A 135,099-nucleotide genomic window follows, 5' to 3' on the forward strand; every position below is an offset into this window, starting at 1 on the left:
GGAATCCCAGAGTCAGGAGGGTGACATGAGGAGGGCAGCTTGCGCCGGACCCGTCTTGGCCCCCGGCTCACCCCCTGCCCCACAGGGCCTTAAGTGACCAGCCTGCAGAGCGGGCTCTGAGAGCAACCACAGTCCCTGCCTTCAAACCTCTTAGCATCAAGCCAACGTCTTCTTTTTTCTGAGCAATCTTGTAGTTTGTATGGAGTATTCTATCCTCCCCAAAATACTGTGTGATTAAAAAAAAAAACAAAACCGGCAGGAATGACATCTATGCAGCCTGACGTCAGTCAACTGACCCTGTCGTGTCATGTCCTAAGCAGCACACACTTGGGGTGGCCAGTCCTGCTCACCATGGGTTCTCCACTGGATTCTCCTCAAGACCCCAGGGTGCGACAGGCAGCAGACACTGGGGCAGCCCATGGGGATGGGAGAGAAAGGACGTCCATGCAGCTGAGGACCACAGATGTCTGGCATGCCAGCGGGTGACACGGATGTGCACACAGAGGTGCCGTGAGGGCATGGGAGCCCAGGGGAGGAAGGGAACACCTGACCAAGGGCCGGGAAGTTCTCCTGGGGAGAAAAGGGGGAAACCCACCTCAACTGGGGTCTATGACGTGGGCCGATGTCATGCTGTGGGCACTTATGCTGGGACTTAAAGGGTAGCTGAGCTTCAGGCAGAAAAAGAGCATGTTCCAGGCAAAAGGGCAGGGCAAACATAGGCACAGACAGGGAAGGTGGGGCAGGCAGGATGTCAGCTCCACCTCAGGAGGACCCGGGGATTCATCCTGCAGCCTCCGTTAGCCTCAGTGTCCAGCTCATAGACATTAGATCACATCAGGACACATTACATCAAAGGATGAGGACTCAAGGAAAAGTTCGCACACTGCCTGACATCCAGCTAGGCTATGTGCTTGCTTAAAAAATTAACAAAGATAAAAAATAAACCACATGACAACCTAATGGATCTTTTAGTTAGCTGAGTTAGACTCCTCTGGCTCAACTTCATTTCCCCCACTCAGTATCCAATGGGCCCGCTCTTCTCCAGGTACAACATTCAGACCAAGTGCCCGTGGATGTCACCGCGGTTCACATGTTTCCAGATTCACAGCCGCCTCCCCTAGGGCCCCACTGTGAAGCTAGTGCACAGACGTCCCAACACAGCCTCCAGACGCTGAGAAGTACTCGCTGTCACCACTGTCTGCTGGGCAGCCAGGAAAGAGGCGCAGAGATGCTGTGGTACCTGCTGACCACCGGTCTCTCCCTGGAGGTAAAGATCTCCCTCCTGAAAAGTACTGACATGCTCCAGCAGAAACCTCTGCAAGGTGTGGATGAGGTCTCTGAGAGCTGAGATGCCTCCCAGGCTGGTGTCCAGACCTACACTTAGGAGGCTACCCTGGGGAGGAGCTGCGGTTCAGCGGGCATAAATCACCATGTAGCTGCTGCAGGAATAACATGACAAGTGCTACAGGCATGTGCTGGCAGCCTCGCCAATTCCTTCACCTTACACGTGACTTCTGCAGTATTTTCCCCAAACCTGGGTGAAAAAACACAAACTTCACTAAATGATCTATTTACATGATTGAATAAAGGTAGATATTAGTCAGCCTGTAAGTGTGTTTTAAAATAATAAGAAGATAAGAAACCTGATGACCTGAAGAATACAGAGTGACCTGAAGAATACAAATTAAAGCCACTTTTTAATTTAAAATTTTTACACTTCCCACTGATTAAGAGCAATAATAAAAGCTCCTCTGATCCAACCCAAAGGCAACCATGTGCTCATCATCTCTGAGCTCAGTTAACAGGCTCTGTGTGTGTGAACCATGTTCCTGCAGGAGGAGTTGCCTACATAAAGACAAACAGATACACAGACACACAGTTGGGGATTTTGTAAACTACAGCTTCATGTGTAAACCTGCACTGATTTTCCTCTGACTATACGATGAGAGGTGTGATGAGAATGGATGGTGTCCTTGGCATATGCAAATACTACAGGCAGTTCAGGGACAAGATGGTTGGATGGCATCACCGACTTGATGGACATGAGTCTGAGTAAGCTCCGGGAGATGGTGAAGGACAGGGAGGCCTGGCGTGCTGCAGTCCATGGGGTCACAAAGGGCTAGACGTGACTGAGCAACTGAACAACAACAGCAAATCTTCCTCAAAACATATAGACAGACGGTGTCCTCCTCCTTCAAGACCTCACTTAAAGGACAGTAAAGTAATGAAGGGTTGATAAACCGATAATGATGCACAGAAGGAGGGGGTGAGAGGTAGGTGAACTTAAAGGAGTGAGAAGCTACAGAGAGGAACTGACAGTACAGGACACTGGGAGCCATGGTTACAGGGCACTCAGGAGGGCCGTCCTCCAGGTCGATCCCAGAGACTTGGTACACCAGGGTACCACAGCCATGAAGGACAGCACCGAGGAAACGTGCAACCAAATCAGAGAAGCAGAGGCAGAGGAGAGGGCTCTGGGCAGGAAAATGAGGAAATAACTGAAAGTTATTATATTGTAGGAAGGTACTGATTCCACATACATTGATTTCCAACCAGGTAAATACCTCCAAGCAAAAAAAAAAAAAAAAAAATCTAGAACTTTACCCTAAAACATCTGACCACTACAGAGGAAACAACTAATCATTCTAGTATACAGAAGTCCCCAGTAAAACATACTGTCACATCTAACATCCTAAATCAAACCCCATCAATTCACAAACACCATTGGTTTTTAGCACCCCACTTCTAAATTAAAAGGTCAGCCAAGGATCGCCAACATAAAAGCCTTCATCTTGGGAAAAAAAGGCCAGGATAAATAGGAAAAAATACAGTGGAGTATTCAGGAATAAACTGAATGCTCCAATTTGTATAATCATTATAAATGATATCATATTCATAAAGCAAAGACAATGCTGTAAGTAGAAAAATTAGAGAAAGATGAAACTTTTAGAGCCTAAAACACATGATAAATTAATAAAAAGAGTGGAGGATATATTAGGAAAACCTCCCCAAAATGAGAAATCTGTCTCCTAAGGAGACAAATCTCTATTATCTATTGAGATAACAGACAAGAAGCATATAGAGAATTAGTCCAAGAGGGCCAAGATCCAACCAATAGAACTTTGGAAAAGAGAATGGGGAAAAACAAAGGGGAAGAAATTATCAATGTATTCTAGAGACTTTTCCAAAGATTAAAAGATACAATCTCCAGGTTTAAAATGGTCCCACATGCCCAGAGTAATAATAGGTGAGGAAGGACTTACACCTGTGGTACACCTAGGTACAACATTGTGAAATTCAGAATACCAAGAATGGGAGGACATTGTCTTAAAGAAGAAAAATCAACCACAGTGTAGAACAAAAGGCATCAGACAGCCTCCTTGTCAATAACAGCAGATGCCAGTGACAATAAGAGATCCTCTCCAGACTCTGAGAGTTTCTTTCTACCTAGCACTCTTTTCATAACTGCACACTGAGACCAAGAATAAATTATCAATATCTGCAGAAATGGAAGAAAGAAATCTTCAGAAATTTCTTCCTGCACTCACTACACCAAAAAGGTATTAGAGGAGGGGCTGGCGCATTCAAAGGATCAACCAAGGATAAAATCTCAGGATCCAGGAAGCAGTAAAACTAAACCAGGGAAGCAATGAAAGAAAGTCCCAGGACACCAGCCCAGCAGCAGGCCTGACAGTGATGTCCAGATGGAGGAGGGAGACCCTTTGTCTGGGGCTGGGGATGTCTCTGGGGACAATTAGATTGACCATCTGATTAGACAGACTGGGCAAAGTTGGTTACAGCTGAAAATGTAATAAAGCAAAAGGCCAACACAAAAGTAAAAGCAATTATAAACTCCAGGAAAAGCAAAAGGATGTACAAGAAAGAAAACCTTTGGCTCTGCAATGAGTAATATTTGCATAGTCACAACAATAAATTATATATCATTTTCCTACTTAAATAGTTAACCCATAGAGATGAATGGATGAGATATTTATGGTTTCAGGACAAAATTTAAATGTTACAACTCTTGATATTTTAAAAGTAAGAAAAGAAATGACAGAAGTTAAGAGAAGAAGGAGAGCCGAAGGGTAAGGGAGCAGTGTCAGGATGTGCCACCCTTACAGCCCCACAGAACCTCCCTCACCACCAGAAGGGCCCCACACGTGGGATAACATGCTTTGTCATCATCGTGATATTCATAATACTTTAAAGAAGGGGCTCTGCAACTTGTCCTGGGGCTGAGTGCACAGTTAGAAGTTGACAAACTCCCTGTACCTAATGCAGCAAGAAATCAAGCTCTACTTATGCTCCTTAAAGCAACAAAGTAACATAGCAATGAAGGGACTCAAAATGTGGATGACTATCTCGAGATACTGGGAGAAATGCTGATAAGGATATGTAAATCCTCAACTATCCCATCAAAAGAGAGAAATAACAGGGTAAATCAATATTTAGGGACTGACAATAACAGAAGAAACAGCTGAAAGAGAAAAAACAGTCGAGCCCGAGTAAAGGGATGAAGGATGAGGAAGGGTGAACCCAGAGACCACTGCTTCTTTTTGTAGTTCCCAGTATGATCTACCAGGGGAGAACTAATGGATTCAAGGGATTAAATCTGATAGACAGAGTGCCTGAAGAACTATGGATGGAGGTTCGTGACATTGTATAGCAGGCAGTGACCAAGACCATCCCCAAGAAAAAGAAATGCAAAAAGGCAAAATGACTGTCTGAGGAGGCTTTACAAATAGCTAAGAAAAGAAGTGAAGTGAAAGGCAAAGAAGAACAGGAAAGATATATCCATCTGAATGCAGAGTTCCAAAGCATAGCAAGGAGAGATAAGAAAACCTTTCTAAGTGAGCAATGCAAAGAAAGAGAGGAAAACAATAGAATGGGCAAGACTAGAGATCTCTTCAAGAAAAGCAGAGATACCAAGGAAACATTTCACACAAACTTGGGCACAATAAAGGACAGAAATGATATGGACCTAACAGAAGCAGAAGATATTAAGAAGAGGTGGCACAAATACACAGAAGAACTATACAAAACAGATCTTCACGACCCAGATAACCACGATGGTGTGATCACTCACCTAGAGCCAGACATCCTGGGATGTGAAGTCAAGTGGACCTTAGGAAGCATCACTATGAACAAAGCTAGTGGAGGTGATAGAATTCCAGCTGAGCTATTTCAAATCCTAAAAGATGAGGCTGTGAAAGTGCTGCACTCAATATGCCAGCAAAATTGGAAAACTCAGTAGTGACCATAGGACTGGAAAAGGTCAGTTTTCATGCCAATCCCAAAGAAAGGTAATGCCAAAGAATGTTCAAACTACTGTACTATGGTACTCATCTCACACACTAGCAAAGTAATGCTCAAAATTCTCCAAGCTATGCTTCAATAGTACATGAACCAAGAACTTTCAGATTTTCAATCTGGATTTAGAAAAGGCAGAGAAATCAGAGGTCAAATTGTCAACATCTGTTGGATCACAGAAAAAGCAAGAGAGTTCCAGAAAAACATCTACTTCTGCTTTATTGACTATGTCAAAGCCTTTGCTGTGTGGATCACAACAAACTGCAGAAAATCCTTCAAGAGATGGGAATACCAGCTCACCTTACCTGCCACCTGAGAAATCAGTATACAGATCAAGAAGCAACAGTAAGAACCAGACATGGAACAATGGAATGGTTCCAAATTGGAAAAGGAGTACATCAAGGCTGTATACTGTCACCCTGCTAATTTAACTTATATGCAGAGTACATCCTGCAAAATGCCAGGCTGGATGAAGCACAAGCTGGAAGCAATATTTCCAGGCGAAATATCAATAACTTCAGATATGCAGTTGACACCACCCTTAAGGTAGAACTAAAGAGCCTCTTGATGAAGGTTCAGTTCAGTTCAATCACTCAGTCGTCTCTAACTCTTTGCGACCCCATGAATCGCAGCATGCCAGGCCTCCCTGTCCATCACCAACTCCCAGAGTTTACTCAAACTCATGCCCATAGAGTCGGTGATGCCATCCAGCCATCTCATCTTCTGTCGTCCCCTTCTCCTCCTGCCCCCAATCCCTCCCAACATCAGGGACTTTTCCAATGAGTCAACTCTTCACATGAGGTGGCCAAAGTTTTGGAGTTTCAGCTTCAGCATCAGTCCTTCCAATGAACACCCAGGACTGATCTCCTTTAGGATGAACTGGTTGGATCTCCTTGCAGTCCAAGGGACTCTCAAGAGTCTTCTCCAACACCATTATGGTGGAACTAAAGAGCCTCTTGATGAAGGTAAGAGAGTGAAAAACCTGGCTTAAAATCCAACATTCAAAGAACAAAGATTATGGCAACCGATCCTATCACTTCATGGCAAGTAGATGGGGAAACAATAGAAACTTTATTTTCTTGGGCTCCAAAATCACTGCAGATGGTGACTTACCAGTCGTGAAATTAAAAGATGCTTGCTCCTTGGAAGAAAAGCTTTGACAAACCTAGATAGCATATTAAAAAGCAGAGACATTACTTTGCCAACAAAGTTTTGTCTAGTCAAAGCTATGGTTTTTCCAGTAGTCACGTATGGATGTAAGAGTTGGACTATAAAGAAAGCTGAATGCCGAAGAATTGATGCTTTTGAACTGTGGTGTTGGAAAAGACTCTTGAGAGTCCCTTGGACAGCAAGAAGATATAACCAGTCCATCCTAAAGGAAATCAGTCCTGAATATTCATTGGAAGGACTGATGCTAAAGCTGAAGCTCCAATACTTTGGCTACCTGATGTGAAGAACTCACTCATTTGAAAAGACCCTGATGCTGGGAAAGATAGAAAGCAGGAGGAGAAGGGGATAACAGAGGATGAGACGGTTGGATGGCATCACCAACTCGATGGACATGAGTTTGAGTAAGCTCCGGGAGTTGGTGATGGACAGGGAGGCCTGGCGTGCTGCAATTCATGGGGTCGCAAACAGTCGGACATGACTGAGCAACTGAACTGAACTGAACTGAATGTGATCTACTTTTTTAACCTTCTACACATATTACTTTCATTTTTAAATCAACTTTTAAAGGATAATTTTTAAATCATAATACAGCAAAGATACATTCTATAAATGTATTCTAAAAACTAGTTAAATAAAGCAACTAATTCACATTTCTAATTTATCCAATACAAATGTTATATGATTTATATTTTACAACAGGAAACTGCAAGCTCAGAACATGTATGACATAGTTTCTGCCCTCTAGACATTCACTCATGTTGTAAATCATTTTGTCCCAGAAAAGGTCAAGGCTATCCAGAGAAAGAAGAAATTATCAAAGTCAAGTGGTTTACAATGCTCATGTTTGCTTTAAGGGGGCTGTGTGACACCCGCCCCCCTCATTTTTTTTAACCATGACACTGATTTCGAAAGCTAGGCATTTGCAAATACCAACCCAACTTTCAGCAAATGGTCCCTATTTTGGTTAAGGACAAAAGAAGTAGAATTCTCTTCATGGAAAAATAACTACTTAGTTATTAGTGTTCTAAATAAAACAGGGCAGCAGGGGCTTTGAGAAAGCCAGCCGACCCATCAACAGCTTTCCCCCTGCCTAATGCAAACATGAGTACTTCATGAGTACAACAAGGCTGGATGAATGATCTTTCACAAGTAGGTTACAACAGCTGTTGCTGTTGTTCAGTCCCTAAATTGTGTCCAACTCTTTTTGACCCCATGGACTACAGCATGCCAGGCTTCCTTGTCATTCACTATCTCCCAGAGTTTGCTCAAATTCATGTCCAATGAGTCGGTGATGCCATCTGACTATATTATTCTCTGTTGTCCCCTTCTCCTTCCGGCCTCCATCTTTCCCAGCATCAGGGTCTTGTCCAATGAGTCAGCTCTTCACATCAAGTGGCCAAAGTACTAGAGCTTCAGCTTTAGTATCAGTCCTTCCAATGAATATTCGGGTTGATTTCCTTTAGAATTGACTGATTTGATCTCCTTGCAGTCCAAGGGACTCCCAAGAGTCTTCTCCAACACCACAGTTCAAAAGCATCAGTTCTTCGATGCTCAGCCTTCCTTATGACATAGACACAAGGCATGGACGCTAAGCGTCTGGTAAGGTGCTGACGCCCGTGTCATGGATGGAAGTTGCAGAGGGTCCTGCACTGTCATCCCTGCCTTAATGGCAAGAGCAACTCAGGCAACAACCACACCCCTGCTACCAGATAAAGTCATTCCAGTCCAACCAAGTCTTAAAGCCTCAATTTCCCCTTCCCAGCACAAGTTTTGTTCTCTTTTTAAAGGACAAGGAAATCCTAGCATGAGAGCAACAACCGAGGCATAAATCCAAACTTGGCATTTCCTGGGTCTTACTTAGTTACAGTATCTTCAAAAACTGTCTAAAAGCCAAGATGATCAAATTCCCTTAAAATGAAAGAGTTGTTACCAATCACATGGCAATCTCTCAAAGCTGCTGTAACCAAGTTGACCTCACCTCACAACAACTGAGGAAGGAGGGGCTGCAGGTGAGGGCAGGAGGAAGTGAGGAGCAGTGCCCCACAGCCAAGGGTGTGTGGCTCTGGTGGCCACCGGAGGGTCGAGGTCCTCTGATCACTCAGCCAGCAGGGACACTTCGAGGAAGACAAAGCCCATGTGAGGAAGAAACCCATCCTATCCCATCGAAATGATGGTGTTTCCTGGGGAAAGAAGGGTCTGTCCCCTCAAGCAGCGGTCAGCAAGAGGAGGACCACAACCTAAGAGGGGGACCACCTGAGCGATGCTCACCTCCAGGTGCCCACAGCCTGTGGTGGGAAACACAGGGCAAAGGTAAAAGGTGGGGAACAGGGGCAGGCAGGATCTTCTAGGGTGCTGCTGGCGGGAGGGAGGGTGCAGAAGCAAGGGGAGAGGACGACAGGATGAAGTGGGGACGCAGCAGAGGCCATCACTGCCTGTCTGGGGCCAGGCAGTCCGGCCGCAGGGCACAGAGGCAGGCAGACTCCAGAGGGACCCACAGAGCATCAGGAACAGAGGACATGCATGGAGACGTGGGTGTGACTCTCCTGCCCACCTCCACCCCAAACTGTAGCAGTATTATCAACTTTTTTAACTTTTCATCTTGAAATAATTTATCAGATGCAAAAAACAGTACAAAAAACTTCCATACACTCTTTATTCAGATTCACAAGTTTAACACTTTGTTTTATCATCCCCTTTATATTATATATAACATGTTTTATGTATTTCATATATAATATATAATCGCATTCTTTCTGAACCTTTTGAGAGTTAGCTGACAATCTCCTGCTCTTCATTCCCAAATCCTTCATCATGCATTTTTTCAAAGACAAAAACATTCTCTTGCATGATAACAAACAATCAACATTCAGAAAAGTGAGCTTTGATTTCGATTACCTCCGTATCAGAGTACACCCAGCATCCCAACAATGTCTTTCCCATCCATTTTACCTGATCCAGAATTCATGCGTGGCGCACAGTGGTCCTGTCTCCTGAATCTAATTTATTCTAGAACGCTTCTTCCATCTCCCTGGTCTTTTGTAATACTGGCACCTCTGCAGACTTCAGGCCAGTCACCCCTGGATTTGAATTGGACATGGGTTATGCGTCTGGGCAGAGAGGCTCAGTAGGAGGCATCATGGCAGGACCTGCATGACAGTGAGCCCCGTGATCCGTGACGGAAGCTTTGATTCCTTCATTGTTAAATCCCCAGGTTTCTTCACTACAGAACTGTCATTTTTACCCTGTGATTAACACTGTGGGGAAGACCTTGAGACAATGTAAATATCCCATTTCCCCCAGACTGTCAACCAACGGTCTCAGCATCCATGACCGATGCCAACCTGAACAGACCTTACTCAGATGGTACACAGTGGGGATTTTCTAACTCTGTTCTTTGTGCATTCATCAGATGACATTCTGCTGTAAAGAGTTTTCCTTTATTCTCTGTTTACCTACTTTTTAGCCCCATGAACCTAGGGGTTCCTACATGATTCAGTGACTCACAGCCCATTCCTGTCCTCATCTATTCTGCCACTCAGGTGACCCCTCGCCTGCAGGGAGCGCCCCTGGCCTGTCCATGCTCCTGTGGGCCGTTCTATCCCATAAGAGCACTTCTTCACCTTCTGACTTACTGAGACAAGTCAGACTCATCTTGGACTTTCTCCTCCCAACCCTGTGATCAGCCATTCCTCCAAGGAGTGTTGGTTTATTTAGTGGGGCATAATATTTAGAAATGAAGCTCTAAACACACATGTCCTCTGGTATTAGCAACTTCTTACAGGGAAGCATTCAAGTCAGTCTGGGGAGGCAGTGAGCTTTGCAGAAGGAATTTCCAACTGGTTGTATGATGTTTAAAGCATGTTTTAGCAAGTCCACAAGGCTGTGACCCACACTGTCCCTGTTTTTATTTTCAGATGAATGTTGTCGTGGAAGCTGTAGTGCAGCTATTGATCTGAAACCCCAGGTATTGTCTGATGCATGAGCACCTCCAATCCAGCTGCATGGCTACTTCCTTGACCATTTGTGAAGCCTCTGTATGTGTCAAGAAGAGTAAACTAACCCAAATTGGCTCTTCCTGTACGTTGACTTTTTGGCAAGGACATGTAACCCAACCAGGGTGGTTGCATTTATCCTGTAACAAGCACTCAATGTAAGCACAGGATCCACCAGAAGCTGTGAGACTCAGGCGGCTGGAAGCACTGTCCCCTCTCAATGACCGAGACTGCTGTCTGAGCAAATGGTCCATGTCCTCTGAAGACTTCTCCCAGCGCCTCACAGAGGCTTTCCCATCCCTTCTCTGTCAGCCTCCAAGTCCAGCTGCATTCTACCTCTTGCTTTCATTGGCTGAACCTCACCACATAAACCTAAATGTTTGGCAACATGTTATTCTAGCCTACCACAGTAAAATTAATTTGGGGGAAATAAATGAAATAAGTAAAACCTCACGGGAGGAGTTTACTACTGTTCCATGCCAGTTTCAAAGCTGAAAGTGGAAGGATTAGCCCAAATTTCAGCAGCTAGGTGGCATGAAAAAAAGAAAATATTTATTCTACCCAGAGAAATTTTTAAGCATTGTAAAAATTTTGCTTCAATAAATTGTATCTTGTGCCACTTTATTTCTAAAATTCTTCACTCAATCAAGGGCAGGAAAAAACACTGCAGAGAGGTTTTCAATGGGAAATGGTCAGAATAAAACCCCTTCTCAAATACCCCTGCCTGTTAACTAAATAGAAACTAGAACACATATTCTCAGCTTGTAATAAGATAAAACATTTTCTGTGTTATATCCATAAAAAGATTTTAGACCAATATGTTAATAATTGTTATCATTGAATGATGAAATTATCTTCATATTCTCATGTCTTTTGCTGCTAAGTTGTATAACCTTTGTCAGAGACTCAAAAGATAATAACAGGAGTTTACAAACAACGGAAAAAGAGAAATACCAGTGCCAACAGGGTTAGAAACCTCACAGGAGACACTGCCAGAGTGGTGGTAAGGAAAACGGCATTTAATTTCACTCCATAAGATGTTCCACAACTGAATTTAAGCAATTACAAAGATGTAAAATTTCTTAGGACAGTAACTCCAGAAAACTCATCAGTTTTTCACTTACCAGAGTTTTCTGACAATTCTCAGAAGAAAAGGTTTAGTTGTGAAAGACTGCTTTAACGTGCTGAACCCTAAGACAACATCCACTTCCTGCAGACTCTGGAGGCCTGAGTCTCCCTTTGCATGCAGTGCGGGTGGGACCCAGGGCACAGGGAGAGGCCGCTAACCAAGGGCAGCGCACCCCAGATGGTCCTCTGTGCTGCCCTATCTCAGTACACCAGGGAGACACATTCATTCAATGAATGTTTTCTCAAGACCCGCCACGTGCCAGGAGTTTGGCTGAGCACCCGTAACACAAAAATCAACAAAATATGGTCCCCATCTTCCTCAAAAGTTCAGGACACTGTAAAGCAATTATCCTTCAATTAAAAAATAAATACATTTAATAAAAAAATATTTTTTTTAAGTTCAGGACAAGGAAAACAAGTCTATTGAAACAAGTCTTCTGAGTGGAAGTTCTCATAAAGAGAAAGACAGTGAATAAGAAAGGAGCAGGAGGGAGGAGGGCGGGAGCGAGGGGGTATGTACCCATGCAATGCTCAGCTCCTAAGCACTCTGATAAGCCAACTACTTTAGCCCAAAGCTCTTCAAAGCAGAGAGAAAGCACACTTCTTTGCCTTAATCACTTCTAATATCAAACCACTACTGCCACCTTAATCTCTCCAGTTACCACACCACGTGAAGCGCTTCCTACAACCTCAGAGCTGAGTGCTCCAGACTGAGAGATGGCACCTCGGCAGGAACCTGTGGGTGGCACCCCAGTTCTGACCATATGTGAGGAGGGGGACAGTGGAGAGGGTCAAGGCCTACTGACCCCAAGTGCCATCCAGGGGCCTGGCCAGCAGAGTGAAAGGCATCTGCAGCAGAAATGTGGTCGTTCCACCCCATGTGCTCAGCACTGACCCTTTCCCACAGGCTAGCCAGACTCCCCAGCTGCCAACCCACAGCCTTGCCTGAAGGAGGACGCTGTCCCTCTCCATCCTTGTTGGGGAGTTCCCCCTTCCCAGGAGCGGCCCTCAACCAGCGTCGCAGAGGCATCACTTCCCCGCTCCAGCAGGGTCGCTCAGGGTCCAGGACTGCACTGGCCCCCAAAGCTCCCAGCAGGAATAAGGCTGGATGCCCCCAGGGGAACTTGCATGAGTACCTGCTTCCCTCCTGGGGCTCACCCCCTTCCTGAGTCTCCTAGCATCAGCTCCCAGGCAAGCTGCTCACCCTGGAACTCTTACCTCCAAATCCACCCTGGGACGGCACCCACCCACTGCAGCCCCCCTGCCCCGCCCCGCCCCCCGCCGCTCCAGATGGCTACCAGCTTGCTCACCACATTCTGCCATCATCCCCAAACAGGGTGGCGACCCCACCAACCACAGGGATGCTCACACCATCTCCAAGGCTGCTCCAGACACTCCTCAAGTCACTAGAACCCAGTAACTAGAGTCTAGGAAATCTTTGTTGATTTTATATTTCTAGCACATGGATGGAATACTGTTAAGGATCTTGGTGTGTGTTGATCATTCAATTTAGATAATATATCACTTATTTCCAAAATGTTTCTTAAGCACTTGAACTTTTCTCATATTCCAAGCCACAATGAGATATTCTAGACACATTATCTATTACAAATTATAACATTTAAAAAGTTATGGGACTTCCTGGGTGGTACAACAGATAAGAGTCCACTGTGAGTGCAAGGGACATAAGTTCTATCCCTAGTACGGGAATTCCACACTCCACAGAGCAACTAAACCCATGAATCACAACTACTGAAGCCTGTGCACCTAGAGCCTGTGCTCTGCAACAAGAGAAGCCACCGCAATGAGAAGCATGCACACTGCAACGAAGAGTAGCCTCCACTCACTGCAACAGAAAGCCCCACACGGCAAGGAAGACCTAGCGTAACCAAAAAAAAAATAAATTAAAATAAATTAATTAAAAGTTACAACATTCAGTTCAGTTCAGTCACTCAGTCGTTGTCTGACTCTTTGCGACCACATGAGTCACAGCACGCCAGGCCTCCCTGTCCATCACCAACTCCCAGAGTTTACTCAAACTCATGCCCATTGAGTCGGTGATGCCATCCAACCATCTCATCCTCTGTCATCCCCTTCTCCTCCTGCCCCCAATCCCTCCCAGCATCAGGGACTTTTCCAATGAGTCAACTCTTCACATGAGGTGGCCAAAGTATTGGAGTTTCAACTTCAGCATCAGTCCTTCCAATGAACACCCAGGACTGATCTCCTTTAGGATGAACTGGTTGAATCTCCTTGCAGTCCAAGGGACTCTCAAGAGTCTTCTCCAACACCATAGTTCAAAAGCATCAATTTTTCAGTGCTCAGCTTTCTTCACAGTCCAACTCTCACATCCATACATGACCACTGGAAAAACCATAACCTTGACTAGACGGACCTTTGTTGGCAAAGTAATGTCTCTGTTTTTTAATATGCTATCTAGGTTGGTCATAACTTTCCTTCCAAGGAGTAAGCATCTTTTAATTTCATGGCTGCATTCACCATCTGCAGTGATTTTGGAGCCCCCCAAAATAAAGTCTGACACTGTTTCCATCATTTCCCCATCTATCTGACATGAAGTGATGGGACTGGATGCCATGATCTTAGTTTTCTGAATGTTGAGCTTTAAGCCAACTTTTTCACTCTCCTCTTTCACTTTCATCAAGAGGCTTTTTAGTTCATCTTCACTTTCTGCCATAAGGGTGGTGTCATCTGCATATCTGAGGTTATTGACATTTCTTTCCGCAATCTTGATTCCAGCTTGTGCTTCTTCCAGCCCAGCCTTTCTCATGATGTACTCTGCATATTAAGTTAAATAAGCAGGGTGACAATATACAGCCTTGATGTACTCCTTTTCCTATTTGCAACCAGTCTGTTGTTCCGTGTCCAGTTCCAACTGTTGCTTCCTGATCTGCATACAGGTTTCTCAAGAGGCAGGTCAGGTGGTCTGGTATTCCCATCTCTTTCAGAATTTTCCACAGTTTATTGTGACCCACACAGTCAAAGGCTTTGGCGTAGTCAATAAAGCAGAAATAGATGTTTTTCTGGAACTCTCTTGCTTTTTCGATGATCCAGCGGATGTTGGCAATTTGATCTCTGGTTCCTCTGCCTTTTCTAAATCCAGCTTGAACATCTGGAAGTTCACGGTTCATGTATTGCTGAAGCCTGGCTTGGAGAATTTTGAACATTACTTTACTAGCGTGTGAGATGAGTGCAATTGTGTGGTAGTTTGAGCATTCTCTGGGATTGCCTTTCTTAGGGATTGGAATGAAAACTGACCTTTTCCAGTCCTGTGGCCATTGCTGAGTTTTCCAAATTTGCTGGCATACTGAGTGCAGCACTTTCACAGCATCATCTTTCAGGATGTGAAATATTACCTGAGGCTAATTTAATATTATAATCAACTATACTTCAATAAAAATTTAAAAGTTATGTGCAAATCATTTTCTTGTTAATAATTATAAGACAAGAATGCATTGATTTTGCATAAGAAATTAGATCAGCTTTATCCTTTTGTGGAATATACCTCTTTCAACTATAATATTCCTACATTTTCCCTTAAGAATCTAATGAAAATGATAAACAAAAAAATAACTATTTACATATGTATACAAATTTTTGCATGTAATATCTGGGTCTAAAGATTAGGTTCATTTGGGATCTCCAGATTAAGAATCCTTGCCTTATAATTAAGATATGCAATCATTTTAGAGTGAGGCAAATAACACGAGCTGTTTTTCATCATCACTGTGCTAATGAAATACACTGTACCAGACTCAGCCATAAACACAATTCGTCTATTCAGCTGTGTGGCTGCATGTGAGATTACAAATCAGCTCAGTAAATACTGATGGAGTGCCTGCTTTATGGCCCTGGGGGAGGCGACAGGCCCATTGCCATGTTCGTACTGAACAGCCCACACGCCCCATTGCTGGCAGCCAGGTCACATGCCACCTGCAGTCACTTCAGCAAGAAACGGCCTCCGTCTCAAGACACCCCACCCCTCCCAGACCCACACCCTTGGCACCAGCTGCTGCTTTGTGCCTCGCCGCTAGATTAAGACCATCTGATACCAGAGTGCACAATGGTATCTTGCATCCGATTTAATAAAACACTTGGTGAAGGAATGAACTAATTCACTGACTTGTGAGGAGAGCATGTGGAAAAACGGGCAAATGCTACTCTTTCCACAACTCAACCCAGCAACTCTTGACGTCATGCTCCTGTGCTTTGTCTGTCTTGCAAAATGCACACACGCAACAGGCTCCTTGCTGACACAAACTTAAAACATACATTCGAGCAGAGTGACCAGAGAAGAGTGGTTGTTTTACCAAGCAGCAGCGAGCATCAGGAGCCCTCCTACACTGTGCCAACCCCACGCCAACTGGCCCAGAAGCATGGGGAACAAGAAGCCATCCTGAGCACCCTGCCTCCACCTCCCTCCACACCTCCTGGGGGGCCTTGGCCTCCACTTTCCACCCTGGGAGCCTCCAGTTCCCTGTGAGTCGGGATAACCCTGAGATACCCCCGTTAAAGCAGCACACCCATGGCTGCACGTGGCTGTTGTTCTGGTTTATGGCCCAGCCTATGTGGCACCCCCTCCACGCACCAGCGCACCCTCCTTGAAGTCCTTAACCTCAGCACCACCCAGAGCGCCCTGCAAACATGATGCAGGAAGAGAGTCCTCTGACCAACTTACTGTGAGCCTTGGCGGTGCAGCAGGCAGCATGTTAGGGGCCAGGGTGCAAGGACGGTGGAAAGGATGGTGTGCAGGTTGGTGCTGCCCAGGAAGGGACAGGATGCAACAGGCTCCAGCAGGCGGGCGCAAGGTGGAAAGGCTGCTCCAAGCACTGCAGCTGAGACCACCAGCGCACAGGTGGGAAGGGAGGCAGATTTCTACTTGGTGGGCTTCTACAGCCGTTTCCTGTCTGGGGGGTGGGGGGTGTGCAGGGGTGGGGGGCAGAACCAGAGGTGAGAGGTGGGTGGGATGGGCAGGGGCTGAACTGGAATATCTCATGGCCAGGGAGGGGAATATTGTCATAAAGTTCAGGATTAAAGCTCTTACTCCAATCCTGAATGTATGCACTATGGCAGAAATCTCAAAGCCACCACGAGGACACGAGCTCCAGACAACAGCAGCAAGGGCTCTCTCCACAGGCGCTCCAGGGGACATGCAGGCAACATGGGTTTAGGGAAGTAGGGGGCCCCAGTCCCTGGTGAGAAGCCAGCTGGGGGAGGTCCCCATCCTGCAGGTGACTCCAACGCATAGACTGTGGTCTGGGTGCTGATATGTTAATACATTCCTCTTTTAAGTAGGATTTTTGCATTTTACAGGAGATGTTTTGGAGACCACGCCCAAACAGAAGTGCAGAGATCTCCTGGTCTAAATTTCAGACTCTGAGGTAGGTCTTTGAGGAGAGAGGCCTACTTCTCTGTCAGGGGCCTGCTTTCCTGGCAACTTCCAAGTCACACTCCATAGGTGGCCTAGTCCCTCCACCCACTCATGTGGACAAAGCCGGAGCTCCGCCGTCTCTCCTCCACTCTCTACATCCAAGGCCTGGATGGAGTTCAAGCTCACCCACTACCAAGTCCCCAAACCACTGCTGACTCTTGAGGTGCCGGCCATTTATAGAACCTCTGAAAAGCCAGAGTGAGGGCCAACTTCAGCAAAAGCTTGAGGTTTTCAGTCAAGTAATAGCCCACTGTTGTGAAGGTCGGCGCTGGCACAAGAACAGCCCCAGGGCCCATAAAGCTGCTTTTCCATAAAACCTACTCAGGCCTTGTAAACACTCTGTCCTCTGTGGATGTAAATGTTCTCAAGGTGTATTAATGAAACTGAATCACTTCCAGTTCGGCGAGTTATTAATAGCTGCTGACTGCTCCCCCCAGTTCTTAGATTCAAAGTCTCCCTTCGAAGGGGGTGGGTCAGGGAATTCTGTTTACCTGCATAGCAAGAGTTACTGCTTAACCAAGCCGTGCTCAGCATATGTGATAAGAGACCAGAAAGTAAGAAACGGTGTTTTTTCCCTTGGAAGTTAGCAATTAACTTATGAAAAGCACAGAGATGTGTTGGGCTGATTTGACAATGGTTTTAGAAGGTGGCATTCACCTTCCACTCACCCCATGTCAGCAACTTGTGACCTTGTAAATAGAAAGACCAAGGAAACCCAACTGAAATGATTTAGAGATGGGGTGGAATAAAGCACTTTAGCTCTTGGCCTGAGAGGTGTGGAAGCCATAACACACATGCAGTCGTTCCCTCCTGTGCCCCCAGGCCCAAGGAGGCTGTTCCCTGTCCTAAGGAACCTCGTGCTCCCTAGGCCAGGTGGTGAGGGCTGCTGGGACACGCCCCTGACCTGGGGCTGGCCCTGCCAGGAAAGGAAAGCTGAGAGGAAGGAAGACATTGTCCCCTGGGCATTCATCTTCATGACTTCCTCATACCAGAAATCTGAGGACCCAAGACAGGATATTCTTTTTTAAATTTACTTCTCAGGAAGTAAAAGGGAAAACTCTTTCCTGGCACATTTTTCTCTTACGCTGCCCTGGAGTCTGCATGCTCACTAGGTACTAGAATGTTGGCAAAGGGCACTGAGAAGGAAGGATCAGCACCTCTCAAGGATCAGCACCTCCACTCTCCTGGGCATCCACGAAGAGGTATGTTCTGAGAGATGAGGGCTACTGGCTGGTTTGCAGGTCTCCCCTGACCCACCTGCTCTGTTGACCCTTGGGGGCAGCCAGCTGTTTCTGGCAGAAGGCACCACAGGCCTGACTCTACTTCAAATATTCATGCATACTTCTCCTTCCTCCCATGTTTACAACTGCTTTTTAAATTTGGCTGTGTTATCGCAGAGAGTTGTGAGCTCTTTAAGTGTCACCACAAGCATTTGATTCGTGCTCTTCACTTAAACTCCTGCATTTTAATATCTAATGTATCCATTGAGAAAACGGCTTTGTCAACCTGCTTACAGCCACTCTGTTGCAGCAGTTGTACTTCTCTGTTGATCTAGGTGTGTTTTTTGTTTACACTTTAAAAAAAAAAAGACATTTTGAAATGGTGTTTTACGAGCACGGTGTTGAGTCTGGGAAAGTCCCACAGTTTAACGAAGAATATTATCAATGTGCCATGGATAAAAATCAAGGGCAAACAAAGGTCCAGGTGAAAAGGTAATTGAAACATATTACCCGATGATGCTTATCCGACGGAGGACGTTGCCAGGAATCCGTTTCCTGGGTCCTTCTCCTCCAGACGCTTCCTTCACGTCTCACTCTCCTCCTCCTTCTTCCCTCCTGTGGGCCCGGAGGAGAAACCAGGATGTTTGGGGAAAATAAGAAAGACATTGTGGCATCTGTCTTAAAGGGCAGTCAAGCCATCATCTCAGAGGAGACCCATCTTCTCAGGGCTGGTGGCTTTCTGCTCGACCTTCGGCTTGAGGGTGGCCACTCACTTCGCGCACTAACACACCAGGTAGAAGCGAATCTCCAAGGGCGGTGCCGGGTTCACACCTCAAACCAGTCAGACACTCAACAGCAGGTCAAGGGAACATCCAAAGGCTCCTCCTCAACTGTCACTGCGCCGAGGGGCCGTGTGAAGTCGCGCACATGCACCACAGCCCCGGCCTCCATGGAAGCGAGGCCTTCCGGGGCACAGAGCGAGCCGCATCCCGTGCTGCCCACCCGCGCGCGAGGCCGTGGCCCTCCTGAAGGGAGACGGGAGCGGGGGCAGCACCGGCGTCCCACAGGCAGCCCCGGGAGCGGACAGACTGGGCGCGAGGCCCCCATGCTCCAGGCGGAACCCAGTGCGGACAGTCCTCTGTGGACAGCCATCTGCCGTCGCCCATCCAATCTTCGCGCCTCACCTCACATTAATATGTCTCCTCTTCCGATTCTGGTACCAGGCCTGCCGCCATGGACGCGCCCAGATGCACGTGCGCGCGCGCGCGCATGCGCACACACCTGGTCCTTCAGGCCACCTCCCTGAAGTGCCCGAGCCTTCACCTGCGGCACCTGGGGCGCCTCCAGGACTTGCATCCCCGCACCCGCCCCTCCCACCCGCAGACCTGGCCTGTCCTCAGGCCACAGGTGAGGCCCGGCCCACGCTCTTCTACTAAATGGATCGTTCCTGCCGTTGTCTCTGGTTTGTTTTCTGTGCTCCAAGTCCCTGAATTGCGCGCACACCTGCCATCTCAGACAGGCCCCCGCGGGGATGGGTGCTGGAGAGCAGCCCGACGCTTAGGAGACACCGAGAAGCACCAGACCACTCACATAGAGCCTGGCTCATCCTCACTGATTTTGTGTTTGCTTTCTGATTGCATTTTACAGATGAAGGGATCATTGCCCAGAAAGGACAGTTTGCCCCAATCACACAGCTAACAGGGCTGGTGACAAGGTTTGGATTCACATCTGCCAGACTCCAGATTCTACGCTCTTTCATTTAGCTGAAGTCTCCCGGAGATCAAGACATAGCCCAGGAGAAGGAAGCAGTCCAGGGAAACGTAGGACAGGAAGAATATTAGGTGAAGGGTAACGGCCACACTGAGCATCAAGGCTGTCCCTCTGGCTGGATCTGCAAAGAGTGAGCATCGTGGTTGGTCTCATGTTAACACCTCCTACCTGAACAGCCCATGGCTTTTCTGCTCCAGGACCTTGGCACCTGATCCCATGGCTCAGCATTGGATCACCCCAGATCCAGTGAGGTGGGGAAAAGCCCAAAGCCTCTACAGATTCACAGAGTGTGAGGAGTGAGCCTCTATGACTCATGTCAGTGCCTGACCAGAAAGGGGGCTCCAGGTAACTTAAAACCCTCCTCTTTGACAGGATCTAGATGAAGGTCTCACTGGTCCTGCCGTCTCACTTCTGCAAGGACTCTTGGTGGCTAGAATCCAGCCCCACATCCAAAAGTCTGAACTAAAATAGTTAGATTTTTCACAGAGTTGATTGGTTCCACCCTAAAGCTGCCTGCTATTCTCTAGTTCTAATACCTGAACCAGAGTAATAAATAACTGCTTATATGACAACAGTAAAGAAAAGGATCTGGAGTTAGAAACATGAGTGGTTTTTATTTTTTTCAAGGATGTTATCCTCGTAATTAAACAACTTGTTAACAATTAGTTTCTTTCAAACAACACCCTCTTCTATTTAATGTTTTATCACATTTATTTTTCTACGATTACATATTTGGACACAAGGACTTCCCTGACACAAGAAAAACCATGTATATTGTCAGGGTCCATTTTACTTAAAAAAAAAACCACAGTTGTTTCACTTACATTTTGATAACTATAATTCTGGTTCTTCGGTGCTGGAGGACAACAAAAATTTACAGATTCCCCTGAATACTTCTAAATTTAAAATGAACTCTGCCCTCCACATACAAACATAACTTGGCATCTCTTTGTAATCCTCCTCTTCCTACCCTGAACCCCATCTCTGTTGGACACCAATCTCTGCAAACCTGTCCAGAGCAGGATGCTGACAGATCAGATATGACACTTCACAGACTCCCGTTTTTCTCATAATCCCACTCAACCAAAGAGAGACAGAAAGAAAGGTAGAAGGCACTGAAGAAAGACTCTATTAATTTTACAGCCTTTCAATTAAACTCTTACCTCTGCCACTTCGAAGTCCTCATCTGACCATCTGGGAGAGGACACCAAAACATAACCCTAAGACTAACACGCGTGACGCTTGCTTGCATTTTGCAGAGATCGGGAAATCAAATACATGTTTACTAAGAGCTAAATTCCATGAGTGCCATAACTAAACAGCTGTAACTAAACAGTGTGTAATCCTATATCCATATCCCAATACTCTGTGCACTCCAATGTTCATAGCAGCATTATTTACAATAGCCAAGATGTGGAAGCAACCCAGTGCCCATCAACATACAACTGGATAAAGAAGATGTGGTATATATATATATATATATATATATATATATATACACACGCACACACACAATGGAATATTAACATAAAAAATAGTGAAATTTGGCCACTTGAAGCAATGTGGATGGACCTAGAAAATACTGTGCTTAGTGAAATAAGTCAAACAAAGACTAATACTGTATGATACTACTATAGGTGTAATCTAAAAAATAAAAACAAAGGAATATATATATATATGCAAAATAGGAGCAAACTCACAGATATGGACAACAAGCTAGAGGTTATCAGTGTGGAGAAGGAAGGGGGAGGGGCAAGATGTGGCGGGGGTTAAAAGGTATAAACTACTATGTATAAGACAAGCAACAAGGATATCCTGTACGACTCAGGGAATTATAGCCATTATTTTGTATTAACAATAACTTTAAGTGGACCATATTCTGTAAGAACACTGAACACTATGCTGTGCACCTAAAACTCTTATAATATTGTAAATCAAGTCTACTTCCATTTAAAATAATTTATTAATTAGTTTTAAAACAAAACAAGCAGCAAGTCCAGAACATGGAGGACCCCAGAAGCAGGGACAGAGGAAACAGAGCCATGTAGGATGGCTCCAAGAGCTAGGCCTGGTCAGAAGTCACTGCAGCCTGAGACCCACATGTGGAGATGAGCCCAGAAGATGGGGCTGAGAGCACAGGGGCTCCCTGGGGGAGCTTGACACCAAGATTGCCATCAGATATTCTAATTTCAGGTAAGGCTCAGTCACTTAACTTTTTTAATTTACTTTTTAAAAACTAAAGTGCTTTCTGTTAGGAAGTTGCATACGGATTTTCATTTTGCTTGATTTGTATCAATATTACACCTGTGCTTGGTTCAATGTCAAATTGTTCTGCGAGACTTGTGAAGAAAAAAACCTTGAAAGTTCCTGCCCCATTTTTTGCTCCCCAAAGGCAACCACTGTCAGATCTTCCAGCTCATTATTTTCACATTGGCATGCGTATCTCTGAAGAACTTGCACACATTGCTACTTCAATCTCAGGGATTATCTGCTGACTCTCCCCCCAGCCCTGTGTACACACATGTACATTTTCTTTCCAACAAGTTTCCAATTTAGTTTGACCAATATTCAGAGATCACATTATTATATCTCTGTAAATCCCATTCACAGATTATTCATGTTATCCAATCGTTTCTGTCCCTGGCTGACACAGGAATTTGCTTATCTGTTTTTCATTTACTTAAATTTCTATGTTCTTATTAATTCATTTCCAATTCTCCAGTTTTGTAAAGCTCCTCACAGCACCTTCAAAGGCAAACTTGTGCTCCCTGCTGTCGTTTACCTTCTGGCCCATGGTTTATGCCATTCTAACATCATTACTGTCCACCGAGCAGCACCACCAGAGAGGAGGGACCACGGCGGGTATCCACCCTGCCCTTCTCACCCGGAGCCCAGAATCATTTAATGCTGCTTGAACCTAATACCTTCACCAACTGATGGCTTAATCAGGGCTAGGGCCCTTGGGAGACTGAATCACAACAGGAGGAGAAGTCACTGAAAGTGGAGATGGGGGATTCACTTTCAGCGCCGGTGTTGGGTTTCCCGAGCTGTGCTGCAGACTGACCTGAAGGGCTGATGGGAGCGAGCCTCAGCCTGAGGGTGGAGACGAGGCCCACCATCCACACAGCACGGCCTGGGCCCTCTGCCCTGGCCTCCACCTGTCTTCTGAGCGACCCTCAGTCAGACTTCCCTGGGCTATGTCCTTCTCCAGGTCATCTCAGAGCCTTCTTTCCCCAGAGACAAGGGAACCCGCTGACGCAGGGCTAAGGAGGTGCCTTTCCTCTCAGCCCCTACCACCCTGCTCCTCCCTCCTCCCAAGGAGATTGTGTTTATCACGTGAGAACACATTTTGGTGACCCAGCCCTACAGCCCTGAAGTGATTGGGGCTTCAGAACCCCTCCTAGGAAACCTGGAAAGCAGGGATGGTGTGCACTAGCAAGGCCCCAGCCTTCCCTGTGGCCAGTCTCCCCCAAGCCAGAGCCAGCACCCCACTCCAGGCTCCCAGCCCATGCATTTGAAGAAGAGCGCTGGCTGGAGAAGGACAGGTCTGGACTCTGTTTACCAGCCGTGTGATGCTGGGCAAGTCATTAAACCTCTCTTAGGGACTTTTATTATTTGCAAACTGGAGATAACAATGCCTGCCTTGAAGAACCATTATTATATTTATAGTTAATAAATGGAGAACTTCCACTTGCAACAATATTAAGGATTTAATAACCTGGAAACTTTCCCACTATAATACAGTTTAAGATACTGCATAAACCATGAGATGCCTTTTAAATGCCTAGCTGGATTCTCAAAAAAAAAAAAAAAAGAAACTCCCCAAAGGCCAGAAATGAAACCAAAAACCAGAGTGAGAACTGTGTGAGCCCACACTGACAACTCCAGGGAGAAGGGGCTGACAACCCTGGCTCCTCAAAGGGACAAGGAGGCAGAAAGGAAACTGCCACATAAAGACACAAGTCTTGAAGAATCCAGGAAACAATGAATTAGGGAAAACTCACCCCCAACACAGGCAGAGAAAGAGAAAGCCTTTCTATCTCTGATGGGTTTTTTTTCCCCTCTGAGAATTCAAAACCTCAGGCCAGCTCACAGTTTCGAGATCATGCAATTCAGCTTATGCTGATAAAACTATTGTATAGCAACTAAAACAAAAATTTGATGATTTAAGATGAAAACAACTAAAAATGTAAGAAACAAGGCTTTTAAAAAAATAGAGCTTATAGTTATAAAAAGTATAGTCAATGAAATTAAAACATCTCAGTGGATCAGTTTAACACACTATTAGACAAAGCTGAAGGAAGAATTAGTAAACTGAAGATAAACCTGAGGATATTATACAGAACGCAACAGAGAAAGAGAAAAAGAGATGAAAATAAATGGGGATAAAATGAAAATGTCCAATATCCAACCAACAATTAAAAAGACATCTAAAAATGTGGCACATAAGGTGACCAACAGTAAATATTAATGATTTTGCTTTTAGTCCTTATATTTACGTAACTCTGAAGCTCAAATGCTATTAACCACAGGAGCACAGAGATTGCTATAGATCTTGTCCATCTGTATTCATGGAATATCATAAATGTAAGGAACCTTGGCGGTGACCTGATTATACCACTTAATGGATAAAGCTGAATCTTGCCCCAGCTCAGTCACTTACCAGCATATAACTTAACTTTCTGAGCTTTCATTTCTTCAGTTATAAAATAGGAATAAAAACAACTAGTCTTCAGAAAGAGTTTCTGTGAAAATCAAAAGGAAAAAATGCAGGGAAAAGATGTAATATCGAAAGTGGTACAGTAAGCATCAACAAATGAAAGCTATCAAGACTTCTCGCCATTTGTTTCCATTTCAAATGATAAAATAGAAGCCCCCAAAGATCAATCATGTATGGATGTGAGAGTTGGACTATAAAGAAAGTTGAGCGCCAAAGAATTGATGCTTTTGAACTGTGGTGTTGGAGAGGACTCTTGAGAGTCCCTTAGACTGCAAGGAGATCCGACCAGTCCATCTTAAAGGAAATTGGTCCTAAATATTCATTGGAAGGACTGATGCTGAAGCTGAAACTCCAATACCTTTCATCACCTGATGCAAAGAACTGACTCATTGGAAAAGACCCTGATGCTGGGAAAGATTGAAGGCGGGAGAAGGGGATGACAGAGGATGAGATGGTTGGATGGCATCACCGACTTGATGGACATGAGTTTGAGTAAGCTCCAGGAGTTGGTGATGGACAGGGAAGCCTGGCATGCTGCAGTCCATGGGGTCGCAAAGAGTCGGAGACGACTGAGCGACTGAACCGAACTAAAAGATAAATCACTTATGAGGATCATACAGTATATTCCTAGTAGCCCAAGAATTAGAATCTAGTTCTCTCAACCTGTTCCTATGCTCTTCCATTGAGCTTCACCCGCTGGGAAAAACAAAGATGAGGAAGGTGGAAGTGGAGTCTTGGGAGACACGACCAAGTGTCTCCATCCTGGCTCAGCGCAACTTAACATACTATGTGAGGATGCAGTAGACATTCATGACACAAATAAATCCTGGGTGATGAAATTGTAAGCCTGTGGGGAAGACATTTCAAGCAGAGAAGTAGGGGTGAGGGGGCAGACACACAGTCCTGGAGGATGCAAAGCCCAGGGCTGGTCTGGTTCTGGTAAGAGGCCCATTTGGGGCTTGCAGACAGTGAAGAAGCAGCTCTGGTATGTCTCCCTTCTTTGAGGACACCCGTCCCCTCAGGGGGGCCCATCCTCACCCAAAGGCCCCATCTCCCAGGACCATCACATCCAGGCCTTGGCCTGTCACAGTCCATCCTGTCTGCTCTAACCAAACACCACAGACTGGGTGGCTTATAAACAATGGGATTGATTACTCTCAAGGCTGGGAGTCTGAGGTCAGGCTGCCACGACTATCAGGTGAGGGCTGTCATCCAGGTCACTTCTTGCCGTGTCCTCACATGGTGGGAAAGCTGGGGCATCTTGGTTGGGGGGGAGGGGGGCTCTCTCATGAGGACTCCAGTCCCATTCACGAGGGCTCCACCCTCCCACGATCGCACCACTTCCCAAGGCCCATCTCCTGACATCACCATGTTGGGTGCTAGGATCTCAACATACGAACCTGGAGGGTGGAGGTGGAGGAGTGAGCCTGCAGCGCCCTGACATAACACGTGCAGAGCATGACACATGCTGCAGGGATTCACAGGGCAGGGACCCTAAGCCTCGAGGGTTAACAAAGTCTCCGTAGGAAGCGACTTCTAAACTGAGGACCCCAACAGGGGAACAAGCCAGTAAGTCGGCCAAGGTGGAGAGGCAGAGGGGGAAGAATATCAAGTGATGAAGCCGGGGACACGGGCTGCAGAAAAAGTCAGGCCCAAACTGCAGAGTGCTCAGGCCTCTGTGTGCTCGGTCGTGTCCAACTCTGTGCAACCCCACGGACTGCAGCCCACCAGGCTCCTCCATCCATGGGGTTCCCCAGGCAAGAATACTGGAGTGGGTTGCCATTTCCTCCTCCAAGGGATCTTCCCAACCCAGGGATCGAACCTGCGCCTCCTGCGGTCTCCTACACTGGCAGGCAGATTCTTTACCACTGGGAATTCCCCCATCAAACTCAAGAGCTTTAACTCAGTCTTGCGGAGCCAGTGCCCTGGCAGGGGTGAGCAGAGCAAGGCAGCGACAGGCTCGGGCTCCAGAGCTTCTCTGGTTTCTGGAATTCAGGGAGCAGAAGCCCAGAAGGCAAGCTAGAAGTTACATAAAAACATTTCCAACTCCCCTGGGCTGTATCCTTTGGTTCAAAACAAGGTCCACCCACGGCCCAGCCCCGCCCCACGCCCTGCATTGGGTCAACATTCGAATGTTAGAGATAAAGAAAGTAATAAAGATAAGACAGGGTGTGAACCCGAACGCTGGCCTCAAAGCCCAGACAGGTGTGCAGACAGCACCGACTTACCCAGAACGCGTCTCGGACGCTTTCCTTGTACACCCTCTCTTACAAAACCGGCGGCGGGCTTTTCTTTTTCTTTCTTTATCATTTGCTGTGACAAAAACAAGCAGCTTTTTGTTCTAGGAAATAAATTTACACTGTAGTTCTGATGGTAAAGCTGATGGTTGTGCACCCACTAGACTGGGGTCACTCCTCCTGACCCTCCAAGTCATGTCACCTAGCTCTTTATTGAAGACCCCCACAGATGCCCTCAGAACCTGGGTGGGGGGAGTAACATGCATTCTAACCAAGCTCCCCGTATTACTCCCCGCATTACTGTAGTTTTCTCAGGTCACCACGACGAATGGTGCACGCTGAGCGCCTCAGCACTGCAGGGGTCCTTCCCTTGTGGTTCCAGGCCAAGAAGCCTGAAGGCAGTGTGCTCAGGGCCCTGCTTCCCTGAAGGCCTGGAGGAGGCCCCTCGCTCGCCTCCCTCCTGCTCCTGGTGGGAAGCTGTCCTCAGCTTGTAGACACCTCACTCCTGTCTTGCCTCCATCTTCAAGGGCCATCTCCTGTGGGTCTGCGTCAAATTCCCCTTCTGTTGGACCACAGGAGTCATGGATGAGGGTCCACCCTAATCTGCTGTAACCCCATTTAGCTGGATGGCCTCTGCAAAGACCCCATTCCCAAATAAGCGCACTGTCTCAAGGGCCAGGGGTAGGATTTCAGCACACTTGAGCAAACAGCATTCAACCCATGATGGTCCCCTTGGGTTCACGGCTCGTGAACTTCCAAGCATCTGGGAACTTGGGTGACAGATTCCCTAACAGCCCATTAAGGTGCAAGGTCACCGCAGCCACATGGCGCCCTGACAGGCTAGGGTCCTGCCTGCCTACCTGGTTGGATCTGGGGTGCAGGAGGGGGAAGAAGCGGGTGTGGGCGGAGGTGAGATCCACGGAACTCCCCCTGTGGAATGCACCTGGGCCACGGGCTCCGCACACAGGCCGGCCACCCGGCTTTCTAGCAGAAGCACAGGGCGCTTGTCTGGACTGACGCAGTTCCCCAAGAACCTGCAGCCCAGACAGACACATCTCACTCTCACTTGAAGACCAAACCTGGAGCAGAGGACTTTCTCATCCAGGTGCAGGTGTCTCGATGGTGAACCCAAGTCTTCACCCTGCCCATGTACAATGAGCATCTGCTCAGGGACCTAATTCACATCCTGGCTCTGTCCCTCACCAGGGGATCTTGCACAACGTACATCAGCCTCAGCTTCCTCACCTGGAAAATGGGCATGACCGCAGGAAGGACCTGGTAGGATTAAATGAGATAATCCACGAAGGCTCTGGTCACATAAACAGCATTTAATACATGTGAATTCTTCCTCTAGAGCATGATTGCCACGGTTTCTGGTGACAGACTGGTATCTGATGCAGCTGACTTTGTTGTGCCAGCACTTAGCCTCACTTCCTCCATGTGACTGTGTAACTTGAAAGCTGATAAAACAGTTTGTGAGCCAACTATCTCCTCCGACATCAATGAATGAAATCAAGAAAGTCTGGAGAGGACAAAGTGTGTTTTGGTCAAGACTTCTTTTTTTTTTAATTTATTTTTTTATGGAAGGTTAATTGCTTTACAGAATTTTGTTGTTTCCTGTCAACATGAATCAGCCATAGGTGTACATATATGCCCTCCCTTTTGAACCTCCCTCCCATCTCCTTCCCCATCCCACCCTTCTAGGTTGGTACCCGCCCCCGCCGTTTGAGTTTCCTGAGCCATAGAGCAAATCCCTTTGGCTGTCTGTTTTACAGATGATCGTCAAGACGTCTTGATAAACCATACACAAATACACCTCCTTGGGGATGACAGAGGGGGGAGGGCTGGGTCTTGGAATATATATCCATTGTACTCTCAGTAGCCTACTTAAAAAATAAATAAAGCAAAATTGCTATTTACTGAAAAGTTTTATTAATGCCCCATGAGATGTAATATGATTTACTCACACATATATAAAAATAAAATAACGATGTTCTCCCCAAACTCTGTAGAGCTACCAGGTGAAAAAGAAGCTGGTCCAAAGCAAGAAGTCGCCAGTAGTAACCAAGTAATGCCACACGGCAAAGGCCTTGGGCCTGTTTATCTAAACGCACAAGGGTCGGTGTCTGTGAAACTGGTGGAGAAGGCGAGCAGACAGCCGCTTGCCAGCTTCTGCGGAGGCTGGCGGGGTGCTGCTGTCTTGGCCTCACTGAGTCTTCAACCACAGAAACCCAACACAGACACGTCAGGCCAAGGGCCAGGGTCCCCCAAAAGGCTGCCTCATCGTCTTCTCCTTGTCCCCTGAGTCACGGCGCTGCAGCCTCTGGGGTCACAGCGCCAGGGCAGGACTTCAATCAAGGCCTTCCCAAACACACAACTCCAGGCTTTGCTGTGCCCGCACGTCAATGACCCACTTTCTGTCGAGGACCAGAGAAGATCCGGTTATACAACAGCACAGATGTCGGCTCCCCGCTTGGCGCTGTGCAGGGTCCTGCCCCTCACGACGGGGCTGCCGGGAGCTGCGCTCAAGGCCGGAGGGACCAGACACTCAGGCTCCTAGAGGCGTCGGGGCGTCCACGGCCGGACTGTGCTGCCGGCAGCCCGTGGGTCTGCACATAGAGCTGAGAACAGAATGCTCTGTGCGCTCATGCATGCAGTCCACTATCAACCCTTTGGTCCTGGGAGTAGGGGTCGGGGGGCAGGGGTGCCGTGGGCATTCTGCCTGACCGTGTCACACCCACTCCACTTGCCACCCTTCCCTCCACTCCGTGATCCTAGGAGAGCTGTCAAGGCTAGGTTCTGATGTGCGTGATGGAAGCAAACATGCAAAAAGTGAATAATCCATTTGAGTCAATTCACATAAGAAGCATATTTTTTGTGCATGCTACATGTTGGGCATTTTGTGGGGTCATCGGCATCAGGATGGACAAGATGTGAGCTACAGACCTGCTGTAATGGTCTCATGGGCAATCGAGAGGGGCCCTCAGAGCCCAGGGGAGCTTAGAAAGGGGGGCAAGGGGAACGCATTGAGGAGGAGAATCGAGGAGGGGCCAGGGGGAGCCAGGCTGCCTCCAATGGAGGCAAGCAGGACCGCCGGCAGGACTGGAGCCCGGGGTGGGGGGGTGGGGGTCACAGTGATGGAGGCCAACTAGAGATCGCAGGTTCAGAGCAGGGTGGGGCAGATGCCTCACCAAGTCTAGACCTCACTCTGAAGACGGGAGAGATTTGATTCAAGGCGATGATCAGATTTTCATCAGAGAAAACCTACCATACAGGGTGAAGGGCAGATGGGAGGAGCTCAGATCAGGAGCAGGAGGACCCCAGAGAGAGCTCACCCCCACAGAACCCAGGACTGGGAGCTGGATTCTGGAGCCCAAGGCTCCTGGGGACCAGTGACTGCGGAGCGAGCACCGTGCTGAGCACGGGAGGTTTAAAGATGACCAGGTCACAGTTCAGCAAGAGATGCCAGCTCCCCTTCTCCACGGTCCTGTCCACGGAAGCTTCTGGACATGGCGTGCGAGGGAGAAGAGGCTGAAAGTCCCAGTGAGCAGCTCCCAGGGATTCCACGTGGGGCGCAGATAAACACGGTCCTGCCGTGAAGACACAGCTGCTCCGTCTGCACCTGGCGCTGCTCATCACCGGCCCAGACCCGCTCGGGCAGCGCCGGGGCTACAAGAGGCCCCTCTGTCTCCACTTGCTCTGCCGGCCCAGTCCCACCCTGTACCCATCCTCACACCCAGGGCCCCCCGAGACCATGGGGCTGACTCCCACCCCCTCAGGCTGGCAGTCCCTGCACACTGCCCACGTGAGCAGCTTGAGCTGCTGGAGGGTCATCAGCACCATCGTGCCAGTGCGTGCCTCTGTGGAACCGTGTGTACAACACACACAGAATGCATCAGACCATCTGCAGGACTGGGGTGTCTGAGATGAGGCAGAGTGAGGCTGGCCAGGCAGAGGAAGGCTGGCATGGCACGGACATCGGCCACAGACGCCAGGCACACGTTTAAGGGCTGATATGCGATTTCCAGGGGTCAGATGTCCAGGAACTTTCCAAGTCAGTTGTTAAGCCTTGGGTAGTCTGAAGTCAGCCCTGATGAGAATATGTTCACCGTGGAAATCAGCAAATCCTCTGTCAGGCCTCCCCCATCCCATCCCCTGCCTGTCTCCTTGACGACCGTAGCGGAGGCTCTAGGGGCCTGCCCTCTTCTCCGCTCCATCTCCAGGGTCCAGCAGGGAGGGTGGGACACCGTGGAGTCTGGCAAACCTTGGGCTAAATGTCTGCTTGGAATTAGACCTTGACCTTGTGAAGAGCAGAGGATCAGGACGTGGGGGCGGTCCCACTCCTGACTCCCACCCACTCCCACCCAGTGAAGCATGCAGGGGGTGTGGCGGAGGGGTCAACTCCGTGGCTACAAGTGGTGAAGAAGAGGTGAGGCTCCATTAGCCCAAAAGGAAACTGAGGCGGGGACAGAGGGGCCGGCTGAGGTCTCTACCTCCTGCCAAGACCCGCTGCGAATGCCTAGCTCCCTGTTTGTAAAGTGGGGGTGTCACGGTCTGCCCAAGGACTGCTAGGACTGAGGTGCGTGGTGCCTGGAACATCCAACAGGGGGTGCAGGGCAAGCCCCGCCCAGCTGCCGCCCAACTAGTCACGGGACAGTCTTTTACCATCATAGCAGAAGCAGGAGAGAGCAGCGTGGCCCCGTTCAAGTCCTACTTCTTCTCGGAAGATCCCAGGCATCATGTTCCCAAGACCGCACTGGACTTCAGAGGCTCCTAAACAGGAGCTCCCCACATCTTTGTCTGAGATGACGGTGGTGCCCAGCAAGAGGCACGTCTGTCGGGCTCCTCACCTCCTCCTTTTGGCCAGTTGAGTGGCACTGTACTCAATCTCCTGTGCTCCCAACTGCATCTTTTATGAACCTTCATGCACAGAGTCATGCTCACTGAAGGACAGCGCCCTGCAGCAGACTGGGGGGGAGCACAGAACGAGCCTGCATAGGAAACTCCAGGACTCCTTGGTGTCCCAGCCTGGAGAGCCCCCCAATCCACGGGGCCCAAGTGCACAGCCCCACCACCACCCCCACTCAGGGGGCCGGTATCTGGGGATCTTGACAGGGTGACCCCATCACGGAGAGGGCTTTTTCATCTGGGGATCGGGAGATCTCTATTGCAATAAATGACGTGTGCCTCCCCCCAAAGTAACGTAAACCAATAACAGGGTCCAATAATGCCATTTTTTAAAAGGCTTTAAATAACTTTCTCAATGCAAAACAACCCACTCAAGCAGACTTAAGTCATTTTATGGGCCAGCTGAACGAGGGGCGCTCCAAGAGCCTCACTGAGCCCCGACTCAGAGCCATTACACCCACCACCAGTCGGTGCCCAGTGCTGTGGGTTAGACGGGTGGGCTCCACGTGGTACCCACTGAGGGATACGTCTGTCCGCCCCTCACTCCCTCCCTTCCACAGGGCGGATGTACTTGTCCTCTTGATTTCCCTGTGCTCCTAACCACATCTCTTTTATGAAACAAACAAAAAAAAAGGTCCCCCCTGCTCCTGGTGAACCTGGAGATGAATTCAGCAGCTGTGGTTCCGGATAAGTGAACCTTACGGTCCTCACAATGGGAACCTCCTATCCACACCATGATGAACAGCAGCTCAGCCAATGCCAAAGCCTGATAGTCAGCTCACTGCCTTTTAATTGAAATTCCAAGTTGAGGTTTGGTTTTCAAAGGAAGGATGGAGCCTGTCAAGGTCACCCAGTGTGGGCGCTGCTGGGAAGACTGCACACGTACCCGCCCGGCTCCTGGGAGGGAGGCTCACTGCGGCAGGAAGGGCTCCTGACAACTTCCAGCATGTTTTCCAGCTATAAATAGCCTCCACGGCATGATCTATGCGAGCAAGGAAGACTGGAACAAAAGTAGGTTATTGACTGGCAGATGCCTGCCTTCCACTGGGCACTGGAGCATCAGAGATTGGGTGCTTTCCAGCTAAATTTAGCGTCCGCATTCATGTGCTGGCGAACAATGCCCTTTAGAAAAGCCACATAAATCAGAGGAGGAAAGATTACTGAAATTTATGGAGCAATCACTGTGAGAAAGCCCTGGGCACAGTCGCTGTGATAAATACCTTGTGAAGCCCCCTGCCCATCCCCACCTTATGTTTCTTGTTAACACGAGGGGTCCATTACTGAGCATGGCCACTTCCCCAAGGAGAAGCCATCTGCATTTAGGGCTGTGCAGTAATCTGGGCCCATCTAGCCCCCAAAACCCTCCTAGAATCACAGAGATGAGAGAGTGTGCTGAGCACGCAGTCACCAGATTTCTCAGAGCAATCTCAGTTTTGTTTTGTTTTGTTTTGTTTGTCATTTTGTTCCTTTTAATCACCAAATCATTAAACATGAGGTAAGTAGGTTTTCATGTTCACTCATGGCATAATTCTTCATATAAGTCCTGGCACAAGTCAAGAGAACAGTGTTTTGTCGGACTACACATCCTGCCTGGTTCTAGGGTCAGAAACAAGGATGCATCGTTGGTCTGAAGTCTACCATTTTGTAAATTGGGGTGAAGGGACACTTCCCCGAGGAGAGCGAGCCAGTGCAGGGGAGAAGCAGGTCTCTCCAGGGCACCATGGTGCCTTGGAGGGAAGACTGATTGATAATCACACTGGTTGATTCTGCCCTGCGGTCCCTCCTGGGACAGCTGATGCTCTGGCAGGCTCACAGCGACATAGGGAAGAGCCTATCTAATTCCAGCTCAGCAGCTGAGTGTGGCCTCCAGCCCTCTCAGCCCCTCTGTTTCTTTATTGGTAAAATGTAAATAATAAACATACCTAAAAGGAGCTGCAGGAGACTCTTGAGAGTCCCTTGGACTGCAAGGAGATCAAACCAGTTAATCCTAAAGGAAATCAACCCTGAATATTCATTGGAAGGATTGATGCTGAAGCTGAAGCCCCAATACTTTGGCCACCTGATGCAAAGAACCAACTCATTGGAAAAGACCCTGATGCTTGGAAAAATTGAGGGCAGGAGAAGGGGAAAACAGAGTATGAGATAGTTGGATGGCATCACCAGCTTAATGGACATGAGTTTGAGCAAACTCCATGAGATGGTGGAGGACAGGGAAGCCTGGCATGCTGCAGTCCATGGGGTCACAAAGAGTCGGACACGACTTAGCAACTGAACAACAACAACCAGCAGTAGTTGTGAAAATAAAACAAGGAAGCACTGGTCAAGGCACTTATCATTGTATCTGGCACGTGGTAAGTATTCAAGAAATATTAGTTCCTATGATGCTAGATGTTGGTGATTCCCCTAAGGGGAAAAAGAGTCATTTGGGGAGGATGGGGAGATTCTGAGAATGTTGACTCTGGACTGTCTCCCTCCCCCCAAAGCCAGAGGATGTGAGGTGGACGGACAAGTGCAGAGCTGTGATCTTCCATGAAGGCAGCTTTACTCCTTCACGTGTGAATAGAGGGCCTAGTATTTATAAGGAGGTGTTGCAGCTGTTTACCCTCTTACAAAATGGGATTGAGTCAGTGCTCTGACCTGTATAGAAAGACTATAAAGAACCAAGTCCAGACCACTGGTCACAGAACACAGATTGTTTCCATTTTTTGTGTAATAGTGTGGATACTACTCACGGCACACAATTTTCAGAAATAAACTGAGCCCTAGAAATTATTAGTGTAATCGGGATAAAGCAAAGTCCTTTCATGTGCTGAGCAACATTATGGGACTCAAAATAAGTTCTTTTCTCTTTAAAACTTAACATCCTGCAACCATTTCAGGGCAAGACGTGACTACTGACTGGAGCAGTGCTTCAGAGCAATGAGAAGGGCCTCCTGCCCATGGGAGGGGTGACCCAGGCTGGGGCTAGGTGACTGAGACTGGGGCTGCCTTAGGTCCCCCACCTAGGCAGTGTGTGAGAAGAGGATCGAGGTCACATTCAGAACTTCTCCCTGAGCTCCGTCACTGCTGCCGTCACCTGAGCACATCCCATAACCTCTGTGAGCTTTCTTTTCTTCACTCGTAAAAATGCGAACTAGGAGACCCACCACCAAGGTTATTGTGAGAATGAAACAAACACCGAGCCCTGAGCAGGTGTGGAATTAAGACTCCCCATCTTAATGGAGGACCATCTGCCTGCCTCCTGTCCACCCCCTCCCGGGGATCTCACCAGGTGAAGGAGAAATTGAGAGCAAGGCCAGACCCAGGTGTGCCCCGCCGTTCTCTGCACCCCAATACCTTTGTGCAGATGACCTCAGATTATTAGAAACAGCAAAGCCATGTTTGCAAATGACTTGTGCCCTCCCCGCTGCACCAAGACTCCACAAGACTGCCCATCTCCTGAGCAGCGACCTTCAGCAGGGCTCCTCCACCTCCCTCTCTCTGCAGCACTAACCTGGCTGGTTTCCAGCCTGAAAACCACTTCTCTTTTGGTTTCTGCAACACAATACTGCTCTGGGTTTTCTCCTCCATCTCTGCACTTTCCCCCCCAGCCTCCATCCCAGGCCCCCCTGTCCTTCTGATGGGCAGCCCCCCTTCACCTCCTACTCATTCCCCCTCATCAGTTTCACTCAGTCAATACCTCAACTCATCTCTCTAAAGTCAGGGCTCCCAAATCTGTATGTGTGACCCTGACATCTTTTCCAAACCTCAGAATAGGGCTTGAACACCCCAGTACCCAGAGGGGTCAGCCAGGTGGTATAAATAACTCAGGCTGGATGGGAGGATGGTGGGGAACGGTAGAGACTGAGGCAGAGTGGGAGCACACAGTCCCTCCAACTCCACACTCCTGCCATCTTGGGAGAGTGAGCACTTGGTGCTCCAAATAATAAGGTTTTTCAAAAGACATCAGAACTGCATATTTTTATAAGCAATTAATGAGCAGCCACTTCCATTTTTTTTAATGGTGCAGGTGAAGCCCATACCAGGCACAAACCATCCTACCTAAAGCCAGAAGTGACCTGTGAGTAACTATTTATGCATCATCCAAGACTAACAAGTTCAACTGCTCATTTTAAGCCTCATTTGAAAGCCCTCTGGACCCTCAGATGTAACAGTCAGACCCCCCGCCCCATAACCTTCCCAAAACCAGCTCCTCTCACAGATCTGTGGTTCAGATATTGCCAACCCTGAGCACCCGGGTTTGAAACTTCCACAACCTCTTGGATGTTTTCTTCACTTTTCTCTCAACTGGCTAGCTCTGCTCTGTTAAGCTTTGCAACAGCTATTGAATCTAAATCCTCCTTTTATTCCTGTGTCACCGTGATTTCTCCACTGCAACACTGTAGCAGACTCACTGGCCTCCCCAGCTTCGCTACATCTCCATCTTAATTGGTCCATGCACTACAGGCTGGTTACCCTTCCTAAAATGCTCCTTCTCATGTCATTCCCCTGCTCCAAGCTCCACAGCATCCAGTGGTCTCTGAAGTTCCTTATGCTATTCCCAGCCCAGCACTTGAGACCCCCCAGTGACCTGGGACAGGTACCATCAGTTATCCTTGGACATAGCAGGACCCTATGGTTCCCGGGAACAGGGGCAGCTAAGCTGGAGCAGATTCCAAGCATCCCTTTCAGCTAGGCATGGCCACGTGATGAGTTTTCATAGTCATTTCTGGGGACCTCCTCAAAAGGTGAACATGTGCCCCTCCCCTCACCCCTTCTTCTCTGTGCCGTTCTGCATCCTGACTCTAGGATATGATGCTACAACCTTGGACTGTCAGCTAAGGGCCTGCACTAAGGACTAGCCTGAGGAATATAGACCAGGATGCAGTGGGGCCCCAGGCCAGCTGTAGAGACCACTGGGTTCCATGTGTGTACATTTTGTTTAAGCCATCACTCCTCTTGGTTTTATGTCACTCTCAGCCAAACTTCATCCTCACAAACCCCAACCCCTCTCAGCATACCTCTCCTGACTCCCTGAACCAGATCCCATCCATCTTCCAAACTAAGCCATACGCAGTTCCCCAGTGCATCTGCTTCCCACCTCTGCCCTGCCTCATGCTCCACCTGGACTGCTTTTCTCATGATGAAATTCTATCCCTCTCCCAGGAGAGAGGAATCCTCTCTCAGATCTCATATTTCACTCCCATCAAATTGTTCTTCATCCCCCCCAAAGCACATGATTCCTCGCCAAATCCCATCAGCTCCTCGTTTATTCCTCTCTCACTTCCCCTTGCATTATATTTATCCTAACACACACGCATGTGCACACGCAACCTCAGGCCCAGACATTGCTGCTCAACACACCTAGAACGGTGCGTCTGTGACACAATGCATGTGATTGAATTGAGGAAGAAAGCCACCAGCAAGAGAACAAGTGGGCCGAAACTGCATGCAGAATGAGTCCCCTTGCAGGCTTCAGGACAGCTGGGGACGGGGGCAGGGTCCTGGGGTGGCTCCATCTACACATGAGCTGGACATGCTGCCTGATGCACAAGCTGGCAGAGCCGTCTCCCATCACCCATCGGAGCCATGCCATCCCTCGGAGCCACATCACCCCTAGGGGGCAAGTTGTTGCTTTGAGTCACTGCACCTTGCTGCAGGCTCTGCTCCTCCCCCCCACCCTCAAGGATGGCCCTGACATCGCGGCTTGGTGGGCCATTGTCTTTCTGTCTGACCAGAAGCACATCTCACATCTCTGACCTGCGCAAGGCCTCCCCTGCACCTCCTCCACACACCCTGCCGGCTTTGCTCTCAGAGCCTGTCTCTGAGCGACAGTCGGACGGACTCAGCCTGGCAGAGGGGCCGGGTTAGGATTACATGACATATGGCCCTGTTGGAGGCGAGCCACAGGCCAGCTTCTCCAGGGGCTGGCCAGTGTGCCTGAGCACTGCTCACCTGCGCCCCCGTTACCTCTCATTGCCAGAGGCCTTGGACAAAGGATGACACTTGACTATAGGCAACAGAGGAAGCACTGGGGAAAGAAGTCCTGCCTGCTCTCCCTGGAACCCAGGCTGCTGAGACCCAGCCGGCCAGGGCCAGAGGCTCAGTTCCAAGGAGCCCACATCGACATATGTTCCCTGAGGAAGCGCATGGCCCACGGGCAGGTCTGCACCACCTCCATGGAGAGAGGCCTCCCGCCGGCCTCTGTCCTCCCAGTCACACGTCCTGCCTCTCCTGAACATGGGTTTGCACTAAAGGGACCACGGACAGGAGGACAGGAGTGTCCGTGTGACAGACTGCCTGTGAGAGACTCTTGCCGGGTAAGGATAGGGCTGAGCAGGGGGGAAAGGATGGGGGCCAGGGGAGGGGGAGGGACCCAGCCTCCCTAAGCTAAAAGACAAGCCCCCCGACGCAGCCTGTGGCTCATGAACCCCTCAAGGCCTCTGGTCCCAGCAGGGACCCTGCTGTCCCTGCAGACACAGAGCATTCTCCAGGCACCTTCAGAGGGACTCATCCAGACAGAGACCTTGGCTCAGACCTTGGGTCTGTTGTTCTTTAACCCGTCCTTTGCTTTCACTCCTTTTTTTCTTTTTATGTGCTACTTTTAACTTCACCTTTACTTTTATTAACATTTGTTTCATCTTTTCCTCCTTTTTTTTTTCTTTTCCTCCTTTTATTCAGCAGGGACGAGAAGTGACTGTTTATAAAACCCACACCACAGGACTGTGCCTCCAAGATGTCTTAGGTCTGGGGTCGGCAGACGGTCTCTGCCAAGGGCTGGAGAGCAAGCGCACTTGAACTCAGCAGGCCGCACGGTCTCTGTCATAGCCACGTGCTGAAAGCAGCCATGGACAATATACACACACAAAGGAGTGTGTCTATCCCCCAGTAAAACTTTATTTACAAAAACAGGCAGCAAGAAGATCTAACCTGAGGCCTCAAATCCAGAGCTGATCCACATAAAGGAACCCGAGGGAAGGGTCCAGGAAGGGAGCTGCCCTCTTCAGCCTTTCATCCAGGCACACATTCCTCGTCCAGCCTCCCAAGACCCGTGGGACTGCCTGGCTCCCATCTGGGTCTCTCAACAACCATAGTTCTGCATGTTCAACAACCTCCCAGAGCCCTGCTTGTCAGACCACAGACAGGACCTTCCCACGCTTGTCTGTTACCAGCACCACCATCACATGCCCTGGCTTTCATCTCCCAATGCCAGACCATGGGTCTTATCTGGACAAAGTGATAAATATGAGGACACAGCAAAAAAAAAAAAAAAAAAATTACTGGTGGTGTCACAAAAGACGTCACCAAGCTGACATACGAGCTGGTCTTTATCACACAAAGAAGGAAGAAAAGCAGGTTCCAGGTAGAGGAGAGAAACTGCTAAACAGAACACTGGCATGAGGTTTTCACCTTAGAAAGACAAACACTTTCAATAGGGAAGGATGGAAGAAGGCAGGACCAGAGGCAGAGATGCAAGAATGGGCTAAGAGGCCAGGCAGACGGGGATGAGCCCCCGGGAACATGGGGTAGTGGCTGGCATCATGGGCTGTGTGTGTATCCCCCGACACACACACAAACTCGTGTGCTGGAATCACCATCCCCAGAGTGGTAGTGTCAGGAGTTGGGTCCTGGGAGGTGATTAGGTCATGAGGGTGGGGCCCTCGTGATGGGGTTGGTGCCCTTAGAAGAAGAGACAGCAGAAAGCTTGTCCCCCTTTGCTCTCTCTGCCACGTGAGGACATGGTGAGAACCAGAGGTCAGAGGTCAATTGGCTCCCAGACTCCCATCTGCTGGCACCTTGACCCTGGACTCCCAGTCTTCAAAACTGTGAGAAATAAATGCTTATTGTTTAGGCCATCCATTCTCTGGTATTTTGTTCATGGAAGCCTAAGATAAGGCAGCTGAGAAATCATCTCAAACATGAACAGTTTCTACTATGATATTCAAAGAATTGAGTAAGCAGAGGAGTGGGCAAGTAGAGGAGGTAATCTTGGGTTAAGACTAGGTTAGCTGCAGGGTTAGGTAGCATTCAGGTTAGGATGAAATTTAGTTAAGACTAGATTGGCTGTGGAGATAGATAGCATTCAGGTTAGGGTTAAGGTTAGGGTTTGGCCTAGAATTAAGGCCCCCACTGGTTTTCTTCCCATTTGAACACATGACTCAAGAGATTTTTGTGACCCATTGTAATGCACAGAGTCTCAAATGGACTATTTTTCACATCTATTTTTAACACATTCATTTTTCACAACTCTAATCAAGGGCTATTTTACAAAGGTTCATGATGTCTTCACTTAATCAGCAGTATATTTATTTCATAGCAGTACATTAAATAATGGTGGATTTTCTAATCAGCAGCATCTCACATTTTTTTGTAATATGCTGAATGTGTTCAACACACAATGGAAAATCAAATAGTTCTTGTTAGTTCAGAGGAAGCACAAGCATCGTGGGGTGTTGTCTGTTAGTTCTGTCTCCAAGTCTTGTTTCCTAAGGAAGCTTTCAGACTCAGAAGCTTTTTCTTGAATAAACGTTAATCACACTCTCTTATGCATGCTGGCTTGAGGGACCACAGAGCAACAGGTCAAGAGCTGGGTGTGTTCCTGCAGCAGCATGTAAGAAGACAGAAAAATTAAAGAATAAGAATCAAGGTGGCCTCGGCAGACACTGAGAGGGGAGTTCTCAAAAAGTCTTAAAACAGAAAATACAGGGGAGAAAATATGAGAGCAAGAGGTATGGAAGTTTGGTTCAGGAATCTAGCAAGCAGGTGGACTCAGTAAACAAAATAGCTATTTTTAAAACATCTTGTGACTCATTACCAACCTACTCTATGATTTGAGTTCATTTAGGTCTTTTGCTGTTGTTCAAACCAGACTGTGTGAGTTACCTTATAAACAGAGGGTCATGTGAGCATGCTAATTGCCTGAGTCTGCAAAGGGGCCAGAAATCCTAAAAGGTGCCTCAGCCAAAAACTAGGATCTCCCTGGTAAGGAATTTCTGTCTTCCTGTCTCTGGTTGCACTCCCAGAAGAGGGTTAACACCTGATGACAGGAACCCCCGACTCAGGGCTTCAGTGTCCAGCCACACTGGTGCTTCTTCAACACTGTTTTCTAACATCCTGAGTGGCTCCCTAGGGCCTCAGACCTGCTATCCAAATGTTGCTGCTTGATTCATAAGGCCCCTGAGAGGGAAGATGTGGCTGGTCCTCTCCTGTGTCCTCAGCCACCAAGAGCTCACTCCAACCCTCCCTCTGTATCTCTTTTAAAGATCCTTCCCTCTGGGCTCCATACATCCTCAGAGGCTGCCATCACCAGGCCAGGCCAGTGAAGGTGACAGTGATGGCCACACCAGAGCTCCTGTGACAGATGCCTGTGTGAACCAGTCCTGTGACACAGCCCTCCTGGGGGTCCTGCTGCCTAGATGACTGGCTCTGCATCTATAGGACTGAGAGACTCTGGCTGAAGCTGACCAGATTGAGGATCGACTCCTAACTGATGTCCACAGTCCTAGGCTGGCCAGTGGCCAATGAGTTTGCTGGGCAGGTACAAAGGTTCAGCTTAAAGAAGGATGATGAGGACTAGGCAGGGCATGAGAGCCTGCTCTTGGAAATCTGGACAGAAGAGAGAGAGAGAGTACTCTAGGAGCAAATGGTCATGTTTCCTTAACAGCAGAGCCTCAGAGAAGGAGCCAGAAGTTCTATAGCTGCCAGGCCACGAGGCCACCCTGTTACCAGAGCAGACTCGGGTCCAGTGCAGCCTCCCGAGCCCAGTTTCTGTGGGTCCAGGTCTAAGTCAGTTTCTGTCTTCCTTTAGAGCCCTGTGAGCAGAGCATTTCCTGACTTCTTGTGGAGTCTGAATGGCTAAGAGTCTTATTTCCCACATGCATCCATACAGTCCTGAGGGCAAGCTGAATTCCCTTAAAATTAATTCATAAAACAAAGAACTGTACACACGCAGTGACCTTCACTAGCCCTGCTCCCTGAGCATCTGCAGCATTTCCAGCCTGAACTATGCCATTTGGCACTTACTACAGACAGTCCCCCAAGGTCACTCATTTTGCTTTTGTTTTGCCTCACAGCAGTTCATATACTTCCTCAGGGCAGGGCTCATGCCTCATGTGTCTTTTTTATCTCTCAAGTCCTATATGGCCTTGACTAAGGTATTGACACTTAACCTCTCCAAGCATCAGTATTCTTGTTTTCAAAACTGGAATAACAGTAGCAACTACTTGAAAGGGTAATTTTGAAGAATAAATGAGAGCATGTCTGCAAAGGGCTTGGCTTAGTGCCTGGCACACCACGTGTGCTCAGTAAACACTGGTGGAGGCAGTGATGGCAGAGCTGGTGATGCTGGTGGTGATGGTGGTGGTGGTGACAATGGTGGTGATGACGATGATGGTGATGACGGTGAAAATAGTGATGGTGATACTGATGACAGTGGTGATGCTGATGGTGGTGGTGATGATGATGGTAATAGTGATGCTGATGGTGATGATGGTGAAAACAGTGATGGTGGTAGTGATGGTGATGCTAATGCTGATGGTGGTGGTGGTGATGGTGAAAATACTGATGGTAATGGTGATGATGGTGGTGGTGGTGATGATGGTGATGATAGTGTTGATGTTGATGGTGGTGATGATGATGATGGTAAGAGTGATGCTGATGGTGATGATGGTGAAAATAGTGATGGTGGTAGTGATGGTGGTGGTGGTGACGGTGAAAATACTGATGGTGATACTGATGGTGGTGATGGTGGTGGTGGTGATGATGACGGTGGTGATGGTGAAACTACTGATGGTGGTGGTGGTGATGGTGGTGGTAGTGATGGTGGCGGTTGTGGTGGTGATGATGATGGGATGATGATGCTGACGCTGATGCTGATGGTGGTGACAATGGTGGTGGTGATGGTGAAAACAGTGATGATGATGGTGGTGATGGTGATGACAATGGTGGCGGTGGCGGTAATGGTCATGCTGGTGGCGGGGTGGATACTATGCATCATATAGTTCTGAACGTACAGCAGAAACTTAGAAGTATTCACTGTCATGTGGGTCACCTGGCAATCCACACATGCTCATGGGCTTTCACAGGAAATAAGAGGTAGAGACGAGCAGAAGTGAAGGCCAACACGTGTGGAGCAGATGCCAGGACACCAAATCAAGCCTACCAAGCAGGACTATGACCATATTCACCCCTTGCAACACATGGGCAGAAATCCTAAAGATGAGGAAAGAAAATAGGTTCTAATAAATTAAATGACTTGCCCTGTTTTATAAACTAAATAATGACACTGCCTGGGCCTCAGATCTGCATAAGCCCAATGGTCAGGCCTTTGCCATGTACACCAGGCTGTCCTGCAAGTGAGCCTTTGAGGACTGACGGGCGGAGGGAGAGGCAGCCAGTGAGCTCTTCCACCATAGCCATGGCTCCAGAGCAGGGACTCTGCACACGAAACACATCAAAATCCACAGTTCATTGACTCATGATCAGGGTTTACATATGCATCAGGAGAAATAAAGTCCAGTTACTCCATTTCAACTTTGACCTGAAAAGGAGGAGGAAACAGAAGCAAAGTGTTGAGCAGCGGTGGCACTACTGAGGTTGGCGACGGGCCGTTAAGACACTGCAGGTCGAGTTCCTTTAGAGACGGCCTCAGAGGGTGGCTGGTTCTCGTCTTCAGATGACGGTTCTGAAATGTCTGGCTGGGCTTTGTGTCCTGACTCTGCTCTCCAGGTGATGGAGTGGAGAGGGGAGGCATGACGATGCTTTCTGAGTGTCCACTGCAGCCAGGAACTTAACTTCCACTCACCTGCTTACAGATTTCAGTGGTCCTCTCTCCTCCACACTCCGTGAGGACGAGGAACAGGCTGGAGCAGGGCCACCTCAGTGCATAACTTGGGGAGTGGACATGAGTCCAGCCCTGGCCCCGGTACCCAGCATCACCCCGCCTGCCCTGAGTCCCCTCATGAGACATACTGGTTCGAGAGAGCAAAGGCTTTGCAGTCCCGCAGCTCCGACTCAAACCAGCTGGCTTACCTGGAGCTGGGTGGCTTCCTGCTACTTCCCCAGCATCTCTGGGCCTGTTCCTCAGCCTCCAGGCCAACATGCTACAAGCCTCAAATATAAGACACACAAGGCCTGCAGCAGTCCCAGCCTGCACGCCGTCACTCTCCCTGGGGCAGGCATGGTCACCGCCACTCACCGTGCTATGACACCTGCTCTCGGGGGCTCTGCCCCCTCTTCCCTCCTCCGCCTGCCAGTGCTGAGGCCTGACAGAAAGCGTCAAGTTAGTGAGAGCATCGTGGGCTCAGCCAGCCCCGCCAAGGCAGAGTGACGGTGAAGAGAAAATGAGATATGGGTTAGTAAAGCTGATACAGCAGCTAAAGGGCTAATGCAGGTTTGGGCTTTGTTCCCAGTGGTTTCATCAGCAGAGAACAGAGGTGAGAGTCCCTCGTTAATAGCCTTCTCCAAACCCCACCTGGAAAAATTACATGAAATTCCGGGCACTTCAATACCATAAAGATGCAGGAAAGCTGAAGGGAGTACCGAGCCCAGTAATAAAAGCAATGGGGTGGTAGGGAGCCGTGATTTACTGGGAAAGATTAAAATAACTAACTATGTACAGCACGTCTGGGTGGTGACTGCTGAGGAGGCAGGGAATCGTAGCAGCCTATAAATAATGAAGGCATGTAAACAGCGGGGCAGACGCTTCGGCCGGTACCAGGAGGCTCAGCAGAAGGAGGGTAGCCCGCCGGAGAGGACAATTTATGAAGGGCGTTCGGAGAGCTGTGTGGGCTTCTTTTGAAGACACAGAGAGAGAGAGAAATTAAAGACACTGAGGAGTACTGTTCCAACCCAGCAGGAGGAAATCCTGCTTTCCCAATCTACTGGTTTCCGGTCCACCCTGCATGACTCCTAACCCAACTGCTAGAGCCCGTGGCTGTCACCTCCTGTCCCCAACAGACCGCAAGCTCGGCAGAGTGGAAACACACCAGGTTTGCTCACCAGTAAATCCCCAGCACCTGAGGCAACGCCCACCTCGTGGTCCTCATCCCATAAATATCAGCCAAGTGAAAGACAGAGCAGATGACCGGGCTGCAAAGAAGTAAATAAAGCATTTATTACCAAAAATGACACGAGGTAGCAGTCATGGTAAAACACCAAAGACCAAAGACCTAGCAGGCTCATTGCTATGGATTGTAAGAATTTTAAGGTTAGAAGGGCCATTAAACATCCTATATTTCCTATAGGATGGATAAACAAGGTCCTACTTCATAGCACAGGGAGCTGTCTTCAATATCCTGTCATAAACCATAATGGAAAAGAACATGAAAAAGAACACATATGAATAACTGAGTCACTTTACTGTACAGAGGGAATTAGCACAGCATGATAAATCAACTAAAACACTTCAATAAAAATTTCTTTTAAAAATCTTACATTTCAACAATTCTCAATTTCTTTTCGCAAACCAGCTCCTGTGTGCCCCTGTGCTTGTGCACAGGCTCCAGAACGCTAAGTACACCCAGATCCTTCTCTCCACCCTGAAAGCGCCTCTCAGAGTGCAGCCACGTGAGAAGGACAGTCTCCCACGGAAAACCTCAAAGCCTCTCTAATCAACTAAAACAAAAGAGTGAACCAGTGGAAAGGCAGACACTGCAGGTTTAAGTTAAACAACTCAAGACTGAAACCGCACAGGCCACCTGCCGAGCCTCCTGCTCCTCTGGGCCGCCTCCTGGGGTCCCCTCCCACACCCCAGACTCCTCTGCAGCAGCTCGTATGACAAAGCTACCGGCACCGGTTTGCCGAGATCCGTGGCGAGCACGGGATTTTCCCTGTCAACTTAGCCAACGCTGATGAGCCATAGTTATGAAATTTGGAGTCAAAGTCCAGACAGCCCTTGATGCATACATTTGTTTCTGGAAAAGTCAACTTCAAAGCCCAAAGTCCATCTATGGAATCCTGATTCCCCATTAACACCCACAATAAAACAGTAAATACATTCCAGGGAGAAAGCAGTGGGGGGAGTCATTTCTCAACTGAGTCCTCAAAGCAGTTGCTGCCCCCAGGGCCCAGATGCATGGGGGTTGTGGGATGGGGGGTGCTGTGGACAGAGCCCAACATGACTCAGGAGCCCGGGGGTCACACAACCCACCATGTCAACACAAGGTACTGAGCGCAGGACACCGGAGGAGGAGGCATCTGAGCTGGGTGAGGTCAGCCCAGGGAGGAGGGACCAGAAACAGCTGAGTTTGCTGTGGGGGGTTGGGGGGGAGGGTGGCGGGGAAGCTAGGAGATCCTGCTAGAATCTGCTCTGAAGTGGAGCAAGCGGATCAGAGAAACACAATAGATATTCAGAGCAAGGGGTCAACACTTTGGGGGACAAAGTTAGAACTTAAGGCCACACAGTCCGACCTCCATGGATCTGAAGCTACATAAAGACTTTGTCCACTTTGATCGATTGTTCTGAACAGAAATATTAACACTTTGGAACTTGAGGTGACACATCAGACCCCGCTGGGGTGTTCCCTAATGTGGGGTGCATGTGCTGAGTACCCTTCCCAAACTCTAGAATGTTCTAGAACACAGCAGGCCAGGGCCGGGGAGTGGCAGGGCTATACAACTCCCACAGCTCCACAAAGGATGGAGGGAGGGGTCATGAGGGATCTGCCCTACAGATGGAGGGGACCCACTGGCAGCATGCTGGACGGGCTGGAGAGAAGGAGCTGTCCTGGAGGTAAATCAGTAGGATTTGGTGATATTGAGAAGTAGGGTGGGGGCGGGGAGGGGTGGGGACAAGGACTCACAAGTTTTGTCCTGAATGCAGGCGGAGGTGGCACCTTTGAGACAATGCTCACAGGTGGGAGAATGTGGTTTGTGCACCTTTTGAAATTGGGGTGATAAAGAGCTACAGAGTCTTCTGAGCTCAGCTGTTATTATGTTCAGCAGGTATAATAATAAGACAGTTCCCTGCACCTCCACCATCACACTTTTCGTACTACTGGACTCCTTACACAGATTTTTGGTCTTCTCTGGATAATCTCTGAAATGGTTTCAAAAGTCATTTCTAAAATGCAGATACAGCCCCCAGCAATAAGCCACCAAATTCCAAACCAGGGAGGAAGCCTAGTGATATACATAGCCACGAGTAAATAACGAGGTGATTTTGTTCAAACAAGTAGTTTCTGGGGCAGAAAATAAACAGCAGAATCACCAAAGATGGCAAAGTCATTTTCTGTGAAACACGTTCTCACTCCATGAACATAGCACAGCTGATGGGCTATTTTCTGGTTTTGTCTTTAGAATTTGTTACCCACTTAAGTGACCCAGGAGAAAGGTGCTAGAGATGGAAAACTAAGAACCCTGACCTATTGGGGAGGCAGAGGTGGAAGAGGACGGAACAAGACGTGGTCCCTGGTGTCCCTGCTAGTTCTGAACAGCCCAGAGTATACGTACATGCATGTGTCCAACTCTTTATGACCCCATGGACTACAGACTGCCGGGCTCTCCTGCACAAGGGATTTCCTTGGCAAGAATACCAGAGCAGGTTGCCATTTCCTTCTTCAGGGGATCTTCCTGATCCAGGGATCAAACCCATGTCTCCTGCATCTCCTGCATTAGCAAGCAGGTTCTTTACCACTGAGCCACCTGGGAAGCCCAGAGGAGGAACAGTCCAAAGGAGGATGTTCAAGGAACTATCCCTCCAGCCCCTTGGGCATTGGGCTTGTCTACAAGGTCAAAGTTGAGTCTCAGGGTCATGTGGGAAGGGGGAGTGATGTGTAGTGTTTGAGGCCAGCTCTAGAAATACCGTAAGATCTCTTCTACTCTCATCTATTGCTATAAATTAATCAGGTGGTCAAGCCCTCTGCAAGGGAGGTTGGGAATTGAGTCTCCAGCTGGGTGGCTGAAAGGAGGGAAGCACGTTGTTGAACATGTTGACCATGAATCTCAGCCTGTGGTCCTCCCCCATCGGGCCCAGCAACATGGCAGTCCCAGCAGTTACCCCTCAGAGCTACTGGACCACTACCTGCCAGGTATCCTCTGCATGGAGACACGATAACCAATTCAGAAAACTGAAGAGGGGGTATGTTATCGGGACACGTACAGTGAAAACTGGATCGCTGGTCTACTAAGGAAGACTGTCCCTCACTCCCAGTGGAAACTGAACCAAATCAACTCACTTCACATCCCTAAGTCCCGTTTGTTTCCAATTCAAAGAAGAAAAAAAAAGCTACTTCCGGGCCATGGCCCCACTTCCCTGGAACATGGTCAAAGTAGGTGAAGCCACACTTGCCCTCTGCTTTGCAGTCCGAGACATGCTGGCTAAACGTGGTGTTCCAGCTGCCCAGGCAGAGTCAGGAAGTACACATGGAGTCCAGCATGATTGAAGGAAAATGCTAGGTGGGAGTTTCCAAAACCTAAAGCTCAAGTGGACCCATCTCTCCACTGTTGATTCAAGACGGGGGAAAGAAGCTGAGGCCAAGGTCAGAGAGCCCAAGTGTGATCCCAGGACTGCCGTGAATCAGCTAGTGTGTTTTCTCTGAGACAGCCATGATGGTGTGATTTCAAGGATCCAAATTTGAGGTGTGGAAGGAGAGCCACAGCTGCTGTGGGCCTATACGGTTGTTAAGATCTATGCAACATGCTTTACAAACCTCACTTACCCCATCCTGACAATAGTCCCCTCAGAGGCAGGGATGAAGGGCCACGCAAAAACACACTGAGGAACATGGTGTGTCCCAGGCCACAAAGTTAGAAGAAACCATGGATACGGGATTCAAACCCAGACCACCAGACCACAAAGCTTACATTTGTAAACACTGTGCTAACTGACTTGGTAGAGAGTGGGTATTTAATAAATGAATAATGACACTCATGCAACTTCCACGATTTAAAAACTTCAATCAGCCTCATTGACCTTCCATCCCATGAGAAGATGCAAATAAATACTGTTTGTAAGCTGGTATCATATGTGTGAATTAACAGGAGTATAAACGATTACTACTTCAACAGGTTCCATCCTTCTATAAACAACACAGTGTGTACGTGTCATGTTGAAGTCCAGTAGAGTGTAGGCACAACATGGCCTGATTTCCATCAAGACAACCATAGCTGGTTTATTTGCTGTCCTCCAAATATAAAGTTCTCATCCTAGTTGTGTAGAAAACAGAAACGAGGCTTTGATTCTCTTCTGCCTTACAAAAACTTGTTTTCAGACCATTAATCTGCAAACCTGTATACAGTCTTGACGTTCATGTCCTATCTTCAGTATAAAGTCCTACAGTCCTAAGAACGGGTGAGTCAGTCACTGTGTTACATGTTGTGTTATTTCTTCCCTCTAATCTCTAGTGAACTTCACAGCATCGTCTGCATTCTCGTTTGCTTCAAACGCTTAGCCCCTGTCCAGAGAGCAGTAAGTAACTGATCGAATGGTTTTATAAATTGTTCGTACATTTGTCACATGCTCCTTAATATAGTCCCCTGAGTGTGCTCAGAACCATCGGGTGTGGCTCCCGATTTAGCCCCATGACAAGTTGTCACGAGATAAAAACAGCTAAACAGGAATTCTGAAACTTAACTCCTTTAGTTCTGAACTAAAAATACAGAACGAATCATTACAAAGCAAGCCCAGAAAGGTATTCTATATGTCACCACATGCATGTCTTGATTTTCTTGCTGTTGTTCTTTCATTTTGCTCACAGGTCTCCTTCACAGGAGGTTGTAAGTCAAGCCTCTCTCTCCTGCAAACAGTGTACAATGTGGTTTGGGGCTGGGGTGGAGGGCTCCCTGGACCACCACCGGTAATGAGTTGCTCTTTCCCGCCCCAGACTCACCTTCCTGTCTCTGGCAGATCACTCAAGTCCAAGGAGCTGGGTTTTAGAAAATGGTGATCAGGGACAAATATTGTCATAGTTTCCCTTCCTCTGGGTGTTCTTTGTCCTGCTGTTCAGCAGACGTGAGGATCTCCTCGACGGAGGACTTGAGGCTGTGGTTGTCAGGAAGCGGGCTGACTGATGCTCCAGGATTACACTACCGCCATCATCTCATGTCAACTACATGATGGCTGTTTATATAAATATGTAAAATATTTTACATAATACTTTTTATTTTTTCCCTGCTGTATAATGGCCATACAACAAACTGTACAGAAATGTAGAATGTGAGGTTTGACATGTCTCTCCAGACAGTAAATCAAGATCATTACCAAACCCATCACCCCAAGGTCTCCTCACTGCCCCCTCTTCCCACTTCTGCTGGCCCTGCTCTTCCCCAGGAAACCACCATCTACTTCCTATAACTTCACATTTAGATTTAATTTTCTAGAATTTTATTCAAATAGAAACACATACCATCTACTTTTTTGTCTAGTTTCTTTTATTCAGCTCAATTATTTTGAGATTCATCCGTGCTGTGACATGTTTCAATAATCCACTCGTCTTTATTGTGGAGCGGTACTCCATTGTACAGACATACCAGAGTTAATTCACTTCCCTGGAGCATATCTAATACATTTGGGGTTTTTCCCTGTACTTGGCTATTACCTTAACAGCTGCATATGTTTTTTTCTGTTGGGTACATACATAGAAGTGGAATGTCTGGATCACATAGTACAAGCATTCCAGTTCCTCCGAATCCTCACCAACACTTAGAAGGGTCAAGTTTTTAAAATTTTAGCCCTTTTAATAAGTATGTAATGGTATCTCAATGCAGTTTCATCTCCCATCTCCCTAAAGAGCAATGATGTTGAATATCTTTTTAGGTAATTATTTTCCATTTGCATAATCCTTGGAGAAGTGACCATTTAAATATTTTGCCCACTTTACTGAGTTTCAAGAATTCTTTACACATTCTAGCTCTAGATCCTTGGGCAGGTAAGTGTGGACATAACATGAAGATGTTATGTTCTGTCAGTCTGTGGCTTTTCTCTTCATTCTCTTAATGGTGTCTTTGAAAGAGATTGTGCTCTTCCTGTGTTGTATCTGAGAAATATTTAAGTTCACAGATATTTTTTTCCTATTTGATTCTAGAAGTTTCATAGTTTTTGGTTTGATGTTTAGGTTTATAGTCCATTTTTAGTTAATTTCTATATATGGAACAAGGTATGGATTGAATTTTTTGTGTATGATATATTCAACTGTTCATACCATTTGTTGAAAGGCTATCCTTTCTTCATTGAATTCCCTTTGTGTTTTTGTCAAAAATTAGTCATCTTGACTGGTAAGGATGTGAAGCAAAAGGAACCCTCATCCATTCCTAGTAGGAATCTAAAACAGTACAGGCAGTTTGGAAGACAGTTTGACAGTTTCTTACAAAACTTAGCATACTGTTACCATATGATCCAGCAATCTTACTCCTTGATATTTACCCAAAAGAAATGAAAACTGTGGTTCACCAAAAACTCTGCACAGGGATGTTTATAGCAGCTTTATTCATAATTAACAAAACTGGGGAAAAAATCAAGATGTCCTTCAGTGGATGATGGATAAATAAGCTGAGGTCCATCCAGGCAATGGAATACTATTTAGTACTAAAATGAAATGAGCTATCAAGCCATGAAAAGACTGGGAAAAATCTCAAGTGTATATTACTGAGTGAAAGAAGTAACCTGAAAGGGCTACATTCTGTATGATTTCAACTGTATGACACTCTGGAAAAAGCAAAACTATGGAGACAGCAAAAAGATCAGTGGTTTCTAAAGGATTGAGGGGTGGAGGACAGAAGATTTTTGGGACAGTGAAAATACTCTGTATGATACTATTACTATAATGATGGACATGTGTCATTATACATTTTCCAGACCCCAAAAACGTACACCAAGAATGAACTATAACAGAAATTATGGACATTCGGTGGTTAAGATGTTGTATGGATGGTGGGGGTGGTGGGTAGTATATGGGAAATCTCTGAACATAAAATTGCTCTAAAAAAATACAGTCAATTTTTTAGACGTATAGAGATAAAAGTAGTGAATTTAGCACATCAGATCTCTTTTTCAGTGATGTTGCTGCTATAATACATTTTCTTTATGAGTATTAGCTTCTTAGCATAAGATAGAGGGTAACGAATACAATTTTTAAGTTGAGGTGTCTCCCAATTTGTGGGTCTTTTTATGGACTTTGTATTCTGTTCCAGTGATGGGTCGGCACAGTCTCAGTTACTGTACCCTTATAAGCCTTGAGTTCACATGGAGTCAGGACTCCAACTGTGCTCCTTGTTCTGGATATTCTCACTCCTCTCTATTTCCATATGAATCATAGAATCAATCTTTAATTTCTAAAAAAAAAAAAATCCTGTGAAATTTTGATTAAGGTGACCTCTGATCAATAGGCCAGTATGAAGGAGATATACAGCTTAACAACACATAAACATGGTGTATTTCTCCATTTATTTGACTTCTTTTATCTCAGCCACATTTTGTAGTCTGTGGTGAACTGGTATCTTGAATATCTTCTGTCATATTTGTCCCTAAATATTTGTATCCTATCAAATGTCACTTCTATTTCAATATCTGATTGTTCATTAAGAATACGTAGAAATGCAATTGGTTTTTGTAGTGCCTGGTGGCTCAGTGGTAAAGAATCTGCCTGCAATGCAGGAGACCTAGGTTCGATCCCTGGGTTGGGAAGATCCCCTGGAGAAGGGAATGACAACCCACTCCAGTATACTTGCCTGGGAAATCCCATGGACAGACTGGCAGGCTACAATCCATGGGGTCACAAAAGAGTCAAACACGATTTAGCGATTAATCAATAACTTGCATCCTGCAACCTAAACTCGTTTTTTAATTCTACTGGCTTTTCTGTAGATATCATCAAATCTTCTGCATAAATGGTAATGTCATCTGTAAAAAAAAATATATATATATGGTTCTTCTTACTTTCCAATCTGGATGTCATTCATTTCTTTCTGCTTAGGATCTCCAGGACAATGTTGAACAGAAGTGGTAAGAGTGAACAACCTTGCTGAGGGTTTTGTCAGGAATTATTTTTAATTTTGTCAAATGCTATTTCTAAATTTACTGAGATGATAACTTGCTTTTCTTTTTTGCTTGGTAATAAGTTGAATTACACCGATTTTCAGTTGGCAAGTCAACCCTGCATTCTTGAAATAAAGTCCCACTTTAGACGTGACACATTATTTTTCTTTTTAAAAAAAATAGTTTGGATTCAACTCACTAAAATTATATTTAGAAGTTTTAAATCCATATGTTCATGATGGATATTGATCGGTCATTTTCTCTTTTTGTAAAGTCCTTCTCTGACTTAATTCATAAAATGAGTTTTAAATATTTCCTTCTCTTCAATTTTCTGCATTTATCTTAAAGTGATAATTCTTTCTCCTTAAACATTTGGTAGAATTTACTAGTGATGCTTCTGAGTCTAGAGTTTTATTTGTGGGAAGGTTATTAACTGCAAATTCATTTATTAATTTTGTAATTAATATGAGTATCTATATCTGTCAGTAAAGATAATATTTCACATTTAAATATTAATAGCAATAATATTAATCCTATTAGTAAAAATAGGGCTATTCATGTTATCTATTTCTTCCTGAGTAAGCTTGGTATTTTGTAGTTTATGTTTCTCAGGTAATTTGTCCATCTAATTTAAATGTTTTAATTTATTCAACATTAAACTTTGGCATCAATTGTTCCTAGTATTCCCTTATTTCATTTTAACATCTATAGAATCTTTAGTAATGTGACCTCTCCATTTTTATATCTATAACTTGTGTCTTCTTACTTTTTTCTCTGATCAGTTTGGCTAAAGGTATATTAATTTTATTGATCTTGTCAAAGAACCAGTTTTTTGTTTCATTAATTTTTTTCTGTTGTTTCTATGTTTTCTATTTCATTCATTTCTACTCTGATCTTTATATGTCTTTTGTCCTGCTCACTTTAGGCCAAACTTTCTCTTCTTTTTCTAGTTTCTTAAGATGGAAGTTGAGTTCATTGGTTTGAGGATTTTCTTCTTTCGTTTCTTCCTTTTTCTAATAAAGGAATTTAGTAAATATCAATTTCCCCTAAGTATTAACTTAGCAGTGTGCCACAGTTTTTGAGCTGTTGCATTTTAATTTTCATTTAGTTCAAACTACTTTATAGTTTCACATCTGACTTCTTTGAACCATGGGTTCAAAGTCAGAATATTTAGAAGTTATGTTTTCTTAGTTTTCAGTGTTTATGGATTATCCAGAGACCTTTCTGCTAAATTGGATTCCATTGTGGTCAGAAAGTATTTTATCTTACTGGTTGCTTGATATTTTTTATTTCCATAGATACTGTTGAGCATTGTTCTGGGATAAAATTAAGCTTACTTTAAAATAGTTTGATCCTTTTTGGTGTTTCTTTTAAAATATATTAGGTAGAGCTGGAACAGTGTTTAGTCTAAGGCTAATTACTCTCCACCACTGACTGGATCAGACCTTTCTGTGTACTCCACCCAAAGCTCTGTGAATCCTGAGATTTTTTAGTCTATTCCTTTACCCTTTCTGGAGGGCAATTACTAATCAAATGTATTTATAAATTGTTCATACATCTGTCACACACTCCTTAATATAGTCCCTTCAGTGCACTCAGAACCACTGGGTGTGGCTCCCCAGTAAGAGAGCCTCATGATGAACCATCACATGTTTCTGAGATAAAAACAGTCACACAAGAATTTGGAAACTTAACGACTGTTCTGAGTTACAAATATAGACTAATCATTATAAAATGTGCCCAAAATATATGCCAAGTTACATCATACTGACTTTATGTATGTTTCATTTTTTGGAGACATTTTTCAATTCCAAGTAAACCAAGAAGGAATACCTTTGAGAACAATTCTAAACATCCAGTTGAATGGGAATCCAAAGAAGATCTCTAAGCGACCCAAATATCTATTATATTATAAAGCACCAGATGACACTCTGCTTTAAACCACATCCCAGTCCTCTTCTCCAGAAAGAAGTGATATTTTATATAAAGGAACAAGAAGAAAAGTTACAACGATGAACTCATGACATTTTTACAAGAGGTAGGCGCTAGTAGTGCTAGGTGCTCAGTCATGTTTGACTTTTTGCGACATGGACTGTAACTTGCCAGGCTCCTCCATCCATGGGATTCTCCAGGCAAGAATACTGGGGTGGTTTACCATTTCCTTCTGCAGGCAGAGCTAAGTGAGTCCATATAGATTCATACTGTATATGAAAACAAGTTTTAACAATTCTGTTCTGCTTTATAATCCCCCAAATATATCAATATTTGCTTGATGAATAAATTAAGGAGTCTCAGTTGAAAATTTCCCTTCACTTAAATTTTGGCCAGATTCTAAATAATCCAGTGCATATTATGTTGAAAGATCATGAGTTTCTCTAAGAATAAAACTCAATAGTTGACCAATTTTAAATGGCTTAAAAATTTAAAGCACCAAATGTGACCTTATGACTATAAAAAAAAAAAAACTTCTATTTATCCAAGCTACAATAATAATATTTATTCTTTCTATTTTAGTTTTAGTTTTCCTATAATTTGAGCTCCTGCTATTTGAAAAAAAAAACCATGACCCAAGTGTCCATAGCAACCAGCTAATTAGGATACAGAGCAGCTGATGGAGCGCAGTTTGACTGTTTCGAGGAGTTGATGTGTTTGGCAACACGTGTAGGACCACGTAGAATGCAGAACAGGGCAGTGGTTCTCAGATGAGGACTCAATGTGACTAGACTTATTTTCAAGCACATTAATTCACGTACTTTGACAAGAAGCACTGCCGATACGACTCTTCCCCTTAATAATCCACATTTTAACAGAAGCGAGCGTTTTGCATCTGAAACCAAATGAAAGCTCTGAGATGAGAACAGCAGAATCCAGCCTTCTTGAATAGGAAATACACCAGGAGGAGGGAACAGGAAGCATGGAAGCAGATCATCAGAAGAAATCCAAATTTTTCACCCTCCCTGGTGGCCCCACAGTAAAGAATCTGCCTGCCAATGCAGGAAATCCAGGTCCAATCCCTGGGTTGGGAAGATCCCCTAGAGTAGGAAATGGCAACCCACTTCAGTACTCTTGCCTGGAGAACCCCATGGACAGAGAAGCCTGGTGGGCTAAGGTCAGTGGAGTTGAAAAGAGTCAGCCAGAACTAAGCGAGCACAGGCAAGCACCAAAGTAGCATTTCAGGACTCAGATTGATCACTGGATGGCACCACACTGGTGGACGTCTGTGTCAAGGAATTGTTCTGCCCTCGGGTTCTCTCCATTCAAGGCTGGTCACGTGTGTCTCCTGAGGATGGCGCTCTCTCTCCTCGCCACTACGCTCTGCTTTGAATGCCCCTGGTGGTAGTTGGTGCTGGTTAGTTGTTCAGTCGTGTCTGACTCTTTGCAACCCCACGGACCATAGCCAATAGGATTCTCCAGGAAAGAATATTGGAGTGGATTGCCATTCCCTTCTGCAGGGGATCTTCCCAACCCAGGAATCCAACCTGGGTCTCCTGCATTGCAGTGGATTCTTTACCATCCGAGCCACCAGGGAAGCCCTGCTATGAATGCTGCTCTAATTCAATTAGCCCTCATCCCCTAAACCAAACACATCATAAACTCCTCCAGAGAAATTCTAAAGGCCACCCACCACATCCCACTCGTTCCATTTACTCTGCAGCAGGCACTGAAGCATCTCTACTCTTCAAATATGGGACGAAGAGGGAAGACCCAGGAAAGCAGGAAGCCAGGGCCCCCTAAACTAGAAAAGGATTAACTACATATTTTTAATTCTGGAGAAGACAAAATGAGAAGTTTTATCTCTCTAACCACAAAGTGTAATTTCATCTCTATGGTATAAAAGCTGCTATTAGATACCTCTTTATATTTCTCTTTTATTTACTTTTAATTGGAGGTTAAATTGTTTTACAACATTGTGCTGGTTTCTGCCATTCATCAGCATGAATCAGCCACAGGTATACGTATGTCTCCTCCTTCTTGAACCTCCCTCCCACCTTCCACCTCATCCCAGTGCTCTAGGTTGTTACAGAGCACCGGCTTGAGTTCCCTGAGTCATACTGCAAATTCCCACTGGCTATCTATTTCACACATGGTGTTGTATATGTTTCCATGCTCCTCTCTCTACTGCCCCTTTCTTTATATTTCAGTGAGGTTGGATGTATGGGACATGAGGTAGTTCCAAAGCGTCATGGTTCTTGTACCTTCAGAGTCCTGGTATCCTTAAAAGATATCATAAATATGGAACTGATAACATTTTGAAATTCTGGTGGGTTTTCCTGTGGATTTTCCCACAGAAGGAAAAATGGGGCTGTCTCTGTTTCAGAAGAAACCCATTTACTACCCAGGAGCAGATCATCTACAGAAAGAATCTGTACCATCAAATTCAAGGACACTCTCTTAAAACACTGCCCTCGGGGAGCAGTGGAGTAGGAGAGGGGTGGAGTGAGAGGGTGGGTCTAGCAGATGTAAACATATATAGAATGGCTAGCAAAAGGTCCTAATGTATAGCACATGGAGCTATATTCAATCCTGCGATAAACCGTAATGCAAAAGAATATGAAAAAAAGGAAAAAAAAAACATTGTCTTAAAACAATAGGACTTGAGCAGGGGTGCATCTAACTGTGTTCTTATATATTCCTGTAAATTGGATACATAGTTGAAGATGGGTGAAGTTCATGGAACATTGTCCTAATTGCCTTCTCATGTGGGCACCCCAGTCCAATGGGATCCAAACTGCGTGCTTATATAACAGTCGACATAGAACCCAGCCTGAATTTAAGTAACAAGCTCTGAATTTGACTTCTTTTCCTCCACTACATCTTTAGCACTGTTTCACGTCATATAGCAGCTGCTCAATACGTATTTATTGAAAGAATGATATGGATATTTTAAAGCTTGCATTTTCACCTCTTTTATTATTCTGTATTTTTAGTGCTATCTTGTTGTGAACTGTGCCTGTGACATGACGTAAATGAGAGGGGGACATTAAAGTAATATTAACAAAAACTAATAGGGTCACCTTCCTCTAAACACAACGAAAGTCTATGCGTGCAGCCCCCAAAGACACCGTGCAGCCGAGCTGGCCTGACTGCAGGCCGGCTGCCTGCATCTCCAGGAACCAAGGCCCCGACCGGTGCTGGCCAATCGGCCAGCCCTCTCCACTTTCTCAGGGTCCATCACAGGCGTCCAGGAAACTCCAGTAAAAGACGCAACGAGCCCAGATTCTCCACAAACAAAGCACCATCGACACAGCCAGAGGGCCGGCAGCTATAAGCTCTCTCTCCTGTCACTCCTGCTCTTTTATGTTTCATCTCAGACATGACGACCTCAGATCCTCAAAAGGCCATGTGAGGCGCACGGGCATATCCCGGCCCCCGGCCCCTCCCATCCCCAGGTTCATCACAATACACCAGGGTGCCTGTGGTTTAAGCTCCGTGACCCCTGGGGGACCCCGCCTGTCTCTTTATTGCTGATGCCGGCTCCACACAACCAAAGAAAGGGGGAGGGAAGGTGTGAGGAAAAGGAAAACAGAAAGGGGGGGAGAGAGGGCAGGATTTGCTCGGCCGTGGAGTGAAGAGAGGTTCAGAGGACTGCCTCCTTCTGAAAGAGCAGTTATAGTCCTCAGCATCCTCACGGGTCAGGAGAAGCCCTCTTTTTATTCATCGGAAGCAGAAATCCCGCAGAGCTGCCATGCACTCGCCCTGCACACCTGCAGACACTGGAAGCCAGAGACAACAGCCAGGTGGAGCCTCCGGAGTGCTCTGCCGCATCCCACGAAGTGTTCAGGAAGAAGCCTGCCAGAATGTGCTCACAGCAAGGTCCCCCAAGCCAGGCCACGGACATGGTCAGGACCACTTGCCCATCCCTGGAGGCCCTGAGCAAGGCAGGCAAACTCAGCAGCTCAGCCCAACATGGGCTGATACACAATCTTGTAAATCCTTCATTCCCAGGATCAAATGTGCCTGGTTCAGTCCATGAAAAACAATGGGAATCACAACCAAAACCACAAGGTAATCAGAAGGATCTTCAGAAGAGCTGGGAAAAACAACAGCCAGTTACAAGCACAGTTGGCCAAGGGTTGTTGAGATACCTGGTGCTGTGCTCAGTCGTGTCCAACTCTTTCCAAACCCCTGGACTGTAGCCTGCCAAGCTCCTCTGTCCATGGGGATTCTCCAGGCAAGAAGACTGGAGTAGGTTGCCGTGCCCTTCTGCAGCGGATCTTCCCAGCCCAAGGGTTGAACCTGGGTCGCTTATGTCTGCTGCATTGGCAGGTGGGTTCTTTACCACTAGCGCCACCTGGGAATTTTTAGATACTGGGGATGCCTGCAACATTTTAAATTCAAGTTGTTTTAAAAATGTTTTCCAAGACATAAGCTGGAATATATTCAGAGAATAATGAGAAACCTAAAGATGAATTTTCTCTTTGACTATCAACCAAACAGCAAAGAAGCCTCTCTTCAGTGTCTTCCCAGCCTCCCTGGTCACCATCAAAACACCATCCAACCTTAGAGCCCGACCCACCGCCCTAATGAGTGTGAGCTGGCGCAGTGCCAAGGGGTAGGACCCACGTGGGGAACACTCATTACCACTTTCTTCCCAAAGAAGATGATAGAAAAGGCCGTGTCTCATTTCTGCCTGCTCCCCCTACCAACCCAGTGAAGAAAACGTCCAACAAAAATTCTTCTAATGACCTAAGGAGGCTGGCCGCCCAGGCACAGGGCAGGGAGAGGAGAAGCCAGGTGGGGCTCTGCTCCCACCTGACCAGCCCTACACATTCCCCAGGATGCAGTACTCTTAGTGACAGAGGCAGGCACCTTGCAGTCTCATAATTCCTCCCTGTCCCACTGGCAACAATAAAATATCAGTTTTAAAACATGAAATGCCTGTGGACACAGTATGACACTGCATGTATCACAGATGCATGCACAGAGACACACGGGCTTGGTGGCTAACGCATGTTTTGAGTCCATCTGGTGCATTCCCCAACCCCCACCATTTCATTGCGCTTTCGCGCAAGTGGCCACAAACAGTGGATCTAAATCTGGCACGTTTCGAGGTCAAATGACGCAGCACACACAGAACGTGACCTCAGACAGTGCCTTTGTTCCCTCACCATCCATGGAGGCCTGCACACAGCTCCGAGTGCTGCCCGAGGCATGCCCGCGCCTCTCTAACCCTGGCACCCCCTGCTCCTTCATCTCAGGCTCACAGAAAAGACAGACACCTGGGTGGGTCTGCTCCCCCCTCCCAACGCCCCCCCCTTGTCCCCCCCAACACACACGCAACAGCTGTAAGAGCAAGGAGATCGTGTTTTTAAAATTCCATCGGTTGGTGTAGGCACAGAGTCGGAAGCAGCTCCAACATGGACATCGAGTAAAAAATACCAGTTTTCCAAAGTCTGTAATTATGTATTTACACAAATTACATAATCCTGTATGTATTTACATACAATTACAGATTATCAAGTAAATAACACAGCATAGTGTCAGTGAGATGAAATCGCATGAAAACCATAAACTGAAGCCGTTCACTGACCCACAGCGCAGGACATGGTGGGGACAAGTGCCCGGGGATGACCTGGCAGGACATGGCGGGGACAGCTGCCCTGGGGTGGCCTGGCATGTCCTTCGGCACGGCCTGGGGACAGGTGCCCCAAGGTGAGCTGGCATGTCCGTCGGCATGGCCTGAGGACATCTGCATGACAGATGGGGGGTGATCAGTCCATGCCCGTTAAGTCTGTGACTGAGGTGCAGTGTTTGGCACCAGTTAAGACAGCGGTTTGGCCGGCCAGGTTCACGTTTGTGAAAACTGGACCCACCACTCCAGAAGTGGGGGGGCGGGGGGGTCAGCTGTCCACGGCCTTGGGTGCCTTACGACAAGAACCGGGTGCAAAGCCAGGAGCTGGGGGGCTCACTCCATGGCCCCACAGGACAGTGCCGGCCCCAGACCTGAGCCATCCACTCCCCCAGCACACTTATGTACAGAAATTGCATAAGTCAGTATTTATTTATTTACACACCATTACAGTTTATTATATCAGTTGCCAAAGCATATAACATTTTGTTTTTCTTTAAAAAAAAAAAAAGTCACTGAAAAAAAACAAAAACCTCCAAAAATCGACATTAAAGTAGCACTTTCCAGGAACCCATGGGGAGCTTTGTCTTTTTCGCAGATGATTTTCTCTCTCTCTGATGGGTCAATCCAGCATCTAGTGCTACCTTAAGATCACTTTTGGCTGTCTCCTAAAATCAGTTTCTTCAGTGCTAAACATTGTACCCACGACATCCTAGAAACGTGATCCTTCCCTGTGGTCAGAGGCTTGGTGTTTCTCAGCCAAAAATATTAAATGCCTTTTGGAAAATCTACAGCCTGAATATGTGCACATATTAGCAGCAGCAAAGGGTTAAATAATAAATAAGAATACTACATCTTGGGATTAAATGCAGCTTCTGTTTAGAGAAAAAAAGAAAATAAATGAAGAGGACATTCTGACCTTTATCATAAATCAGATATTTTACATTGCTCCTGCCCCCTCCCCCACAACATTTCTTAATTCCAAACACTGGAGTTGGTTTTTCCTTAATGCACATCAGTGAACCTGCCCGTTCTCCAGTTTGGGTCAGGGAAGGGGCCCCTGTGCTCATGACAAGAAGCCATGAGCTTCTACCTCAAAACAGCTTTGACTCACCAGTGACATAGTTTTATTTTTCATAGAGAATGTGCATCAGAGCAAAACAAAGTTGGAATATTAAACTTTAAAATTAGTTATATAAATCCCAACACATTTTTTAACTGTCACTTTCAATTTCCCATGTAACTGGCTAGAAAAATGCTATATGTGGTATTTGAATTTGTTATAAATTTCTTTTTCTTAAATATTGCTTTAAGAATTTGGCTCTCTTCTCCTTAGTATAGAGTAAGAAATAGTCTCCCTTGCCCAAGGGCAGGTTTCAAAGTTATTGCTACTAAAGAAATATGTATTCTTATGCTTTTCAGCATAAAATGTTATAAAAGGCTAGTAAAAGAGATATTATATAGTAACTTCCCCTCTAAAAAAATCAAGTGCTTGTGAAGACCCTTTTAAAAAACAAAACACAGTCAACAAGTATTTATTTTCCCTCTCATTGTCATGATTGATGGAGACTTATTAGTTTCATTATGCAAGTCTTATTTGAAGGGTGTTTTTACCAGGTATTATGACAGGTCACACCGAAAGCAATTTTCTATAAAAGATGTTACAATGACCCCTATGGTGCTTGTGTAATTTAATATCTGAGAGCCAAGTTTATAAGAATCACCCTGCAGTTTTGATTCAGATTCTTGTCCCCTAAAAAAAAATCTGTACCAAGTAATTTTTTTTTCCTTTTTGAGAATTCTAAACCAGTACATGTTTGAAATGAGTCCTGTTGTTCTGGAGCTCGACTAAAACAAAAGCACAGTCATTGTTTAGCTTTGGTATATTCTGCAATAGATTTAGACAAGTAGGATATATACCAACCGTCATGTTCTCCAACTGTGATGGAGGAAGCCACTTAAGAGAGAGGAAATAGTCCAGACACAGAATAAACGTTTGAGACCCAGTTAATCTTTAATCCTCTGGGATAAGCTATGGGACAAGCAGTCTGAAGAGTGGATACTCGGTGTCATGAGCGGTACGCGTTAGTTTACAGTAACATGGGCACGACAGCGGCTGTCGCCTTCGGGACACAGGGCCATTCGAGTGTCTGAAATCCATGCACGCCACGTTCACACGTGGACTCACCACAGGTTCTAGCGGACTTGCCATTTAATGCTTACAGAGCCTAAAGCTTCCAAATGCCTATCTGGCCTGTACATATTTCATTAAAAATAAACTCTATATAATAAATAAATATATAAAATAAATAAAATGTCGCCTTTGGAATCTCTATAAATAAATTTAACTTTTTTTCTTTTTCTTTTTCTTTTTTTTTACTAAGAGGTCTTTGCTTTAAATTCACTGGGATGACACCCGTGACAAGGAACTGAGAAAGTCTTGTCGGTAAGACTGCGCCCACCGCACCTGCGGAGACGCAGCGGGCCCGTGGCCACCGGCCAGTCCCGACGTGTCCAGGTGGAGCGGCTGTGCTGACCAGGATGAGAAAGGACAGACCGGGCGGGTACATGCATGGCCTGTCCTCTCTGCTCCCCGCTCTCTGCAGGCCCTGCCCCCACGTGCCCCCCACCCCGCATCCCCGGCCGCCCTCTGCCCCAAGACCCACCCGGCAGCACAGCGGGCAGGGGTCCCGCGGGAGGACGAGCCCGGGGCGCAGCAGTCACATGTCCCCTCCACGCCTCCGTCAGGCTATGCATGCGACAGAGTTTGGCAACAATGGATGTGATGACACAGCAAATCAATAGGGACCCACCGCGTGAAACCTTTATAGTGGTTACTTTTTTAAGGGCTCAAGTGAAGAAACGGTCTTTGTCAACTTTGGCTTAGGATATCCTTATAGAGTTCGGGTACTTTGTCGGGGTCCACGGGTCTGGGTAAAAAATGGGTGAATTTCTGGTGCCGCTTAGTCCTGGTTCCTTCCCGGGGGGTCCCGTCCTTATTTAACGCGACGTAGAACCTCCGTCCAGTGTCCACATGCTTATACAGGTTGGAGGAGTACGTGTTGTACCAGTTCTCTTCAAACTGTTCTCTGAAGACACACTCTTGCGTGAGTTTTTCCTGTTAAAAAACAAAAGCAAGTATTTTGCAAAATTAGCTCCTTTCTGTATTTAAAAGTTGTTACATAAATGGTGAGAAAATACCCATTTTAACCCACTTTAAAGGCACTCTGCAAAAGCTACTTACCTCTATAAATTCAACTATGTTTTAATTTTTTTGTAACGATTAAAGCACAAAAAGAATCTAAATTTTTTCTAGTTAAACTTTTCCAAGTGCCAATTATCTGAATGAGTCAGCAGGCAAAGGCAACTAACACCATGAGCTGTTCCTGTTTTCACCACAAGAGTTAGGATGGAGACCATCCTGGGGGTGGGGAACCTTCTCGTGGACAGTTTCAGGGAGCTGCTTCATCGTCAGCGTCCTTTCAGAGTCCTTGCTGTGTGGACCAAATCGCCCATGACGTTACAAGTTTTCTTCCCTTTGAAGCAGTGGAAGTTATTTATTACTCTAGAAGAGTGGTTTTCAAACTTCAGCATGCAGAAGAATCACTTTGGGATACGTTTTTTCTTTCAGTGTAGAGTTCCAATCCCCAGCCCTTTAAAATTCTGAGCCAGAAAGTCTGGAAATACACATTTTGAACAGGCCCTTGGGAAATTTGGAGGCAGTCACCACCAGGTCCACATTTTGAGATACAAAGCTTTCTATCAGGACTGGGTCTTCCTTAGTACAAAGAAGTGAAGACAAACATCCCAGCCCTCGGACTTCCTTGATCTTAGACAGAAGAACCATCCCCATCCCGGTTCAAAAGCAGAAAGGATTCACATTTTCGTAAATGTATTGCACTTTGCCCTTCAGTGGACCTTTATGAAAGCCTGGATTTCCAGGAACCACACAACCAGGGCCCCTACAGTCATGTATCCTGAGCACCAAAAGGAGTAAGGACCGGAGGCCCTGCTCACATCTCACCCCCACCATGAGCTCACTCCAGGCAGACACAAATGAGGCAATGCGGGGTGGGTTGGGGGGCTGCTCTTCTCACCGTGCTGAAACTTCAGGGTCCACACCTTCCCAGGTGGTAGTGTAAAAAATAAACACTAAAATGACTTTTGAAAATATTCCCCTTGCTCTTGCACACCTGGCCCCTTATATAAGTAAGAAAACCTACAAATATATGTCCACACAGTTACACACTTGAGGACACAACTCAGCGCACTGATTCACAGCCAGCCTGATGGACAGTGAGGGTGGGGACAAGGGGGTGAGTCCTGCTGAGGATGCTGAAAACCAGAGGCCTCGTGAGCCAGCTTCCTGACATCGTTCATCCGTTCACCAAACGCTTAAACCACCCGAGGCACACAGGACCCACACCTCCTAGGAGGGGCACTTCTGGGTGATCAAAACGCACTGAGTGGGTTGGTAACAAAATATGTCCTTGGACAAGTCTCTGTTAAGCGAGCTGAACCAGGGGAAAGGATCGAGCAAAACAGACCGATGGGGAAACACTGGACCGCTGAAGCCAGGTCTACGGAGACGAGGGGGTTGCAGGGTGAGTGGCAGGCCCTCCCCTGGGAACTAACAGAAAGGCCCCCACCTCCCTCCATGAGCAAACCCAGAGGAAAGCCCTGCGCTGGGGAGACCGGGCTGAATGTGATTTCTCTTCCATCTCCATTAAAGTGGACAAAATAAAACTAGTGTTAAAGACATTAACAGCTACTTCAGACTTTACTTCCATCTGTATAATAAATATTCTCCCCACAGACAAGATTACTTCTGGCTTAAAAGGTCTGGTTTGAGTTTGCAGTGATTAAGTAAGTTTTCTAAGCAGGCGATGTTCATTTACTTTCTGCTTAATAAAGTGGACCAAAGAATGGAATTGTAGAGCCTTCAGTTCTACCAAGGAAATCAAAAACGGAATTCAAATCCAGCTTTCTTTTTCTCAGCAGGAAACCACATTACCTGACAGATGCATGTGTGTGCTAAGTCACTTCAGTCGTGTCTGACTTTGTGTGGCCCCCTGTACTGTAGTCTGCCAGGCTCCTCTGTCCATGAGATTCTCCAGGCCAGAACACTGGAGCGGGTTGCCATACCCCACTCCAGGGGATCTTCCCAACCCAGGGATGGAACCCAGGTCTCTTGACAACTCCTGCATCAGCAGGCGAGTTCTTTACCACTGCACCACCTGGGAAGCCCTGGCAGATACTTTGTTTATGAAACAGGGTTCCCCTTGTCCTCCTGGACCCTGAGCTGTGCCCCCGCTTCTGTCTGCTCTGAATATGGGTCACACCTGCTGGGCACTGGCCCTCCATGGATCAGGACAAGACACGCCACCTCAGGGTCTGCACCCAGGAGGGGCCTGCCTTTGGAGCCACAGGCATGCTCCTAGTTTCGGCCTCCACAGCCCCTCCTGGAGCAGGTCAGTGCCACATCTGGGGCGGGGCCAGGTCAGGCCCACAGCTGGGGACTGGTGTCCAGAGCTCAGTACACCGCTGTCACCAAGGTGGCTGTGGACACTTGACGTCAGAACCTCTCAGAACTGGAGCAAACCTCAGCCAACAGCCAAGTGCGTCTTTCCCCCGAAAATGCCCTAGATGGGGGTCCCTGCTCAGGATCCTGTCATCATGGTGAAGGGGCATCTCCTGGAGCCCTGCCCAGACTGCCCACCTCCCACTTACAGAGGCTCCCTCCAGATACCCTGTCCATCCAGGGACTTCCAAGGCCCCTCCAAAGGGCTTTACATGTTTTGGGGGTATTGTCAGTTTACAAAAAAAACATTTTTAAAAACGTTGAACGTGGCTAAGAAACTGAACTAACCTTTTCACTGCTCCACAAACAAGGCTCTGTTCCCCTTATGAGGCTGTTGTAGCGTCATTACACATACAATATAACTTTTTAGACAACTCAGAAAATGAAGTAAACTGTTCCACTATGATCTCCAGATGGCAGTTTTTGTGATGGTTGAAAGGTCAATCATCTCATTCTTGGGAGGGTTAGATAACTTCAGTTAACTAGTTAAATGAGGCATGCAGACAATACACTGCCAAACGCCTGGTCCAGTTGAGCTCCTCTAGTTATTATGCAAGGATTATAATGCCGCTCAGATAAACCTGCAGATCTTAAAAACTTTTTCTAATTTAAAGGATCATAAAAATTAAAGACCCTGATACCTTTCTATACCATATATATGCTTTCAAATAATTTCTTCTTACTATTTTGGTTTATGTTAATGTGTGATTTTTGTTTTAGACAAACACAGACAAAGTAGCAAGACTTACAGAATTAATCTCTTCATCACCAGACTTCAGTACTTAGCAATAAAATATTTAGTTGAGGTGAATATATTTATGTTAGGAATGTGTAGTCCAAAGTGATTTATCTAAATTAAAAATGAGTAAATGGATGCAAATCAGGACAGCAAAAAAATACATATTAACCTGTATTTATATACATATATATATATATATACAGAGGAGAAGAAACAGTTTCTGCCTTCAAATAAACTATACACTTTAGAATTACAGAACTCAGATGTTTTAAAACTCACCACATGTTTCCAATGCAGATGGTTTATAGAGTATTCCACTATAAAGTGATCAATTCTTGTTTTATTGTATTTCCATGTTTTAATTTTTTTTTTTTAGATTATTTAACTGTAGCTGTTTATGGCATACCTATCTTTGAACTGCTGGATTATGTCACTAGGCTTGGGTGGAGAATGTGGCTTTAATTCAAAAGTCTTCTAAAGCCCATGCTTTGGAACAAAATCTGGTGAATATTAGCAACTATGGAAACCTCTTTTCATTTTATATCATCAAATTCTAAGCAGTGGGAAAAACTGAAATTAAAACTTCAAAACTTTTACCAATCCTATTAAAACCAAAGTATGAGATAATAATGTGAAAATTATAGTATGCCCCAGAGAATGTTTAGGAATGTTATACGACATAAACTCATATGGACACTAATTTCAACTATTTGACAATTGGAAAATGTGTAATTCACATGGGCGTTACCATGCCCAAGTCCCCATTTAAAAACTGAAATCAGAAGTTTTCAAACTTTGAGAGTCAAGAGTTCTCATTGAAAATACATAGACTTATGCTGCTATTTTAAAACATGATTCCATTTTTATACATATAAACATATGGTGTAGTTCTAACCACACCATCCAAATGGTTGCTTGTGTCAACTCAAAGAGCTGTTTAAACCCCCAGCATAAACTCACAACATGTAAATCCCAAGGTCAGAAGTCACATTGATAGGAGAGTTCCCGACCTTTTATAAGTTAATGATTTGATGTAATCTCTCATTCTCTGTTGTTGTTGCCCAGTTGCTAAGATCTTTCTCATCCATCACCAAGGTTCCCACGTGCAGGCTTATAGATTCAGCGACCCTGTTCTCCTTACCTCCTTCTTGTTCAGTCACCAAGTCGTGTCTGACTCTTTGCGACCCCATTGACTACAGCACACCAGGCTTCCCTGTCCTTCACTGTCTCCTGAAGTTTGCTCAAACTCATGTCTATTGAGTCCATGATGCCATCCAACCATCTCATCCTCTGTCAACCCCTTCTCTTCCTGCCTTCAGTCTTTCCCAGCATCAGGGTCTTTTCCAATGAGTCAGCTCTTCGCATCAGGTGGCCAAAGCATTGGAGCTTCAGCTTCAGTTCTTCCAATGAATATTCAGGGTTGATTTCCTTTAGGATTGACTGGTTTGATCTCCTTGCAGTCCAAGGGACTCTCAAGAGTCTTCTCCAACACCACAGTTCAAAAGCATCAATTCTTTAGCATTCAGCCTTCTGCCTATCGTTTATCCCAGTCATGGTATTTAGACCTCCCTTAACTACAATTACTTGTATAGATGCACCTTCCTCATTAATAATCTAGCTGGAAAGTCTTAGTGGGAATTGTTGCAAGGATTGGGGTGATTAAATATAATGATGAAAGGACCATTAATAAGAAGCCAGGTCTTTTAATGCTTCTCTCCTAGGAGAAGTCCCCAAACAGAAAGCAACAAACACAGAGAACAGGTGGGAAGGCACTGTGTCTCATTTGATTAGAAGCTCCATTTAGGTCCAGTCCCTTAACATATCTCACCTCCAGCCTCATTTTTCAAAACCTCTTTAAAATCCTCACCATCCCCAATGGGCCTGCTTTTACACCCGCGATCCTGGCCAACAAATGTGCCACTGGAATTGAGGGAACATGTGAAGCAGGTGTGTCTGGTGAATGCACACAGAACAAAGTGAACAGGCAACACTGTGTCATCAAACATACAGAAAATTAAGAATTCCTACATTCTCTCCACTCCTCCCACCAAACCAAACCAAACCCTCCAGAAGCGGCTTAAGCATCTGTAGACTTGAAGGCAGGGCCCAGTCTGAATCTGGAGGAACACACCGACATCTCCTAGGCTGTGTGCTCACCAGCCACATGGCACCCACAATGCAGCCAAGGACAGGACCTGACAAGAGTACTACAGGGCAGACAAGACTACTTAGAGGTAGTCTTCACAGCTACCCCCAGAGACAGACATTTGTTTGGTACATCATGTTACTTCACATACTTGCAATGTATTTTCAGAGATGGAGCCCCACAGGGGAAAGAAAGTCCCGCCCAAGGTTGAAGAGAATTCCAATTTGAGAAGTTTAATATTCACTGTAGGCAATATTCTTACTTCTGTCTCAGTGTCTAGACAATGCACATTTGATTCATCTGCCAAGAACTCTATAGGAAAAGTTCATGAAATTTCTTTCAGGATCTTAGAACACCTAGTTAAAAAGAAAGCTATGTAACATTTCTTACCATAATGACTATCTTGATGAGAGAAGTCATTCAATGACCACTTAAAATGCACATCAAAGACTTGCAAAAACTGAAAAAACTTCAAGCTAAATATTACTTTCTCTAAAAACTGAAAGTAGAAGCACAGACAATGAAGGAGAAGTGGAGAGCTTCAAGGCAGGGAGGTGGAATGAAGGAAACAATTCCTGTTGTTAAGGACACCCCCTAGAAACAGTGGGACCCAGGTACCCAGTCTGCAGGACAATCAACAGACACACTGCAGGGGGTGGAGTCAAAACAGAAAAATGTACCAAAGATTTTCTGTGGTAGACAAAACAGGCAAAATTCAGGCCTTGGGTTGCGGAAATGAAATTAGAGAAACAGAAAGATTAACAAAGACAATGGCTGTGTAAACCCAAAGGCAATTTCGGAAGAACTACAAGATTCACAGAATCTCTGCAGTGAAGTGATAGTGACCTCACACACACACACACACCCCAAATGGGGTTGATCAGCCATCCTGGGCCTCAGGTTCCTTCTCTGTGAAGAAAGGAGACAGGACCCAGAGACATCTAGGGTCTCTCTGAGCCGAAGATCAAATGGTCCAGCCTTGGAGCATCCAGTGTGGAGGCCAAGATGCCCACAATGACTGGAGAAGGACACACTGAACAGGAAATGAATAAGAAGCTGCAGTGTCACTGGAAAGTAGGAAAGAAACCAACTAACTTGTGCAGCATCCGTTGCCAACACAGATACGCGGCCAAGTGATGCTTCCGGCAGCAGCCAAGCAGGGAAGCTGCTGTTTCAGGGAAAAAAGGACGGGGACGAAGACAGGGCTGTGGCACCAGGGACCCCTCCTTCCCTCCCTGGGAGATCCCCCCCTTACAGGGTGTCTTATGTTGGGGGACCACTGCTGACCTCTTCCCTGTGTTGACCTCAATAATCACAGCTCATGAATGAACGTCTGCCTGACCAACAAAACCTGTGTCATGAGCTGCCCCAAGAGAAGAGAGGGAAGAAAAACCAAAACCTGTAGGATAACAGTTCTCAAAGTCACAGAGTATCCAAAGCACATGCGTGCTTAGTCAGTTAGTTGTGTCCAACTCTTTACGACCCCACGGACTGTAGCCCGCCAGGTGCCTCTGTCGATGGGATTTCCCAGGAGTGGGTTACCACTTCCTTCTCTAGGGGATCTTCCTGACCCAGAGATCGAACCCACATCTCATGTGTCTCCTGCATTGGCAGGGGGATTCTTTACCCGCTGAGCACCTGGGAAGCCTAGGGAGGGCCTAGAGCTGGGGGCAAAGCTGGACATGTCACACAAGGCAGAGGAAAGGTGGCCCCGAAGAGAAGTGACCGAGGACTGGGAACTTCTCAGACGCACACAGTCATCCCCCCAAGATGCACAGAGAAACCCCTCGTGAGGGTCACACACACACACACACACACACACACACGTGTCTCTGCTACTTCCTGACTCCCCGGGTGCCCCCACCACTCAGCTCCAACTGGATTCATATCAACCCAGACTCCTCTAGATCCAAACTCATCCTCCCAGCCCCCTCCTGGTTGTAGAGAAATAGCCCCATGCGCGTGGAAAGTTACCAGTGCCACTGTCCCTTCCTCTGGGCAACACGCAGGTGGCTGTCTCACTCTCTCAGGGCCCCTCTGCTAACAGCCCACTTCCAGGACAAATTCGAGCTGACACTGTCAGTCACCCTGCTCCCCCCAGGCACCAGATCCACAGGCCATCACAGGCCATTTTCAAAACAGTGCCTTCATCCCGAGACACCAACTCTGGGGGTGGACACTTTGGTGCTGCCACGGCTGGTAGACTTCGCCAGCATGTGGACAGGAGAAACCATCCTCGCCACCATCAGTGATGGAAACTTGTCCTTAATAAAGAAATTCAACTATTTAATTTAACTAAGAACATAACATACTAACGTGCTGCACTTGAGAAGAAAGTATAGAAAATTAACCTCGGCAAACACAGCTTTATGGTTAACAGTTTGAAGGATAACACAAGGGATGTCATAGTTTGATCTGAAGGAAAATGCTTATTTCCTTTCAAACATGATGTCCTAACTCTTAACTTCTGAATTCAAACGTGCAAGAAACACGACTTCCATGGGTCTTGCACAGGGAGCTCTGCGGTCGGACAGGACAGCATGTCCGTCATGGCAGCACGCGGTCCTGAAGGAAGCTGAGGAGCTGCTGCTCAGCCCCTGGGAGCCCAGATGGCACCCACCGTCCTCAAGACAGGCTGTCGTCAACCCTGGTTCCTACTCCAGTCCGCAACCCTGAGGCAGCAGCCCTAGATCTGGGGTCCCAGCCCTGTGCTTCCCCCCCTCCACACTCTATCTCCAAGTTCAAAGTCTTCAGGATGCAAGGACAGGAAGGAACCTTCCACTGAGACACAGCAAGCTGAAAACCAACTCAAAAGACTGGGAGGGAAGGAAAAGGGACACCAGCCGCTCGAGGACCCAGAGACAAGCCCCTGCAGACAGCGAGGCTGAAGGAAAACGGGGTGGCGGGGGGAGGAGGGGGCACAGAGATCAACCCCAGGTGGGGAGCGGACAGCAAGCCCGTATTCACGTCCAGGGGAAGGCCCCTGCAGGCCACGTGGAGCTGCCCGGTGGCGACGTAGGGGGGCGCCTTTGGCATGACCTTGGCGGGTCCGCGCTCACAGCACACGGGCACTTCCCACAAAGGAGAAGCAAACCGCGGCAGTGGTGTCAGGACAGTGACAAGGACGACAAAGGGCTGAGGGAGGAGGGGACGAGCTTGGTCAGGATCATAAGCGCTCACAAGCCCTTCATGGGCTCCACTCGACACCACTGCCTCGCCATCCTTGTGGGGCACTCAGCGGAGGTGCTGGGCAAGCAGACGTCTCCAAATCCTGCAGCCCCAAGGCTGCCTTCACACCGGCCCCTCCCAAACTGCCTTCTCTGTAAACCATCCAGACTTCCCTTCCAGCCTGAGATGAAGCCCCACCCCCAGCCCTCTCTGGACACAATTCTGTTACCTCAGCCACGTTTGCACATCCAACTCCCCCCAGCGTGGCAAGTTCCCCTTGAACCAGAGCCAAGATCGCCCCAGGAGGAAGTAGCCTGACGCGCGAGGCCGCTCCATGTGGATCAGGCCCTGAACTGCAGCTCCTGGGGAAACAGAGGTTCAGAGCCTGTTTCTCTCTCATCACATGCTTGTCAAACAACCAATACATAGCCTTGCTTTGTTCTGTCTCCATTTAAGTTAATATCGTGGATTTGTCAGCTGTGGACGCAGGGCAGTGACTCAGGCCAGCTGAGACTCCTGTGAGGCCCGTGTTTCCTCTGTGACACAAGCCCAGCCTCCTGCACTTGGGACATGCACAGCATCTCAGAACTAGGCCTCGGGGGCATTCTGATCAGAGAAACCACCCTGGAAAAGCACAAAAACATGAGACCCCAGGCACTAAACAGATGCAGGAGAGGATGCTCACTCAGCAGGAGCTGAAGGCACAAGGCCACACGGCCTCATGGGGCCCTGGCCGGCAGGAGCTTCTGCTGCTGCTCTTGGCAGGTTTGTGAGTCACACCATTCCAGGGTCATACAATTGGGTACACAAACTCCAGCTGGTGGACAAACGTGCAAGCACGTGACCTGCAGTCACGCGAGTCAACTGTTCTCCAGCACCTGCAGAAGTGCTGGCCTGTGTGGGCAATGACACCGCCAAAACCTGCGGGGTTATGAAAACGAGTGAGTGTGCACTCGCGTGTGGGCACGTGTGGCAGGGAGTGTGCACGGCTGCCCCACAGCATCAGTGCAAGAAACGCAGGGATGCAACGACTGGAGAGAAACAGAAGGCCATGTCCCCAGCATCTAAGCCCTGGGCCAGGCCCCGCCTGTTCTACGACTCAGGAAGCTTCTGTGCCGAGATCCCGGAGCCTGAAGGAAGGCTGCCGCTGAGCACGAACCCCAGTCTCAGGTCATCCCTCTCTTCCCCTCTCTGTGCACATAGGTGCACCGAGCCCAGCCCGTGGGCCTGACGATGAAAACCAGGTCCCTGGTGGCTCAGACGATAGATCGTCTGCCTGCAACGCAGGAGACCTGGGTTCGATCCCTGGGTCAGGAAGATCCCCTGGAGGAGGAAATGGCAACCCACTCCAGTATTCTTGCCTGGAGAATCCCGTGGACAGAGGAGCCTGGCGGGCCACAGTCCATGGGGGTCTCAAAGAGTTGGACATGACTTAGCAACTTCACTTTTCAGAGACTGTGATGCCTCCCTACCTGTGAGCCCTGCCACCGCTTGCCAGGTTATCCACGCAGGCCTCAGACCATCAGGGGAGTCAGCTCGCTGCTTAACAACAGAAACTTGACTACAGTTACATAAAGAAGAAGATAAATTTTTTTTATAAAAGATGATTTTCCACTAACTAACAGCCAAGAGTATAGATGTTAAGGAAACAAATGAACCACTAAGTAAAAACTAGGCTGCTAGAAGGAAACAATTGTTTCAAAATCATGTCTGTGAAGGGCAGACTAGACCCTGCTCTAATAAAGGGGTTATTTTTGGAGGAAAATATACATATATCTATAGATAGATAGATAGATTTTTTTAATTCACAAAAGCAGATGACCACTCGTGTGTATCAGACAAGATTAATTCACCTGCATTCAAACCAAACTCCTTCCTTACCCTCTGTGTGACCTTGAGTCCGTCACTAAGCCACCAACCCCCATCTCCTCACCTCCAGCACAAGGATGCTCTATGAGCTAAACTGGCTAATATAGTAGGAATGGTCTCCTGAGGCGCTGCCCTCCTTCACAAAGAACCGCCTCACGGTCCTCTGACGGCCGGCAACCTGTGCATAGGATGGGAGGCCGGGCTCTATCACTCGGTGTCTACTTAAAGCCACCCGCTTGCAGAGCACGCCCGCCCCAGGGAGGCCACAACACAGAAGACTCTTGCCATTTCCTCTGCAGGAATGACACCCCTCGGACTCAACGTCCAGGACCCGCCGGCATGGCCGCTGCCAGAGTTGTCTCGACCGACACAACACACAGACAAACCACAGAGTCCAGCAGGGACTGGCCACCAGGCATGGTGTCCTGTTGCACAAGTACACGCTCATTCTGTGTGTGCCCACACTGCTCACATGGGCACTGCAGATGCCTCACGGAGACCACAGGGAGCCCCCCAATTCTGGCACGTTTCCACAGCTGCACGTCCCAGGAAGATAAAGGCTAATCCAGGGGCACCACGCTTCCTGCAGGAGCATCATCTCAGACTTTTTCATCCCCCAAAAAGTAAAGGAATCCTTTTAAGGCCACTCAAGACCCTCCTGAGGCCTGCCTATAACCACACATGGTCGCCCAAAAATGTGTCTGTATCTGACATCACCTTTAGTGCAAAGCAGCAAAACCCTCACCACTGGGACTCATGGGAAGAGAAACGACATCCTTGGACCGTCCGTGAGGGCCAGGTGACACCTGGCTTCCCAGCAATTCACCCAGGAGGCCGTGGGGGGAGGCCAGCCCCCCCTGGAGCCCTGGGGACAGGTGTGCCGCGCATGAAGCTGTATCTCAGCCCCACTCAGGTAGCTTCACCCATCACATCAGACCCCACTCGCTGCTCCAGAGTCCAGCAGTTCCACAGTCCAGGGTGAATTTTAATACACGAGTGTTTTGCGTTGCAGTCACCAAAGGAGCACAAAGTGTCTATGTTTGAACATATTCAATTAAAACAAAAAGAATTTAAGGCAAATGGGATTTTGGGATCTGAGATATTTCACCGTTTCCTCTTACAGGGGTGGACATACACCTTCATCCAGGGATGGGTGGTCCTTGAAGCCCCCCAACCACTGCCCCCCTCCGTGGAGACACCGCACAAGGGACAGCTCCGGTTCACACAGGCCCAGCCAGTGCGGACAGGCATCCCACGTGATGTCGGGCCTTAAAGTTTCTACACAGTGGAAACACAGTCTGAACCCAGCACACCCTGGTTACTGATTACATAGACTCACATGGACCCAGCCGGGCACACCTGTGTATCTGAAAATGTAACAACTAACCAACGGTCCACAGGTGCCTGTGTGACCAGCGTCTCTGGCAGGTGGTGGCCAGGCTCCCGCACTCCAGCACTGGTCTGAGTCCTCACTCTGCCCCACAAGCTCTGGCCCAGGAGCAAGTTACCCCACCTCCTCTCTTTCAGGCTTAACAGCTAAGCAGGGTCCCACCAGCAGAAAACCAGGGTGGCCCAGGTGGAAACCCAGGACAGTGGAGGTGGACAGTGATGGCCCAGGTCACACTGTCTACGTGTGACGTACTATACGGATGCAGGCGTGACCAGCCAAATGGCTGGGGTGACGAGCCTACGTGCCAATGGCGTGTGACACACACAGCGGGGCCTTCAGGAGACCGAGACCGGCTCCTAAGAGCCAAATTCAGTGGGAAAGACCAACGGGAATGAAAACTCCAGACAGAAAACAGCGGGTGCTGAAAAGGATACAAACAGGCGTCTGTCATCCTCCTCACCACGTTTTCAGGTCCCATGCTCCCCTTTCTTGCACCACTACAGTTTTAGAGACTGTGCTGCCTCTTTTTAATGAAAATGTCAACAACTCTCATTAAATGCAGGCTCCTTGAAACAGATTAATTGTTTTCAAGGCATTCTTTTTTAAAGAGGTATTTATTACAATCAATTATTCTTGACACTTTGAAGTAACCTGATGATGCTCAGATGATTTAGATTAAGACCCTAAAGGTAACAAAGCCTTACATCTACTCTGTCATGAGAACAAAAGTGAAAGATGTAAACTAATACTCTAACATTTTAATTCTCTGCCCAAGTACGCACTCATATATGTGTGTGTGAGAGAGAGAGAGAGAAAGAGAGATCTAATACCCTTCCTAAATCTCACCCAGGCAGGGTATTCTAATCCTTACATTTGAAAAATTACGTACCCTTCCTTTTCTGCCTCCCTTTTGTGAGACGCCTATTCATCCCTCAAAACCCAGTGAAATGCTACCACCCAAATTCCCCAAGCAATTACTGAGACACTCTTCTGGATTCCCAAGATATTTGTGATTCCTCTAACACAGTGCAGTTCACACTGCACTGAATTATTTACAGGTATATTTCTCCCACCAGAGTCTGAGATACTTACTGTGTTGTCATGCACTTAGCACAACGCTGGGCACATATTAAGTATAAATGTTTGTGAAGAAATGAGCAGATGAATGGACATAGGGATGAATTCAAAACATGATTACAATAATCAAACTCCATCCCAGAAATCGAATGGCTCAGATTTTCCTTAAATCACATCATAATATACATCAGCAATAGAGTTTTTCCTATTTCCACAGTATGACAGGGTGTGTGCATGCTAAGTCACTTCAGTTGTGTTCGACTCTTTGCAACCGTACCGACCATAGCCCGCCAGGCTCCTCTGTCCATGGGAATTCTCCAGGCAAGAATAACTGGAGTGGGTAGCCATTCCCTTCTCCAGGGGATCTTCCCAACCCAGGGATCGAACCCACATCTCTCATGTCTCCTGCACTGGCAGTTGGGTTCTTTACCACTAGCGCCATCTGGGAAGCCCTCTAACAGGGTTCAGAATCCTACGTATTTTTCTGAAGAAGTATTACCCCATTCACCTCTGACCTTTTAGATCTAATACTAAGGTAGTCTTGGAAGCAAAAGAATCACATAAATGAAAAGAGAAAAAGCAATCCTGAATACATTTTACATTAATTTTAGCTGCACTTACACATGCATAGACTTTATAAAAGTGACAGCTAATTCCCCAAATCTCCTGTTCACCTTCTTTCCCAGTGAGATCAGTCTTTTCAAGGTTTCCTCAATGTTTAGAAACACATCTTCTCCACTCCGCTGAGCTTCACACAACCTCATACAAGTAAACTTCTCAGCTACGGTTTCTGGCGTGCTAATAACAGAACCGCTGCCTGCTTCTCTTTCCTTCTCTCAGTCTCTTTGGGATGGAGGGGGGATGTGCGGGTCACCCCATTCTCACTGCCACACAAGGATGATGACAACCACAGCGCAGTGTGGCTCTGGCCACTGAGGAGATGGACTCCCTCACACCTGTGTGAGGTGTGGATACAGGCAAACCAGGCAGGCAGCTCGGAAGAGGCGATCCTGCTGTGTAACATCATGGGCACATGGAGAACATCACAGGACAGGCAGGGAAGACGGGAGTGAAGCCCTGGGAGCCCAAGGCATGAAAGGCCGAGACCCAGCGCACAGGAGCCGTGAGGCCACCTGAGTCCAGCCCTTGTCTGGACAGGAGGAGCAGGCGGGGGAGCCTGGCGTCCCGATGGCCACCACCCTCCCTGGATTTCACCCTCTCCAGCCTCTGCCCCTCCCCCAGGGATGGACACTCGGACAGCATGTCACAGCACGGCTCAGCGGGGGGACAGCAGAGAGGGACATTTCCCTCCAGCAGGGCCCAAGGGACACACTGACCACACAGGCAGAGACAGCCAGGGCCACACCTCGAGGGTCAGGAAGCCACAAATAAACCACAATGTTCAATCCACTGCAACCCGATGAGGACCCTCGCCGGTGCAGGCCCAGGCTGTGTGCAGAGCAACCCTGAAAGGAAACCTGCAGCCCCCACCTCACACACTAGGGAACACGGACCCACAACCTACACAGAGACACAACCACATCAGAAGTCTACATTCCTGGAGTGGACACATAACGAACACGGACACGACCGACATGGACACACAACCGACCTGGACACACAGTCACACCAGAAGTCCACATTCCTCAGGTGAGGATGGAAACATAAAGAAGGCACCACCGGAGCCCCGAGGACACAAACACACACACACACACACACACGAGATGCTGACCAGGAACTCAGGCTCCAGCTGGGTGTGGAAGGTTTTGCAGAAGAGGCAGTATTGTCACCGAATCCTAAAGAAAAAAAGCTGCCTCCTGAGACACAGGGAGGAGAGGACGGCAGGGTGGGGTGGGGGACCCGACCCCACAGCCCATCGGACGACAAGTGACCAGAGAAGAGCAGGGAGGCAGATTCGAGGCACATGGGACAGGGACAGGAGATGGCCCAGCAGAGCAGACCCGGGCAGCGAGGCTCGGCGGGGCGAGTGGATGCAAGCAGGTGGCCACCGCCTTCAAGGGCAGAAGCTCAAGCGGTCTGAGCGGGAAGCGGCGGTGTTGGGGGCTGAGGGACCCTCTGTCGGCGGAACCAGGGTGGGCACGGGGGAGGCTGGAAGCTGAGGAAGGAAACGAGGGGGTGGGAAAATGCAGCCCTGGTCACCTGCCCACCCAGCAGGGCCCCAGCCTGAGGACACCTCCAGGCGAGCAAGGATACAAAGGGGGCCATCCCACCTCTACTGGGCACCTCAGGCTCTGAACCAGGCAGCGGGCCTCACAAGCCCGCAGTCAGGCCTCCCCGCCTCCTCATGGTCACCAGGTCTCTGCCCCAGCGGGGCTCAACTGGGGACATGCAGAAAGGGTAGGGGCAAGAAAGGGGAAGGGCGGCCCCTGGAGAAGCCTCCACAACAGGCCACGGCCTCGAGGACACAGGTCCATCTGCTGTGGACAGAATGTGGCCTCTGACTGCCCACTCGTCCATCCCTGCCTTCAGAGCACTTCACCTTAACGCGTGCTGCATAAAACAACATAACATATATGGGCTACACTTTATGTACACAACTTTTAAACAATTTGACATGAGGCACTGAGATCTACGCTCAGAAAACTCTGGAGACCACCATTCCAGGTGCCCGGTCAGCTGCAGTAAGTGCTCTCTGCCTCCACAGGGAGCTTCCAACCCACTGGAGACAGGACAGAAGACACAAGAAAAAAAGAAACTCATAATACTTACAAATGATTATTATATTTTTCTATTCCTTCTCGCCTACAAGAATATCTGACAGTAATTTCCATCTCCCTTGTCTCTACATAATGAAAATCTTATGTAGCTCAGAAAAAGGGCTGATACTCACTGCAAGGTCTATTTCTAGTTTTAATTACAATGCTTGCCAAAGCTGGGGAGAGATCATTTCAATTCATTTCAAAAATAACTCCCATTCAATACCAGAAGATGGGATTTTTCACAGTTGTGAATTTTTTATTTACTGGGTAATGAAAATGGCTCAGCATATAAATAAAGCATTTGCTTTAGAAACTTTGGTCTAGTGAAGATCCAGGGCTGACATCTATTCATAACAGTGAAGTGGTTTTCTTCAAAAAGTGAAAGCCTACACTCCCCTTCCCACCACCACCAGTTTCATTTCTATTTATAACCTAGAGAAAGAGTGGTTCCCAGCAAACGTGAGTCAGGGAGGCTGGCAAGGTGGCCGCTGCACTTACCGATCCATACAGCTCCCCCTTCTCATTCATGCCGAGGTAGAGTCCACTGTCCACGCCGCGGATGCTGACCAGACCCACGGCTATACTGATGAACTCCAGGATCCCTGCAAGACCGAGACAGAGGGACACAGGTCAGGGCCTGGAGCACTGCCCTCCGGGCATCCACAAGCCCGGGAGCACCGAAGAGGAGCACTTACTCAGGAACCGTCTTCTCTTAAAACCAGTGCCCCAAAGAATTGATTTTTCTAGATCAATAGCTTCTAGTTATGAGACAAAAACACTTATCAACATGACATATAACCAAAAAAGCAATGTTTTTAAATAAAAAGCCAGCATTTTTCTTTTAAACTTCTTATAATCTTATATTGGAGTATAGCTGATTAGCAATGTTGTGACAGTTTCAGGTGGACAGCAAAGGGATTCAGCCATACATATCCATGTATCCATTCTCCCCTAAACTCCCCTCCCATCCAGGTTACCACATAACACTGAGCAGGGTTCCCTGTGCTATACAGGAGGTCTCTGCTGGTTACCCATTTTAACTGTAGCCGTGTGGACATGCCCATCCCCAACTCCCCCCAACTATCCCTTCCCCCTAATCTTCCCCCCAACCTTCCCCCACCCCCATAACCATAAGTTCATTCTCTAAGAAAAAACCTGGTATTTACATAGATATGGTAAGAAATGACAGGTCAGATAAGCCAGTGTACATGTCCTAACTAACTTATACAAGTATAATGTACGAGAAAACTTACTTCTACTTTAAAACTGTGAAATGAAGTATCCGTGTATGGGCATGGATTGGAAAAAAGTTCTATTCAGAGAAAAGTCTACGTCTCTTCAAGTAAGAATGGAGATGCCAACCAAAGACTTGTCTGGTTTACATCGAAAATTATCCGGCTCTCTCTATCCAATATAAGAGTATTATGCTCCATCTGGAAAACTAAAAGGCCTACATCCCAAATATTTCTGCTTAAAGTATTGATTTTTCTCTGTGCTTATCTAAACCACAAAGAGATAGTTAAGCAATTAAGATAACACAATATTTGGAGGGAAAAAAAATGCTCATTCCAAAAAAATGCTCTTGATTTAAAATAGGCATGGATTACTATAACCCAAAATCAAATCAACATAACAATCTTATTTCCTTCTTTCCTCTTGCTTACCTCACTAAGAATAACATTGCCTAAGCTGGGCATAAATCCAGAAATTTTATAGTCACACAACAGCAGCTCTAGGTTCCATAACAATAGTGTTGTTTCAACATGATTATCCAACAGCATTTTGGGGACGATAGTAAGACACTCATGCTCAGCCATTTTCTCCACATTTTGTATTAAAGTGCTACACTCTGTGTAAACCTTGCATTAACACATACCAAATACTAGGCTGTTTTAGAAATATCTGCAAATATTAAAATAATTTACTTACATTTAAAAAGTTTAGAAAAAAATAGGGATAACATTGTGCTACAGTCAGTCTCCTGTGACTTGTAAAAAAGCACTTACGTGGATTTTTAAACAATTAATTTTGCAACTCTCACAAAACAGACTGTGCAGCAATCATAGTAAGACATGGACTACATAAATCTAATAAAGCAAAGGTTCCAAGGTGATGGACAAAGAGAGAGACTGCTTATAAAAGGGTGTTCCTAGTCCTGTTATAAGCACAAAATGTAACAAATTCTTTGATCTTAGTTTACAGACTGTCCATCTGAACCTGCAAGGAAAAAAAAAACTTTGTATTTTAACAGAATGTGAAATAGTGTGTGGGAAAATATGATGAGAAATTGCCTTCTGAATCTGATAACTGGTGAGTCTCAAATGAAAAACACATCTGAAATAAGTTCATTAATCAGCCATTCCCTACCTCACAAAGCAAATGGAAGACAAATAAGGCAATATTTCCATGAGAGTCAGTTCATGTGAGATGCACGCCCTTATTGATGAATCATTTTATTTCATTATGCCACATCCAACTCTTAGGATTAAAAATAACTTACATTGTGGCATTTTATTACTAAAGGAGTCACATACTACAGTGTGAGTCTCTTCTTAGCTACCTGAAAACACACACTATAAATCACAGTAATCCTGAAATAGGATAAGAAATTCATTAACATCCAATTTTCATTGTAAAATGGAAACATTTTGCCCCATTGCAGCTGAACAATACACTATGTCAACTGAAAGTCATAAAACTAAAAGATACTTGTACCTTCTAAGAGGGCATTTGATGATCTTTGCTTTCCCTAACATGAGGCAGCTCTGAGAGAACTAGTAACAGTTATCAACCAATGTTGCCCATCAGCCCAAACAAAACCTAAGTACATGAGCTCTCACAAAGCCATGTGCCTGGCTGGTCTACAGGACATCAGGAGCACCAGTCTTATCAGTGACAACCCCAACAGCTGGGGTCCTCCAGCATCTAGTATGTGCCCAGTGAGAGGCCTGCCACTCGGGCCACATAAGAGCCCAAGGTGTCATCACATGCAAGCCCTCAGATGACATATGGGGACGCTAGGCTTAAGGACAACCTCCCCAGGAGCAATCAGACTCCAATGCCTAGGTCCTTAGTGACCATGCACATTTCCCATCAGCTTTACCTTTTTTCCTCAAGAGTCTGGGATTTCTGTACCACTTTTTTCTTTTTAATTGGAGGCTAATTACTTTACAATATTGTAGTGGTTTTTGCCATACATTGACATGAATCAGCCATGGGTTTACATGTGTTCCCCATCCTGAACCCCCTCCCACCTCCCTTCCCATCCCACCCCTCAGGGTCATCGAAGTACACCAGCCCTGAGCACCCTGTCTCATGCATTGAACTTGGACTGGTGATCTATTTCCCATATGATAATATACATGTTTCAATGCTGTTCTCTCAAATCACCCCACCCTCACCTTCTCCCACAGAGTCCAAACGTCGTTCTTTACATCTGTGTCTCTTTTGCTGTCTCACATATAGGGTCATCGTTACCATCTTTCTAAATTCCATGTATATGCGTTAATATAACGTATTGGTGTTTTTCTTTCTGACTTCCTTCACTCTGTATAATAGGCTCCAGTTTCATCCACCTCATTAGAACTGATTCAAATGCATTCCTTTTAATAGCTGAGTAATGTTCCATTGTGTATATGTACCACAGGTTTCTTATCCATTCGTCTGCTGATATATATGGTCATTCCCTCACTAGTGAAATGGAAGATGTGAAATGGAGATGAGACTTGACCAAGCCAGTGCTCAGGACAAGTAGGAGCAGAGGAAATGAAGAGCAGGCAGGCTCCTGTGTCTGCACTCTCCTCACACAGGACGTGGGAAGGTGGGCAGCTCCGCATGTTAACATACTGGTTTTGTGCACACACAACATAAGTTCTGAAATGATTATTACATATTTTGGAAATGAAAGTGCTAAGAGATCAATCTTGTTATCTCCTGGCATCAGTAAGACATGCACTCATTCATTAAATCAACAAACTAAGGAGTAAGCCAATGGGCATCCCCGATGGTTCAGCAGTAAAGAATCTGCCTGTCAAGGCAAGGTTCGAACTCCGGATCTGGAAGATCCCCTGGAGAAGGAAATGGCAACCCGCACCAGTATTCTTGTCTGGGAAATTCCATGGACAGAGGAGCCTGGAGGGCTACAGTCCATGGGGTCACAAAGGAGTCAGACACCAGTGAGCAACTGAACAACAACAAATTGTAAGCCACACCCTTTGTTGAGAATATGACCATGAGCAAGGACTAGACTATGACCTCAAAGAGCTTCCCATCTAGTGGGCAGAAGGACAGACAACCAGGTAAGTGTAATAACAATGCGGGGGCCGGGGGGGGGGGGGGGGCAATGCAATGAGAGTTGGGTATTCATGGTAGGCAGGCAGCTTACTCAGGCTAGGGAAGGGGAGTCTGGGGTGCTTCCAAGGGTTAAGACCAGAGACAAGTCTCCAAGGAGAGAGACTCTAGATGAGAAGGAGCTACATCTAGGGACCCCAGATGGAAAGGATGTCATTACCTCAAACTAGCATCCTTAGCTCTGCAGCCCCTTGAGACACAGAGACCTCAAAAGAACAGCCCAGCTTTTCATGAGGTCACCTTGTGATCTGAGGGCAAACAGAATCTAGAACATCTGAGTCACAGCTGCTCCCCCATATGCAGAGCGCATCAGAGCTGCAAGGCCAGGAAGACCTGGCAACATGGCAACAAGACCCCGCCCTACCCAGACTGGAATCCTTGACATTCCTGGAACCATCCTGTCCACCAGGAACTCCAGAACCTCCAGCAAGTAGGTTACCTTCTCTCTGGGCCCGAGCCAGTGCCAAGCATCTGCTTCGGACTGCACTGATCTGAGCGGGGTTGCCCCCCTCCACGGCTGTTTCCATCAGCATGAGACGTGGGGTGGGGGGTGGCTGTTGGCTCAGGAAGAACCTGGGGAGAAGGCTTCTGTGTAGACACAGAAGGGCAAGAAGGAAAGAACTAGGAAGAGAAGGGAGGGAGGGAGGGAGTGGCCCGTCTCTCTTAAGCAGTGCAGAAGGGCCACAGCCATAGGCACTGATGGAGTGACCTGGGCAGCCACGCTCCGTGATGCTGGCATCTAGCTGTGCCCTTCCACAGCAGGTAAGCACTCCCATGAGGATGCAGTCCCCGGGCCCAGGAGGCCTGGTGGGGTCTGATGGAGCCCACGGTCATCTGTGGTCCACAAAAGGCCAGGTCAGTTCCTAAACCCCTTCAGGAAAATGACCTCAGCAGAGCATCCCCCTGACCCGAGACTCACCAGGTAAGCGGTGTTTGGCCCCAGGCTCTGTTCACAGGAACCATTACCCCAGAGCTGGCCCCGCTCCCAGGAGCCCCTCAGCCCTGGGCCGCACCTCCGGTGGCCCTGGGAAGTGGGTGGGCCGTGTGAAACAACCCTCCAACCTAAAAGCCCCCAACACTTAACAGACGTGCATTCTTTAGAGAACAAGAATGTGTGCAGGCTGTGCAGAGAGGCACCAGGGCAGGCTCTCTAAAATAGATTAACCTCCCCCCTCCAGCCCCCTGCTCGGGGGAGAACCACACACCAGGGCTGCCAGATCAGTCGTCTCAGAGCCTGAGGCCTTGAGCAAAGCCCAGGGTTTATTTGGGAAATGACTAGCTGCACGGGAGCCATCATCTCACCGATTTTTCCAGAATCTGGGCCTATCCTAAGAGCAGCATCCTTTCCCTGACTGAGATACTGAAGAACAGATACACATAACTAAGTTGTTCCAAGCGAGACACCTGAAAATAGGGTTGTTTAACCTCTGTTTTTAAAGCACGGCTATTGATCATATTTCTCCCCTCTGGCACTACTACTACACCTGACCCCGGGACCGGCCGCCCCAAGGCCCCGGCGAGGACCAGCCAGCTCCGCACCAGGCTGGGTCACCAGGCTCCGGTTCCTCGCGCCAAGTCAAATAGCGGATCAGGCCCCGGGCTCCTTGTTTTTATTATCCACATTACCATTTCCTCCATTGATTTTTCTGCTCACTTTTTCCGTCCAGCAGTATTAGGGAACGAACCGTCTGGTTCCCCTGGGCCTATCACCCCAGATGGGATCCCGGTCCCGTTCTCCAGGCCTGGCCTCCGCGCCAAGCCAGCGCCCCCCACCCGAGGAAAACAAAGGGCCCCCCGCGCCCCCCGTGCCCGCGTCACGGCCGCACAGCTCCCACAGGCACCGCCGCGAGGCTCCCCGCCCCCCGCCCGCACTGCCGCTGCTGTGTCACCGCCGCAGCCGCAGTCACCTGCGTGGGGGCGGGGGGGGGGGGGCGTCTCTCCCGCTTCCTCTGCCATTTCCCGTGTCAGGTGGAAAACGCACCTTCCGTTTTAACCGAGGTGCAAGCCCCCTTGGCCCCCTACCCACAGCTCCTCTCCTCTAGAGGCTCGGAAGAGAAACTAGGGGTGCACTCGAGGTCCGCAGGGCACGGTGGGAGGGTCGGCGCGCGCGGGGGAGATGGGGGGTGTCCTAGATGCTGCGGGCGGGGCGAGGTGGGCGCCAGGTGTGCTGGCCGCACCCACCCCCCGCCCCGCGCAGGGTCCTAGCGCCCTCGCCCGCGCGCGCCCCCGGGCGGGGCCCCGAGCCAGGGTGGGCGGCCGGCGCCGCGCCGCGGACTTGGCTGACACCCGGACCTGCAGCTGACGGCTCCCGTGGGGGCTTCTCCGCGCCGCCCCCGGATGAAAGCCGCAAGAAGCCGGCCGCCGCGCCCTCCTCCCCGCCCCCACCGCGCGCGCCACCCGCTCCGCAGCATCCGAACCCCGCGCGGGCGCGCCCCTCCCTCGCCGCCCGCTGCTGCCGACCCCCGCTCCGGGCCAGGCCCCCACCCCGCCCCGCCCCTGGCCCGGGCTTCCGCTGCCCGGCCCCCCTGCCAGCGCCGCCCCCAGCTGCCCGCCGGCCGCGCGGGCGGACGGGGAGAGGACGCGTCACCTCCGGGATTGGGGGCGGGGGTGCCGAGGCCGCGTTTTGTTTTACGGTCTCCGTGCAGCCGCCGGGCCCACGTCCTTGTCGGCTGACCCCAGAGAGCGCCTCTCGGCCGCCCCCCGCTCCGGTCCCCGGCCTCCTCCGTCCACCCCGGTCCCTCGCTGTCCCCGAGGCAGAGGCACCGGATTCCTAATGACTGGGTTGTGTGTAGCGAACGTCCTACCCGAAAGGCGACTGCGTTTAAAAAACAGAAAAATAAAAAGCGCACGGAGGGGAGGGGAAGCCCCAAGCGGAGCCTCCCGGTCTCCCGGGCCGGGCTCGGTTGCTCCGCACCGGAGGTCCCCGGCCGCACGCGGGCGCCCATCGCGGGTTCCCCAGGCGGAGAAGGGCGGCGGGTCCGCAACAATGGCACGCGGCCCCCTGCCTACGCCGCCTTTTGTCCCCCCTCTCTCCCCCGCGGCCCCGGCCCTGCCGGCCGGCCCGACCCACCTCCCGCGCCGCGACCCCACCGCTCCGGGGCCCGGCTGTGCGCTCCGAAGGACGGAGAGGGGTCCGAGACGGGACGGGGCTCCGGGGCCCCGGCCCCGCCGCGCGCGCCTCCAGCGGCTCCCGCCCCGCGCGCGATCACGCTGCTCCCGGCGGCAGCCCGATCCTCTGGACCTGCGTTCTCACGCCGCGAGCGCGAAGGGACTCGGCCCTGGGCTCAAGGAGCCCGATTCCTACACGCGGCCGGAGCGCGCCCGGGGCCGGCGACCCGGACTCGGCGGTCCCAGCAGCCCAGGGCGCGCGGGGCGGGGGCGAGCCGCCGAACCCGAGCGCGTCTAGGACCGCGCGGAGCAGGCCGGCGGCAGCCGAGTGCGCGCGGGGCCCGGGCGGCCGAGTGGCACCTGCCGACCGGCGCGCGGGGGCCCGGGCTGGGCGCGACGTCCCCGCACCAGGCCGCCCGCCCTAGTCCGGAGCGCGGCGCGAGCGCTGGCGGCCCGGGGGTGACCGGGGTGAGCACTTGCGCGAAGTTTCGTCCTCGCTCCGCAGCGGCCGGAGCCGCCTCCACTTCTCGAGCCTCCTCTGGGTAACTGGAGACTGCAAAGCGGACGGGGCCCCGGGCGGGGGGAGGACCCTGAGCCGTCTCCCTGGTGGGTCGCTCCGGGCCGAGGCTCGGGGAGGGAGAACAGAGGCAGGAAACCCCGGGCCGGCCTCACCTCGGCCATCGTCTGCAGCCCACGAGCTACACGGACAGTTCAGACCGTGCTCAACATCTGGCGTGAAGGTTGACGAAGAAAAAGCACCATAGGACTTTGCTTTTACGACCTAGTTTAAGTTGTCAGGTGGGTTCGCTCAGTAAGTTAACTCCTTCCAACAGTCCGGTTGCCCAAACGCCGCCACCCCCACCTCCCACCCCCCGCTTTATTTTGTAAGTATGGGGGGGAAAAACCAGGAGAAGCCCCTCCACCCACCACCCCCGGGGCGCTGCCGTCGGGCCCGGCGGCTCAGCAGGCACGTGTGTGCAATCATTAGAGAGGACTGTCTCCAGCCCCCGGGTCTGCAGCCCTCGTGCTGAGTCACAGACACCCTCCTCGGGAGATGAAGCCCTCGGAGTGCCCTTTAAAATTAGCTCGCCGCTTTTGCACGCGCGCACACACGCACACCAGAGGCACCCAGGAATCCCACACAGGGCTGCGCGCGGTGGGAACTGGACAGATCACAGGGCATGAGTCGATGGCTGGAAGGACAAACGACCCTGGACAGGGCCCTGTCCCTGCCAGAGGCCGTCCCCCACCACCACACCCCACCCCCTGCGCCCTGCCCCTGCAGCCCCGGAGTATGAAATACGACTTCAGTCTCTCCTCCCACGGAACAATCTGCAACCTTCGCCTAAAGCGCCCCAGTCCCATTCCCCGGTGGGAATCAGCAATACGCTTCATTTACAATTTAAGCAGGACACTTCTTGGAGGAATAGAGGGAAGGAGCAAAAACTTCATTTGGCACGAGATGATAACCACTGCCTTGAGCAAAATGCATTTTAAGTTCTCCGTGGTTAATGATTAAAGCTTGAAACTCGTGGAATCAGTCCATTCAAAAGAAACTTCCTAAACCCGATCTTGCCCGCCTATCTGATGCAAAAGAACTATAGGTATGTGTTATATTTATAAATCATGCCCTCCTTTTAAAAAAAAAAAAAAAAAGCCTTTCAGTGTAGTCCCGCATCAGTGCCAGAGGCAGGTCTGCAATTCCAGAGGTTTTTTTCTCCCCTGGAGCTAACGAGACCGAGTCAGGCCGAGCCCAAAGGAGGCAGACCCCTTCCCGCATCCCCCGCCCGCGCCTGGCCGCCTTCTGGGCAGCTGCGGTCCGAGCCTGCCAGCTCGGGCCCTCAAGGGTTAACGGTGCACCTACCGAACCGGCTGTGGTCCTTCCTGGTTCCCTGGATAGTACCGTTGGGGAAGATTTCTAAGTGAAATCCAGTCCTGCAGTACAGCTGCCTCCGCCTGAGAATCCCCTTTAAATGATCCAAGTCCGTGACCGCGGGTCCCCTGGGAAGCCCCCCTGCTTCGGACTGACCCAGGTGGTCACTTAGCAAGACCGGGCTGTCCACCGGCAACACCGGCCCGTTCCCGAACGGCACCGCATCCTGCACGCCGAAATAGTTCCCAACTTCACCCAGGGGAGCCATCGGCACAGTCGGCGGGCGTTCCGAGCACAGCGATAAACAATGATGATGGTGCCAACCCAGGAGGTACTCGGCGAGGTAAATCCAACTCCCGTCCCTCACTGCAGTTGCAGAGAGAAGAAGAAGAAAAAAAAAAGGTCCTTTTCTTCAATCCATGAAATGCATCAATAAAAGTAACCTGCCGTTTCGCTGGCTCAGGTTCAAGGTCAAACCGCGGATAGTCTAAGCAAGCACCACTTTATACTCGCACACTGACATATTGATAAACGTATCTATGTATCTCTACACACAGATCCCCAGCTCTCGGCAGGCAGGCAGGTCTTCATCTCATCCGACCGTAGGGAGGGAAAAAAATCCGGAGTTTCTCCATTAGGCTTGCGACCAGAATGACCATAGCAACTTAAATGCCTAGGCGTTATTATAGGGGTTTTTAAGATGCACGGGCTACGTCAGAATTTACGGATCCTGACTCCAGGAAGGCATGCGCTGTTTTTACTCTAACCGACTCTGCAGACATCAGCAGGAATCCTTCAAGGGAGGGGGAAAAAAAAAATCTCACGTTGGTGGCGGCGACGAATCTGCAGCCCCGTCCCCTCCTCCAAAAATGAGAAGGATGATAATAAAACAAAAAGAAGGGAAAACTTTAGGCGTCCGAGGCTGGTGTCCAGAGTCCTCCAGGGGCTCGGCTGGCGTCCATCGGCCGGGCGCCGGAGGCGGGCGGCGGTGGCGGCGGGAGCGAGGGGCGCCGCGGCGGGACCCGCGTGCCGCCGGCGGCCGCGAACAGGTGTCGCCGGGGCGCGGGGCGAGGTGGCCGGAGCGCTCCTCCTGCGCAGCCCCGCGGCGCGCAGAGTGGCGCAGGCGGCGGCATTGGGCCGGGTTTAAGGTAGCGCCGCGCCGCCCGCGCTCCCCGCGGTCCTAGCGCCCGCCGCGCCCGCCGCGCTGCGGCAGGCCCTGCGCCTCGCGCCCGAGCGCGGGGACCCGGGGGCGCCCGGAGCCCCCGGTCTCACAAAGGAAGCGCGAGGCCGCGGCCCCCTGGGCCTCTGCGGCCGTGTCACTCACGCGGAGTCGCAGCCGCGAAGTGAACCCCTCGTTCGATGCGGCGGCGGAGGTGCAGACTGAATCGGGAGAACTAGTTTTCCCACTTGGGGCTTGGGGGCTGCTTTGAGTTACGAAATAAAACTTAGCTAAGAGTTGGAGTGAAGGGGGCTGATTTAATAAGCTTGAACGGACCCCACAGTTCCGCTCTCATCTCTCCTGCAGACAGCAGCAAGCGACGCGGCAGGTGGGACTGGGGAGGCGGGGGCGGGGGGCTATGCGCCCAGCCCCCTTCCACGCGCGCACACCGGCCGCAGTGACCGCTCCTGGCCGGGTTCGGGGCTCTCCCGGCGTTCTCTAGAGCCGGCGCTGCGTTTAGGTCCCGCCCCGCGGCGCGGCCGGCTTGGGTGGGGGGGCGCCGGAGCACCGCCTCGCTCCCCGAGCTCGCCTGCGTCTGCAGAGAGTCCGGGTGCAGGAGCGCGCGCCGGGGACTTCCCCTACCCTGGAACCCTGGACCGCGCTCCGAGGGGCGAGCTGGGCCCGCCCTCATGGGATGAGAAAGCCAAGGACCCCGGGTCCCTCGCGGCCCCGAAGCCGCCGCCGAGCTGAGGGAGCCCGGTACGGGGAGCGCCCGGGGGTCGCGGACTATGCTTCCTGTTCTAAACCCGCGGGACGCACGTGGAAGCCGGAGCCCCGAGCCCAGGGCTCGGTTCTGCTCGCGGCCGGCGGCCCTCGCGCCCAGCCCCGGGCTCGGGACAAAGAAATCCAGCGCCCGAGCGGCCGGGGAGCCGCGCGGCGCGCCCTGCGCCCGATCCCCGCGGGGCCGGTTGGAGCGCGGCGCCCCCACGCCCGCCCCCAGCCCGCCCGCGCGCCCCGCTCGCCCCTGCTCCCCTTTGTTCACATTGTCTTAGAAACGGCCAGACTCTCGGAGCCATACGGTGAAAGCTGCCGAGACTGAGCACCGCTCCAGGCCGCGGGACGTGCCAGGGAGAAGCAAGGTGGGACGCAACCCAGGGCCCCGGCGCTGGGAGAAGGAACCGCAGCGTTTTTATGGGGGAGAAGTCGGGTCCGCCTCTGCGGCCGGCTCACGGCTGGCGGCGAAGGACCGGGCTGGCCCTCCTCGGCACGGAGGGCTGTCGCCGGAAGACGAAAGGGAGCAATGAATCTGCAGATTTCTCGGGCGCCGGAGGTGCCGGCGACCCGGAGCGACCTGCCCCTGCCCCCCAGGCTGGAAGGCGTGCTCGGCCTGCCGGGGGGGAGGGAAGGGGCGCGGCGTCCTGCCCCTCAGTGCCCACACCCGCCGCCGCAGTCCCGGGTCACTGCGCGTCCGGGGCTGCCTCGTGCGTCTCGCTTACGTGTGCGCGGAGCTCCGGAGCCCTGCCCCGCGGCCTGCACAGCAGTCACGTCGACGGTGGGCTTGAACCTGAACTGCCCGGCGGCAGACACCAGAGGCGGGGGAGGAAGTGGCCCTTCTCAGAAACCACCCGAGCTGCTCGCATCCACCACGGAGGCGGCCAGCGGCGCTGGGCTAGGTGGGGGCGTTACTGGACCACTTGGGTACAATGCGCCGGGTTGCTTACTTTTTTTTTTTTTTGGTAAAACCTAATGAAGAAAGACAGGCGGGCGAGCAGACGGAAGGAGAGATGCAGAGAGAGGGAGCCGCCAGCCTAGGCAGGCCGAGCGGCACGTGGGCGCGGGCCCTGAGGCCGGGCCGGGGACGCTTCCCACCCGCCGGCCCGAGCGCATTCTTTCGGTCTAGATTTGGCCCGGCAGCCAATGAGCCGACAGCATTTCCGCTTCCGAACCCCGCAGCCGCGTGACGGCCCCTGTAAAAGCGCTGCGGCGGCGGGCGAGCCCCCGCGAGCCGGTGGAGCGCCTTCCCAGCCGCCGGGCGCCCCTCTCCGCCGCAGTGGCTCCGCCCGCGCTCCTCTGCGGCTCCACCCCCGGCTGCGGGCAGCGTGCGCGGCTTCCCTCACCCACCGGCTAGCTCCCCCTGCCCCTCGTGCAGGCACGGACGCTGTGTCCTTCCTCTCGCCCATCACACCCCGTTTCTTCGGACCTCACCCACCGCCCCGGGCGAACGCCCTGCAGACCTTCCCGACTCCGCCGTGGTGCACGACTCCCCTGCCCTGGCCTGTGCGTGTGCTGCACGGGTATTCTTCAATTAGTGCACAGAGGCTCAGCTCCGAGAGGACCCGGGCCTTGCTTTCTTAGAGGCACGCGGTGTCACCGCCTCGGAAAACTGTTGTTAGGAATAAAAGAGAAAATGCCCATGGAACAGGCAGTACACAATAGACGCTTAAGACGTGGTGGCTGTGGCCACACTCTTCCTAGCACAGTTCCGTGGCTTCATCTGCGCGCGGGGTATTCAGCAAACTGTTACTGATTTGAACACAAAGCCCCCGTTAGACTACCTCTTCCCAGTACGTTCATCCTTCTGGGTTCCCTGCCTTCCAGTTTGCCCCCTGTCTTTCCTGCTGATAATTTAGTCCTCGGACCCAAACAGGAGACTTGACAAGGGAAGTGGAGATTCGGAGAGGAATGCGCACTAGAATGAGGTGGCACGTCTGCACCCGGCTTTCCCAACCCACCCGCTCCCTGCGACTTCCGGTTCCTCCCTCGCGGTCCTGCTGAGCGGATGCAAAGATGGGGCTAGGATACCTGTGTGTAAAAGTAACCTGAAGCTATTGACTCGATACAAACCAAAAGAGACATTGGAAACAGTGCTCTGCCCACCTCCACTGCTTATTCCATCCGCGTTTGTCTCCTTTGATTTCCTTGGACACCCAAACGCAGACCATCCAGAACCCTTTCATTCTTTTCCTACAACAACCAGCTAAGGGATCTCTGTCCTTCCATCTCCATCCCCCCATCCCCCTACACAACAGCCCTTCTTCTACTGATGGGCTTCGTGTGAGAACTGGGGGGGGGGGGGGGGGGGGGGTAGTGGTTCCCCGCAGGTTGGAGTCAGTTCCCACTCTGACCCCCATGGACTAGATTTGAGCTTTAATGGTGAAGACAGAACCCCAGTAGCCAACATTGAGCCATGGCTTCCTGTGCTCCAGAGACTCTACTAAGGGCTCTCCTGCTTTATCTTTTTAATCCTCAAACTACCTTACGAGGTAGGTACTGTTACTATCCCATTTTACACCAGAGGAAATTGTCTTATAAAAGTTAAGTAACAGTACCCAGTGCCACGGTGCTCCTAAGTCGTGGAGCCAAGTCCACAGGCCTCAGACCCCTATGGTGCAGACCCCAGCTGCCCTCTGTTTTACTGCACATATGCTCGTAAACATTTAGAAATAGCATGTTTCCATAAAATAAACATATACACATAAAAACAACCAATTAAAATAGGTAAGGAAGAGATAAAGGCCACACTTAAAATAGGAAAAGAAAGATAAGATTCATAGGAAAAAACTTAACAGAAGTGCACAAGATTTATATGAATAAATGTGTTTAAAGCTCTCTAGGGACACAAAAGAAAACGTGAACAAATGGAATGCCACACAATGTCCTTAAATGGAAAAACTCAATTTCATAAATATGCAATCATTCCTAAATTAATCTAAAAACAACAGCATCGTAATAAAAACACCATCAACTGTTTTTATTAGAAGAATTGATGCTAAAATTAATATAGAAATTTTAAATGGACAAAAAATGTTTAAAATTGACATTAAAAATGAGAAAGTAACTAGCAGCCATAAATATTTTAAAGCTGTGCTAATTAAAACAGTAGCATTATCCTATAACATTCATTTTAGCATGTGAATAAAGAGATGAAGCAATAACACAGAATAGGAATCATAGAAATAGACCCAAATGCATATTGGAATTTAATACATAATAGTCAGTGTTGGGGGGGGGGGGGCGGGGAATGTGAACTATTTAGTAAATGATTTTGAAACAACTGAATAGAGAGTAGATATCTAAATAACATATAGTAGTATCCATACTTCACATTCTACATGAGGATGAAACCTAAATGGAGCAAATATTTAAACATAAAATATAAAACCATAACAAGTACTAGAAGGAATAATGGAAGAGTTCCTTTATCATCTGAGTTATGAAGGCCTTACTAATTGTGTCACAGAATTTAAATGTCTAAAAGAGTAATAATAAATTCAACACACACAAAATATTTGTTTAACTGCATGGGGAGAAAACACAAATTTAAAATATAAAGGACAAAATGGGAAGAAATGGTCATCTTATATCAAGACAAAGGACTGATTTTCCTTATATGCAAAGAGCTCCTACAAATCAATAAGGTAAATATGATTTCTGGTCTCAGTCTGACATGCAGAGCTTGGAAGTCTCTCTTCACAGAAAGAAAAAGGTTGAACAAAGTGAAAGTCAACAGCTCTTCTTAGATCCATCAGAGAATTGAGGTCACAGGACAAACTGCTGGTCTGGAAACTGGAGAGACAGACAGATGCAGAGAATTCTTAATTGGAGCAGAAGCCCACAGCTGGAACCAGGATCAGTAGGAACATTTTAAACTATAATTGATTAATTTCTGGGGGCTCAGTGTGGACAAGTTTGACAATTAAAAACTCAGAAGAGCCCAAATCTTAGAAGGGGCCCCACACTTTCCTGAGATTTACTTCCAGAAGCCCTACCAGGTTATCACTGAGGAGATCTGAGAAAAATTCCTTCCTGCTTCCTTCAGGAAGAGGAAAGAAAGTAACCATTTTGAAACATGCCCAGAGCTCTCTGTTCTCCTTAACACAGCTTGCCTTCAAGGGGAACTATTTTACCAGCACCTAACATACCTGCAGGGAGGGGAATATCCAAGTCCAGCCCCTCCAGCCTTCAACGTGGGGGAGGGGAAATCCCAGACTCAAGATCGCTGAGAGACTGAGACCTAGTCATGGGACCACAGAATACTTGGTGCACACCCTGCCCGCACACCTCACTGGCTGCATCCACAGGGCTTCTGTGTGATAACAAGGCTCAGAGCTAAAAGAACTACATGGCTCAGACCCTATTTAAGGAGTCTCCAGGGAAACCCAAAAACAACAGGGGAGGCAAAAACAAGGACACCAGAAGAAATTTTAGCCCCTGACACCATAGCTACTACAAACAGTGAAAGCAGCCTAGCTCCCAGACAGATAAATATAAAACCTCACACTAAGGGACTATTGACCTCAGCAGTTTTTACCCAATACAACTAGCTTTCAACAAAAAATTACAAGGTGTGCTAAAAAATAATTTTTTAAGCCTGTACTATGAAGAGACAAAGGACTCATTGGAATCAGACCCAAACAGACTCAGACATGATAGGGAATTTAGAATTATCACACCAGGAATCTGATATAACCATGATTAATATGCTAAGGGATCTATCTGGGGGAAATGGGCAACATGTGAGAACAGACAGACAATGTAAACAGAGAGATCAAGGCTAAAGGAAAGAATTGGAAGGAAATGCTACAAATAAAACCACTGTAACAGAATGAAGAATGCCTTTGATGGATTCATTCATAGACTGGACACAGCCAAGGAAAGAACAAGTGAGTTTGAACATACGTTAATAGAGGTTTCTCAAGCAGAAATGCAAACATAGAAGAAAGGAATGGAACAGAATATCCAATAACTGTGGGACAATTATGAAAGGTATAACATATATGTAATGGGAAGATCAGAAGGAGAAGAAAAAGCAGAAATACTTGAAATGATAATAGTTGAGAAGTTCCCAAAATTGATGACAAATTCTAAGCCACAGATCTAGGAAGCTCAGAGATAGTAAGTAGGATAAATACCAAAAAATCTATGCTGTATCCCATATTCCACATATCATATTCCAGGTCTACAGTGTAGACAACCAAGGACAAAGAGAAAATCTTGCAAGTGGCCAGAGAGGGAAAAAAAATCTTGCCTATAGAGGAACAAGAGTAGGAATTACATCAGACTTCTCTTAAGAAACTATGCAAGCAAGAAAAGAGTGGAATAAAATATTTCAAGTGCTGAAAGAAAAAAGAAAAATACTAACAATAGGATAAAATAGTTTACAGAAAAGAAAATGTAAATGGTTCTTAAACATTAGTAAACATGCTCAATTCCATTCATAACAAGAAATAAAAAAAAAAAAGCTGCTGATACACTGTTTCTTCCCTATAAATTTGACAAATACTAAAAATAATATGAAATGGTGTTAGAGTTTGGAAATTCAGGTACTTTCATACATTACCATGGAGGTGAAATTGACACAGACTTTATGAAGGGCAGTTTGGTAGTATTTATTAAAATTACAAATGCACAACAATGTCTTTGATGCAACAATCTCTCTTCTGGAAACTTATCTTAAATACCTGTACATACATATGCAAAATCATGTGCTTGGGAGACTCCTCCCTGTAGCACTCTTCATGTTAGCAAAAGACTGGAAGCAGCCCATCAAGAATACCCATCACAAATAACTAACTGGTCATGTGAATCATAATAAATCCATAAAGTAAAACCTTGAGCCGTTTGTTAAAGGAAAAAAAAAAAAAAATAGGGGAAGTTTTCTTATACAGCTCTGAACCAATCTCCAAAGAATGTGCTCAGAGGCTCAGTCACATTGGATTTCTTGCGACCCCATGGACTGTAGCCCACCAGGCTCCTTCTGTCCATGGGACTTCCCAGTCTAGAATCCTGGAATGGGTTGCCATTTCCTTCTCCATGGGATCTTCCCAAGTCAGGGATCAAACCCAAGTGTCTTGCACCTCATGTGTGGGCAGGTAGGTTCTTTACCACTGAGCGCCCTGGGAAGCCACAAAACCAGGGACACCTTGATAAGAAACGAGAAATCATTCCAGGTTGTGGTGCACAACCACTGTGACTGACGACAATTCCCTTGCAAGGGTCCACCCAGTGGGCTTCACACTGCACCTATTTCTCTTTTCAGACATAACAGACGCAGAGCAGGGTTTAAAAACACCATGGGTGTCCTCTGGAATTTTATTAACTCATTAGAATCAGTCCTTATCTTTCCCAGTACTTCCTGTGACTCCATATTCTTTCCCAAGACTATATTTCCCCAGGTTTCCCCACACCCACTTCTCCCCAACCGAAGCTTAATTTGTAGCCAGGCGCCCACTGCATCATCTGTCCATGTCCCCCACTCATATTTCCTGCCTCGGAACCTTATCGTTAATGAAACATCCAGCTACCTTGTTTCTCAAAGTTCTATGCCTTTCAGCGATTCAACAGGTAATTACCGAGTTGCTGTTTTTTATAACAAGTACCTAAGAACATAAGACATAGGAAGAAGAGAAAAACTATAAAAGCATAAATTATATTAAGGAGAAAAAATAGTATTAGAGGTTGTGGCTTAAATTTCTAGAAGCCATACATCAAATGTGGTAAAGGATAAGTGGAAAACGAAAGAAGGGTAAAGAGAAATTCATTATTTTTTAAAGTACTTTTTATTATTTATTTATTTTTGGCCATGTGGCATTTGGGATCTTAGTTCCTCAACCAGGGATCAAGCCTGTGCCCCCTGCAGTGGAAGTGTGGAGTCCTAACCATGGACCACCAGGGAATTCCAAAGAGAATATTAACAAAGAAAATAGGGGCATCTAATTCCTGTTATCTCTCCTAGCAAAAACCTTATAATTCATGAGAAGGGCCAGGAGGGGCTTGTCCAAGGGCTTCACTGACCTGGCCAAGCTGTGTCTTCTGCTTTCTCCTAAGGCCAGCTTGATAAACATGTCTGAAGACATGTTTATCCTTCCTGTCTCTCTAGAGAGCCTTACCAGGCTGGCCTTAGGAGAAAGCAGAAGACACAGCATCTTTAAGCACCTTCTTGTGGACAGCTGGGCCAGGCCAGCAAAGCCCTTGCCCTAGCACACAGCTGGTCCTTCTGCTTCTGGGTCAGCTGGTCCTCAGCATGGCAGTCAGCAGGGCTTCTGCACTGACCTCTGGACGCGATCTAGAAAGTCTCCCTGCCCAGAACTTCTCCCCTTGGACTAACGCAATTAAAACCAAACAATATTCATGTTGATGTATGGCAGAAACTAGCACGATATTGTAAAGCAATTATCCTACAATAGAAAATTAAAACAACAAACAAACAACAAGAGCAAATCAGAGGGGGAAGGACTGTGGTCTTATTCAGACTGGTCAGACACTGAGGACACCATTAATATCAGTGGTATGTGAGCATTTACAGGGCTTCCCTCATAGCTCAGTCGGTAAAGAATCTGTCTGCAATGCCGGAGACCCGGGTTAGATTCCTGAGTCAGGAAGATCCCCTGAAGAAGGAAATGGCAACCCACTCCAGTATTCTTGCCTGGAGAATCCCATGGACAGAGGAGCCTGGCAGGCTACAGTTCATGGGGTCCCAAGAGTCGGACACAACTAAGCAACTAAAGAGAGAGAGAGAGGGTGAGCATTTACTCAGGAATAACTAAATAGCATGAGCTCAGAGAAAAGGAGGAAAACGGAGCCGCACCCAGCACACTGCATCGCAGCGAGTGGTTAATGTTGGTGAGGCATTCTTCTTTGCAATATACAGGAGTGACTTGAGGGCAGAGGAGGTGGATGCATGTTCTAAACACCAACAGTGCTGACACTCCCTCCTCCACAGGGCTGTGTTTTAATCCATCGTCCATGTTTAGGGCTGTTTAGGATGGCATCGTTTACCTCAATATGTTATATACACAGTGAAAGGACAATGAAGAATTCTTAGTGTTTCTAAGCATACGCCAACATGGAGAGAATGCTACATTTTGAATCAGTTCTCAGTGAAAAGCTACAATGAGATCCATTTGATGGTGCCCATTAGTAGTCTTTGAATGTTTTTTTAATGACAGCTAGATTTTTCTTAGTGTGCTTTCCATCCTTCCAAACAGGGTTGGGTGTCCATGGAAGGGGTTTCAAGTATGTATCTGACTATGTGGATTTCAAATGGGATAGTTAACCAGCGATGAACCCAAACATAAAAACTATGGCTTTTTCCTCTGCAAAAAAATGATTGGAATGCGAACTAAATTTGAAAACATAAATTGAAGCAAAACACCAATATTCATGCACTTAAAGAAAAAAGGCATGCTCCCCTTTGCTGAGTTGTAGAAAACCATTTGCACTATAACATAAAATACAGGGCCAGATCCTGAGTCTCTGACATATTCTTTTCCACAGAACAAGATGCAAAGGGATGTTCCCCACAATTCGAAACTCCTGGATCTACAGAAGATCAAGTGAAAAAAGCAAAACAAGACAACATAGCAAGGTAGAAAGAGGACAGTCTTCAGAACCCTGCTACCTGGCAAGCTGGACAAGTTCATGAATAATCCTGAGACCAGTTTCCTCATCAGATGGTATTTGCCACATACTTGTTTTGAGAATAAAAACAGAGAGACCATGGAAAATGCCTGGTGCCTAAAAGAGACTCAGTAAAAGTTATTAATGAGCATAAATTAATGTTATGTACACAGTAAAGCTATTTTCAACAAAGGAACAATAAAGAGGAAATGATATGTATGAAGACTATTCATAACAAAGGGAAAAGCAACAAAACAAGAAACCTTTTAAGACAGTATGACCCCCACCACACAGACGCACGTTTGCCTGGGGCGGGAGGGCAGGAGGGAACCCTGGTGGACCTGCGGGATGCCTGGCCCTGCTGGTCACAACCATGAACTCTCCGTGTATTTGTGCTCTAGTTCACAGACTTTCAATGGTGGGCTGAATGTTACTTACATAATGAAAAACACTGTTTTTGAATTTTGAAAGCTAAACGATGCCCTTTTCCATAAAAATCACCTCCTTCCTAGCAGAGACATTCAAAATATTGTTTTCTATACTCCAGAGCTGTTTGCATAATTGCTCATAATAATTTCATTCAGTTCATCATTTATTGAGCGCCCGTGTGCCAGGGTCCAGGAGGAAACAAAATAAATGAGATAGGGTCCTGTCCTCATTATGTCCCTTGACAATAACAATGGTGGTGGTTCTCCTATTGTAAATCAGTTTGTTCATTAGGCTTCCAGGGAAACAGAGAAGGGGGGAGGGGTGGGAGGGTGATTGAAAGGCACTGTGGGGGCTGTCTTGGCAAATTCCAAGTTGGGCAGGCTTGCAGGCTGAAACTCTGGAGCACAGCAGAAATTTCCTGCACTTCAGGGAAACCTCACTTCTGCTTCTCCTTCTTCTTCTTTTTTTGTGTGTTTTTGTTGTTTTTGTTGTTATTGTTGTTGTTGTTTAAGAATGAGCATTCTTTTTTTTTTTAATTTTTACTTATTTTTTCTATTTTTTAACCATGCTGAGCAGCATGTGGCAGCTTAGTTCCCTGACCAGGGATCGAACTTGTGCCCTCTGCAATGGAAGCATGGAGTCTTAACCACTGAACTTCCAGAGAAGTCTCCTCACTTCTGCTTCTAAGGTTAAATTGACTGGATCAGGCCAGCCAGGTTAGCTAGGATCATCTCTCCTGCTTCAAGCCATGTGGTCCAGACATTAACGACATCACACATACTGGAGAGCAAGCCTGGTGGATGGTTTGACTGGGTGACAGGGGGCTGCAGCCTCTCCAGGTGGACACCTCACACTGACCACCCGGGCACCCAACTTTCCTCTCCCTCATCTTCTCCTACTTCCTCCTTTGCTTAAAGCCACTCATATCTCAGCTCATTTCAGAAAGAGGGCTCTCAGCAAACAACATTCTTGCTGACCCTCGGTCTTCCCTCCCAGGACCGGCAGGACCCACACTTGGTTGTTGTGGAACTTTCCATGGAACTGAACCATCGTTACTCAAACACAGTGTCATTACTACAGGGTGTAAGAGCTCTCTCACTAGATGGTGTTCTTATTCTGGGTAGGTTGCAGCCTTGATCTTGGTGAAACTAGGCTGGAGAGGGACCAGGGAAGTCACGCACAGCAAAACCCCTGCCTGTTAGCCACATGTCAAGTGTGAGGAGCCAACACTGCCGGCTCCAAATGTTCTGAGATTCCTTGTGCTTGCTCAGTCGTGTCCGACTCATTGCAACCCATGGAATGTAGCCCTCCAGGCTCCTCTGTCCATGGGATTCTCCAGGCAAGAATACTGGAGTGGGTTACCATTTCCTTCTCCAGGGGATCTTCCCCACCCAGGGATCGAACTCCCATCTCCTGTGACTCCAGGCATTGGCAGCTGATTCTTTACCACTGAGCCACCAGGGAGGCCAAGGGATTCATTAACTTTTACCTTTCTATCAAGCAGGCTCTTGTTTGGACTTACTTGAGGCTGTGGTCCCTCACTTAGTCACATACCTGGCCTTGCTCACGGCATCTGTGTCTACACTGCAGTCATTCTATCCCCAGGGATTCCAGGCAACATCTGGAGATCTGTTTGGCTGCCACCAATGGGGGAGCAGGGGTGCTGCTGGCACCTACAGGGTAGAGGTGCACCCTCTACCCTGGGCAGGACCCCCGAGGAAGCATTATCCAACCAGATGCACCGATGCTGAGGTTAATAAACCCTGGTCTAGTGTGAGTTCTGCCACAAATTCCAATCAAGTGCCTCAAAAACGAAAGCTACACAGAAAAACAACTTGTTGAAATTTCTCAACTTTTAGTTTCCAGACATTGCTGAAATTGCCCTTCAAAATTATGTTAGAGTTTTTAGTGATTTTGAAAGCATAAGAAGATGAAACTATGTCTGCTTTTAAACTAGCTGAAAATACTAATGTTCTGAGTGAAAGTAACTGGTTGTGGTAAGAGTTTTAAATGTGATCATGTGTATGAGATGTCTACCACACTGTTGTTAGTTTTTCATGAGACAATTTATGTTGTTGAGGTTAAGTAACATGTTTCAAGTGATTTATTCAATTTTCATTTATATTTTAACTGAACCTACATTAAGTTATTTACTCCTTTCAAAACGCGTTTCATCTCAAATGTGGATGGAGAGGAAGTTTTCCAGATCACAATGTAGCATCCTTATGCCCAATGGTTCTGATTTACAAGTAACACAACATCTACTTTTCTTCTAACAATCTGATATGTTTATCATTGAGGGAAAAAAAAATAAAGGCTAAAAATACATGAAATACTGTGAACTTTTCACTCCCCATTGTGTTAATCAGAGTTCTCTCAGTCCAGTTCAGTTGCTCAGTCATGTCTGGCTCTTTGTGACCCTGTGGACTGCAGCTCGCCAGGCTTCCCTGTCCATCACCAACTCCCAGAGCTTGCTCAACCTCATGTCCATCGAGTGGGTGATGCCATCCAACCATCTCATCCTCTGTCATCCCCTTCTCCTCCCGCCTTCAGTCCCTCCCAGCATCAGGGTCTTTTTCAGTGAGTCAGCTCTTCCCATCAGGTGGCCAAAGTATTGGAGCTCCAGCTTCAGCATCAGTACTTCCAATGAATACTCAGGACTGATTTCCTTTAGGATGGACTGGTTGGATTTCCTTGCAGTCCAAGGGACTCTCAAGAGTCTTCTCCAACACCACAGTTCAAAAGCATCAATTCTTCAGTGCTCAGCTTTCTTTATAGTCCAACTCTCACATCCATACATAACTACTGGAGAAATCATAGCTTTGACTAGACGGACCTTTGTCAGCCAAGTAATGTCTCTGCTTTTTAATATGCTGTCTAGGTTGGTCATAGCTTTTCTTCCAAGGAGCAAGCATCTTTGAATTTCATTGCATAGAGAACCAGGGTTCTCTAAAGAAATATAATCAATATGACATATGTGTGCATGTATATATATGTAGGGGCTTCCCAGGTGGCACTAGTGGTAAAGAAACGACCTGCCAATGCAGGAGACACGGGTTTGATCCCTGATTCAGGAAGATCCCATAAGTCTCAGGACGATTAAACCCTTGCCCCACAACTGCTGAGCCTGTGCTCCAGAGCCCGGGAGTTGCAACAAGAGAAGCCACTGCAGTGAGAAGCCTGCGGATCTCAACTAGAGAGTAGCCTTGCTCACCTGCTGGAAAAGAATCCTCGCAGAAAGGAAGATCCAGCACAGCCAAAAAATAAACTTTTTTAAAATTTATTTTAAAAGGGAGAAGAGGGAGAGCAGAGGCGGGGACGACGGTCTCCGAGGACCCTGTGACCCTGCAAACCTCTGCTAATCACGCCCCCAGGACCCAGCCGCTCTGCCAGCGCAAACCTCCACTAACCACTCCCCCTGGACCAGCCGCCCCCTGCAAACCTCCTGTAACCACGCCCCCCTGCACTCAACTTCCCCAGGGGTGAAATCGCCCAAGTGCGTCCCACCCAGTTTTCCTCTGGCAGGTGCTGGCTGTACATCCTCAATGAGAAAGGAAATAAACAAGCTCATAAATACACACCACAGAAACCTGCACTGAGAGTGGAGGTGGGCTCACAGACAGCACACCTGGAAGTGTGACCCAGCCCCCCGCACGCGGACGGCATGGACGCCTTAGCTCTCCGGAAGAACAAGTCCCTTCCCGGAAGCGCATCCTCACCGGGGAGTCAGGCACGAAGCGCGCTCTAATCTGCAGAGCTGCGCCTGATTCACGTTCCGTGTTTCTCTCTCTAAGAGGATCCGTTAGTGAGCCACGTTCAGTACGTTAGGACTGGATCAGGTGCCATTGATCTCCTTGTTTTTCCTCCACTGTCTCCGTACCCCGTCCCTGCACCTCCTTGAATTCAGATTTCTCTCCTAGTTGACTTGTCCCTCTGCTTTGTCCTCAGAGTCACTGTCGTCTCCAGATGACAGTTCTTCCTAATATGAATACCACCCTAAGTCTCCTCTCCGCCGATTCTGTCATCCCACTTTCATTGTCCTCATTTCTGACCTTACCCTGTGTCTTGGGTTTTCTCCGCACCTCCCATAGAAGAGGACGTGCTCCCAACACCACCCCGGGGTGAGCCCTGCGGTCACCCGCACATTCAGCCCCCCAGAAGGGGCTGCCCCATCACAGGGGCTCAGCAAAGAAGATCTGCCACCTTCCAGGCCTGATTCCACGTGACAAGTAAACTCTGCACCAAAAAAATTCAGTTGCCCTCTCCTGACACGACAGCGCTGGTTGTCAGGGTGTTTGATGACACCACACAAGAGGAGACCCTGGAGAAGGAAATGGCAACCCACTCCAGTATTCTTGCCTGGAGAATCCCATGGACAGAGGAATCTGGCAGGCTGCAGTGCATGGGGTCACGAAGAGTCGGGAAAGATTGAAGCATCTAAACAACACCACCACAAGAGGAGACATTCTCAAGTTCTATGAGCTAGTACCTGTGACTTCTTTCCAGAGTGTTCCTTTTGCACTCAAGCTGTCTTATGCACATCAGCCTTGAGATTATAGCGCTAACTTTGCCCCTAGCATGTTTCCTTCCTGGTTTCCAGAAGGAACGGTGGCAATGTTTCATGCCAAGCCCCAGGTATACCCTCACTGCTGGGTCAGCATGCCCTCTGGCATGATGGACCAGAGACTCTTGACACTGGGTCAGAAACCAGTTTTGAACCAAGGCTGATGCTAACATCTTCCTCTTCCTGTGTGAGTGGTTATCTCCTCCTCGCGTTCGCTCCTGAGCACAGTGACTTCCGGAAGAAGGTCTCCAGCTTGGAAAAGCGGGGACACATTGCCCCTTAGGGGAACTAGGAGCTCCTCCCTCCTCTCCCTCCATGCAGGGACATTTGCTGTTGTTTCTCAGCCTGTGCGGGAAGGAGAGGAAACCCTTCAGGAGGAACCTGAGCAGCCCTGACGGCTCCATTAGGCCCTGGCAGAGGCCCAAGGAGACCACCAAGCTCGCTCATAAATGCATGGTGTCTAATAAACATGTGGTGATGATTTCTATGATACATTTATTGAGCAGAAGAAATGCGCTACATTTTAAAATGCATGCACTCTTTTTTTCATACCTCCTGATGGATATGTAGAAACTGCTAGCTGTACGTCCTCCCCAGTAACTGCATCTTGCTTTCCTGGCCTGAGGGTTGCCCATGGCCACCATTCTGCTCATGTGCTGGGGGTTCTCCGTGGACCGAGGGCTGACCGCCACCCCACGTCAGGACCACTTAACTGTGAGGCGAGCTTCCGTCTACAGATTGCGTCAAGGATGCTTACTGAGCCCACTGCATTTTTTGTTCTATTTCTCCAGAGGAAAGCATTCGTTTGAGCTTTCAAAGTGAGGGATTTGCTTCTTCACCCCAAGACTACACACACACACACACACACACGTACCCTGAATCCACTTCCAATTTAGAAATCGCTGCAGGAAACCAGGACCCTCGCAGCCCAACTCCCCTTCTGTTTGGTGAACAACAACAGCAAGAAATTGGTTCCTCAGGGAATTTCCCCCAACAACCATGACGTTACAAGCACTTTATCAACTCTTAGGCAAAGTGTCTTAAACAGCACGTGTTTAACAAGTAGGAAACCACAAGTTGTGTTTCAAATCAGAAATTGGTGCTCTGTGCTCACTTTCTCTCAACTCTGCAAAGAAAAAATAAATAAATAAATAAACTCTGCAAAGAAAAGAATAAACCCAGTCTATAGAAAGCTCTTAAATCAGGTAAAGTCTGTTTTTCTTCCTTCCACTACTTAAAAGCTAGAAATCACCAAAACAACTCAGCCAAAGCAGAGAAGGCACATTTCGGGACCCAGCATGGGAAGGCCAATACTCAAAATGCCTCCCCAATTTTCGCACCTGCAACTATTTTCAGGCTCAGTAATAGAAGTAAAATTGGTCGCTTGTGAGCTGAACTCAGCACTGGTTCCTTATTTTGACTGCATCAGAATCATCTTCTAGTGAAATTATATTTTACAAGCAATTTTTGTGTCTGCATGCAAGAGCTGAAATGAACCACTGCAAAAACAACAGCAACCGCTCTCCTTAAAACTTAGCAAAACACAAAACGTGTTTGTCATTTTCTCCCCTCCTTGCTTTTCTAAGATGATAAATTAACACTTGCCACACAAGCAAAATCAAAAACAGCTAAAATAAATTCAAAGTCTCACGTGTTTTGTTTTCCCAAAAAAAGAGGTCTGGGTTTAAGTCTATCAGTTATGCTTAAGAAAAATTCCTGTGATGAAAATGACCCAGCTTATCTCCAAATCCACTCAGTAAAAATATTGTCCTATTTTTTTCTGAGTTTTTGTGTTTAAAAATAGTCTGTATTTCCCGCAACTCCTGTCTTTCTGCACAGAGGAAGTGGTATATGTGTCCATGTTACCGCAAGCTTACCAAGGTCTTAAGTGCAATAAAGACAAATGAATGAACTCACTTAGAGAAAGTGCCCATGACTAGAACCCAAGGGGCTCGTCTGGGGAGGAACTGGGGTGGGCACATGAGGGACCAAGGATGCAGAATTTAGGGGAGCTTTGGGGAGCTGGCCCTGCCCTGGAGGGACCCCAAGCAGGAGGCCAGCTTCCTCCCTCCCCCAAGTCGGGGTCACTCTGGAGTCCTCAAGGATGAGGGGGCCAGACAGGGCTGGTCCCTCTCACAGACGGTGGCCCTCACAGCCAGAACTGGAAGCCCCCGTGCACCCCCTCCTGCTGTTTAACCTGTAACGCTGAGCTGGGCGAGTCCTTTCAGTAGGAGCCCTCCCTCCCTATCCACTGTTCCAGGGAAATGTGGGTGGAGGTGGGGGGCTCTGTGCTGGTTGGAGGTGCAGAGATGTCTTTGCACTCTGCAGGCAGAACTCGGGAGTCGTGTACACGGGGGCAGACAGGCTGGGTGCGTTTGTCTGGACCCTGGCTCTCGGGGGGACCCCAGCCAGCCCCCGGGGCTCACCGGCACTCCAGCCCACTGGCATTGTTGCGGTCAGCGGGGCCGCGGCGGGCGGTGGCGAGAACTGCCCTGGCAGCGGTGCCGGGCCCGCTCATGTGGAAGGGCGGCCGCGCTCATTCCCAGGCCCCTGGCCATTAGGGAGTGAAGCAGCTCATTAGAGGTCCTCCCCTCTCAACGCCAATTACCCCCAGATAATGACGGCCCGGCCACGCTCTGCCTGCCCGTCCTCCCGGCCCGCGCATCCTCACCCAGGCCTGGCCTCCCCCCACCAGCCTGGGAACTCGGCCCCCAGCATGGGTCTCTGTCCAGTGCGGGTCGGAAAGGGGGTGGGGTGCCCCCCCAGAGTTGGCCGGTGGAGGAGCCCCAGTCGTCCTCTTCCAGGGGAGCAGGCTGTGAGTGGCAGAGGTTGCCGTGTCTCTTCTTTCAGAAAACACTACAGAAGAAAAAGCCAGCCTGAGCCCCTCCCCATGTCGTATTAGTTTAGGAGTAAGAGGAATGACTGGAAAAGGAAATGGCAACCCCTTCCAGTGTTCTTGGCTGGGAAATCCCAAGGACAGAGGCCAGACGACACAGTCCCTGGGGTCGCAAGAGTGGGACATGACTTGGTGACTAAACCGACACTACCAAAAGGAGCGGTAGCGGAGCCAGGAACGAGAGAGGGAAACACTTCCCAGAAAAGCAGCCTGAATCTGTTCAAAAGCTGCCTCCTCACCAGGGACTGCGTGTTGAGCCTCTGGATGGAGGCCCTGGGCTCAGGCACCGCTGTGCACATACTTTTGTCCGCTATCAGCAAGCTTAACTTGCCCCTCGCTCTCTGACCTGCGTACTTCGCTATCTATGCTGCAAGTTCACACTGAGTTCGAAAGCCACGGCTGTTTCATTTGTTTTTTTGTTGTTGTTCAGTGGCTCAGTCATGTCCGACTCTTCGCAACCCCATGAACTTCAGCACTCCAGGCTCCCCTGTCCTCTATCTCTTGGAGCTTGCTCAAACTCATGTTCATTGAGTCGGTGACGCCATCCACCCATCTCATCCTCTGTCATCCCCTGCTCCTCCTGCCCTCAATCTTTCCCAGCATCAGGGTCTTTTCCGATGAGTCGGCTCTTCACATCAGGTGACCAAAGTTGTTGTTTGTTTTTTAATTTATTTATTTTTAATTAGAGGACAACTGCTTTACAATATTGTGTTGGCTTCTGCCACACAAGATGAATCAGCCATAAGTGTACATATGCCCCCTCCCTCTTGAACCTCCCTCCCACCTCCCACCCGATCCCGCTCCTCCAGGTTGTCACAGAGCACCAGGTTTGAGCGTCTTGCATCATACAGCAAATTCCCACTGGCTGTCGATTTTACATATGGTAATGCATATGTTTCCACGCTACTCTCTCAATTCATCTCACCCTCTCCTTCCCCTGCTGTGTCCACAAGTCTGTTCTCTATTGTCTGTGTCTCCATTGCTGTCCTGCAGATAGATTCATCAGTACCATCTTTCTGGATTCCATATATATGCATTAATATACAATCTTTGTTTTTCTCTTTCTGACTTACTTCAATCTGTATAATAGGCTCTAGGTTCATCCACCTCATTAGGATTGACTCAAATGTGTTCTTTTTTATGCCTGAGTGATATTCCACTGTATATATTACCATAACTTCTTTATCCATTCATCTGTCAATAGGCACCTGGATGAAAACCACATTCTTTAATTTCCAGCTTCCTGGCCATGTCAAGCAGTTTGTGTTTGATTACCTGTGCCCTCACCTGCAGCTCCTGCCTTATACCTGGTGCCACTGAGAAATGTCACGTGACTCACATCTGACCCTATTCAGGGAATGTCTCCAGGGCTGTCCCTGTCATGAGAAAATGGATCATCTCATTGTTTCACTATCTTAAATGAATCCACTTGTTTTCTCTGTCATGTCAATACTCTTTCAAAGACGCAGCAGCACATTTTGGAAACTGTTATTTTATGGGCAGATCTAGTTCATGGGCACTGATGAAGGGGGTGTCTTCACAGATCATCCAAACAGCGTGGAGCCCATGCTTTAGAGGGACACCGATGGTCAGGAGAGGGAGAGCCCACGCTTCCTGATGTCCTAAACTAACATCCCATAGTCCCAGTGGAAAAAAGTCACAACTGTTTGTAAAGTAACAGAACTACCGAAAGCGACACAAAATCAGCTGTACAAACAGCCAAAGCTAAGACCCTCTTCGGTTTCTTCTGCGACAGGGTGAGGATGTAAATGGTGGTTTCCAGGTGGAAAATGAAACCAAAGAATGTAGGCGCCCCCTTGTGGACAGAGCCATCACTGCCCTCCAGGTGCCTCCTTTGCATCAGTGAATGTGTGAGCTCAGTCCTGTCTGAGCGACCCCGTGGTCTGTAGCCTGCCAGGCTCCTCTGTCCCTGGGATTCTCCAGGCAAGAACACTGGAGTGCCATGCCCTCCTCCAAGGGATCTTCCAGACCCAGGGATTGAACCCATGTCTCTTACGTCTCCTGCATTGCAGATGGGTTCTTTACCACTGAGCCTGCAGGGAAACCCCATTTATGTTACAAGGGTTAGTCGCTCAGTCATGTCCGACTCTTTGCCATTCCCTTCTCCAGGGGATCTTCCCAACCCAGGGATTGAACCCGGGTTTCTTGTATTGCAGGCAGATTCTTTACCGTCTGAGCCACCAGGAATGCCTAGGGCCTAAATGGCAAGTAACTTTTCCAAGATCTTCACCTTCGTAATTACTGCTCAGATGAACACGCACCCTCTAGGCAAGAACATCAGAGCTTCGTGTGCTATGTAATCAGGGTCCTTGACCCCCAAAGTCTCCCTAGCAGACCCACTGTGGGTCTCCCGAGCCCCAAGTGCTAGTGGCTCTGTGGCTGTCCCCCTCTCAGGGCACCCAGGGCTTCCCTGGTGGCTCAGTGGTTAAGAACCTGCCCTGCAGTGCAGAGGACACTGGTTCCATCCCTGGTCCAAGAAGATCCCACATGCCACAGGGCAACTAAGCCCATGTACCACAACTACTGAGCCTGTGCTCTAGAGCCCAGGAGCTGCAGCTACTGAAGCCAGGGGGCCCTAGAGCCCGTGCTCTACAACGAGAGAAGCCACCGCAATGAGAAGCCCATCGACCACAACTAGAGAGTGGCCCCCTCTCTCTGCAACTAGAGAAAGCACAGCAACGAAGACCCAGTGCAGCCAAATATAAATTTTTTTAATAAATAAATAAAATTTTTAAAAATGAGAGTTTGTGATAAATGAAAAAAACACTTTCTTAAAAAAAAATCCATCCAAGTCAAATGCACTTGGATGGAGGCATGAGGAGGTGACAGAGGTTAGCAGCGACACCTAAACTGAAAGGGAAGCAGGGTCCCTCAGTGGCAGCTGGACACACAATGGCCTGGTGGGCGGGGAGGAGTAGGGGCCAGGACACACCTGGCCTCTCCTTCCCGTCTGTGGGATCCAAGCTGAGGACCTGCCTACCGTACGGCCCAGAAAATCGATTTTTTATCATCTGTCAAGGCAGGAGACACATCTATGGCCACCGTCCATTTAGAGAAGCTGTGTGCATGTTGTACAAGAATCCATCCATTAAGACAGATAAGAAAACAAGGAGAGTTGAAGGTAGGGAAGGAGTAAACAAGACTTCAGTCGTTAACACCCTAACACAACAGGCTTTGCATTTGCTAGTCTGTGTGTAGAATGCAAAATTATTAAAGCCTGGTAACACGATGGTGTTTTGTCTTTGTTTCTTTTTTTTTTTAAGTGAACTTTTTATCTAGAGGGAAGTCCCTAATGAGGAGTCGGTAAGTCTGGACTAGTGCAAGAGCAGTATAGAAACATCCAATCTCTGGGCTCATATTACTTCCTTTGTAAAATTAGAGGGTTAATTTAAAATTTTCCAAGGCTTCTTCCAAATCTAAAATTATATACTGCCTCTAACAACTCAACAAGAATTTTCAATTTCCATCTTTTACTTTTCTTAACTCTAGTTTTGTATATCCAATATTCTGCCTCATTTTTATGGCATGTACACGAGTGAGCTATGACCCTACCGAAAATGACTCAGTTGGGGGAGGGTCAGCTCTGAAAAGACAGTAAATCAGTAATGTGGTTCCTCAACCTTCTCCCAGGTTGAGGGGAGCACAGCCTCAAGATCAGGGAGGACAATTGGATCAGACTCCCCTAGGCTCCTAGCCTCGGCCCCGCTGCACCCAGTCTGACAACGTGTACTTCTCCGGCGGCTGGGATACATGAAGGGTCTCACACCCAGAGCATCCTGCCAGCCGTGTGAAGCCACTTAAATCAGCCATTACTTCCCACACTAGTTCTAAGGAAAAGCTTTTTCTTCTTCTTAGTATACAGGGCTTCCAGGGGGCTCAGTGGTAAAGAATCCTCCTGCGTGTGAGAGTCACAGGAAAACACGGGTTCAGTTCCTGGGTGGGGGGGAAGATCCCCTGTAGGAGGAAATGGTAGCTCACTCCAGTATTCTTGCCTAGAGAATCCCATGGACAGAGGAGCCTGTTGGACTATAGTCCATGGGGTCATAAAAGGTCAGACATGACTTAGCAACTGAGCACACGAACACAGTCAGCATATAAGAAATTTTCAAAACAAAATTTATCGTGAAAAAAAGAGTTTTTAAAATTTTCTGCTCAATGAGTCATTCAGAAATAAAATTAACTTCCAGAGAATTCAAACATTTCTATCATTACACATAAAGGACAAATGGGTCTTTTTCTCATGTCATTAGTACAAATATTAGAAGAATGATAATACCTTTTCCTCTATTCAGATAGCACCTCTTTTCCCAAGGAGTTCGATGTGTTTCTCAAAAGTATTTTCTTTAAATATCTTGACTACAGGAAATAATCTCAGTTAAAATGTGATGTGTTTTATAGGAAACAATAATTATGATGTAGCTTTACAATCTTAAACTATATTGAGGAAAAAATTACATACTTTTTGTCATCTCCAGTATCATTTTTTAAAAGCATCACATTTTAAGATAGACTTTACTATTAATTATTACTATTAACAATAATAATGCTAATTATGATCATTAGCCCTTGGCAGCTGCTCACACAGAGAAACTAAAGACTCAATGAGCTTCTTTGAGTTTAGCATTTCCATGAAACATACAATTTTGAAATACTGAAAATAGATTTAAACACTAGTAATTCTGTATTTATATCCTTAATAGTGACGTAATAGATTTCTTTCCTACTTAGTTTCTTCCAGCTGCATACATAGCAATTACCCAAAACTCTGTAATTCACATTAGGCTTATATCCAGAGACCACAATAAATCTTTCTGGAGTTTGGAGTAAAATATATCAATTAACATTGTTAAACCTGACATGATTTATTATGCTTCTTCATTAAGTTTATTTTAGAGCCTAGAGACAAATATATATGTGTGTGTGTATATATATATATACGTATGTGTGTATGTATGTATATGCATATATATGTATATGTGTGTATGTATATGTATGTATGTATCTATATATATATATGCATCCTCAGTCACTCGGTCATGTACAATTCTTTGCCACCCTATAGACTGTAAAATTCTCCAAGTGAGGTTTCAACAGTACGTGAACCAAGAACTTCAGATGTTCAAGCTAATTTAGAAAAGGCAGAGAAACCAGAAATCAAATTGCCAACATCCATTGGATCATAGAGAAAGCAAGAGAGTTCCAGAAAAACATCTACTTCTGCTTTATTGACTATGCCAAAGCCTTTGACTGTGGATCACAACCACCTGTGGGAAATTCTTCAAGAGATGGGAATATCAGACCATTTTACCTGCCTCCTGAGAAATCTGTATGCTGGCCAAGAAGCAACAGTTAGAACAGGACATGGAACAACAGACTGATTCCAAATTGGGAAAGGAGTATGTTAAGGCTGTGTATTGTCACCCTGCTTCTTTAACTTACATGCAGAGTGGCAGTGGTGGTGGTTTAGTCCCTAAGTTGTGTCCGACTCTTTCCATCCCATGGACTGTAGCCCGTCAGGCTCCTCTATCCATGGGATTTTCCAGGCAAGAATACTGGAGTGGGTTGCCATTTCCTGCTCCAGGGGATCTTCCTGACCCAGAAATCTAACCCGGGTCTCCTGCATTGCACGCAGATGATTTACTAACTGAGCTATGAGGGAAGTCCCCATAGGAAGAGTACATCATGTGAAATGCTGGGCTGGATGCAGTGCAAAGTGGAATTAGGATTGCTGGGAGAAATATTAATAACCTCAGATATGCAGATGACACCACCCTTATAGCAGAAAGTAAAGAGGAATTGAAGAGCCTCTTGATGAAAGTGAAAGAGGAGAGTGAAAAAGTTGGCTTAAAACTCAACATTCAGAAAACTAAGATCATGGCATCTGGTTCCCTCACTTCATGGCAAATCGATGGGGAAACAATGGAAACAGTGACAGATTTTATTTTCTTGGGCTCCAAAATCACTGCAGATGGTGACGGCAGCCATGAAATTAAAAGATGCTTGCTCCTTGGAAGAAAAGCTATGACCAACCTAGACAGCGTATTAAAAAGCAGAGACATTACTTTACCAACAAAGGTCCGTCTAGTCAAAGCTATGTTTTTTCAAGTAGTCATGTATGGATATGAGAGTTGGGCCATAAAGAAAGCTGAGCCCTGAAGAATTGATGCTTTTGAACTGTGGTGTTGGAGAAGACTCTTGAGAGTCCCTTGGACAGCAAGGAGATCCAACCAGTCCATCCTAAAGGAAATCAGTCCTGAGTATTCATTGGAAGGATTGATGCTGAAGCTGAAACTCCAATACTTTGGCCACCTGATGGGAAGAGCTGACTCCTTAGAAAAGACCCTGATGCTGGGAGGGACTGAAGACAAGAGAAGGAGACAACAGTGGATGAGATGGTTGAGATGGCATCACCAACTCAATGGACATGAGGACATGAGTTTGAGCAAGCTCTGGGAGTTAGTGATAGATAGGGAAGCCTGGCGTGCTGCAGTCCATGGGGTTGCAGAGAGTCAAACGTGACTAAGTGACTGAACTGAACTGAACTGGACTGTAGCCCACCAGGCTCCACCAGGCTCCTCTGTCCATGGGATTCTCCAGGCAAGAATACTGGAGTGGGTTGCCATTTTCTACTCCAGGAAATCTTCCCCACCCAGGGTTCAAACCCATGTCTCCTGCTTTTCCTTCATTGGCAGGGAGATTCTTTACCACTGAGCCACGTAGAAATCCCAGTATTAAGGATACATGATGATAAGGTTCAGTGTACCAAAAAGTTACTCCAATTTCAAAACTTATACCACTCAAAATGTAAAAAGCAAATATTGCTAAAACTCCAGGAACAAAGTAAAACTACCATCGCACAATATATATGCAAAGTGGAAAGATTTCAACATATCCTTCTCAAACAAGACATGTCAAGTAAACAAAACTAAAAACAATAGCAACTATAGCTGTGGAAGAATTTGGACACAACAAACAAGCATGACTTATTTGACGGATGTAGGATGGATTTGATAATTAAAAAATAAATGTTCTCCTCAAGCACAAATGGAACATTTACAAAAAGTAATATAAAACAAGCCTTTACATTTTACAGAAATAACATATAAGTCACATTTGCTAAAGAAGACAATGGGTTAACAAAAGAAAAAAAAAGTCCCTCTATTTAGAAATTAAAGACTTCTGAAAATGGGTCAAAGAAGATACCATAGTGGAATTTTTTTAATGTTTGTAAATAAATAATAGAAATACCATATTTGAAAGCCTGCTGGGATATAACAAAGGCAGTAATTCATGAAAATTTAAAGACTTAGATACTTATTTTAGAAAAGAATGAAGACTGAAATTTAAGTGTACAGATCAGTTAGTAAATAGGGAAAAATAGAAATGAGACAAAGTAGAAAGAAGGGAAAATAAAAGAGCAAAATAAATATTAACTTAATAGGAAAACACAGAAGATAACAAAGAAATTGACCTCTTATCCAATTATCTAAATCAGTGGCTTTCAAACTTCAATTTGCAAGAGATCACGTGGAGGGCTTGTTAAAATGTGGACTGTTCAGAATCATCCCCACAGTTTATGAGTCTGTAGGTCCCGGAGGGGCCCAAGACTCTACATTTCTAACAGACTCCCAGGTGGTGGTGGTGCTGCTTGTCCGGGGACCATGCTTTAAGAATCATGAATTTGAGTTAATGTCTTTAAATCCTAACCAAAATAACTGTAAAAGCCCTTTTAAATCCAGTTATTGAAGACAGATTGCACATACACATATATCTTCTCTCCCTTCTGAGACTCTGCTAAAAGGTAAATCCAGGTAAAAGGCGAAAGATTTATACGATCTGAAGAGAAACTGGGTGAGATGTATGGAAAGAGTAACATGGAAACTTACATTACCATATGTAAAATAGATAGCCAACGGGAATTTGCTGTTTGGCTCAGGAAACTCAACAGGAGGTTATCAACCTCAAGAGTGGGATGGGGAGGGAGATGGGAGGGAGGTTCAAAAGGAAGAGGATATATGTATACCTATGGCTGATTCATGTTGAGGTTTGACAGAAAACAATGAATTTCTGTAAAGCAATTCAGTTCAGTTCAGTCTCTCAATAGTATCTGACTCTTTGCCACCCCATGAACCGCAGCACGCCAGGCCTCCCTGTCCATCACCAACTGCCGGAGTCTACCCCCAAACCCATGTCCATTGAGTCGGTGATGCCATCCAGCCATCTCATCCTCTGTCATCCCCTTCTCCTCCTGCCCCCAATCCCTCCCAGCATCAGGGTCTTTTCCAATGAGTCAGCTCTCCGCATCAGGTGGCCAAAGTACTGGTGTTTCAGCTTCAGCATCAGTCCTTCCAATGAACACCCAGGACTGATCTCCGTTAGGATGGACTGGTTGGATCTCCTTGCAGTCCAAGGGACTCTCAAGAGTCTTCTCCAAAAAAAAAAAAAAAAGTCTTCTCCAATACCACACTTCAAAAGCATCAATTCTTCAGGGCTCAGCTTTCTTTATAGTCCAACTCTCACATCCATACATGACCACTGGAAAAACCATAGCCTTGACTAGATGGATCTTTGTTGACAAAGTAATGTCTCTGCTTTTTAATATGCTATCTAGGTTGGTCATAACTTTTCTTCCAAGGAGTAGGTGTCTTTTAATTTCAAGGCTGCAATCACCATCCGCAGTGATTTTGGAGCCCAAGAAAATGAAGTCAGCCACTGTTTCTGTTTCCCCATCTATTTGCCATGAAGTGATGGGACTGGATGCCATGATCTTAGTTTTCTGAATGTTGAGCTTTAAGCCAAATTTTTCACTCTCCTTTTTCACTTTCATCAAGAGCCTTCAACAAAAAATAAATTAAAAAAAAAGGTAAACCCAGGTAATAATGAGAGTCAATAGATAAGAAAGTAAAACAAAGTCTGGAAGAAGGTGCTGGAGGGAGTGGTGGCAAAGCCACATCCTCCATAAAGACTAGACGGTCCTTTGTGGCTCCCAGCAGGACTCCAAGGGGATCGGGATCAAGCTGGGGTGGGTGAGATCAGACGAATTGGAGCTGCAGGGTGGAGGGCGGTTGTGGGGGAGAGGAGAGAGAAAAGAGAGAAAAGCAGAATTAGTGAGAGATACAAGAAAATACAGTATTCCCTTAACATTCAAACGAGTTCTGTTCCAAGAGAACGTTCTCAAGTCCAATTTGTTCGTTAAGTCCAACAAAGTTAGCCCAGGTATCCAACCATAAAATTGGAGCATAAAGAAGGCTGAGTTCCAAAAAACTGATGCTTTTTAACTGTGGTGTTGGAGAACTCTTGAGAATTTCTTAGACAGCAAGGAGATCAAACCAGTCCATCCCAAAGGAGATCAACCCTGAATATTCACTGGAAGGACTGCTGCTGAAACTGAAGCTCCAATACTTTGGCCACCTTATAGGAAGAACTGACTCATTTGAAAAGACCCTGACTCTGAAAAAGATTGAAGGCAGGAGGAGAAGGGAACAACAGAGGATGAGATGGTTGCATGGCATCACCAACTCAATGGACATCAGTTTGAGCAAACTCCAAGGAACCTGGCGTGCTGCAGTTCATAGGGTCACAAAGATCCAGACATGAATTAGCAACTGAACAAGATACCTAACTAACACAATTGACTATACAGTACTGTACTGTAATAGGTTTATAATACTTTTCACACAAGTAATACATTTAAAAATGAGATAAAGAAAACATTTTTAATCTTATATTACAGTACCCTGAAAAGTACAGTAGTTCCGAACAACAGATGGTACACAGGGGCTGGTATTGGGTGAACAGGCAAGAAGAGTGACTGACTGGAGGAGGTGGGAGATGGCAGAGCTGGAGGGCCGTCTGCAATAGGAGACAGGGGGCAAACTGCAGTATCACTCACGTGTGATGCTGATGGCAAGGTGTGGCTCCTCGCTGGAACCAGATGGACATCCCCATCTTTGAAAGTTTACAACTTAGAGGTTCATATGTAAGGGCTTTAATGTAACTTGGCTTCAAGTGCCTTATGATGTAGTTCGACGGATACATGTACAAATGAAGATGTTGATTACCAAGCTGTCAAGCTGGGTAACAAGTAACACAACATAAAGAAAGATTCTAGAAAAGAAGTAGAAATTGACCAAGTCCCTTACCCTCCTATGTTACATGGGTAGCAAGAGTTTTGTTTTTGTTTTTTTTCCTTTTTGAGTAACAGATTTATTGAGATGTAATTCACAGATCATACAATTCACTCATTTAAAGTACACAAATCAGTGGTTCTTTAATGCTTCACTTTCTAAAGTAGTTTGCATCATTGATGGGTATCCCAAGGTAGGTTGCAAAACTTATCAAATTATTAAACAGATGACTTCCCTGGTGACTCAAGGGTAAGGTATCTGCCTGCAGTTCAGGTTTCGATCCCTGGGTCAGGAAGATCCCCTAGAGAAGGAAATGGCAACCCACTCCAGTATTCTTGCCTGGGGAATCACATGGACAGAGGAGCCTGGCAGGCTACAGTCTACAGGGTCGCGAAAGACATGACTAAGAAACCAAATAAGAACAACAACATGTGATAAAAACTATAATCCTGGAGAAATTATTAAGGAGAATTGCTAATCTTAAATATCTGAGGCAAGCAGGAAAAGTAGGTAATAGAAATATTTTATGAGCAGAAGGTCTTCAAATAATGTAAATATTAAATATATTCAAAGCAATATATTTTTATTCCAAAGACCGTGGAAATTCAGGAACAATTAAAGTACACCGTACACCTTAGTTCTTTGACATTAGGATAGATTCAAAATGAGTTTGTGAACTTATAACTAGAGGGGAAAATGGAAAATATTAAATTTAAAACTTTAATGTTAAGTACTTAGTTGTACCTTGGGTCTTCACATTTATTTAAATCTTGACCTAAGTCATATATCACTCTTATGTGTAATATCATAGAACAGAGCAAGAATATTGAAAATGATTGAGCCGGTACACATTACCTTACATTTTACATAAGGAAAAGAAGATCCAAATGTATTCAATAAGTCCATTAATTGTTATTCTCTTAACAGTAAAAAACCAAGATTTTAGTTTAAAGAAAAATCTTATCAGCAGTTAGTTTTTTATGTGGTGGTATAGAATTTAGTTCAATCGCTCAGTCATGTCCGATTCTTTGCAACCCCATGGACTGCAGCATGCCAGGCTTCCCAGTCCATCACTCCCAGAGCTTGCTCAAACTCATGTCCATCGAGTTAATGATACTATCCAACAATCTCTCTGTCGTCCCCTTCTTCTCCTGCCTTCAATCTTGCCCAACATCAGGGTCTTCTCAAATGAGTCAGTTCTTCCCATCAGGTGGCCAAAGTATTGGAGTTCCAGCTTCAGCATCAGTCCATCCAATGAATATTCAGGACTGATTTCCTTTAGTATTGACTGCTTTGATCTCCTTGCAGTCCAAGCGACTCTCAAGAGTCTTCTCTAACACCAAAGTTCAAAAGCATCAATTCTTTGGCACTCAGCTTTTTTTATAGTCCAACTCTCACATCCATACATGACTACTGGAAAAACCATAGCTTTGACTAGATGGACCTTTGTTGGGAAAGTAATGTCTCTGCTTTTCAACACGCTCTCTAGGTTGGTCATAGCTTTTCTTCCAAGGAGCAAGCGTCTTTTAATTTCATGGCTGCAGTCACCATCTGCAGTGATTTTGGAGCCCTTTTTTGAGACTATTTTTTTATAAAGCCTCTCACTGTTTCCATTGTTTCTGCATCTATTTGCCATGAAGTGATGGGACCAGATGCCATGATCTTAGTTTTCTGAATGTTGAGTTTTAAGCCAACTTTTTCACTCTCCTCTTTCACTTTCATCAAGAGGCTCTTTAGTTCTTCTTCACTTTCTGCCATAAGGGTGGTGTCATCCACATATCTGAGGTTATTGATATTCCTCTCAGCAACCTTGATTCCAGCTTATGCTTCATCCAGCCAGCATTTCTCATGATGTATTCTGCATATAAGTTAAATAAGCAGGGTGACAATATACAGCCTTGACGTACTCCTTTTCCTATTTGGAACCAGTCTGTTGTTCCGTGTCCAGTTCTAGCTGTTGCTTCCTGCCCTGCATACAGGTTTCTCAAGAGGCAGGTCAGGTGGTCTGGTATTCCCATCTCTTACAGAATTTTCCACACTTTATTGTGATCCACACAGTTAAAGGCTTTGGCGTAGTCGATAAAGCAGAAGTAGATGTTTTTCTGGAACTCTCTTGCTTTTTTGATGATCCAGCAGATGTTGGCACTAAGCATGGATAATACAATATTCCTGCAGTAAAGGGCTCGGTATCCACTTTGTCTGTAAAATCTGTTCCTTAGTTGATAACCTCCATCCTTGAGCTCTGACTGCTCTTCATGACTCCAAACATGCATGTTTCTTTTCCCCTGGACTTCCCTACATCACTGTTTCAAGAATACCAGAAGCCCACGTGGACTATCCACGGCCAGCTCACTGTTCCTGCACGAGGGTCCTGCAGGGCATCAGGCGTCTCCACGGTGCTGCCAGGACACCCTCCTCCTCATCAATGGCCAAGTTCTCCTGGGTCTATGTCTGCTTTGTCTTTGCTTCCCCTGTTCTCACGTCCTCCTCCCCTTCCTGGGTCAGATCTTCATACCTGTTATGTTGTGCTCAGTTGCTCAGTCATGGCTGACTCTTTGCAACCCCATGGACTGTAGCCCACCAGGCTCCTCTGTCCATGGGATTCTCCAGGCAAGAATACTATGTGGGCTGCCATTTCCTCCTTCATATCTGACTCAGAGCCACTTCAGCAGCTTCCCAGGTGACCTCCTGGTCCTCCAGTGAGACACTTTGCTGTCTCTTCATGCAACATGTGATGAAGTCCTAACACTTCCATCTAGAATTCAAAGAAAACCCTTCTCTTCTGAATCATTCGGGCTTCTTCCAGCCCTATTTCCATGCCTTGTCCATCTAACTCTTTGGTTGCCGCCTTCCCAGGACCTGCCCCGCTCTGTCCAGATCAGCACATTTGCCCCGTGTTCAGAGGGCCACGTCCTTCAAGGAACTGATTCTGTTTGATACCTTCTCCTTCTTGAATTCCTGGTGCAAACCCCTGACCTCTTCCAAGGTACCCCCGGTTATCATCAACCCTCATTCCCCAAACATCTGAACCTGGATTGCAGCATTTGTCCTATCTTACTTTATACCACAGTTATTTATTTTATATCTGAGTCTTTCTCCCTTCAAACTGGAAACTTCCTGAAAGCAGAAACTATGTCACATTTATTTCTGCATCGACCACAAATTCTAGCAAAATAGTTTATAGTGGGTGCTTTTTAAGTATTTGTGATAAGAATGGACAAAAGTCTCATGAAATTCAGAGTAGACTAACCTATAAGATGAATCAGCTTTTTAGGAAATGTTAAGAAAAGATGTCTTGTTTTTCTCTTTATATTTTTAAGTCTATATATTGATGAACAAGATGTTGTACATTGCTACCGTGTGCTATGGAAATTAATAAGACAGGAGAAAAGAGAAAACTGGTGGAGAAAATCAGTTCCACCAAAACTTGGTTGATGACAAACGTAAAAAATATATACAAACCCTCTCTATTAGCTTCTCCAGAATGCTGGATTTGGGTTGTTTCCCTTGTAAAAGAAAAAATTTCATAAATACTTAGAACCTAATGGGAAATATGCAAGAGTCCCTCAGAAGTTCTTCAGTCACATAATATATTTCTTCTTTGTTTTTGGACTCAAAGAAAAGGGATGACAGAGAGACTGAAAGGAAAAGGAAGGAGGGGAGGAGAGCGACGGGCTGGGGAAGAGTGGTGGGAGAGAATGAAAAGACCAGAAGTGATTTACAACCCGGCTGGTGTCCAGTGCGCTCAGCGCTCTGCCCTCTGGTCCCCGGCTGGCTTTGATCTTCCTAGCAGCTCATCCCATCTGCTCTCTGGAGAAGCTGGAGGGACCAAGGGTCAGAGCAATGTTAGTAGTTCCCTGGTCGAACCTCAGCTCTCCCCGGAGTCCTGCTTCCTTGCTGCTTTTACTGGGGCTAAAATCAACAACCTGCACATTGTTGCCGAGTGAATTTTGCTTGTGTGTGCTCAGTCATGTCCAACTCTTTTGCGTTGGACTGTAGCCCACCTGGCTCCTCTGTCCATGGGATTTCCCAGGCAAGAATACTGGAGTAGTTTGCCATTTCCTCCTCCAGGGGATCGTCCCAACCCAGTGATGGACTGAACCCATGTCTACCTGTGTCTGCTGCACTGCAGGTGGGTTCTTTACCCACTGAGCCACCAGGAAGAGCCTTTGTGCTCTCCAACAAGAGGCTCCAGTCCTGGCAACCATGACCTTGTTTGGAAATAGTCCTTGAGGTGTAACCAGGTCACAGGATGAGGTTACAGTGGACTGAAATGGACCTGAAGCCAGTGGCTGCTGCCTTTGTAAGAGAAAAGAGAAGGAGGTTTGGACACAGACACACTGATGCACAGAGGCAGAGATTGGAGGATATGGCTGTTAGCCCAGGATTCCCAGGTGGGAAGAGGCAAGAAGGACTCCTCCCTGAAGCCTTAGAGGGAGCATGGCCCTGCCGACACCTGACTTCAGACCTCTGGAGTGTGAGGAACACGCTCTTGATGTTTGAAGCCCCCCAGTTCGTGGTACTTTGTATGGCAGCCCCGAGAAACCAGTACAGGCACTGAGAACCCCAAGCTGTTGGAGGGAATCTCAGACCCTAGAAGAAGGCTGTCAAAGTCGTCTCCTCCTAAGATCAAAGTTAACCCATTTACCCAGATGGCTAAAGAACGTGGCTTGCTCTACTTAGAAAATACTCTGTAATACTAAGTTCTAGCTAGGCAATTTCATTTTATCACTGTTTAAAATCTCCAGTGGAAGAAAGAAGCTGTCTTGGAAGAAGAGAAGAAAGAAGAAGAATTAACAAATGCCTGGCACCTAGTAGGTATTTAATAAGCACTCATCAAGTGAACGAGTGAAGCGAATGGAAATAGAATTATCAGAAGACATCATAAGACATAAAGTCAGAGCCTCTCATCTGCCAGCATAAAAAGCTTTCACAAGTTGAGCTGAGCTACACGAGAGCACAGGCTTAAGACTAGAGATCCACCAAGTCAAGAGCTGTTTGTATAACATAAAATATGCGTAAAGTAATACATGACAGCACTGCAGAAAGCCCTATATGATCAAGGAAATTAAATGTCTTCCTAAGTGGATGGTTCCCAGGACAGATCAGTAGTGTGTACTCCCTGCTCAGGGTGAAAAATGTGAAAAGTCAAAACTGATGGATCTATAGATTCTTGTACTGAGTGCAGTAAGTCATACCAAGAAAGACAAATACCATATGATATCGCTTATATATGGAATTTTTTTAAAGGCTATAAACGAACTTATCTACAAAACTGAAGTATATTTACAAATGTAGAAAATAAACATGTGGTTACCGGGGGTAGGGCTTCCCTGGTGGCTCAGACGGTAAAGCACCTGTCTGCAATGCTGGAGACCCAGGTTTGATCCCTGGGTCGGGAAGATCCCCTGGAGAAGGAAATGGCAACCCACTCCAGTACTCTTGCCTGGAAAATCCCATGGACAGAGGAGCCTGGTAGGCTACAGGCCGTGGGGTCGCAAAAAGTCGGACACGACTGAGTGACTTTACTTACTTACATACTTACTTACTGGGGGTAAGGCCAGGAGGTTTAAATTGGGAGATTGGGATTGACATATATACACTACTACACATAAAATAGATAACTGAGGACCTATTCTCTAACTCAGGGAACTCTATTCAATACTCTGTAATGACAGGTATGAGAAAAGATTCTGAAAAAGAGTGGATACATGTATATGTGTAACTGAATCAATTTGTTGTACAGCAGAAACTAACATTGTATATCAATTGTACTCCAATAAAAAATTTTAAAATAAAAAAATTAAAAGTCAAAATAATTGATTATGATATGAGCAATTAATTTTATCCCCCCTCTCCTTTCTCCCCAAATTAAACCTGCCCCATTTCATTACCCTGCTCTCAGCTAAAATGCTGTCATCAAGCAATCTGTCTAGTTGAACGTTTCTTCAATAACTTCCTGCCACCGCATGAATTGAGCTTCCATTCCTTTTTTGCCCCCTGGGTCCAACAGAACCTTCTGGGATGATGAAAATATCCTATATCTGCACCTCTAACCCGGCAGAATCTACTAACCACGTGAACCTGAAACGTACTCAGGTAACTGCAGAACTGAATTTACATTTTTCATTTAATGTTAATTAAACAGCCACAACTGGGGACTTCCCTGGTGGTCCAGTGTTTAAGACTTTGCCTTCCAATGCAGGGGGTACGAAATAGAGGTTCGATCCCTGGTTGGGGAGCTAAGATTCCCACATGCCTCAGGGCCAAAAAAACAAAACATAAAACAAAAGCAATATTGTAACAAAATTCAATAAAGACTTTAAAAATGGCCCACATTAAAAAAAAAATCTTAAAAAAAAAAATCAGCCGCAAGTGGTCAGGGTCTCCTGTACAGGAGAGCACAGCTCTGGACTGTTTTTGAGAGAATGCCAGGCCTGTTCATGGCTTTCATCTCCCGCTTCCTCACCCTCAAGCTCTGGCCTGACCAGGAGACAGTGAACAGCCATCCGTCTGCGCACACTCTGTTGTCCACCAGCCTCAAAACCTGCAGAACATCCCCTGGCAGTGAAGGGGCGAGTCTGGGGGAGTTGATGAAGTTGCAGAGAAACCCACCGTTCAGCCATTCGGATAATCCATTACTGAAAGGAATTTTATCACAAGACTGGATGATCCGGTTCCTCCTGGAATTTCCATCTGGTATTTGCAATGACCTGTGATGACAGGGAGTTGGCATTTCTTAACAGCTACTACCTACAGAGGGATTTTCTAGACATTCTATAAAAAGTGAAAAAGGAGCTGGCCAGGGGGGCGTCCAGAGGACTGTGGAAGATATATCATTCAGAAAGAAATAATATACATTTTTTAAAAATCAGATGAATTCGTATGTGCGTGCTCAGTCCAACTCTTTGAAACCCCATGGACTGTAGCCCACCAGGCTCCTCTGTCCATGGGATTCTCCAGGCAAGAATACTGGAGTGGGTTTCCATGCTCTCCTCCAGAGGATCATTTGTAAAAAGCTCATAAATTGACTAATTAATCATTATTTTATTTTATTATTGACATGTAGTTAATTTACAGTGTTGTATTAGTTTCAGGTATACAGAAGAGTGATTCAGCTATACATACATAAATAAATATTTTCCTTTTTTTACATTCTCTTCCATTATATGTTATTACAAGATATTGAGTAGAGTTGCCTGTGCTGTACAGTAGGACCTTGCTGTTTCTCTATTTTGTATATGGTAGTGTGTATCTGCTAATCCCAAACTCCTAATTTATCCAACCCCTCCCCCACCCTTTCCCCCTTGCATAACTAAAGTTTGTTTCCTATGACTATGAGTCTGTTTTGTAAATAAGTTTATTTGTATCATATTTTTAGATTCCATATATCAGTTAACTGACTGCAGTGTAAATTTGAAGAATGGTATATTGCTGTGGAAAGAGTTTTCCATTGGGACTGAATAGAAAACCTGAATTTTCTATTCTTGGTGCCACCATTATCTTGTGCTATAACTTTGGGCCAGCCATTCATTTCGTTAGATTTCAGTTATTTTATCACTTTTCATGTAAGTATATAAAATGAGGGCTTTCTACTTGTCGCTCCCAAAACTGGGACTCACAGGCTTTTTAGAATTTCACAAAAAAGTAATGATCAGTCCCCAAATGATCTTTTGTGCCTGACAATGGAGACACACATCTAAGCCCAAGAGGGTCACCCAGGACTCACAGCTACAACATCCTCAATTCCCAGGTTAATGTCAAGGCTGGTCTGAAGGCAGTGTGTTATCTCAACTGATTGTTCACAGCCAGATTAATGTCAAGAGCAAAGCTGTCTCAGACACAGAAGAAATTCTCTTATTTTATAAGACTTCCGGAATTACCATGGGGCTGACATTTAACAGTCTCCACTGGAAAAGAACCTAAATCCTTTATCCGTAAGCTGTAGTTTGAGCCTGATTCCTCAGAGTCGTGGGGATTAGGGTCAGCAAGACCCCCCTCTCTGAACGGAGCCCTTCGCAGATCCCTCCCTTGGATTAGCTGGCCGTCAGAGGGCCAGGCCCTCAGGGACAGGCGCTCATGGGGGTAGGGGGGTCACAGAAGGAGGATGGAGAAGGAGACAAAAACGCTGTGCACTGCTTCCCCGGGATGCCCAAGGTCAAAGGACTTGCAAGTCGAAGACAAACACGAGGCTGGACCCAGTTCTGTTGCAACGGCTCTGTGGCCTGTCCTTATTTCCTGGGCTTTACCATGAATTGCAAGACTTTTTTTTTTTCGGGTGGGAGCAGGAGGGTCCAGCTTCAGTGATTTCATACAGTCACTGCTTTGCAAAATTGAAAGCAGATCTGTCCCCAGTAGGGACACCTGAAAATGTTCCAATCCCTCAATGTTCTTGGGACTTGGAGCTGTATTTAGACGCCCCTCTGCATTTCAGAGAAAATGTGGTTTTCCTTGAAGGTTTGTCACATATCCCCACTTAAAACAAACATTCTTTCAAGTTAAGGAAAGCTCTACCTGCAGAGGCTGTGAATCTGGCTATAATTAAAAGGGGGAAAACATTTTACACAAGAAAATGTGTTATTTGGTTAAAGCATAAATACAGAAACAGCAAGGTATCATTTGCACTGCTGGTTTTTATTTACTGAATGAGATGCTGAAAGAAAATTGTTTTAACTATTAACTTACTATTTTCTCATACATTTTTAATGTTTCACATAGAGACTGCAGTGGAGCCTGTAAAAATAACTTCAAATTCCAATGTCAAGTGCAGCGTGAAGATTTGGTTTCATTTTCAAAACTGTTCTGTTGAGAAATACGCCCTAAAAAGCAATTCTCCCTTTACTCCGTTATAGCTCCGACAGCTGCAGGACGAATTATAAAATGTATTTAACACAATCTGAAATGTAGAATTCTGATCTCTGAGGAAAGTATTTTTGAAGAATCTCACACATGCTAGGAAAAGGATTTAGAACGCTGATAAGGCTTCCTAAAGAAAGAAGCACTGTGAAATTTTAACAAAGGGTACCTTCTTTTTTTTTCCCCCAAGAATGCCTCAGATCTATACTATCCAGTTTACGGCTTTATATTCTGTGTTATATACGGATAAGTAATGCTTTATTCCTGAATTCGACACCCTCTAGTCACATTATATTACCATGTACATAGTACATGTAAAGATACTTTACACAAACAAATTCAAACAAACATGTTTATTCACAAATAAGTAAATGTCACACACACATACATATGCACACACACACTCATGCACACACACACACACAACTGCACACACACATTTGTGCACACATACACACATACTGCATGGTCATATATACTTGTTTTCTGGAAATTCACAAAAGCCAAGCTTTCAAACATGGTGTATCTTTCTGAAGCTGCAGGCAGCTCTTTAAGAACTTAGCAGGTAACAGGGACCCAGAGCGTTGATAACTTTTCAGTGCCCGCCCCAAGGGACATCACAACCATCCAGGGAATGAAAGAAGTGTCTGCAGCACCTCCTGTCTGTCTGTCCTAGCGGCCCTGACTCTAGCTGAGCGCGGCTACCTGAGCATCGACGGTCAGATATGGCTACTGTCAGATCACAGATCACATTTTCACTCATTATGACGTGAAACTCATCCTTGCTGTCACCTTTTTTGAAAAAAAATCACAATTTCAGTATCTGCTTCTCTGGAGCCATTAAGATTTTGATGTTTGCACTAGGGAAAAACATACTTAATTCTTAGATTAGTAAAAAATGTCCCATGGGCTATCTCAAAACTTCTCTCTTTTTACTTCATAAAAAAGATACTTAATGAAATCTGTAAACACTATGTTTCTGCCTAAATAAGTTATTATGCTTCTCAACATTCTATGTTTGAGTGAGAAACAAAATATTTCTTACAAAGAGATTGCAATACACACTGAGATCATTTGAACTAAAATATAGAAAAACATATATATAACAAAATACATGTGCACCCTAAATAATATACTTAACAGTTTGTGTCTGGTCTTTAATTATTTAGTATTATAATTTTCCTTTCCCTAACTTCTATTCCATTTTCCCCATCTGATTCTATTTTAAATTTAACATTTTTAAATCAACACTAACAATACTGGCATCTTTATTCCTCAACCAAGAAATAGTTATTAGATATTATTAGGAGAGCTACCAGAAAACCTAGAAAACCTGTTAAAACTCTAGTTTTATATCCTAACTGAAAAATATGACAGATAACAGTAAAAGTCTCTATATTTTTAAATATGTTTATATCAGATCCTTTATCCGAAAGTATTTGAGGTATTTAAAAAACATTTAAAAAGTGATTTATTTTTATTCTTTTTAGCAAGAAGGTATGGTTCCCTGGCTCTCAAGTGCCTTGGCTCAGAGTGGTCATGAACCAGCTCTTTTGACACAGCGTCGGCCAGACACACAGGCCTGACCATGTCTCATTGCCCGAATGACCCAGTGGGGGACAGACATGGGATTCGGTGGCTCTGTAAGGCTGTCTTGGCCACAGCTGGGAATGCCAGGCTACGAAGCTGGACCTGCTGTAACAAAAGAGAGTGCCCACAGCTCAGACGACACAGGAGCACGTGTGCTGCTTTATTTCAAGCCAACAGAAAGTTGGGGAGTCCCACAGTCCCAGGGGGACGTGGCTTCACATCACCAGTGCCCCTGCCCGGCCCTGTGATAAGACTGCCCTGCCCGTCGCTGTGGCCTGGGGTCAGCACACTGGCCTTTTGTGCATGGTGACCAGACCCGGCGGGCTGGGTGAAGGTGGGACGCTGCTGTGTCACAGTGGGACCCAGGCGGGGTGGCCAGCAGCGCTAGTCAGCCAAGCCCCCCGCCCCCCATCTTCACCCACCCCAGGCCCCAGCCATGGTCTCACAGCTTGTCCACATGGGGCCGTGTGTAAGTTGCCCAGGGCAGCCAACGACCCCCACAGACACCACCGGCCAGCGGTGCTGCCAAGTGTCTGCCAGCCTGGCCATCACCCCGACCGTCATCCCAACAATGGGAAATACACGGCAGCCTCCAAGCCTTCCCACGTGGCTCAGCATTCACACCCTCGGGCTCCTGCTGACTTGGCTCACTTGCCCCTCCAGCTCTGGATGGGGTTCCCACCCCAGCCCCTCTACTGAAGGCAAGTGCCTCCCCACCCTGTCCACCCAGCAGGCCTGCCAGCCAAGACTCACCAAACATCTCAGGCACCCCAGGAGACAGACCCTCAAAGAGTCACAGCACAAAAGCCTCTTGAGCCTGGTGTTTTAGTTCAGAAAGCCCGGCAGGAACCGGCAGGCCTGCCCCCACCCATGGTTGTCTCCCTGAGGACGGGCCTGCGGGGTCACCCCTTCCCCCAAGGAGCCCAGAAGCAGCCCCATCCTCCCCCTGGGCAGGCTCTTCTACACCCCACTGCCCCCATCCTGACAACCAGCCCCAAATGAGCGGCTGCTCCGCACGTGACCTCACAGACCCGGGTTATCGGCTCAGATTCTGAAGACAGCCCCATGGTGTGGCGGGGGGACACCCAAAGGTCACCATGGAAAGTCTCACAACTGGCGGAGGTTACGGTGGTGACGGCCAGGAAGGCGTAGTCAGCCAGGCACAATCACTCAAGTCCACCTGTGTCACCTCCCCATCGGTCAAGTGGGTCCCCACGTGTCCAGCCATCAGTCCACTGTGCTCAAGGTGAGTTACCAAGGGTCACCTGTCCCCTCATCCCCACCCTCCCTATCGGGTTCCCAACATGTCTTGACCCCTTGGAGTCACTGTCATATCAAGGGAAGCCGCTGAATACTGACCCCCTCCGTGTATCTTTCTGAGTCCCTGAAGGACAAAGGAAACTCGGAAAATCTAGTCAGTCAGGGAAGGCCTCCACAGGACAAGGCCACACGGGCACGTAGCCAGAAGACAGAGAAATGACAGACCTACCCTTGGGGGATGGGAAAGCATAATGAAATTGAAATATTTTTTATTTTGAAACAATAATAGTAGCGAAGCTTTTGTAGTAACATAATGCCTTAGTTTTTTGTTAATACACAGTTGAAGACATCTATGGTTTCTGGGTGCCTTGATCACACAAATACATATCACAGACTTGTAAATTTCTGTTGAAATCTTGGGGTCAAGGAATACTTCATTGAGGTTTTTGTTCTTGTCCCCATCCTCCTCTTGCTCATCTGTGTGGGCATGCCCTCTTTCTCAGCTCTTCTCCAGTCACCATCTTTGACGTGCTTGAGATGTACAGTTTATAGGTGAAAAGGGGCAGAGGAAAAACAAGTGTTGGTTTTCTTTCTCAGTGGAATATACAGAACTTCGGAGACATTATAACTGAATTGAAAACAATATCCCAGACACACAGTTTATGGACAGTCTGTTCCATAAACGTATTCTCTAGAGAAAACCCCGCTCGCAACTTCAAATACTGTGCTGTCAGTCTTTCATTACTACACTTCATCACTTGCACTCAGCTCTTCCTGGCCAGTGGAGCTGGGACACACGCTTGCACAAGACTTTTTACTCACTCTTCTTTTCATCACCTTGGGGTCCCCTAACTTCCTAGCATTTTTTCCTCAGTAAAGTTTTGTGTGTTCATTGGATTACAAACATTATTAAGAAATACAAAATAAAAAAAAAATTGGTATATGGACTTCCTTATGAGTGTTCATCTTTTAAAAATAAACGATGAGGGACTTCCCTGGTGGTCCAGTGGCTAAGACTCTGCACTCCCAATGCAGGGGGCCCAGGTTCTATCCTTGGACAGGAAACTAGAGCCTCAATGGAAGATCCTGCATGCCAAGACCTGGCACAGCCAAATAAATAAATATATATATATTTTAAAAATAAGAATACATGATGAATTATGTACAATATAATTATATGAGCATGAGAATTACTTCAATATAACCTAGTTGGGGAAATGGAGGAGATATGGGTGAAATAAAATAGGTCATGAGTTGGTAACTGTTGAAGTCAGGTTACATGTACAGGGAGGTCCATTATTTTATTCTAATTTTATATATATATATATTGAGTTTTTCATAAAAAAGCTTAAAAGGACACAAGTATCATGACTTCATCCCTTTCATTAATAAGACACTCACTTCTTCCATTTGAACTAATATTTTTTTGTGAGATATCTTTTTGAGCTATGACAGTCATTAAAGACTAATGTCTGCATTAGCTGAAGAGAATACTAGACCTTTGTATCTCTTAGCTCATAAAACTTAAATCAAGACTTTCTAAACTTAAATCAAGACTTTCTAAGTTAATGAATCCAGTTCAATCATACTGATCTCACTAAAATAATATTAACAGTTTTAGAGAGAGCAAAACATTCACTGCATCTTTAATAACAAAATTAAAATTTTATAAATACTATTTCATGTTTAGATGATCATTTAAATTTTTATTAGGTGAACCTGTTAATGTTTAGTTGTAAATATGTAGATTTAGGAAACAAACATACACAAATGGGGGGAACATGCTTTCACAAGTTCTCAGCGCAGGGGCGCAAATCAGTGTGTGGAGACCCCTGCCCGTGACAGGCACCAGGAGGGGCCGTGTCTGCATGCCTAGGGCATGGCACTCTGCTTGGCATGTATTCCACACGTAGTATTATTTGCCAAATGAAAAAGCAAAGCCACTCTGGAGTGGCATACGGTGAGAATTTTAGAACTGGAAAAATAAACGGAAAGTAATCTCCTCATTTTCCAACCAGGAGACGGAGGTCTAGGAAGGTTAAGTTGCACAGCTAATGGGAGTATGGTGAAAGAAATGTTTGAGGAAGACTGGTCTGACATAGATCTATGGGATGCTTCAGAGGAGAAAAAGAGGAGAAGCAATAGCCTCTGGTAAGAGACGCCGGCGAGCATCAAAGCCCGTGGTAAGGAGAGCGTGAGGTGGTGATGGGGAGGGAATGAGAAGCAGAGGAGGATCTGAAAGACGTTGAAAATGCAACTCTTGGCACCGCTTTTTCACTGTCAGAAAGATTTAATCTTGACCTATTTCTACACATGCTGGTATCAATCACGATACCCAGATATTTTTACCCACGGCCCCGAACCACACAAAAAAGACATAATTAGCGATTCTTTTGACTCATCGAGGGCCTCTGAGGATGATTCATGCCTTCTGCTACACAATTATCTACCATAAATATAGATTAACCTCTGTCTATTCCAAGCAATCGCTCTTTATAATGTCCATTCAAACGCTGTTTACTCTATTACTATAGGACTGAGTCCAACCTCCTTCATTTATCTTTTGAGACCCTCCATATTTTTTTCTCCTCCGCCTGAGATAGTCAATCTTTGCACCCATTATTCTATAATATCACAGTAAACAATCTTTCAGAATCAGGATAACAGTTTTTGTTTATCTTCCCCACACATGCTAGGATTAAAGATGCATTTGAGTTAATAACTTCATCTTTTTAACTGGAGATATGATAGAACAAATGCCTTCAATAAGAAGAGCTAGGTGATCTCTTATGTTCAAGGCCAGCAACCCAGAGAAAATCAAAGTCTGATTGTAGGCAGGAGGGAAGATAATTTAGAGAGGCCCATGGGACAGTGGGTGAGAGAGGCCAGGAAGAATGTGGACAGGCAGAAGACAATCTCCAGGCAGAGAGGATCTGAGCTGCAGAGGTGACCAGGTGGTAGGGATACCAGAGAGGAGGCATGGATACTCCAAAGACAAACATGTAGAGGGGTCAAGAGAGCTGACCACTGGTCTATATATTGGTGGAGATTATTGCATGACCCCCCAGAGGACCTCAAGCCACTCCAAGGTAGCCCTAACCAGCCCTTGGGCCCCAAGCCACCCACTGTATCTACCCCACTCCCAGGCTCTCAACCTGGTACTCCTCCGGTCTTGGAGGATTTCCCTATCCAAACTCTCTGGCTTCCCGAGTTCCAGACTGAGTCATCTACTTCCCTGGACGCCTTCCTCGCTGCTCACACCTACCACCCTCTTCCTCCTCTGCTCAGTACAACAGTCCACGGCCACCCTGCCCTGTTTAGAAATTCAGGCTTGGTCTCATCAGTGAAAGAAACCCCCCTTGAGCACAGTTTTTCTGCCATAAAACTTTTGTTCCTCCTACCAAAAAAGGAGCACAGAGGAAGTGAATTAAGAATATTTTGAGGACTTCCCTGGCAGTCCAGTGGTTAAGACTCTGTGCTTCCACTGCAGGGGGTATGGGTTGGATCCTGGGTTTGGGAACTAAGATTCCAAGTGCTACACCCCACGCACTCCCACAACCACCACCAAATTTTTTTAAAAAAGAATGATATTTTGAAACAGTGTTTATAGTCTGTTTTTCTCCAATTCCCATTTAAAATAGTATAAACCTGATAGCTTTAGCAGCAGGCTTGTATTTGGGGATTGGTATATAAACTACAAGGTTGAAAATACATCCCCGCCAAGGACTTTCTCTACAGCTGGTGAAGAAGAAATGAACAAAGCTGGAGCCTGAAAAGACCAATACATTAAATGTCTTCAGACAAATGTCGGCAGCTGCCAGGGAAGACTGCATACTTAGAATCGTTAGTCGGCTAGAGATCGGCTCTATTATAAGAACGTGTTTCCTCTGCAGAAGAAAAGTTTGAACGCATTAAGTCTTAATGAGAGTTCTAGAGGTCTGGGCACATAATGAAAAAAAAAAATCATCATCATCATAATCACAAAACACAGTTTTTCAAATAAGTTGAAAGATTTTCAGCAAAAGAAAACAAAAATTAAAAATGAGGTTTTTGTCCTGGAAAATAAATTACACAAAGGGAACAATATATTTCTGTATGTTTGACCCCCAAAGAGTGGAAATTGGCACAACAGAGCTTCATTTGCCCCATTCACTCATCACTCAGTCCCATATTCCTTCACTGAATGTCTAATATATGCTGGACATGGTGCTCTGTTCTGAGGATACAGAAAAATAAGATATCCTCACCCATGAAGATGTCAGACTATGGCAGAAATACAATGGTTTTAAACACACCAAATACTCTAATAGTAAGATAAGAGCACTTACTTGGGGCTTGGGGCCATGACTGTATAACAGCTTTCATTAAATGTGTAGAGGAACTGTGAATTAGGCAGCACTTTGGAGGCTTCCCTGGTGGCTCAGATGGTAAAGAATCCTCCTGCAATTCAGGAGACCCAGGTTCAATCCCAGAATTGGGAAGATCCCCTGGAGGAGGAAATGGCAACTCCAGTATTCTTGCCTGGAGAACTCCATGGACAGAGGAGCCTGGCAGGCCACAGACCATGAGGTTGCAAAAGAGTCAGACATGACTGAGTGACTTTCACTCTCAGATACATAACTACATTTTGTAACTGTGGCTCCTGGAAATCAAGCATAAACTTTAGTATATTTAGGATGTACATATATCCTAGAAATCACACAATTACCATTGGACAGAAACGAGCTAGACATCAATGATTCAGAAAAGCATGACATATGCTTTCCTGAGAGCTACCAGAAAGCTACCAGAATTATCAAGAGCTACCAGAATTAGAAGTGAAAACCAGCCCAGAGGTCTGGTAGGAGTCAGTCAGATAGGGAAGAGCAGAAGGATCCCAGTTAGCCAGGCTAACCTGGATTATGGACTCATCTGGACTCATGGACATTCGGTCAAGCTCATTTGTGATCAGAAGGCGAAAATGAGCCAAATCTTCAAGAGGGTCAGCTGACACATGGGGTGAGTCTGCAGGGCATTTGTCTAGTTGCTCCCCTGGACGGCTCATGCAATGCCCCCGCCCCAACCCCAAACCATGAGACAGTTGTTTACGGCTGAGAAAATTGAGCCTCAAGGAGTTTAGGTAATTTGTCCCAAATCACAGTGATGATCCCGGCAAAGGCAGGAAGCAAACCCTGTGGTCTGGCCCACACAGCTGTGCACTTCGAGTCCCCTCCACTGCCCAGCTTGGGAAGGACGCAGAAAGTGGTTCCAGCAGCTGGAAAAGTGAAGAAGCTCCAACTGCAGATCAATTGAGACAAGCTGGCAAAGGAAGAGGGAGCAAGAACCAAGGGCGGATCACGACAAGAGGATCCAAGGAATTAAGTGGTCACATTAGATTTAGTGTGGCACTTGTTCTTTGTTTTTGGTTTGGGGTTTGTTTTGCATAACTTCAAGATGGCAGTGATTATGTGATGAGGAATCCTGGCACCTTTGGCTGTGGGCTGTAAGTTACTGCATGCCCAAGTAAAGCTTCCGATGGCTCAGGGACATTTCAGAGGCTGAACCAAGTTTATTAAGTAAATCTACTCCCAAAAGTAAAGACCAAAGAATGGAGGATCAGAGACCACAAAACAAAGCCAAGTCATCTGCCTCAGCTAAATCATTTCTTATGAGCAGGGGAATGGCCAGGACTGAGGTGTTGCCCCAAGGCTGCCCTTGGACCCAGGGAAACACCTGGGTCCCTGATGAGGGACACGTGAGGTGTGCAGCATCTGAGTCGGGGCCAGGTGGGGTAATACACATCATCAAACACTTTATTCGGAGAGTTTAAATCCAACACTCAGCAAAGAGTGATCGCCTTATTAAAAATTACTTCATCAAAGTTAGACTGCTGGGATGGGACATGATTTAGCAAAACCTGAAGAGCAGACAAGAATGTAAGGATAAGAAGGATAAGACGGGAAGATACTTTTTGGTTTGTCAGTTTTGCAAGATGAAAAACGTTCTGGAGATGATGGTGGTGTCAGTTGCACAACATGAATGTGCTTGATGCCACCGAACTGTGCGCTAAAAAATAGTTCAGATGGTAGTGGCATACACATTCCACCACAACTGAAAAATACACATTTTTAAAAGCTTGTTTGACTGCCACAGAGAGACAACAGAACACAATGTTTCTTACAAGAAACAATGTTTCTGAGGCCCGAAGGCCTGTGCGGAAGCCTGCAGAGCTTGGGTGGCTTTCTGACTCAGGATATTCTGGACAGCGGCCGGCAGGAGGTAGAGCCCACTCAGTCCCCACGACCCGCAGGGCACGCCCCTCCGCTCACAGCACCGCCTTGATCACGCCCACCGGGAAGAGGCTCCGTCTC

General features: G+C 47.1%; 1 protein-coding gene and 1 long non-coding RNA gene across 3 annotated transcripts; one reads left to right on the plus strand and one right to left on the minus strand.

Moving 5' to 3' along the window:
• The first annotated feature begins 16,357 nt into the window (after positions 1–16,357).
• LOC122686503 lies at positions 16,358–20,591 on the plus strand. Its single transcript, XR_006338799.1, has 3 exons — positions 16,358–16,476; positions 16,935–17,002; positions 19,920–20,591. It is a non-coding gene; the product is annotated as an uncharacterized LOC122686503 (long non-coding RNA).
• A 40,249-nt stretch (positions 20,592–60,840) lies between these two features.
• Positions 60,841–89,559, minus strand: FGF9 (fibroblast growth factor 9). 2 transcript variants are annotated; one of them, XM_043892270.1, is made up of 3 exons: positions 88,440–89,559; positions 79,616–79,719; positions 60,841–63,545 (listed from the first exon to the last, which is right to left on the minus strand). In XM_043892270.1, exons 1-3 carry the CDS (start codon positions 88,714–88,716, stop codon positions 63,300–63,302), a joined length of 627 nt encoding a protein of 208 aa, XP_043748205.1. In that variant the 5' UTR covers positions 88,717–89,559; the 3' UTR covers positions 60,841–63,299. The 2 variants fall into 2 exon arrangements, with proteins under 2 accessions (XP_043748205.1, XP_043748204.1); XM_043892269.1 differs by lacking the exon at positions 88,440–89,559 and adding an exon at positions 86,055–86,478.
• Between the last annotated feature and the right edge of the window lie 45,540 nt (positions 89,560–135,099).

This window comes from Cervus elaphus, chromosome 30, assembly GCF_910594005.1.
Source record: "Cervus elaphus chromosome 30, mCerEla1.1, whole genome shotgun sequence".
Classification (NCBI taxonomy): Eukaryota; Metazoa; Chordata; class Mammalia; order Artiodactyla; family Cervidae; genus Cervus; species Cervus elaphus.

Coding starts and splice junctions, on each gene's coding strand:
- FGF9 (XM_043892269.1), bottom strand. CDS start 86,412: ATGGGCGCCCGCGTGCGGCCGGGGACCTCCGGTGCGGAGCAACCGAGC. Junction 79,720..86,054: donor CCCCGCCCCCAATCCCGGAG/GTGACGCGTCCT, acceptor TCGGTCTTGCAG/GGATCCTGGAGTTCATCAGT. Junction 63,546..79,615: donor AGGGGGAGCTGTATGGATCG/GTAAGTGCAGCG, acceptor GTTTTTTAACAG/GAAAAACTCACGCAAGAGTG.